Source organism: Pempheris klunzingeri, chromosome 11 (assembly GCF_042242105.1).
Source record: "Pempheris klunzingeri isolate RE-2024b chromosome 11, fPemKlu1.hap1, whole genome shotgun sequence".
Classification (NCBI taxonomy): domain Eukaryota; kingdom Metazoa; phylum Chordata; class Actinopteri; order Acropomatiformes; family Pempheridae; genus Pempheris; species Pempheris klunzingeri.
Genome location: NC_092022.1, coordinates 18,830,637 through 18,969,865, shown reverse-complemented (window position 1 = coordinate 18,969,865; position 139,229 = coordinate 18,830,637). Strand labels below are relative to the sequence as shown.

At 40.0% G+C, this 139,229-nt stretch overlaps 14 protein-coding genes across 15 annotated transcripts; 5 read left to right on the top strand and 9 right to left on the bottom strand.

The window, feature by feature from the left end:
• Positions 1-268: 268 nt before the first annotated feature.
• Positions 269-4,669, top strand: lemd1 (LEM domain containing 1). The gene is made up of 6 exons (XM_070840174.1): positions 269-534; positions 1,488-1,596; positions 1,736-1,882; positions 1,976-2,040; positions 3,681-3,754; positions 3,979-4,669. The coding sequence occupies exons 1-6, from the start codon at positions 340-342 to the stop codon at positions 4,280-4,282; spliced, it is 894 nt and encodes a 297-aa protein (XP_070696275.1). The 5' UTR covers positions 269-339; the 3' UTR covers positions 4,283-4,669.
• A 358-nt stretch (positions 4,670-5,027) lies between these two features.
• Positions 5,028-9,389, top strand: pm20d1.2 (peptidase M20 domain containing 1, tandem duplicate 2). The gene is made up of 13 exons (XM_070839394.1): positions 5,028-5,280; positions 5,394-5,480; positions 6,200-6,435; positions 6,542-6,628; positions 6,716-6,849; positions 6,998-7,117; positions 7,272-7,347; positions 7,441-7,502; positions 7,586-7,664; positions 7,774-7,845; positions 7,941-8,106; positions 8,199-8,298; positions 8,682-9,389. Exons 1-13 carry the CDS (start codon positions 5,061-5,063, stop codon positions 8,809-8,811), a joined length of 1,569 nt encoding a protein of 522 aa, XP_070695495.1. The 5' UTR covers positions 5,028-5,060; the 3' UTR covers positions 8,812-9,389.
• A 3,242-nt stretch (positions 9,390-12,631) lies between these two features.
• Positions 12,632-15,859, bottom strand: LOC139209204 (acidic mammalian chitinase-like). 2 transcript variants are annotated; one of them, XM_070838837.1, is made up of 12 exons: positions 15,777-15,859; positions 15,666-15,692; positions 15,335-15,539; positions 15,194-15,250; positions 14,931-15,096; positions 14,720-14,844; positions 14,507-14,630; positions 13,712-13,894; positions 13,519-13,635; positions 13,261-13,393; positions 13,115-13,140; positions 12,632-13,066 (listed from the first exon to the last, which is right to left on the bottom strand). In XM_070838837.1, the coding sequence occupies exons 1-12, from the start codon at positions 15,799-15,801 to the stop codon at positions 12,866-12,868; spliced, it is 1,389 nt and encodes a 462-aa protein (XP_070694938.1). In that variant the 5' UTR covers positions 15,802-15,859; the 3' UTR covers positions 12,632-12,865. The 2 variants fall into 2 exon arrangements, with proteins under 2 accessions (XP_070694938.1, XP_070694937.1); XM_070838836.1 differs by having other exon boundaries at positions 12,632-13,140.
• An 858-nt stretch (positions 15,860-16,717) lies between these two features.
• LOC139210262 (acidic mammalian chitinase-like) lies at positions 16,718-21,114 on the bottom strand. Its single transcript, XM_070840276.1, has 12 exons — positions 21,102-21,114; positions 20,893-20,939; positions 20,786-20,815; positions 20,474-20,678; positions 20,150-20,206; positions 19,879-20,044; positions 19,583-19,707; positions 19,377-19,500; positions 19,082-19,264; positions 18,786-18,902; positions 17,207-17,339; positions 16,718-17,091 (listed from the first exon to the last, which is right to left on the bottom strand). The coding sequence occupies exons 2-12, from the start codon at positions 20,915-20,917 to the stop codon at positions 16,823-16,825; spliced, it is 1,434 nt and encodes a 477-aa protein (XP_070696377.1). The 5' UTR covers positions 20,918-20,939; positions 21,102-21,114; the 3' UTR covers positions 16,718-16,822.
• A 1,259-nt stretch (positions 21,115-22,373) lies between these two features.
• Positions 22,374-36,636, bottom strand: nfascb (neurofascin homolog (chicken) b). Its single transcript, XM_070840274.1, has 27 exons — positions 36,583-36,636; positions 35,491-35,612; positions 35,291-35,396; positions 34,988-35,178; positions 33,235-33,357; positions 32,852-33,070; positions 31,950-32,061; positions 31,582-31,769; positions 31,369-31,500; positions 31,126-31,269; positions 29,357-29,468; positions 29,084-29,247; positions 28,826-28,973; positions 28,567-28,691; positions 28,384-28,485; positions 28,049-28,246; positions 27,553-27,623; positions 27,210-27,432; positions 26,870-26,985; positions 25,597-25,807; positions 25,362-25,484; positions 24,813-24,986; positions 24,505-24,636; positions 24,350-24,419; positions 23,678-23,689; positions 23,404-23,439; positions 22,374-23,282 (listed from the first exon to the last, which is right to left on the bottom strand). Exons 2-27 carry the CDS (start codon positions 35,564-35,566, stop codon positions 23,051-23,053), a joined length of 3,540 nt encoding a protein of 1,179 aa, XP_070696375.1. The 5' UTR covers positions 35,567-35,612; positions 36,583-36,636; the 3' UTR covers positions 22,374-23,050.
• A 3,623-nt stretch (positions 36,637-40,259) lies between these two features.
• LOC139210129 (calcium-independent phospholipase A2-gamma-like) lies at positions 40,260-46,225 on the bottom strand. Its single transcript, XM_070840107.1, has 9 exons — positions 46,128-46,225; positions 43,746-45,278; positions 43,496-43,648; positions 43,250-43,407; positions 42,590-42,684; positions 42,289-42,460; positions 42,113-42,170; positions 41,711-41,905; positions 40,260-41,311 (listed from the first exon to the last, which is right to left on the bottom strand). The coding sequence occupies exons 2-9, from the start codon at positions 45,180-45,182 to the stop codon at positions 40,853-40,855; spliced, it is 2,727 nt and encodes a 908-aa protein (XP_070696208.1). The 5' UTR covers positions 45,183-45,278; positions 46,128-46,225; the 3' UTR covers positions 40,260-40,852.
• Positions 46,226-48,288: 2,063 nt separating this feature from the next.
• Positions 48,289-50,358, bottom strand: LOC139210201 (uncharacterized). The gene is made up of 3 exons (XM_070840200.1): positions 49,884-50,358; positions 48,720-48,908; positions 48,289-48,597 (listed from the first exon to the last, which is right to left on the bottom strand). Exons 1-3 carry the CDS (start codon positions 50,025-50,027, stop codon positions 48,403-48,405), a joined length of 528 nt encoding a protein of 175 aa, XP_070696301.1. The 5' UTR covers positions 50,028-50,358; the 3' UTR covers positions 48,289-48,402.
• A 937-nt stretch (positions 50,359-51,295) lies between these two features.
• LOC139209885 (monocarboxylate transporter 2-like) lies at positions 51,296-54,694 on the top strand. The gene is made up of 5 exons (XM_070839772.1): positions 51,296-51,346; positions 51,493-51,723; positions 51,896-52,039; positions 53,372-54,235; positions 54,345-54,694. The coding sequence occupies exons 2-5, from the start codon at positions 51,507-51,509 to the stop codon at positions 54,566-54,568; spliced, it is 1,449 nt and encodes a 482-aa protein (XP_070695873.1). The 5' UTR covers positions 51,296-51,346; positions 51,493-51,506; the 3' UTR covers positions 54,569-54,694.
• A 19,585-nt stretch (positions 54,695-74,279) lies between these two features.
• On the top strand, positions 74,280-91,560 carry LOC139210118 (chemokine-like protein TAFA-1). The gene is made up of 4 exons (XM_070840090.1): positions 74,280-74,421; positions 90,048-90,188; positions 91,218-91,342; positions 91,528-91,560. The coding sequence occupies exons 1-4, from the start codon at positions 74,280-74,282 to the stop codon at positions 91,558-91,560; spliced, it is 441 nt and encodes a 146-aa protein (XP_070696191.1).
• Positions 91,561-104,284: 12,724 nt separating this feature from the next.
• LOC139209313 (chemokine-like protein TAFA-4) lies at positions 104,285-106,360 on the bottom strand. The gene is made up of 3 exons (XM_070838963.1): positions 106,246-106,360; positions 104,677-104,832; positions 104,285-104,436 (listed from the first exon to the last, which is right to left on the bottom strand). Exons 1-3 carry the CDS (start codon positions 106,358-106,360, stop codon positions 104,285-104,287), a joined length of 423 nt encoding a protein of 140 aa, XP_070695064.1.
• A 2,129-nt stretch (positions 106,361-108,489) lies between these two features.
• On the bottom strand, positions 108,490-114,150 carry LOC139209548 (NEDD8-activating enzyme E1 catalytic subunit-like). The gene is made up of 18 exons (XM_070839300.1): positions 114,062-114,150; positions 113,921-113,959; positions 112,514-112,631; positions 112,280-112,360; positions 112,096-112,178; positions 111,691-111,771; positions 111,540-111,583; positions 111,389-111,453; positions 111,094-111,249; positions 110,508-110,610; positions 110,283-110,393; positions 110,098-110,151; positions 109,714-109,750; positions 109,538-109,619; positions 109,330-109,430; positions 109,166-109,229; positions 109,011-109,065; positions 108,490-108,910 (listed from the first exon to the last, which is right to left on the bottom strand). The coding sequence occupies exons 1-18, from the start codon at positions 114,079-114,081 to the stop codon at positions 108,822-108,824; spliced, it is 1,383 nt and encodes a 460-aa protein (XP_070695401.1). The 5' UTR covers positions 114,082-114,150; the 3' UTR covers positions 108,490-108,821.
• Positions 114,151-114,757: 607 nt separating this feature from the next.
• LOC139210130 (PRA1 family protein 3-like) lies at positions 114,758-119,059 on the top strand. The gene is made up of 3 exons (XM_070840108.1): positions 114,758-114,981; positions 115,749-115,966; positions 117,553-119,059. The coding sequence occupies exons 1-3, from the start codon at positions 114,800-114,802 to the stop codon at positions 117,726-117,728; spliced, it is 576 nt and encodes a 191-aa protein (XP_070696209.1). The 5' UTR covers positions 114,758-114,799; the 3' UTR covers positions 117,729-119,059.
• A 276-nt stretch (positions 119,060-119,335) lies between these two features.
• lmod3 (leiomodin 3 (fetal)) lies at positions 119,336-122,278 on the bottom strand. The gene is made up of 3 exons (XM_070839713.1): positions 121,891-122,278; positions 120,100-121,734; positions 119,336-119,886 (listed from the first exon to the last, which is right to left on the bottom strand). The coding sequence occupies exons 1-3, from the start codon at positions 122,176-122,178 to the stop codon at positions 119,839-119,841; spliced, it is 1,971 nt and encodes a 656-aa protein (XP_070695814.1). The 5' UTR covers positions 122,179-122,278; the 3' UTR covers positions 119,336-119,838.
• An 842-nt stretch (positions 122,279-123,120) lies between these two features.
• Positions 123,121-135,610, bottom strand: frmd4bb (FERM domain containing 4Bb). Its single transcript, XM_070839275.1, has 22 exons — positions 135,545-135,610; positions 134,836-134,930; positions 134,584-134,676; positions 134,166-134,250; positions 133,771-133,827; positions 133,645-133,667; positions 132,975-133,058; positions 132,574-132,639; positions 132,196-132,253; positions 132,021-132,107; positions 130,341-130,417; positions 129,959-130,097; positions 129,718-129,859; positions 129,416-129,549; positions 129,104-129,220; positions 128,233-128,461; positions 128,096-128,149; positions 127,824-127,971; positions 127,414-127,581; positions 126,458-127,242; positions 125,467-125,605; positions 123,121-124,044 (listed from the first exon to the last, which is right to left on the bottom strand). The coding sequence occupies exons 1-22, from the start codon at positions 135,608-135,610 to the stop codon at positions 124,008-124,010; spliced, it is 2,883 nt and encodes a 960-aa protein (XP_070695376.1). The 3' UTR covers positions 123,121-124,007.
• Positions 135,611-139,229: the final 3,619 nt, after the last annotated feature.

Below are 139,229 nucleotides of genomic sequence, written 5' to 3'. Positions count from 1 at the left end.
AACAAAGAAGCTAACCACAGAACTAAGCCACACGTGCCTTTTCAACTTATTATCTTAATGTTCATCATCATTTAATAGAAAGCTATCAAGTTTAATCTAGTGTAACGTAAGCTTTAAAGCTAGCTAAACACATGTCGCTTAGCTTGTGTGTAATGTAACGTTAAGCTAGCTACTCGCTGTCAATCAAGTGGCCCTCTGCAGCTGTTCCCAGTTCAGTCAGTGTAGTTTTCAGACCGCAGGCTGAGCAGCTCTGTCCCTCACACACACACACAGACAGACAGACAGACAGACAGGCACTGAAGTTCAGATACTTTCCTTCTTCCTCTTGGTCCCTGCGACATGCCGCTGTTTGAGGAGGACCCGGCTCACCTCTCTAAAACTAGACTGAAGTCAGATTTAATCGCCCACAGCGTCGCGCTGCCACCTGCCAAGAGCAGAAAGGACGTGTACGTGGAGCTGCACCTAAAACACATCGAGCAGAAAAACGCAGCCGATTTTTCTAGCGACGAGGACGAACAAGTACAAGATGTGGCAGTGAGTTGATCAAACTGTTTGACTAATTTTGCCCCAGGATATTTTTGTTATTGACTTTTGCGGAGTAAAACACGTTCTGCTCTTAACCACAACTTGCAGTAAAGTTAATTTAGCTTGATGGTAGCAGTGAGTGTAATCTGATTTTAAAGACCAGCTGTGACAGATTGTGTCTCAGAAATTTACCCCAAGTGCCGTTTGACATAATTACAAGTATTGTCAGCAATGCTGCCTTCAAGGACATCAACAATTGTATCTGATAATATGGGGTCACTGTGCTTAATAATGATAATATTTGGTATTAAATGAATTAAACCGATGCTGCAAGGTCAGTAGCCTCGGAGGGGAGGAGGGGTGGATGTGGGTCACTGGCTAACAAACAGTCCTCTCAGCATGCTGCAGCATTTGAGGTCCCTGAGCTCTAAGCCCCCGGCTGTATAGGTGGTATAGGCTTACACCACAAGTTTCTGCAGTTGCCTTTACAGTCGTGTGCATGTGCTTGCTGCACCTGTCACACTCATTTATGTGTGCCAGGAAGAGCACCAGCACTTAGGAGTGTGGAAGTTGTTTCTGTGCTGTGTCATGGGCACTGTCAGAAACACTGTCTGGACAGTCTGAGTGTACATAGCATCCCCTTATTAAATTAAAGTTAAAAACAATAAAACATCTAAACTGCTTTGCTGTTTTTTCTGTTTTATATATATATATATGGTAAAATAGGCCCTCTTACATATTGTTGGGATCTACTATAAGTCTATCTTTCATTTTTTTAAACCTATTCCTCTGTGGTTATTTAGTATAGGTGAATGCATAAGACAGAACATTTATATCAGTACCCAGATTAGATTAATAGTGAATTAATTTGTGAACTGCAGCCTCCAGCTGTTTTTATGCTCCGTGTCCCACACTTGCAAGCAGCAGGCTTTGTCTCAATCCAAGTAATTTTGTTTTGTGAGGACAAGGAGGATCCAGAGGAAACGGAGATGCCCGACCCGAGTGGTTTGACTGATGATGACCTCAAGGCCGCGCTGCTCGTACACGGGGTGAAAGCTGGGCCCATAGTCGGTGAGGTTGCACTAAATGCTGTCTTGAAGTTTGTTTCATTGCATGTTAAGAGGTAATATTTACTTTCACTCTATGTTTTTGGGTCTGTTTGTTGCTGTCTTAAGAAACTTCTTACTATAGTATTGTTTGTCTGTGCTAGCCTCCACCAGGGCCTTGTATGAGAAGAAGCTCAGGAAACTGCTTCAATCTGATGGACATGAGCATCTGAATGGAGCAAAGAAAGGCGTGCTGTACTCTGACAGTGAAGAAGAGGAGGAAAATGGGGAAGAGGAGGACGAAGAGTCAGGTATGACCAGGAATACTGCTAATTTGTGTCTAGATTTTTATGGCTGGTATCAAATAATCATATGCTCTGTATTATTTGCTGTGGCTTGTACAGGCTCTGAAGCAGCAAAAGAGGAAAGAGTTGAGCAGTCGGACCAGGCCCAACAAGACAGCATACAGGTGAGAAAACAGTAGTCTTAATATCTTTGCTTAAATGATTCGGAGTTTCTCTGTTCATGAATAGTCTTAAATGAGGAAGATACACCACGTATGTCACTTTTGGTGGTTAATAGATCTGGCTGTTGTGCCTTTGCCATCACTAACTGTATTGTAGACATAAATCTCCCCTACGGTGCCATCTAGTGGTTACATATCGCTGCTGTAAAATGTGGTTCTAAATGAAAGTGCTCACTCTTTCGAATATTAGCTTGCATTTTGAGTGTGTGTTCTTTTTACATTTCACAGGAAGACTTGTATTGTCAGAATGGGGGCTTTGTTTACCCACAGTGCTTTTTACCCTCATCAAGGCTGGTAAACACCACAGATATTCATACTGCGCTCACAAAATCCTGTCAAACTGAATTCTCAGGGGACACTGATGTGCTTCTTTTTTTTTTTTCTGTGTTTGACTGGGTTGGCTTTTTGCAGCGTGCTTGTGCTCCTAGAAGCAGGGAACCTTGTCCCAAGTGGAATTCAGGGAATGCGTTAAAATCATCCAAGCGGAGTCAGTCTCACTGCGCGCAGATTCCCGTAGGAATTAGTAGAGCATCCTCTGTAGATCAACGGCCACGATTAGGATCAGGGGTAGGCTGGTCTTATTTCACCTCTCTTGTGGATTTTAAATTCTCTGCATTCCTAACTTAGACTGTCTGCTCTATTGTGTGTCCTGCTCTAGCCACCAATGGGATATGTTTAGCGTTTTACAGAGATGGGCGTTGGTATCTCACTGGTGTATGGGTTGTGTAATGACTGATACATGTTAGTGTTGCTGTTAACTCGATAATACTAATCCTTGCAGGTTTCATCTGAATCACAATCGGTTATGCCCAATGGTTGCCCATCATTTTCCTCTCAGGCCTTCAGCATCACTCAGATGGTTGAGGAGGAAAGTTCATCCCACATCCTAAAATTTACCCCGTCATTTAATTGTATTTTTTTGCTGTGAGTAATCACCACAGGAGTGCTCACTCAGTACATTCTCACTCTAAACAACAGATGGAGAGTCGGAGGTCACTATCTACTAGCACAGACACTGAGAGAGAGTTGAATGGGAGCAATGTGCAGGAACATTGGTCGCGGTCCAACAGGGTCAGTAGTGCTCTCATTGTTCAGCCACGTTTTGGTGGCGGTTAAAGCGTTGGAGAGGTTCACTGGAGGAAATTCAGACTACAGAAATCCTGTGTATCATCATCTGTTATGATCATCTCCTCTCCTTAGCTGGACGTGCCAGTTGTGGACAAGTACGCCACGAAGAAGCAGACCCTGTACTACACTCCCAAAGCCTCCCCTTATAAATGGGGAACGAAGGCAAATACATCTTACTGGCTTTTTTTTTTTTTAATCCCGAACCACTTGAACACTTTGTTTGGTGTCACTCCTTTCATATATCAGTGTCACTTTATGTAACCCAAACTAAAAAATGAATCACAATACCCCTAACAGTAGCTCTGTTTTATTATTTTGGCAGTATGTGTCAGATCTCTGGATATTACATGAACAATCACCCTTTCCCTTCATATCTACCTTACTTGTTGGGGCTCGGCTTTCTCTGATATGTATCTCTGGTCCACTTTGTCAGTCATTTCTATTTTCTTTTCTAGCTTCCTGAGGAACCTGTTGAAAATACGTTAAAGGACATGTTTCCAGACACTCAGACCACACCTACAGGGATCTAGTAAGTACCCCGCCAACACTGCTATCGTTTGTCCCTTTGGAAACTCTTCAGAGCTTTCTAACATGTTGCTGAGTGAGAACTAGATTTCACCAAAGCATAAGAGATGTACAGAAAATTGAATTAGTGGTGGGTGACACATAGACAGCACGCATAGGAGCACATAGGGACGCATGGTAGGAGTTTTGTGATTGGATTTTCAGCACATATGCCCTGTTGTATTTCAGCGTCACTCGTCGGAGACCCATCAAGGGTGCGGCAGGGAGACCTATCCAGTACGCGTATCCAGACACTCCGGCCAGTCCCACGACCCTGGAGAGGCGAGAGGTGGAGCGCCGCCTTGTGCCCATCCACATACAGATTTTGGTCTTCATCACTGTGGCGTGTCTCCTGTACCTGATTTATGTTTGTGTTGAGGAGAGCTCACTCAGTCCGTTCATGGCTTTACTGGACAGTCTAAACCAGGAGTCAGACAGTGAGGAGGGGCTTTTTCCTCAGGCTGAGACACCAGCGATCTCTGGACAGGAGTAATTGCAGGTCTTTTAACGCTCTATATTGACTTACAAGCGTGAGAGTCATGTTTTTTGTTGATGCGAGCCATAATGACTTTGTGTGACTTGGGATATCTTCAAGGAGTACATATGGATTTAAACACTTTGTTTAGTTGTAAACTGTATTTGTGTGTCCATATGGGAGCAAACCTCAAAGTCCAGTTTTACATTTTTATGTGTTCTGCTTAGGGATGTGTTACCAAAGTGCTCTTGACAGTGTAGTTGATACAAGTCCTAAAACACAGAGATTCAGTCGAGATGTTGAGATGAAGATTTTCTCAAATGTCAAAGTAATAATCACAATGCTGTATTGTTTTGTATTTCCTACCAAAATTGTGTAACACGATGGTGCCTTTTCAATGAGTTAGAGTCCCTGTACTTGTATGTTGTTGTTTTTTTTTAAATATTTGAACTATATTTCAATAAAGGATGTTTTAATTCGTACTTTTTTGTGCACCTGATAATACCAGCTGAAGAGAAAAAGGACACATGCAGAATGCAGCAGGGGTCCTTCACACAGTAAAATCCACTCTTATTATGTACAATGGATAAGTGCAAGATATAGTGGTGTTTTGGAACAGAGTGAAATGAGACTTGCCGCACATTGGAAACACTGATAATATTTTTTTTTCACACAGTAGGCGTGACTGGTGCCCTTCAGACCAGCAGGTGGCTCTCATTCAACAATCCCTACCTCACTAAATCAGCATGCTTACAAGTCACAGTGAACGAGTTCCGCAGTTACTACAGACCGTACAATGACAGACTCGGGGCCGAAGTTCAAAATATTCAAGTTTTTAAAGATAATTATTTGTAGCTTCTTCATTACAGCCCTGCTGTTGTTTACTGTAGCCTCTATCAGGACGTTTTCACTGGACGTAAATATCGGGCTTCAACTCGCCAAATGGGAAAAGACGAATAACATCTCGCTTGTCATTGACCACCGCCAGAGAGAGGAGCTTCTTGCCAATCTTAAAGGTCAGCAAAGTGTAATTAACTGTGAGTGCTGTGGGGAAAGTAGCAGAGATAAATAAGCCACCATTATCAGACGGTGGTAGGTCAACGCCAACTGTCCCTGTTCATTCACGCAGAGGCGGTCCGCATCCCCACGGTGTCTTTCTCCGAGACGGAGAGCAACACCACCGCGCTGCTTGGATTTGACAGGCTCCTCCGGAAAGGTAAGACTGGCACTAAAACATGTGACAGGCTGAATTGTGTCACACACTCAATAACCAGTGTGTTCACCGTGTTAGTTCACAATAACTTCAAACTGTCACACAGTAAGCTAGCCGAGCAGTTCAAGCTAACTGTTAACGTTAGCTTACGTCTAGCGTTATTTTGTGATGCCACCCATCAAAACAGAGAGCTACTTATGCTACTAGCTACAAACGTGAGCTAATGTTAGCCACGTAAATCTAATTTCTGGTGAAACAGGCAGTGTCTGTACTTTCCTGTCTCTATCATTCAGTTACCCCTCATGACTCAGACTTTGTTAATTACTCTCAATTAAATTTTCTGCATTTACAGTCCAAACTGCATCTTCCCACGTGTGTCAGCAGTCGTATTGCACTTGCAATGTTAGGGATTTTTCGAAAACTATTAATCAGTTGTCAAAGTACCTGCTCATTTTACTTTTGTTAAGTGACTAATTGACAAATCAGCAAGTTGTCTCAGCCTTGTATATTGTCAGTCATGTCAAAAACTCCATATTTGTGATATGACCTTTAAGAGAAATTAAAGGGGTGCTGCAGAAATTTAGTATTTATCACTAGCGCTCCACCAGAGCCACAGAAGAAATGATACAATCTGTTTTTATAGGCTCAATATTACACTCACCATAAAGTGTAAAATAAGCTGAGTTCTCCCTTTAAGCTCACATTCTTCCTTTCTGTGTTAGCCTTCCCAACAGTTTTCTCTTCAAGCTTAGTTCATCATGAATTGGTGGCCAACTACAGCCACCTGTTTAGGGTGCAAGGATCACAGCCTGACCTGGTGCCATACATGCTGCTGGCCCACATAGATGTTGTGCCTGCCTCAGAAGCGGACGGCTGGGAGGCCCCACCATTTTCTGCCAAGGAGATAGATGGCTTCATCTATGGTAGAGGAACCATTGATGACAAGAGCTCTCTAATGGTGAGAGAACAAGTGATATTTTGTGTGATTTTGCTATTAAACAGAGCTTAGTTATATACTTATTTTATGTTCCAGCCAGGCTAAACTGAGATGTTGTGTCTTCCAGGGAATACTGCAGGCACTGGAGTACTTGCTGATAAAAGGCTATGTTCCACGCAGAGGATTTTACATCGGTCTTGGTCATGATGAAGAAGTACCTAAACTATTCCTAACACTCGTACTTAAATAGTTAGTTAGAATATTTGAATCATCACATTGTATTGAACATTTCTTCCTAAAGGTCAGTGGTTACAAGGGGGCAATGAACATAGTGCATGTACTGAAGCAGCGTGGTGTGCAGCTATCGTTTGTCATGGACGAGGGCCTGGCTGTACTTGATGGAGTCATCAGTGGCCTTGAGGGACCTGCTGCTCTGTGAGAACCTGCCATCAGCAACTCGACATGATATTTAGTTTGCAGCTGTTGCATGTTAAGAACCTGACATTATAGCTGTGTCAAACAATATAGGTGATTTTGTTGGAAGAATATGTCTTACACATGTGTGTGTGTGTATGCTCTCTAGAATTGGGATAAGTGAAAAGGGTCTTGCCACTGTAAAGCTTAGTGTGTCAATGGTCCCTAGTCACTCCTCAATGCCTCCCAGTGAGACCTGCATTGGGATCTTGGCAGGAGCAGTCAAGAGGTGAGAGGAGCATTCTCTTCAAATTGAGATTTATTGCTGAATTAATTTCCCAGTGATGTATTCTGTGTCTCTGTTCATATGTTTAACTATATAATACATTTTTACCAATCCATGAAAAAAAGGTCAAAATCAAAGACTCGCTGTGTTTTCTTAGACTAGAGGAGAACCCCATGCCGAGGTTATTTGGTCGTGGGCCTGAACGTGGAACTTTTGAGCATCTGGCCCATAAGGTAAAAGGAGCCAACTACTTGTTCACTATACATCACTAGCAGCATGTTAGATCTCTCCCTATTGTTACTCAGTTACTTATTCTTTGACTTCAGTTCAGTCTCCCATTGAAGTTCATAATGTCGAATTTTTGGCTGTTCTCTCCACTCCTTGGCAGGTAATTACATCCCAAAATTAATTCAGCTTGTTTTCACCAGATTGTCCATTAGAATGAATCACGTAGTATGTTTTCTGTTACAGAGTACTTGAAAGAAAACCAGACACTAATGCTTTTGTAAGGACAACCACCGCAGTCACAATGTTTAACGCAGGAGTTAAGGTACAGTTGTTACTTTTGAATAGGAGGTAATTCACATGAAATTAAATTCTAAGCAATTCAGTTTTCCTTCGAAACTTAGAAAAGTGCTACATTCTTTTCCGCCATGTAGGTAAATGTCATCCCCAGCCTCGCTGAAGCTTATGTAAATCTACGAATCCACTCGTCACAGTCACTACAAGAGGTACAGTCAGAAATTTTACTCTCTTTTTCTGAGAATCTCTGATGTCTCACCACAAATACTCTCGAGTTGAATAAGATGTGTGCTGTCTCACCTAGGTCGTGGACCTCATCCATTCTACAGTGGGGGACCAGCGAGTGAAGATAGAGCTTGTTGATGGGTTCGACCCTCTCCCTGTCAGCTCTGCTGATGAAAAGGCCTTTGGCTTCCAGATCATTAAGAAGACTGTGTTGGACATGTTTCCAACAGTTACAGTTGCTCCAGGTAAAACCCATATAGATTTAATTGTATAAACATGTGGTTATTTAAGGTCAAGGTGTTCCATAAGTGTTTTGATATCATTATTGATTGTGCAGGTATCTGTATTGGGAACACAGACAGTCGACACTTCAAAGACCTGACCGGGGATATTTATCGCTTTGCACCTATCTGGTTTAAACCAGGTGATGCTCAGAGGTAAGAATCTAGTTATGAGAGAATAATTAAGATTGAATTAAAATAGTTTCAACAAATCCTGCTGCAGTCATCGTAATATACTGCTTGTGCAGAGTAGTATTTGGCAAAGTAGAAGGCAACTTCTTGAACAAAAGAGAACTTTCTACTGTGGGTCACACATTAAACGTCACAAACTTGTGATGTAACCATGTGACCTACTTGTGCTGTTAAGAAGTTCCTCCGAAACAAATATAGTAAGAGTTTTATGGATAAAACCGACCTTTAACCAGTTTACTCATCAGCTTTGGTAATAATAAGCCATTGTCCTGCAAAAACAGAAAGAGGGACTCATAAGAAGGAAAAGTATTTTCCTCTACCTACCTAGTTTTATTTCTTTTTCTTAGATTCCATGGCATCAATGAAAGGATTTCCAAAAAGAACTACGAGGAGGTTATAGCATTTTACTTCAGTCTGATTCAAAATTGTGACATTCAGAAGCTCCCTGAGCCTCACAGCTCAGTACATGAACTGTAACTTCTAGACATTATGGGTAACAACGCAAACAACTGCAGTTGAAAAACCTGTGTTATTGTTAGTCCACATACTTTAAAAGGCAACCAACAGGACTTTGACTTACAGTATAGTCACTAAATTACAAACAAAGTTACGTGATTCTTCATTTTTTGCCCTGTAATTGTAAAGTTACAGTGAATAACAGTACAAAATCTTTTTAGTCTTGTTTGATGACATACAGTACTGACCTCATTGCGACAAAAATGATCAGAGGATAACTATGTGGAGCTTTGTATTTGTGCTTAAGATTTTGTGGTAGACTGCTGTGATGATTTTGGCATCTAAAATAATGGTGTAATTTAATGAAATGACTGATAACATTGGTATTATTGGGGTGCTAATAATACGGTAGTATTTGAAAACTTGATATTTTGGTGGTACATACAATTTTCATGGAATAACTGCAAAATATTCTTTTGGCTGCTAGTAACAGACAATATAAAAACAACTTACAGTGCTGAAATGCTGAATTGTGACTTGTATTTTGTTATTGAATCAAGTACAGTATTTTTTAAGAATGTTGTACACTCACAGACTGACTCATTAAAATAAATCCTGGTTTGTAAAGGATTTGATTGGTGATTTGCACATAATCTTGACAGACTTAGTTTAAAGTACAACAAATAACTTAATGATGTGCTTGTTGACGTGATATATTTTACAATATTTAATTCTGAACACATTATATTTACACAGTTACAATTTCCCCATAATGTGTGTTGTACTGAAAAACAAAACAAAAGGCTACTTGTTGACTCTGACTATAAACCCTCAAGGAATTCAACTACACTTCATCACAATTAGCACAACAAGAGCTTGACAATGTGTGTAATGCGGAGCTTTTTTTCTTAACAAAGAAGAATTAAATGAAGAAATTACATGCAGCAGCTTTTAGTAATATACCTCAAACTCCTGTTACTAAGTATATATTACCTCTCATTGATAGTAATATTAATGATGCATGTACATTTAGGGCTAGTTACAATTTACAGTTACCTTTGTAGAATAAACCTGTGGGGCAATTTTGGACATTAACAGTAATATTGATTAAAAACAACTGGAATAATTATACATTTAAACAAATTTAAAGTCAATTTGAATGAAAATTGTTTTCTGAAATCAATGTGTTTTCTGAAACGTATGTCAAATAAAACAATAGTGCAAACACAAATTGTACAAGGCAGTACAGACACGCATTATAAGGTACTAAACTAGCTAGACTAACCTTAAGGAATATCATTATAGTTGCTTTCAAATAAGGTGTCCACTCTATTTTTATAATTGTGAGTAGTATTAGTTTTTATCATGTACTCACATTATTTAAGAAACTGCCGCTTCCTGTGTCTTTGGATCTCTTGTATAAGGCACTGTGATCTGTTATGTCCTGTGTCCCAATCCCAGGAACTAAATGCCATCATATGAATCATATCCAGATACCTAAATAATACAAGCGTGATTACGTTCTCCAACGTGTGATTTAAGCTAATTACTGGAATCAAAATAATGATGTCTGTCTCAGGAGGACAAATAATGGTTTTGACATTTCACAGCTCTGTGAACCTGCATTTGTCCTCTGGATGGCCCCCTCTTTTTCCAGGAAATTCCTAATCCAGTTTTGTCCCATCAAACCCATTTCTTCTAAGTAGTGTGATAGATGACAGGATGATTTTTTCACTGTTGGCTGCTGTTGATATAGAACATATGACATATCAATGAATTAGTTAGTGTTAGTCTGTAATCTTTGGCAGTGTGTGGTCTAGCTAATTGTTCTAGTTCATTGGAGGCAGGAGATGCTTGTTGAGGTTAGACGGGCTGTTCAGGCTGAGTAGGAGTGTTCACTCTCCTTACAGCAAGTGGCTGTATTCACTTGGACCCCACTTGTTGCCTACTTAGCCTTAAGAGGAGGTAAATGGATAAAACTGCATGAGAGTGAACTCCCAAACCAAACCTGTAACAAAGAGAAGTTAATGCATAATGCACTTGTTCTTTGCTCACATCTCTGCGATTGTTGTCAGACAGCTTCTGCTTGTGTTCATATATTAGATCCTATTCCTGCCTGGCTATTGGCATGTTGTCTTTTTAACCTTCAAGTTGTCATGCAAAAAAAAAGACATAATAATTAAGTACTGATTGTGATTGATCTCCAAACTTTGGCAAAACGTTACATAATGCAATGCTGATTAGCACCACGGCGATAGTGCAAGCACAACATTGCTTAGTTATAAACCAAGTAACGTCTTGCCATGACCATGTCAGTCACAGCTAGGCCAATTAATTTGCCATGTTGTTTGCCAGCTTACACACTCATGCCCTGTGCACAACAATGAAAAATGTGAAGTAGATTGTTCTCTTAGGCGTTACACTAAAAATGGCTATACTAATGAGGCTAATGAGTCTTGATTCAAAATGTAAAAGCATTAACTTCTTTCACAGGTCAACTTGGAACCAAATGTCAACACAAAAATAGAAGGAAGAGCCACTAGATGGCAGAAGGGTATTTTACAACAACAGCTTGAGTTTCCTCACCTGCAGAGAGCCACCAGATCCTGTTTTGTTTTTCTACACCTGAGGTGGTGGATGGTACCCACTTATAACAAAGCCTACAAGCTTTAGTTTTTCTGTCAATGATGCATTCATTGTTTACATATCTGATGGGGAAGGCAACATTTTTACCACACTGGTGACTGTAAGGAAGTAGACTGATTTTGCAGTTCTGTTGTTTCTCCATCATCATGAAAAGTGCATGAGATGATCACTGCCCTCAGCATCTTCCAGCCATCCAGTCACATGTGTGACAGAGGAGATTGTAATGCATCCACCTTGGCTTGGCCTCATTCCTCCCATTTTCTTTGGAATGTGGAAAAAAATGGGATTAGAATTTGGAAGTCAAACGGGCCTGACATGAGGTCTTTGTTGGCTTTGGATACCGCAACATTGCATTGATATTGCCACCCTATATAAATACCACACTCCGTCAGCTTTCTCCCACTTAAACACAGCACAGCCAAACATTCAGCAGTCATCCGTAAGTCACTGTAGAGCAACAGTATATGCTGCTTTTACCATTAATTGTAAGTATTTCTTTTACTCTGATTTCTTAGCTACTGCTGCGTATGTTTCTGTATCTGCTCCATTTCTCTAACAATCTCATTAGCTAAACCCCACACATTTTAGGGAGGGGAAGGGGTGTATTAGCAGGCACTGTACAGATGTTCCCCATAATGCTATCATTATTGTTTGTGGTACCAATTATGTACATGTGATCCTTTCCAGGCTGAAGGCATTGTTGTTGCATGACACAGGCAATTAAGTGAGCAAACTTGATTGATTATAAGCATAAAGTGACGAACCAGTCAGATCAAAACTGATTGGATCAGTTCTTCTGTGGGATTAAAACACTATAATTACAGATTCTGATACCTAGCCAAGAGCTTTACTGACAATGCAGAGCTGTAACCAAGACTTAAGTTTACATTGGACTACTGGATTTACAATGCAGTAGTTCACTCACACGTCTGAAACTGTTTGTCAAACAATTTCTTCTTCAGTCTCCTCCAATTCATACCATTAAATAAAACCAAACTAAATTGAAACAATAAAACTAAAACTTATTCATGTTTTGACACATTGCACAGTGTAGTTTCAGCATGTGTGAGATTATCAGCTCTTTGAATGATACAGGATGAGATGGTTCAAGCTTCTGATGAAGTTCATAATGTCAACCTTGTAAATTTTGATTACAGTATATAATACAGGCCATTATCAAAAACATATATATTATACTATACTTCATGCTGCAATGAAAAGACACCCAGAAGCCAGTGCTTTTGTAAGGATTGCTATTATGTGTTTATTGTGTTAGATATGGGTTAATAAGCTGTCTTTAGTAGTAATTGTAATTCACTGGAAATTTACGGTCATTTTCATTTGCTGTCACAAGTACTATATTCCCAATGTTGAATGAAATGAACACAGAAACAACAAATGAGTTTTGCTCTCTACCTACAGAAAACTTTTAGGGTCTGACACAGCATTTGCAGCTGTCTCTAAAGACCAAAGTAGCTGGGCAGTTTTGGACATGGGTAATGCCTCTGCCACAATTGTAAAAGGAACCTGTGGCATCGGGTTTAGCATAAACCCCATCGGCCTTTGTTGTACAGAAGTCGTCTGGAGTTTTGGATGAAGTAGCGCTTGTAGGTCTGGGATGTGGTGTGGTGTCAGGTTGATCTTTACTAGTAGACGGAGTCTGTGGATTCAGTGTGGTCACTGTAGCGGGTAGGGGAGGAGGATCTGGAGAAATAATTCTAAATTATTAGTAGTCTATATGATGAAAGTTAAATATAAGAGTCAATAAATTAATGCTGTGTGGATTGTGAATGAAAATATCCTATAAATGTAATTTCTACTTACCTGAAGTGACAAGAGAGCTGAGATAGCTGATGAGAGAGTAGTTACCCTGTCCACAAGACTGTCCATTAAAGTCATCCAGATCCAGAGCCCAGACGAACGCTCCTCCAAATCTGTTCTCCTTTAGGTACTTGACCTTAATCAATAGTGATAGAAATACTTCAACAACACTGTATGCACTTTAATATCGTATTTAATTTGACACAGGACTTCTGGTGAAAGAATTTTTGAAAGACATTTTTTTTAGGCACACATGACTACCTTATTCTCAAAACTTTCTTTGTTGTCATATCCAACCCACACATTCTGTTTGGTGGCATATGGAACTTTCTGGTCCTCAATCAAGTGGACACTGGCCCCTTGAAGAAAAGTGCAAATCTGACAAGAGGTAACATAGAGTTACTAGTAAAATATAGACTGAGAGTTAAATTCAATCAATCATTGCCAATTTCACCTCATAATAGGACCAGAAGCCGGCCTCCTTGGTAAAAATACCGGCAGCAGCGGGACCACTGGCTGGTGCTCCAGCCTGACTGGACTGAGTAGACAGCAGAAACGTTCTCCCGTATGTAGCAAATCCCATATTTAGCTTTTCTACAGGTGTTCCCTTGTCCCGCCAATATCTCATGGCAAAGTCCTGAAATGGGAATAAAAAGAGAGGGGCCAAAGTCAAATTTCCATCCAACTGTTTTGCAAATTTTAACTACATTTCCAGTAATTAGCAAAAGAAAATGAATGCGTGTTTTCATCCATTAGTTTTATACTAATATTAGGAGATAAAAAACAGGTGCTAATTCTCCACTAGGGAGCCATTAAACCACTACTGAAGAAGACAGCACAATGAGAAGAGATGGTTAAAAGAGTGCCAGTCAAACCTAAAAAAAAAAAAAAAGGGAAAATCTGATAAAAATATGAAATTTATGTTGGCTTCATGTATTAATTTGAGCAAAGTTATATCTTCCTCATGGCTCTACACAGATCTGATGTTTTCATTTGTTTTTATCTCTCCACTGGAACACAAACGTCAGACGTTTAAGTCAACTATTACGCATACAATCATAGTAATTCATGAGTAATGAAAATTAATGAATGGTCTCTCACACTTCCAGGGTTTCCACTCAGGTGTTTTTATGCACAAATTGTGCACATGTGCATAAAGACTAATGGATTTAAAGACACAGAAAGAGAGAATTGGCGATAGAGGAGACTTAAGTTAACATTCAGCTAAAGAATCGATCCTTGCACTCACAGTATTTAAGTAAACATGGTCCCCGGTGTCCTGGGATCCCTTGTATAACGGGCTGTGATGTCCTGTCACACTCTCCCAGGTGCCATGAAAGTCATACGTCATCACGTTAATAAAGTCCAGGTACCTGATTTAAATGCATGTGAGATCAAGTTCATCAAAACACGATGACTGCTTATTTTGGACGATGATATGATGTATAGCATTATGGTTTACTTTGCTATCTCTGCTATTTCATAACCAACATCAATGGTTCCTTTCCCAGCAGCCACAGCAGCAGAGATCATTAGTCTGGGCTGGCCAGTTTGTGTCCCCTCAGCTTGATAGGCCTCTAGGAGTTCCTGCACATCACAGAATCATTGCAAAGTCACTTCATGGTTGGCTTTAAATATCAATTAAACGCCCGAACAATCATTCAGGATCTGACCTTGCATAACACTGTGAATCTCCCCTTATCCTCTGGAGGACTTCCTCTTGCAGCAGGGTACTCCCAGTCTAGGTCTAGTCCATCAAAACCATATTTTCTCAGTAGTTTGATTGAAGATTGGATAAATGTATTTCTGTTGGCTTGTGTCGAGACCATTGTCGTGAACCTGGGTAGCATTTTGAGGAAGAAAGGTGCTCACTAGAAGTCATGCAGTCTATAACCTACATTGATCGTTACCGATTGTTTTATGATGAATATCTCACTTTTGTGTTCCAAAGTTCCATCCTCCGACTGCCAACAGTGTCTTTAGATTTGGATTCCTGTGTGAATTTACAAATTTAGTTGCTCCGTAATCTTTTTTTTTTTTTTTTTACGTAGGCAATGCTAGAAAATTCGGCAGTCACCTTTGTTTGAGTCCATTAAAAGACTTGTAGAGTTGGTCATCATTCCATTCAATAGTGGCCAACTCATTTTTATCGTTTATACCAGAAAAGGCATAGATGAGGTGGGTGCACAGTTTTGGATCAATGTCTTGAGGCATAAACTTCCCACTGCCAAGTCGGTATTGGGACCAGTTAGTATAATAACACACCAGTCTGGAGGTTGAGACTAAACATGGAAAAACGGAAAGATTTTTAAATTAATCTTTGGGGGATAATCTCTGACAAGACATGTAACAATTTAGTGCTACTAAGAATGTTCAGTGTTAATTATTGATATAACTCGTGAACTCACCCAAACTGACAAGGCACAGCCAGAGACCTTCAAAGTTACAGATTTAGTTAGCAGATACCAGGTAGAAAGCTAATTGTAAGCAAACAATTTCATTCTTTTTTTATGCCTTACCTTCACTTAGAATTAGCTTGTTCATCGTTGTTGTGTTTGGATAAGCTCTTGCCCTGTCAAAAACAGAGCATCGAATAGCTTTCTTTCACTGATGATAAATACAGAAGCCATGGTAATCATTAACCAGGAACAAATTGTATGACTCATAGTTTAGGGTTCAAAGATGTTGCCTCATCCCAGTAAGTCAAATAAACCCGTGAGTTACCTTTTCTAATCAATGCAGTCCATTCTGTCACTAATAATTTCTCAGCATTTGATCTGTCTAACATTTACAATTTCAACAATCCTTAGATATTTCCAGACATTGTCCTGTGATGTTATGGTAGGTTTTGCCTTTTCCATTTTCATATGTATTCAGAGTTGTTGAGTGGCATTGAACTCCGATGACTGGGGAACACTAGTACTTCTGGTGCTTCAAGGCATGTTCATAGTCATTTTCCTGCTAGAAGATGAATCTTCCTTTTTTAAGGTTTAAGCCAGATAGATGTAAAACGTTTATAGTGTGGCTTAATATATAGTATTGTAGAAAGAAGAATTATGTGGTTAAAAAAAAAAAATTTTCATTCATTCATTCAAAAACAATCCCTGATATGGCATATTGTGTAGTCTTGCCCTGTTTTTGTGAAGTCATCATTGTGTCATGTCAGACTTCTTATTCATTTGAATAATGTATAATGAATATATTGAAATTACTCTCAATTAAATGAAATAAACAAACCACACTATTTTGTTTCATGAAGAAGACATTTATTTAACCCTTTAGGGCACTCTTTGAAATACTTAGAAATTCAAAATTTCAACCCTAGATCATTACTGGTGGTCATTACAAGACTTGTTTACTTTTGTGAGTTTTTCAAAAAAAGTTTTAATGTTATGGTGAAAATCAAGGTCAATGAAGTTACCATATATGGTTTTTTGCCAGTCTGTCATGTAGCCTGATTGTCGCTGATTTGCTTAGAGAACTCTTGTAGTTCATGGTGAGGCAAGGTGCGGCATTTTGAACTCTCACATAAGTCACCAAATATGGTCCCTTGTCCGATAAAGGGTTAAGACCAGTTGCAGCACTTGCATCTATCACTGAATACAAGATTAGCTGGACATCTCTGAGAGTATGTGTGTTCGTGGAAACAGTGATAAAAGGCGTTGCGGTCCTTGTCGTTTAAGTAGAGGCCGTCAGCCTTCCCTGCACAGAAGTTACTCCCAGAAACATCACCTGTGGTGGTAGTTTTGGCACTGGTAGTTGTAGCAGTGGTGCCAGGGCGGTTCGTAGTGATCACTGGTGGACGTGTGGTCACAGGAGGGGGAGGTGGAAAATCTAGCAAGATAAAATGTATTTAAATTCAAGTGATTATGGATGGATGGATTTTACTACTCAAGTGGAGATGAAACATTTACATGCAGTGCAGTGTTGAGGTGTAATTTCTGTTTACCTGAATCCAGAAGAATGCGCAGATGACTGATGAGGGAATAGCTGCCCTCTCCACAGAACTGTCCATCAAAATCATCCAGATCTAGAGACCAGATGAAGGCTCCTCCAAATTTGTTATCCTTAAGGTATTGTACCTATGGAATATCAATTACAGAGAGTGCTGCAGTGTAAGATGCAAATTTTGTCTGTCTATACATGAAACAAGTTTAATGCATAGTTTTATACACATTGACCAAAGTCTAAGCTGAATTTCTGTTTTAATTGACAGAGTGCAAGTGTCTGATCACATGCAAGAACCCCCAAACATAAACAGGGAATACAGACACTAGTTTGGGATTACAGGATTCATACATCATAATGAAATGTTACAACAAAAACAATGAAATGTTATTCCGTTTTCGGACTTTTGCCTTGTTTGTTTTGGATCCAGCACCTGTAAAAGTGACTGAGTGCTCTTCACTGTTTATCTCATGCCCTCCTCCCTTTATGTGTATCTTTAAAGATGCAAAATGCACTCTTTAATGTCAATATCAACATAAATGTGTGTGTGTGTCTATGAGAAAAGACTGTCCTCTCTTTTTCTCGTGCTCTATCTTTCAGTAGTATGTATGTAAACGCTCCATTTAGATTTGGCTCCCTTTATGATGTCACAAGGACCCTCTTTCAGCAGGCTGACTATTCACACCCATTGAAAAACTCCTGAATACACCTTGCTTGTCTTTTCCTCACTAACGCCAGCTCTCTGTAACATTGAGGTGAAAAATAAAGCAAGCAGATTGTTCCTGTATTCTAAAACAGAGCGTGCAGACAGAGACCGAAAACAGCTGCATCAGACATGTCCAACATGAGAAAAATAATCTGTTTTTTGAACATCAAACCATGTAAACCTGTTCTGGTATGGCCTTCAAATACAAGTATGAACCTGTAAAGGAGGCAGAATATGGGACCTTTAACTAATCATTACCACAATATTGCAAACAACAAAGGATCAAAATTCTATGACGTACAGAAAACAAAACACAAGTATGTGATGTTTTGTTGCTCCATCATGTAAGAATGAGCAAATATTTTCTTTGTGGTTTCCAAAATCTGTGTGACACAACCAACTAGATAAAAACGCTTTCAGACCTGTGGTTATATTTGCCACGTGAGAGTGCCACCTTCTGCTCGATCTAAGGTATTAAAAACAGTTTGTGCTGACTGCACAGCTTAATTGTGATCGGCTATACCCAGTGTCTGTACTACTGAGGTCTTACGCACCAGGACAAATCCTGGTGCACTGGTGGACTGTCAGATATAGAATAGATCAATATGTTGTATTTACTAACCGTCCAGCCCTGTCTGTCTTTTGACTGGCCCTCTCTGTGTGCGTGTTGTTCAGGTTAAGTGAGACAGTGTGCTGTGTATGTGTTCTGCCTGTGTAATGTAAACAACCCATTTCCCAGTACATGCCTGGCTTGTAATGATTTAGCAAGCTAAGACAGTTAAAGCTGGCAAGCAGTAATACTGATACTCTAATTTTATCTATTTCATATTCTCTCCATGAACATAGATGTGAAGAGTAATATGTTATTTATTACCTTGATTTCATAGCTCTGTCTGTTCTCAAACCCAACCCACTCATTTCCTTTAAAGGCAAAGGGCACCATTTGCTCATCAATCCATTGGAGACTGCCTCCTTGGAGGAAAGTGCAAATCTGTAGAAATGGAAGGAAAATGATACTTCAACATCCTCGGCATGATTTGTGATGTCCTAGTTTGACACATCTCTCTATTGATCTAGGGCTTTTGTTAATTAAATCTGCAATGACTTCACTTTGTGAATGTTGTATTAAATTGTGTCTCACTGCTACTCTCATGTTGAACATTCACTGACCTCATAGTAGGACCAAAACCCAGCTTCGCGGGTGTAGGACCCAGCAGAGGCTGGTCCGCTGGTTGCTGCTCCAACACCACTTGGTGCTGATGTTGTGCGAAATGTGCGTCCATATGTGGTAAAACCGACAATCAGCTTTTCAAGAGGAGCTCCTTGGTCCCTCCAGTATTTCATAGCAAAGTCCTGCGAGGGAATAATCAAATAATTAATTTAATCAAATTAAAAACAAAGACATGTTGGGTATTCAGCTTATTGGGTGTTCAGGATGATGGATTATGTTGAGGATTTTACTCACCACATTGAAGAAGATGTTGCTGCCCTGATCAAAAGAGCTCTGGTACAGAGGACTGTGGTGACCAGTGAACGGGTCCCAAGCTCCATGGAAGTCATAGGTCATGACGTTTATAAAGTCTAGGAACCTGACAGACACCATGTGACACAATAGTGATGAAAAAAAGACTTTAACGCTAAATAACTATCATGAGTGTCGTAGGAACTCACTTTGAGATGTCAGCAATCTCATATCCACTATCAATGGTTGCTTTCCCAGCAGCCACTGCAGCTGTGAGCAGCAGTCTTGGTTTGTTGGTCTCAGCAGCTTCTTTTTCAAAGGCAGCAAGTAATTCCTAAACGGAAGAATTGAAATAGTTGAGGACCATCACGCGCACCATGTAAGGATATTCAAAGTCACATTGCTGTTATATTGCTGTTATATATCAGGATGCTATGTTGCCGCGGCGTCTTGTAGGAATCTGTGATTGCTGCTCACTGGGGGAGGTGTAGACCTCCAAACTTACCTGGCAGAGCAACGTGAACCTCTTCTTGTCCTCTGGTGGGCTTCCTCGTGATCCGGGATACTCCCAGTCCAGGTCGAGCCCGTCAAAGCCGTGCTGTCTTAAGAACCTGATAGACGACTGGATGAATCTTTGGCGGTTGGCAGGGGATGAAACCATGATGGTAAATCTGTAAACATACAAAACAACTTATAGCTACACACTGTTGATGATGAAGTTTGTGTGACCAAACAGCCTCATGATTTTATTTGCTGTTGAAGCCTTTTGGACTCACTGTGTAGTTCCAAAGTTCCAGCCACCAACAGCCAACAGAGTCTTCAGCTGGGGGTTTCTATGCAGGAAAAACATGTACGTTTACAATTATTTAGTGTCTGAACACCCTTTACTGCATTACAACTCCTGCATTCACCATGTTCCTGAAAACCTTCTTTAAGACTGTTGGCTTCTTCTTTTTCATTCCATCTATATATTCAATGTTTAATTTATTATTTTGAATGCCATCACTTAATCAGACACTTCATCAACACTCCTGATGTGATTAGTAGTTAGTAGTAAAATAAAAGCGGACAGGCCGATGCGGCAGGCAGGAACAACTCACCTATTCTTGAGTTCATTGAAGGATTTATAGAGAACATCATCATTCCACTCATAGGTTGTTAACTCGTTAGAAGAGCTAATTATTGAAAAGGCATAGATCAGGTGTGTGCAGAGATTGGGGTCCACGTTGGCAGGCAGATATTTGCCGACACCTGGTCTATACTGGGACCAGTTGGTGAAGTAGCACACCAGTTTGATAGAAGACACTTTTGGAGAGGGGAGAAATTATTAGAATTAAGTTTATATTGTAGGTCATGGTGATTATGAAGCAAATGCCAGTGGTATGTACAAAAATGAAACATTGAATGCTTACCCATCTGAAGACACATCAAAAGGGACAGTCCTGAAATATTTTATATACTTTTAATTTTTTTTTGCACATGATCACTGCCTTTGAATGGTTTAACATCTGAAACTTACCAGTCAGGACTGTTAGTCGAGCCATGTTGTCTTTTCCTCAAACTGCCCTGCAGCATTAAAAAATGTTGTATGTCATCATGAATCTTTATTAGATTGTATTATAAACTTGTTGTAAACTGCAGCCAACTCTACTAGTAATGCTGCACACAACACATCTTATATTCCTGTGAAATGTAGCCCGCTGAAACCCCTGTGTGCTGAAGACTCACCTTTTCCCAGGTGATTGTCTAAATGGCTCTATGTTACTCTCAGGAGTCCTTTTTATAGGCATGATAATGATAAGATCAATCTACACATATAAATACATAAACATATCTCTGTGAGGTCACTCAGATCAGGACAGTTCTTACAGATAAAATGACCTGGATAAATGTATGCATGTAAATCTATACTTAACAATTATGTCTTTTATTATTATTTTTTTATTATCATTATATTTCTAAAAATATATATATGATATCAAAGACTACAGTATCATATCAGAGGCCTGATAAACCAAGGTTAATAGATAAGATGTCCTTTTCCAGCCTGTTCATGATGTAACCATGCATTTATCTTGTATGACAGAAAAGGCCAGAGTTCAAGAAGATGGAAATATTTTTTAGGTTTTGCTTTGAGAGAACAATTGATGCAACAACAGTTAAATAGTTTGGCATTCAGGGTAATACATGTATTTTCTCATAAGAGTTAGTTGAGAAGACTGATACCACTCACATGCAAGACTGGAAACAGCTGAAAGAGCACAGACACCAGGAAGTTGCAGGTCTTGGCCAAGAAAATAATCTGCAACATAAGTTTTATATTGATTGAACAAAAGAGATATAAACTTGGTAATGAATTAACTTTAGAGGCAGCAATAGATGGTTTGTGTTACCTTTGGACAGAGGCTAGCTGTTTCCACTGTTTCCAGTTGTTAGGCTAAGCTAAGTTAGTGGTTGTATCATAATTGGACATGAGAATGGTATTGTTCTTCTCAATTAACTCTTTGCAAAAAAAAAAATGGGAATAAGCATATCTCCCTAAATGTTCAAATTTCCTTTAAACTTTTACAGTAAATTAAGTATACAGTTCTGTGATTCAAACCCTGATTTAAAACCTGGTGTTAAAACTAATTCTAATAATTATATTCAAATAATAATAAACTACTAATTTAAAATTAGGAAATAGAGCACCTGAATGCAACATTCAGAGTCAAACTTGCTAGAAATGAATATTTTCACTTTATTTACATTGAGGACATAACTGTGGTAACACACTGATGATGTTAGGAGTCAAATAAACTAAAGCTGTTTAAACAAGGTTAATGATTTCTATCCATCTCCATAGTGAGTGAAATGGGGAGACAGTTAAGTTCATAGAGACACATGAGCAGTTTCTGATTTTACAGCTGGTTTATGGCTGCTTGCTGATTCCTCAAGTTTGACGTCACATCAGATTACAGTTCGCAAACTGACCATGCAGATAAATCATTAGTCCCTGGACATCTTTTATTATCCTTCCAACTATTACCAACAATGCCTTTATACTCTCACATTGTACTTTCAACACCAGTGTATTGAACAAAGAGGAGGCCATCTAAGTTCAGGTATTATATTGTGGCTTTGACCGTGATAGTATGATACAGAGTCCTTATTTCAAACAGTCAACATACAAAAATAACACAAATCTCATTATTGAAATTAGCTGAAAGAAAACGATGTGATAATGGTAGTTAAGTTTGTCCTTGCAACTGCTTTTATCAACATGATAAACTGAAACTTCTGTCTCCTCGGATGTGCAGCCTCACTCCATTGACCGGACAACTGAACATGTGTGTGTACTCATGCATATGCACGCCCACAAACAGACAGCATTTTTATTTACAGGAAATGCAATACGAAACACAAAAGGTAAAGCTTGCTTCTCGTCAGATGAATAAGCCTCTGATCTCTGGCACTGTCCTGTCTATCTCACCATTTTCTTCTTCATATGCATCATCGTTGCTTTGCCTGCAGAGACTCAGAGGGTAACAACACCTCAATCTCCTGCTGTTCCCTCCTACAGACAAACCGCAAGCACCACAAGTTCTTAGTTTAAGGTGGAAGGCACAAGCACGCTAAAGTCACATGACAAAGAGTTGACCTGAAGTCAGGACGACTTCAGGTTTGATTTTTGACTTTTATGCCAGGGAGTAGATGGTATTCATTGGGGAGTGGAGCTCCAGACCTCCACCAAAGTCCAACTCCCTCACATCTCTCCTGGTTCCTGTGTACTGGCCAATGAACGAGCCATCTTCATTGAATGGTATCTCTCCTCCTTCACCATAGTCCACCAGACTGTCGTCACTGTCTGATCGCTTCATCATTGCCTCCATAGATGGCTGGCCTCTTTGAAGCCCCCTTTCCTCCTCGCTACACAAAACATAAAAACCTGACATTAGTGGTGCACTTTGTAAGCACTAAACAGACAAAAAAGATCGAGGATAAAACTCAACTCCATGTATCAATACATTCTAAATGTACATGTACGTACCGCCGCGGGTAAGGCAGAGTAGAGACACGTGCTATCCTGAAATATGAAGACAGTTTAAGTTTGTATGACATGATAAACAATTTTAGAACATTTAATTGATCCACATAAAATGCTTTGAACAGTTTCAATATTCTCTAATATATTATTTATAGCTCTAAATGTCTGTCAGTTACATACTGTAAACGTAAACGAATGAATAAATAACATCTCATGCAGGATTGTACAGTTTCAATGTCAATAGTGTCAATGTGTCAATATTTAGTTCTTTTCATACCTTTCAAGAGACCTTGAGTGGTTCAGTGGGAAAAGAACAGGGTTGAGGTTTGGGAAAAATAAAGGTTTAGAAAGTAGAGTAAATAGAAACAAAAGCAGAAAAAAACAATATGAGTTATCATAAATAATACCATAAATACTTTAACCAGATTTGATTTGTACCTGTGCAGCACTGTGCTAAAATTTGATTAAAAAAATTAAAGGCACATAATATTTTAGTGAAGGAAGGTCATTTGTCAGAAGTCAAGAATACACCCAGTGTGCTTTGATAAGTGACACTGAATGTAAACGCACTTGTTTTTGTTTCAAAGATAACTCGACAGAGCATCTTTAATTCACCAAATTGGCCTCTGATGCACAGCTACAGAGCAAATGGATGTAAATACACAGCTACTGTTATGGTTTTCAACACTGATAGTCCTGTACGGTGTTATGGGAAACACAATGATCTATTCAGTGAGTATTATTACCATGCCATCATATAAATACTAAAGGGTGATGTAACACACCTTGGAAACTTTTAATTGCATTTTGGAATAGTTTAATAGATAAGACTGTGCAGTCTGATAACTTGATAAGATGTTGCATGATCCAATTTTTCTCTTATGGTAGCAGTTAAGTGTGTTTAATCTTATTGGTTTATATCTCACCGGCTAGCCTCTGTCATGCTTACCGGTAGTCAAATGATCCCTCCTGATCTTTATCATCCACCGGCTCTAATGAAATGTCTTTTTTTTCCCGCACTAAAATTAAAACAGGCATCACTGTAATAACCAATACAGCGTGATTTTATTGGACATCAGAGAACACGAGGAGTCACCACTGTACCTGGGTATTTCCCCCCTCGACTCCTCTTGATGAAGCAGACTATAAGGAGGATGAGCACAATGAGAGCCACAGCACACATAATCCCAATGAACCAGCCCTGAGTGGAGATGTCCACCTGGTCCTGAGCGTAAACTGAGACACACACACAAGCATATGCACACAAATAAGTACACACACACACACACACACACACACACATATATATATATATATATATATATATATGTATATGCTGTCATCTACTCAGCACAAGTGTTTATTTGGTAGACCACCAAATGTGTTGATGCATGGAGCCAGTAGTAAATTACTTTCAGTGGTGTAGTGGAGTGACTCCTCTGTGTGCCACTCCCCTATCCCGATCCGAGTTCGTGCTGCCACGGAGAATCTGTAGCGAGTGTAGCGGTCGAATCGTCGGACTGAGAAACTTGTTACATTTGGAGGGAACTCTTCAACTCGCAGCTCCTCTCCCCTGGTGGCATTTACTGTGAAGAGAGGATGTTTCAGTGAGTGAGGAGGGCTCTTGATGCTGGTAGAGTGCTCACAACTGAGCCATCAAGCACATGCTCTGAGAGAGACTAAACAAGTGTTCATTACCCTCTTGAGGATATACTTCTGTGGTATTTTGGCCTGTGAGTGCGTATCTAAGTGCACTATTATGTGCTACTGAAATGTGGGCTTAAGTATCATGGAGAAACCTTTATCAGCTTTAGTGAAATAAACCATTCCTTTTCTGTTATGAAAGCTGATCCTCATGGGAGGACAGCAGAATATTACATTATTCATTGAAAGTGTAGTCTGTGAAGGCAGAAAAATCTCCAGAGGTATTTGAGAGTGTCTCAAATGCTTGGCTGGCGTACCTGTCTGGTACTTGAGGGAATATCCAGTAATGATACCGTTGGGTTCTGCTGGCAGGTCCCAGTCGACATAAATACTGTCCAGATGTCGCTGTTGGATCCTGAAGGATTTGGGAGCAGATGGTACTACAAACCAGAAACACAGCAGGAGACAACACACATAAACCTTTGCATGTGCTTTGAAGAGGACATTGATGTTGTCTTGATCTTTTGATGGCAAATTAGTGACTTTTCTTACCTCCTTCAGGTGTTGAGAAGTGTATATTATTACTCGGTGGCCCTTCGTATCGATTGTTAGCCACCACTATATACATCTTGTAGTTGCTATAAGGGATGAGGCCCATGAGGACCCCAGAGGGCTCTGGACCATTCTCTGGAAATACTTTCGACTTCATCCCTCTGTTGACCCTCAGCCACCTCAGCTGGCTGCTGTCCCTCCAATAGTAGACCTGAAAGGCAAGAAGCAACACACCCATTAATTTGATTCTGCTGCAAGCACAAGATTGTTATTTATGGTAACAAGGCTGAGTTCCTGCACAATGTCTGTTAAATTTGAGGTATCAATATGTATTCATACATGCAGTATGTATGCTTTCTATCATTTCATACTGGTTGCATTACATTCAGTGAGCCAAATAACTGCCTGTATGACATGTTATCATGTTCTTAGAGGGAGGCTGGGAGCTCCTATTAGGAAGAAACGTGATATGTTGTTGTCATTTTGTATAAAGCGTGTTGTGAACATGGCATTCGCCCATAAAGTAGCTGTCGAGTAATTTCGAAAGTTACTGTCAGAACTGTGCTGTTGTGAGTTGTGATGCCTTCACCAGGCATCAAATTCACAACTAACTTCTGCTAAAGCCACAGGCTGTCACCACCAGTCAAGGGGGGAAGTCGGGTCTCAAACAGCTGAGCCAATTATCACATCAATCACTGATAGGAATATCCTTGATATGAGAAACAGCATACTATGTCATTCTGTTTGTCAAAATCAAGGGAGACGAATAAAGAAAAGGAAAGAGAAAGGGCTTATAAAAGATGGATGGGCTCTATAAAATAAGGGAAGGACTGGGAATATCTTCCTTTTCTTAAAGAAAAACTAAACACATTTCTTTTGGAAGTCTTATATGAAGGAAATGTGAAGGAAATATCAGGTTAATAGTGTCAATATATTATACAAATACAAATAAGTAATACATCAAATAAATATTATAACTTTCCAAAAAAAATAGTCAAATGCTATACAACACCAATATTTTAATGTGTTAATAATGAAGACAAATAAACAATTGTTTAAGTAAATATTAAGTAAGAAACCATCACAAAACAAACAACATTACAAGTTATTGCTGTTTTCAAAACTATAACATCAACTGAAACTTCTTTATCTATCTTGTTATCTATCTTTTGTGTCATGAGTGGACTCTCAAAAGTACAGTATAAAGTACAGTATGTCAGTTTCTATTGTCTATCAACATAAACATATGATAATAGTGTCATAATAGGCACACCTTGTATTCTTTCAGCTCTCCCATCATAGAGCTGCGTGTCACTGAGTCCCAGTGCACGGTTACCTGAGTGCTCTGGATATCAGACACTCTCAGGTTCAGGGGTGCAGTTACAGGACCTGGGGAAAACACACGTGAGAAGGACAACGTGGCCCCAAGACATAACAGAATACACTAATGATATGTGTTATACTTGTTTTCTACCAAGTGGTTTACTAAGATGTTTTGAGCAGTAGAGCACACCTACCCTACTTTACAAAGACTCTTTAAGTTGAATGCTGTATGTTTTTCCTCTCTTTGCTACTCATCTATATATCATATTGCAGTGGATTGAGATACTTACGGTCCTCTCCAGAGTAACCAATAACAACAGGAGACTCTGGACCCAGCCCAAAGTCATTGACAGCCTGAACTTTGATTTCATAAGGGGTGAAGGTGTCTGCATCGTAGATGTAGTATTTCAGCCATTTAGTGGTTGCGTTCTTCCACTCCTCGCGGGAATCTCTCCTCCTCCACCACACCAGGTACTTCAAGTGGGGCCCGTTCCACTCTCTGTAGGTCAGAGGCTGAAGGCATGGATAAAAGCAACCAGCATAGGTTGATCACGTTGTCGTAGAAATTAAAAAATCAAAACAGTCAAGATAAATATTAGTGCTACAAATTTTGATGGCTTTAGTCCCAGTTACCTCCCAGCTGATCTCCATGTTATTCCTCCATGTACCTACGCCCTTTAAGTTCCTTGGAATGACATCTGGGGCTGTACAGGAAAACAGATGCGGTGGTAAGATCATTAGCTTTAAAGGAATAATTCAACATTTCGCTTGTTTGCTTTCTTGTCACGAAGGTTGATACCACTGTCATCGTATATAGGTTTAATATGAAGCTACTGCCAGGACATGTTAACATACCATAGCATAAAATTAGAGCTAAGCTAGCTGTTTGCCTCTGCTTTCAGTCTTTATGCTAAGCTAAGCTAACAGTCTCCAGGCTGATAGCTTCATATTCTCAGACAGACGTGAGAATGGTATTGATTTTTTACATGTAACTCTCTGCAGCAGAACAAAGTGGCATATATCCCGAAATGTCACACTCTTCCTTACAAATGTGCCACACATATGGCTGTTTGGTAACTTTCATACTGTCTTTGACCGCAAGTGTGTATTTCAGGAGCATCAAACCCACGTGCACCGCTGCTCTGGAAGCGTGTCGATGGACGGCTAGGGCGACTCATTCCATTTTCATTTATAGCAATGACACGGAACTCGTAGTAGGTGAAAGGTGAAAGATGCAGAATGACAGAGTTGAGGTTCCCTGGGTACGTTGACAGGTTTCTCCACTTTCCAGGCAACCAGTCATCATCGTCATACTGCACCAAGTACTCTGTAACCAAGTAATACATGTAAAAATATAGGCCCATGAATGTCTGTTAAATACAATTAGAATTCCTTAAAAACTATAATACTTACAAAATGTATTCATTTCTATGAGTTAGGAATTATAGTTGAATGGCCTTTTACCTGTAATGGGGTTGTGGTTGCTGTCTCCTGGCACCCAACTGAGTCTTACACTACGTTCATATGGATCTGACAGCTCCAAGTTGGTGGGGGGATCTGGGCGGTCTATGCTCAGAAAGACATGGATAATTAACAAGCCAAAAATGCCATATGGTTGAGGAAATATTTACTTTAGACATGTCATACCCATCACCAACAGGCGTGCTGAGGCAGACTTCTGGTCCAGTTCACTCTTGATAACACAGGTGTAATTGCCCTCATCGCGTCTGTTTACATTAGTGATGACCAGATTGGATTCATCCAGAGAGACTCTGAGGATTGCATACAGGTGAATAAAGCTGATGAGATGTAGACGCTCATTGACTCACACTAAATATTTGATTAAAAGTAGTTATATATATATTCACAATTTGCAGCTCTGTAGAATTTATTCACAAAACCCTACCTCCAGCCAAGAGTGACCAACTTTTTGTCTTTCATCCAAGAGGTTGTGACTGGAGTTGTGACATCTGCTTTTACAACACAGTCAAAGCGCACATCACTTCCACGGATCACTTTCATACTCTGTGGTTTTGTGACTATTAAAGTGGGTTCTGAGAAGAAACGATATATGAAAAACACATTGGATCACAGTTAGACAGTAGCCTACTTGTGTAAAATTTCATTGCTAAAGATTTTTAGTGTGAAACAGTATGACTCCAACCTTTGACCTCTACTCGGACTTGACTCTCATCTCTTCCTGCGATGTTGCTGACTATACACAGATAAGTTCCCTGGTCCTCTATCTGTATACGTTTTATCTCTAGAGTCCCGTTGCTGTGGGTCTTAAAACGGTTTCCTTCAAGATTCCCCTGTCCATATTTGGACCTGTGTGAGCAGACCCATGAAATTATACTCTCACACACACACACACACACACACACACACACACACACACACACTGTTCGCTGATGTATAAACTCACTCATGCCCTCACCATCGTAAGTCAGGCACTGGAGAACCAAAGTAGCGGCAGTCTATGAATGTTCTTCGGCCCTCTGTCACCTTGAGGATTTCATTCCTGGGTCCGAGAATACGTGGCGTTGCATCTAGACAAACATTCATAATCATATATTTCATTATGAAATATGTCATTTATATTCTTTGTGTACCCATTTTTCCTTAACTTGCACTGTCTGCTGTACGTCTTGTGTAGTGTAATGGAAACATTGCTGTCACATGCTGACTGTGCACTGTTATGTTTGCAGATAGTGCTTTTCTTGGATATGCTGATTGTGTCTGTAGCAACTGTACGTAACTACAGGTTCCTCCTGTAGTGGGTCAAACTGATCTCTGCCCAAAACTGTACTCACCAAATAAGAAGTTTTGGTGTACGTCATGATGATAAACCCCACACACTGTGTTGTATAAATATCCTGTGTGTGAGACTCTCAGGAGCTCACGCTTCGGCAGAGACTACAGTCTCTGTGTGAACTGTCCGCTCTTCTTGTACAAGAATAAAACACAATTTAGTGTCTCCACAACAGTAGTTAATTCATTTTAGCTTGCAAATGCCTCTCACTGACCTCTGTGATTTGTGTGTAGGTCAATAGAAAAAGAGCAATTAAATTGGTGGGGCAAAAGAAAGAGTTGCTCTGTACTCTGTCAATACACAAGTCTACATTATGGCATACTGAAGCTACTGCCAGTGGAGGAGGTGGTATCTTTTCCAGGATGGATTCCTCCCTCCGTGTTAACTCAGTACAAGAAGGCCAAAATCTTGTCGTGACCTATATGACTTAGACTTAGACTTCTTTTATTGATCCCCCATAGGGGGAAATTTACATGTTACAGCAGCAACTATAGACAAGAAAGAGTGAATAAAAGCAACATTGGAAAATAAAGCAATAGCAAAATAAATATGTGCTGTGATGATAAATAAATATTTACACTATGGAATATTTACATTACGGAATATTTACACTATGTATCATAAAATAAAATGTGAAATGTACAAGTATGGACAGGAATATCAAGGATGAACACATTCATTTCTGCCACTGTTTTAGTCATTTCAGTCCCGTATTTTTGATTTGTCTCTGTTCTTTATATTGGTTCGAAGGTGAGGTCCTGTACTTCCATGTGCCATTCAGGAGATGTAGCATCATTTAAGTCAGAATCTAGTGATATTGGGGGTCTTGGTCACTGTTGCTCAAATCTCAAATAGATGAAGCACATTCACAGGGTTTTTAGGTGTTAAACTCATACTAAACAATACCTTTTTATTTTTTAACTTTGTTGCCTATTTAGTATTAATATTCCATGTTATACATAAATAGTGCATGGATTAGCTATTGCTTTATGTATTTTGTTACATGGCATTTGATATTTTACAGCAGGGGTTTTTAAACTTTGCCAGGAAACCTCCACTTTTCTAAATGCCTATATATTTTCATACATGCATTTTAGTTATCAAAAGCATGAACAGTAGGATATCTTAAAATTTCAATTTCAAAACATTTTCAAAACGCCTTACTTGATTTTTAAGACTGTAAAACTGATGTAATGCTCATTCTCGCCTGGTTTTCATGACACTGATAATGTATTTGTGTGTAGAGACTAAAATGTGAAGGCTGCTTGAAATATGCTTTACTATACCATATATATACTTTTTTTTTCAAATTGTTGATGACTTGGCAAACCATTGTTTGTTATAAAACAATGTTTTACCCAGTAAATGTCAAGGATGACAGAGTGGTAACTTACGTAGCACATTGACAAAAGCGTTGGCCAGTAAATAGCCATATTGATTGGAAGCGTTGCACTGGTAGACTGCATTGTTTACAGCAGTCACGCTGCGTAAAGTCAGTGTTTCTCCTGAAACCTGTCTGTTAGGCTGTGGTGTAGCAGCTGGAAAAAAAACAACACAAATAAATGAAAAATACAGCAGAGGAGGATAATATTTAGATTTACTATTACAGCTTTTGGACCTGATCTCCAAGAACTTACTTTCGATTGGTTCCCCATTGATGAACCAGCTGACTGTTGGACGAGGAACCCCATCAGAACGACACACCAAGCGTCCATTTTCCTCAGGGGCCAAAATCAAATCGGTTGGCTTCTCCAACCAGAATGGAGCCGCTGTTAAATACAAGTATGTTAGTTGTTTCAACATTGTTGTGCAGTAAGAAAACACAACATGTGTCTGAAAGTGTCTCCAACCTTTGACCCTGACGGTTATTGTGTGCTCAATGTATCCGATCTTATTGGTAGCAGCACAGACGTATTCGCCTGCATCATCAAAAGCCGCTTTTGGGATTTGAATCATCTTATTGAAGTTCTTTACTTTCATGGATGAAGTCACTGTCAGGTCCTCACCATCCTTGGTCCATGTAATATGAGGAGTTGGCCTTGATGATGATAAACAAGGCTTAACACAGGATGACTTTCATGAAAACAAAGTCAAAATTACACTTAACAGTAAATATACAGACACATAACTGTTTGTGGCTTTATGAAACCCCAGGGTTGAATATATGATAAAAAGAAAAAGGTTGCAGAATATCTTGTGATCTTGAGTTCACACTCACATGCCTGCAGCAATACACTCCAGGAGTAGCTCTTCCCCATGCAGGACCAGTATGGAGCTGGACAAGCCTGTGGGAGACAGCCAGGTGGGGGCAGCCTCAGCCACTGTACGAGCTGCGGAGGGGACAGACCAACACACACACCAGTCAAGACGCTGATACAGAAAAAAGAAAAAAAAAGGTCCAGTCTGTGAGTACAGTAATCACAAAAGTCAATGGAAAAAAGACATCAGAAATGATTGTTATAATTGTCTCTGTTTGGTTAGAAAAAGTTAATTTAGTGTAAATGAACAGAACAGACCATACTAGTGTGCTAACGTATATCTTGAAACCATTGTCCAAATTATAATACTCCTTAACCCTTCACATGTGTGTTTCCATAGTATGTATCCAATGTTATATTTACACATTTCCAATTCAGTTACCAAGAAATGTTTTGTTGGAGGAATCAGATATATAAACATGAAAACAACAAATTAAGCTAATGAAGCATATCTGTTTTGGGAAAAGTTAACATGAATATATGAATTCAGATCTAATATCTTCCAATGTGTTTTTCTTAAAGTGCTGGTGTGTTATTTTTACTATTTTTATGGGCATTTTGAAGCTACTACACAAAGTAAGAACAGAAACTTGATCAACAACAAGCCAATGACCCCTGCCATGACTCCTGTCACAGATCCACAAATCCATCTGAAACTGAAACAACAGCTTGAATTATTTGTTTCCTTTACATCCATTGCATTTAGTAATTTGCTGTGGTTTGAGGTTAGGCCCATTTCTGAAATGTACCCACGCAGCACAGATTTGGAAAAATAAATGTGAACATGTGGCCAAAAAGATCAGATAATGGCTAGAAACCAGACATTAGGAACTGCAAACAGTGAACACACAATCATACTCACTTGTTAGCACTTTAACAACAACAGGCATCTTCTGCTGGATGACATTCTTGTAGGGGAAGCGCGCATTACAGCAGTAATCAGCAGCAGAGTCATTGACCAGGACGTTAGAGAAATACAGATCTCCGTTTACTCCCATGGACACCCTGCGGTCCTGCCGCACAGGCTGCATGGTGGGGAAAGCTGTCTGAATGGGCCAGTTGAAAGGTCTCGCATATGAACCTAAAATTAAACATGGTGTCAAAAATAAAGACAGCTTACAGGAAACACTTATCAACAGCTGGAATTCTTGAAAGTTTGTTTGGTTGGTGAGTCATTCTCCTTCTTGAGGTGCGTTCATCCAAACTTTTATAACAAGAGACATGTCAGTTTAGGGAGACACTTACAGCTGGTCATCCAGTAGGTAACAGGTTTTGGCGGCCCAGGTGGAGGGTCGCAGGACAGGACCACAGGCAAGCCAGCGCTGATCACTACAGGCTCCAGAATCTCCTTTGGCCACACAGGAGCTCCTACACAAATACAGAGGTCAGGCTTTGTTGTTTGATGACAACACACATTCATTACATTTGAGCACAAACACACTGGCTGATATTGGGCTCTCTACTATCTAATGATTTGATTGCAAAAAGCTAATAAATCACCAGATGAAAGTGTATTTTATCTGAAAGGATATTAAAAATTGTCAATAAATCATAAATCATAAAAAGACCAAAACCAACAATGAATTGATTCTACTGATGTTTACTACCTGTGTAACCTAATACAATTTATTCCTCTTTGCCTTAGAGCTCCGTTGCTGTCCACAAACTGGACAACATCAATGACATTATTCCACTGAGTGACATGATCCTTCATTTGAGAAACATGAGCACTGTAGTTTATCTTGAACCATCCTCCTGCTGCTGTCTTCTCGTCACTAAGCGTCAATTGCACAGCTGAAAATAGTCCCCAACAAATGCATTATTTTCTCCTGTTTGAGTAACATTTACAACATCTACATGTACAGAGTACAGCGGCCGACTGAAACTATTTAGCATTTAAAAAAAAAATAAAAAGGATATATTTGTGACCATTTACCTGTTCGGTAGGAACAAATGGGCTTGGGGCTGACAATCAACGCAAGTCAGAAAGTACTAAGAGATGGACCAACACATTGTTGTTTTTGATCTTTTCATGAGATTTGTTACTAAAAAATACAGAATCCAACCAGTCTTAAAAAATCCTTAATCCTTAAAAAATCTGCGTAATATTCACTATTCAGTGAAGAGTAATGAATGAGAAAATGAAATGAGAGAACAGTAAGTAGGAAGCAGAAAATTCCCACAAGTTAGCGCACATGAATTGCAGATCTTTGTGAATCATTTCAAATTACTACACAGCATATTGTAGGGGAGACTTGGGATGGTTGTAACAAAGGGAAGTTGTAACAACTAATTTTCACCAAGAATAGATGACCTAAGAGTCATGTGATCCAATTTAATGTAATACCACTTCCTTCCTCACCTTACATGTAACATTTCATAGCTGTGTGAAGACATATGCAGATTCAAAGCCAAAACACTAACTAAATAAGAAAGTGTATATTTTGAATACTGATACTGAAGTTTATAATAATTTATTAGACGGTAGTCTCTTTGGTAAAATGTGAGCCAGTATCTATTCTATTATCAAACCACCACGCTGCTACAACTTGCCATCCAATTGCTGACAATTTGCAGACAATTGCCCATGACCCTAATTGTGCCCAGTTTCTCTATCCTACTCCTTTTTTTCAGCATGCCAAGTGGTTGAGAAAAACTGATAGGGGTGTGACTGTATATATTCTAAAATCTGCGTCAAATGAAGTGAGGCACTTTGAGGGTACTTTGTCTCTTAGAGCTCTAACAACACAAGAATTCACTGAGTTACATGTGCTGACACAAAAAGTCAGTGTCTCCCCTACAGAAAATATGAAAAAAAAAACCTGTTTTATTGAATGAGACCTTAAGTGTTGAGATACTAATGGAAAAAGTCTTCTAGTGCCATTTTATTCTATAGTAATGTCCATATGAATGTCACTTTCCATCTCCTCTTAGTGGTACTTCAGCGGTGGCTGTACACAAATAACCGATTCTCTGACAGCACCAATACTGATCTTACTGTATAGTCGTAGTCTGATCTTGTTGGAGTATGCTGATCCATACTCATTGGAGGCAATGCACTGATACTCTGCCTCATACTGTTCTGGATTGTTCCAGGCATAGATGTCCAGCGTCCCTGACCTCCTGCGCATCGATGCTTGAGGGTCACGTGCCACATTATAATACTTCCCATTACGCCTCCACGAGAAACTTCATGAGGGAGCAGCAAGTAAAAAGAAAGCAGTAAAAACAGTGAGGTGGTTTGCGGACAATAATGTCAGCTTTAGCAAACAGCTGTTCACAGGGCTACACCAGCTCTTACATGGGATGAGGGTTTCCTTTGGCTTCACATTCTATGACCATGGTGTCTTTGGGGTCGACAATATGCTCCTTCATTGACTGCTTTATGATGGTTGGGGGCTGCCTGACTGCAAAAGTAAATCAGTATAGTGTATTAGAAACAGATAGGATAAGACAATACACATCACTAATTACAACATGCAAGTTAAGTTACTGACTCACTTTCCAGAGGGATGTCCAAAGCCCAAACACTTTGCCACAAAAGTAGCAGCAGCGCTGGTTCAACCAGTGTCCCCATCTTTACAGTGCATGAAATCCAGCAACACTTTTCTTCACCAACTCTCCTGTTCTCCCATGAAAAATGAAAAATAATAGAAGACATCTAATGTGCAATATAGTCATGTCAAACAGTTACAATACAGAGCAAATTACTGTAAATGAAACTTCCATACTCAGATCCTATAAAAGCAGCAATAACACAATATAAAGATTGTGGCATTACTAAGTAGCGTGAGTGTTGTTTTATTATATATTGAATTATTAGATCTTTATAAGTGATGCAATAGTTATCATTCACTCCAAAGGGTCACAAGGTAAATCTGAATGGCCTCGAGATCATTAATGGGATGGAGGAAAGAGATTCTGCTAAATAAACTTGTATTCATTTTTTGGACTTATCTCTGCTTTTGTTGTAAATTACTGGATCATTTTTACCTTTTTCAGTGGCAAACAGATTGAATTAAATAAAACCATCTGAGAAGTTTAGGGAGGAAATCACTCTTACAGCTGGTGACTCTGCTATCAACTCATAGACTTCTGAAACATTTGACACAGAGGCCACAAGGACAGACTTACAAACCAAAAAGGTTTGAAACAACATGTGTTTTTAGAAACAAAATTAATATTTTCAATGAAAAACCTCAATCTGAAAAGTAACTATAGCTATCAGCTCTGAAATATAGTGGAGTAGAGGTGTAAAACAGCATCTAATATGAAATACTGAATTACATATACCTCAAAATTGTACTTGAGTAGAATACTTGAGTAATTGTACATAAATATTTCTACCATTGACATCTCTAATCCTTAGATCACACTGCCATATCAGGTTTGCCAACAGAATAGTTTATCATTGTTAAACTACCTCAAGTTGCCGTGAAAATGATCTACCTGAACGTTTGACAGGTAAAGTGCATGTACAGATAGTGTTTCATCAGATACCTCTTCAAAATATTTTTGCCTCATTAGTGCTTTAAATATGTAATGAACCATGAGTCATGTTAGTATGAACAATACAAAGCTGTCAGTGCCTACCTCTGCCATGTACAGTCAAATCAGAGCTCTCTCCTCCCCATCTTTGTTGCTTCCCAATACACCGATAATCCCAAAGACTTTTCTCCACAAAATTATTCCTGTTTGTTCTGTTTATTAATTAATGCATCAGTCCTTCAGATATCAGGTCAAGAACCCCCGAGGAGTTGATACACTTCAGTAATAGAGTTTCTGTCTGTCACTGCCACTTAGACTCTGCCCACCCATCTAATGAATAATGAATGAGCGCCATACAACCACCTACTCATCTCCCACTTCGCTGTTCTGACCAGGCTCTCATAATTCAAAAAAATCTCTATCAAACACAGTCACAAAGTTTGCCTGCACAATAAACAAACTGAAGTTCACAGAAATGATTTGCACTGATCACGCCAACAGTTATTTTGATATTTCTCTCAAGCAATTCTTCTCTCTCATGGCTGAATAATGTTTTCTTTGACCTGGTCCTGTGTGAACATAATCAGTTTAGTTGGGCCAAAAGAAAGCACAAAACAACCCATATGCTGTACAATCAATTTGCATTCTAGTTGGTTTTGATCCCATCAAAATGTGGGCTTTATTGTTGACTGGGAAGAGCTGGAGAGCAGAGTATGAAAGCAATGTTTGTTTCACTCATGTGAATTCTACATGTAGCAAATTTCGAATCACATGACTGCAGCACAATGGTCCTGACAAAGACTGGAAATATACGACATTCAAAACGTTTTTATTGACATTTTGGCAATTACTTTTTACTGTTACCCTTTGTGATATGAAATAATACAGCTTAACTCCTTCCACACACTTCTTGTATTTTCTGTTTTCCAATTTTGCCCAATTTTGTGAAATGTTAATTAGAACTTATCCTCTTTGTTGTGAAAGCCATTTTCTACACTCAGCCATTAATATGCATATCCTCAAAGCAGGACAAGGTCATTACCATTCAGCTAAGAAAATCCTATAAGGGGAGGAAGCAGTATTATTGTCTGGAAACAGTGCCAAGGCGCAGGAGAAGCTGCATTTGTGTTAAACAAAAGCCATCTCACGGCTGTCGACAGAGTCCTGACCTGTGTAGGCTTTCAGGCATCCACACAGGGCTGCATATACAAACCAGCACTGACTGGGCTAAACAATAGTTTGGTAAGGGGGGTGGAGGGTAAAATGAGGTGATGAAGAGTTGTATTTGCAAGTCTAATAATACTTAAAAGTGTAAAGTTTGTATAAATGCATTACTGATCATAAATGATTTAACATATTTTCATTCACATTTGAAAAAAGTATAATTCGACTCTCATTGCTCTGTAGCTGATGCTCTGCACCCTCTGGCTCTGATCCCGTTCTCCGTGTTCCCAGCTGAAACACAACTTGACTTGCCTCACACAGATAACAAAAGCAGAAGGGGTATGTTGAGCTTCTTGGCTCTCAGAGTGGGCTTTTCCCCCCCATACATTAGTCCCAAGCAGGCCTGGCAGTGAGCAGTGATCAGTGCCATGCACCAGATTGCACAGTGAAGAGGCAGAGAGGCGGACAGAGCCCGCTCAGTGACGACAAGAAGGTCTCTATGCTCACGGGTCTCCTTTGGCACGTGTGTCCAGGGCTCGGGTAAGAGCAGATGGTATGTGGGAGGGAGTATTCAACTAAACAAGCTGCCTGTTCAGACTCAGAGCACCTATCATTTGCACTTTGACGTCACCGCATGGGGGAGAACGCAGGGAGGGGCTGGAGAGCAGCTCCTGCTGAGCAGGACACTGTGCTACATTAAGTCATCACCACTGTGCAATCAAACCGTTATTGCCTCAAAAACCTGAGCGCTCTGACTCAGACTTTATGATGAGGTAACAGTAAAGAACAGCAACAAAACATTATCTGAAAAGCATCCTGTAACAAGAATAAAAGTCTACAGCCTTGCTAGCAGCTCTGTGAGGCACAGCAGTGTTTGGAGCTGAACGCTACCATCAGAATAACAATGCCAACATTTTAATGTTTAGCAGTTCTACTATTTATCATGATCCCCATTTTAGTTTTGCGTGTTAGCATGATAACATTTGCCAATCAGTACTAAACAATAATGACAACTGAGGCTGATGGGAGTGTCATTTGCAGGTATTTGGTCATAAACCAAAGTATTGGACAAATTACACTTGTAATATAAGAAATGTTAATGGATCACCAAGGTTAGTACAGTTGAGTCGTGAGGGGGAAATAAATGTCTGAGTTTCATGACAATTAAACCAATGACTGTTGAGGCATTTCACTCAAAACCACAATTTTGAACCTCTTGGTGGCACTAGAGGAAAAGTCAGGGGATAACCAGAGTCGGTAGGATTCGTCATCTGGAGATTATGAATTTCTCTACAAAATTTCATTGCAATCTATTAAATAGTTCTAGAGATATTTCTGTCTCGACCAAAGTGCATGAAGATGGCATTGCCATCTATAAAGCTGTGGCTAAAATGTAGAGAGCCATCGATCTTTAGTGCTGTAAATGTACCACATCGTGCTAAACATTAACTTACTTTTCTAACAGTATATAATAGTCCATAAATAGATATAGTTCATTGCACATCAAATTTATGACACTGACACTTGACAAATGATACAAATTCATCCAGGCATCGAAATAGCAGGTGAGCGAGCTGAATAACTGTGTTCATACTAATCTGCTGATGCAGTCGCAGACCCATCCCACTTCTCAACTCTATGACATCATTAAAACCTTGACTTCCATTGATAGCCATCTTGAAGGACTAAAGCACCACTTCACATGGGTATACACTCCGTGCTACTCTAAAGTGTTTTAATGTGCTCTAATACTGTACACATGGTGAATGTTAGGGGTCCTACCTTTGAGTCTTTTCTCTGCTCCTTGGTTGGTTTTTCCCCTTGTTGCGGTGAAGGTAGACTCGTCCTCTCTTCACATCTTCCACCACAGTAGAATCACAACATCTTCTGTCCCAGTAAGCTTCACCTTTCCAGCAGCATTTGACTTTAGTGGTATTTGTCACTCTGTAGTAAGTGACAGGCAAGATAGCAGAAGCTCATGTGGCCCATCAACACGGCTGTCCCGAGCCTGGGTCACACGCCTGGCAAACGGGGCCTGAGAGCCTCTTATAATAAATCCATTGTGAAATCCACACATAAATATAACGTCATCTCCACTCTGATGGGAGAATCAAACAGAGCTGACAAGTCATGTATTCAATGATGGATTATGTTTAAGTGTCTTCCAGCTCCTGTCGCAACCATCAGCTACAGCTTGTTTAAGTTATCATATCATTTTTGTATTTTTTCATGTGTGCTGTTGATTTTGATGTTAGATGGGGGGTGGGTTACTGACCTTGTCTCTTCACTCTGGCTGGCACGAACACACACTCTCACACACAAAGCGTCTCTGTCTGAAACAAAGTCAGTCTATTGTGGACAGGGAGGGCACAGCTTCCAGACACATGGGGGGGATTTAACCCGTCACATTCAAGTGATTGGATGGCTTATCCCTCATTGATAAAGTCTTGCATCATTTGCCAAGACTAGGGTGATTTATTTAATAGGCTGACGAAATATGGTGAATTTATGTGTTAAGTGGAGGAAAAAAGATTTTTTAAGGACAAGAAAAAAGAAAATAGTCTTCATAAATATGAATTTATTCAAAACAAATACTCCAAAAAGCAATTTGCTTTGCAGTTCATATTACAGTCAACAACACAGAGAAGTGCAAAATTGCAAAAAGACAGCAATAATCGAATAGTGAATTATGTCACATGCACATTGCACAAACCTTTTTTAATAAAGTGCATGAAAGTGCTAATTTCAGGTGTGTATTTGATTTATGTGTCTATGTCACTAAAGTGTCAATCAAATTTTAAGGTTTACATACCAGACGTTTGTCCAAACATGCATCACTTTAAATTAAATGTTCATGGATGACCAAACATATTACAATTCATCTCCAGGGGGACGTGAATGTCTGCACCAAGTTTCAGGGCAGTCCATCAAAAAGTTGATGAAGCATTTCACAAATAATCACAAATATAAACCTCATGGCGGCACTAGGGGAAAGCCATGGGACCACCAAATTCAATGTGTTTCATCTTCTGGGGACCATGAGCATTTGTACAAAAAATGGTGGACCAACCAACAGATTATTGTCATCCATAGAGTTGCTAAAAATAACCACTGAGTTGAAGCTACAACTATACAGTTGTTCAACAACAACTTTACAGTACAGTAGTTGTACTTAGTCATCCACAGCCAGTACCTCTCATACTACACCTACTCACACCCATCTCTGCTTCATCTCCCAGGCCCTCTCACTCATCCAGTCCTTAGTTCTGCTCACGGCTGAGCGCTCCGCACCGAGCACCAAACAGAGCCTGGCCAGTTTGAGCCGGTTTCTCTCCAGGTAGTTCTGGGTGTCTCTCTGCAGCTGGTCCAGGGCCTGCGGACGACTCTCGTCCAGGGACACCAGTGCACTCAACATGGGGTTGAAGCGGAAGTACACGTCTGGAGCCAGCAGATCGTCCAAAAGGGTGTGGACTCCTTCTGTGTCGGTAGCACTGCTGATCAGGTTGCTGATTTTAGCCCTCAGGCTGGTGGAGGTGGCAGGTCCCTTCTTAGCGCTGTCATAGCGACCGGTGCCAAGAGACAGCACACACTGGAAGGGTTGGTTGGGCCACAATAGACGGCTCTCATGGACAGCCAAGGCACAGGGATTGTTCAGGATAATTCCTCCATCCTACAAAGACACACAGAAAGAAATCTTAAAGTGTAATGGACAAGTTTTGTTCAATTCAAACCCACTCTAAGCCATGTGTGAGCCAAAACACGGAGCCCTGTCAACATCCTGATTCAGATGTTTCTATGTGAGTAACTTCAAGCTTGAAAACATAATAAAACTTAGCAGCTTTATAAATCGCTGTAATACAAAAACATTGTCAATCAGGGAAATCAAGACTCTTTTAACTGAAGGGATTGTAATATAATTTTTTGGGAGAGCAGAACTTTTTCTCATCCCTGATTTACACTTTATTTCATTCTTTCCTTTTTTCTCTTACGTTATCAAAAACATGGTGTCTGTGTGCAGAGCAATCCTGTCAGTAACTTCCTTTGAAAAGAACCAACAGCAGTTTCCAACCTGGTGGATGTCACTTTGTAAGGTGAACTCCTGGAAGTATCCTGGGGCAGCTGATGATGCTCGCACTGCCTGCCACATAGGGCATCCCGAGCCTCCTGCGTAGCGGCTGAGAGAGCCTGGTTTGTGGTTGTAGTTGCGGAAGACGAAGGCCTTTGGACTAGTACCCCAGTTCACCACTGCGCTGACTGCTGAAACCTGAACAGATACCAACAACAACATATGTGATAATTTTACTTTTGCAAAGTGCAACTTTAATGAAACAAAACATTGGTGTTACTTTGGTCTAAGCACAGTTGGCGGCTCTACTTTACTGTAACGTGAGCCTTAAGGGCTGTGAGCCTTAAGGTGATTATGTACAATTTTATTTAAAAATCACCTACCACGGTGTTTGCAGATTCTTACCTTGGGACTCAACTCATCTCTGGCTGTTTTAATCAGAACTCTATTTCCCAGCTTTTCTCTAAATAGGATAAGAATACAAAAGTCCATCAGACCAGACTGCATTGCTGTCTTATTAACATGTTAAGAATGCACTACCTGAACTTGTATATTGTTGCTTGAATCTGCTCTGTAATTACCGTAGTATTGTCTCCCAGGTCTCAGTGTTATAGTAAGAGTGACTCCAGCCCATCTTCACGGTGCCGACTAGCGGGTTCTGCCGAAACACTTCGGAGCCAAAGCGACGGTACATGTCAGCACACTCCTCCAGAGAGAAATGGGCCAGTCCCAGCATGAAGGCTAGAACGGCACCTTTAATTACCACAGGCAGGGACACACAAGTGAGACGTGACATTGTAGATTCAGACTGAGAAGCACTGAGATGCTGTTGAGAATACATTATCATGTTATTTTTAGTAACTCTGAGTTGTGTTGTGTCACCTGTGCTCACTCCACATATGTAGTCAAACAGCTGATGGATCCTCTTGCCTGTCTCAGCTTCTAGCAGCTTTAACACCTGCAAAGGCACCACACCTCTGGACAAGGCAAAGAGAAAATATCAATAAGATAAAGAAGAATGAGCATATGATGTGTTGAGATTCGTTATTTTTGAATGACTGGTCAAGAGGAGCAAGTTAACACGACTTGCTTGTGAATCCAAAATGTATAGTGCATGTGTAGCTGTGCATACAAGCAGGGTTAACATCCGATTCAGAGGCTCTGAATCAGAAGTTAACCGGCGAAACTCATTAATTCTGCACACAGCTCCTGAGCTGAAGAACAAGTGAGACCCACTGCTCGGTAAAAGACTCTCGTTCACTGAGCTATCCAGCTCAAACCACACACCTGCTGAACTGAGGAACAAGTTGCTCATGAGTACAAACACCGTGAGCTGAAGAGCAAAATAAATGTAAAAATACAGAACCAAAAGAATTGTTCATGGGCCTCCTTTCAAGCAAAAATGTCAAATATTCCCTCTGTCCAGCTTTTCAAATGTGAAGGTTTCTGATTGTCTTACATGACAGTAAACTATATATCTTTGTGCGTGTAATTACTCAACAAAATAATTCAATTGAAAATAAATCATTTTCTTACAGTTACCTTGTGCCACCACCATCAATTGAGAGCACCCTAATGCCACGACCTTTGACTGGATCCACATAGCCGATTAGCGCCAAGGTTTCTCTTAAGGTGCTCTGAAGCACCTGGTTATCTCTGTAGGTCCGTCGCTTTCTTAACAAGGTGACTGCCGTTTTCTCCTGGAAATAGAGACATATTGAGGAATTCATTTCGGTCAAATCAGTTCGTTAAATGTTTGTGTCTGTGATTGTTTCACTTCCAACAAACCTGCCACATTAAAGCTTTGCATGATGGGTAACGGATAAGGTGTTCATTGAGTCCCTCCACGCAGGCAGCCAGAGCCTCTGGAGATGAAGTCTGTGCCAGACTGCCAACCAACCCTCGTGTCATTTCCTCTGCCTGCCTCTGGCTCAAGACATGCTGAGAACACACAACCAGAAATCACTAACAAACATTTTCAAAATAATTGCCAGCAATTAAAAGTTAAACGTGACATCACCAAATATGTTGCCTTTACCTTTTGGCTCAGTATTGCCCCACGTGAAGTCATGACAGGTTTGGGCTTACCAGTCTGGGTCAGTGGGCCCTGTTTTAGGTAAGCACCCAGCAAGTCAGGAATAGCGCTTGTGGGGTGGCGAAGGCAGTCCATAAAGGATACAGTCTTCATTCTCTCAGAGGCAGCAGATCCATGTTCCATCTCTAGTAGGGGATTTCTAGCAATGTCCTCCTCCGGTCCACTTTGACCCTTGAAATACCGATTGATGTGATTGGCCATTTGGAAATAGTTCTCCCCAAAGTTAGTGGTATTAGTGCTGCTGTGGAAAAGGCCTCCAGTTCCAGGGATGTTAGGTTTTTCTTGCCTGAGTTGTGACATGGCACGTTCAGTTTGTGAGGTAAATTGAGTTGAAATTTGTTCTTTGTAAGTGCTATTTTCCAAAGGACGTTGTTCTCCTTTATTCTGATCTTGGTCAACTTTGGCAACCTTAGCTCCAAAGTATTTGTTGATGTGTCTTGCAAAGTGAAGGTAGCCCTCCTCCCAGCTTCTGGAGATATTGTTAGGCCCCATTGTTGCCTGATGTGCACCCAGTTTTACTTGAGAAATGTTAGCGTCTTTAGAGTTTGTGATGCCAGTGTTTTGCATGTTTCTCCTTTTCTGCCTCCTGTTTGTCCCTCTGGTTGTAGAAATGTTTTCCAAATTCTCCTGCATTTCAACTTTTGCGAAACTGCGAGAGAAGACTGAGTTAATGTGATTGGCAACGTAACTGTAGCTCTCACCAAATGTTGTTGCCAAAGAGCTGATGTGAAATAGCTGCAATCCAGAATTTGCCTGTGTTGAAGGACTTGTTCCTGAGCTCTCCTGTTTGTCTTTGCCTTTCAAGGTTTGTGTTGAGTCTTTCCCCTCAGATATATTCCTCTCTCTGGCTGCCCGTTGACTTTGACTGCGCCTCTGTGACCTGCCAAGATATTCTGAAGTTGTCACAACAAAACCAGCCTTTTCGGCTTGAGGTACAGTGTCCTTCCTATTGAAATAAATGTTAATGTGTCTGGACAATCGATTAAATGATTGACCAACACGTCCTCCAGGTGAACTCAAACTGAAACTGTTCAGGGCCTCCTCAAAGAGCCCGACTGGTGCTTCAGCTTTTAATGCATTCCTGTTGGAGGATGAGTAAAAACGCACAACCTGGAGATTTTTCTCCTCTTTGGTAAAATTTCTGAGGAAAGGGTAAGAGGTAAAGTTTGTATCACTGTGGTTTACATTATTAAAAGAGGCTATTCTTGTAAATCCGGAAGGATGATGAGGTGACAGCAGTGAATATCTGTGGAGGTCCTGAGCTTTAGCCAGACGAGGGTACTTTCTGAGAAGGCTCATCAGGTACCTGATTTTGCAATATGACCTCAAAGTCTTGTTGGCAGAACATGACAACAAGCTGGTGCTGAGGTAGCGACCCATGCTTGACCGGATGTTGTGAGCACCAATCAATCAAAGTCCAAATGTCACTCTTTAGCTTGAATCAATTTAAACTGTTGTAGCATTTTTAACAGGAATCTAGAGAAGAAAAAAACAAATGACATTAGATCAAAAGGCAGTCCTTTGAGCTAAATGCTAACAATAGCATGTTAATGTTCTTGGCCCAATGGCCCAAGATAAAAAATCAGAGGAATATTGTCTGTACCACATTTTATGCCAATCACCAAAGTCAGAGTGATACATCGTCTTGACAACATTTTGACATGTCTGTTATAAATACTGTTTATGAACAAAACTACATGCAAATTATAATAACTTAATCAAATTATGAATAAAAGACATATCAGTATCTACAAGCGGAACAATAAACACAAACTTTAGATAAAAAGAAAAGTGTCCAAACATCAGGTCAGTCTCAGCTCAGTCTGTTGTGAGCAGAGGCACACTGTCACTTCTACTAACAAGTCACTATTAACAGCTAGTGTGCACTTTCAGGGTGAGCTGATTGCTTACAACCATGTTCCACAATAGCTTTGCACGTCCACTGTTTCCAAGTACTGTGTGCCATGTGATGAATGTGACATGAAACCTCAGGGCAAATACATCTGTCCGCATGGCTTGTAAATAACATCCTGCAAGTAGATCTATGTGTGACATAGAAATTAGAGAACACAGGCAGTTTTGACATAGGTTGCACACATATCCTTCGAAAATAGGAAGAGTACTTATAATTTTGTGAAATTAGTATATTCTTAAACACTGTGGTGCCTCCACAAAAACAAAGGCAAACAGCTCGGGTATGCAGTAGTCAAACATCTACTATGGTTGTATTCGGCTTAAGTGGGGGAAGGTCATGAACCAAAGTAGCTTATAGCTACTCTAACCTTGACAGAAAGTGTCTGATTACAGCATTCACTAAAGATTTACCTGAAACACAACACCTAGCTCTTCTGTCTTCACAATTCCTCTTGAAGTCATTTTTCTGTTCTTTGAAATCCAGCACACCACTTGGTATAAACTGTCATTCTTTCTACTGTGTTTTGATCCTTTTCTCCTGCTCTACTTTCATCTTATTGGTTGAGCTGAGCTGGGGGGTGGACAAGCACGACCAATGCTTTGTGAGCCCACACAGGCTTGCAGTCATGTGCTGTCACTGCTGACTGCCGGACTTCAGGCACAGGACTAAAATTAGGGAAGGGGTGATAAGTTAAAGGGTCTCGGTGAGCTGTTATTAGCTGCTTTGTACGTCAGTGCACAACACACACACACACACACACACACACATCCCTCCCTCCAAAACAGACAGGGCTGTTAATATGGTCACTGGCTCTGTAATTCATAGAAACTGTGCACAGGCCACAAGGTACATGTGATAAAAAAGACAATTACAAGTCTGCAGAGGTTATTTAGGTTACAGCTTCAGATTGCAGCCCACAAGTTACAATACAAATGTGTTGTTTGTATGGGGTACCAAAGACATACTTACTAGCTTGGTACAAGTGGAGAAGTACAGGAAACAAGAGGGTAACAAATTTGCCTCTAGGGGGAAGCTAAATTACACTGTAATGATTTTGAATTACCCCGTATCTTTTGAGTAATACCAGGTACAAACATTGTACCAGCAGACCTATGTCCAGCTAACATATACTATGAGTAATTTTAGGAATCATAGCTCTGTAATGATTTCTAAATTCATTAATATTTTGAAATACTTTCCGTAATTTATTTTGCCAGTTATTACCCTCTTATTTAACCTTTTGTCATCTACACTTGTACTAAAATATAGGTTATATAAGTATATAAATATGGTTTATGTATAGCCTGTGTATAAATAATGACCCAGTAATTTGCAGGCTGTAATATGAAGCCTTACGTAAAATGCATTTCAGTTAATTACATAGCTGTTGTGGACTAGAAGAGCACAATACAAAAAGCATGTGAATCTTACTGAAACACGTCTTTCTTATATCAGAGAGTATGTTTTGTAAACACTGATGTCCTAAAGCCACGACTCATATAACCTTTGACAAGCACACGCTGTTCTGCATCGCAATGTGTTGTTAATGAAACATGATCACACCAGGAGAGACTCCCACAAGATTAAAAACTCTATGTATATCTGCATCTGTCCACCCAGCCCACTTACAAATTACTTACAATGAGGAATTCAAATGAAAAATGCCAGCTCAGGCAGTTTCCTTTATTGTCAGAACCAGTAAATATTGATTTCACCCACTTCTTTAAGACAGAAACTGCTGAACTCATCATTTCTGCTTCTATCTATCTATCTCGTAAAGAAGAACTGTGAAGAAAAGGCAACTTTAAATGAACAAGTCAATCATGTTGTGGTCAATAATCAGGACTGCCATGTAACACAATTCCTAAGGAACAGTTTCATGCTCACAGCTGATATTATTTCAGACTTACAATGACATCTAGTGGCAGCTTCCTGGCAGTCTGGTTCTCTATCTGCTTTTGAATGAACCTTAATCTGACAAGCTGCCTGCGACAGGAAATTGACTGCGTTTTGCTTCAATGATTTTCTCTGTACTGTATATTAGTCTCATATACAGAACACCGTTACTCTCTGTCTTTTGCAGTGAGGCTCTTTCTCTGCACTGTCGTGTTTGTTATGGTTTCGCTTTATTTTTTCTCTCTCTTTTGTCTGCTCATCTGTCAACTTGCCATTGTTCTTGTTAGACGAAACATCAGACTGACTCACAAAGCTCAGAGTTTTACATGATGAGAATACGAGCATGAATTATTGATCACAAAGTTCCTGAGAAAACTGGGTTTTAAAACAGCTCGTGCTTTTTAGTCATATATCCTTGGACACTTATATGATGCTTAACATTATACATCAGTGTTAAATATTCAGGCCATTTCCAGCAGACTGGAGAACCCTGTTTTCGCTTTTATCTTGCACTATCTACATCTCATATTACTGTCGTCATTTCTATTTGTGTATCATGTGTCAGTGTTTGTATTCATTTCATTACTTAAAGAGAAGTAAGTGAGGTATGTTTAACAGTATTTACTAGTAAAGAAATTCTGCACCAAAGGATGGCTTCACAACATTCACATTTTAATCGGGCAGCAAATATTTTCCTTCAGCTAAGAAAGACCTTAATAAGAAACCTTATTGAACACAATCAATTGACTTATTACACGCACTTTTATTATAGTTTTCTGTTGTCAAGAGTCATTGGGTTTTCTTTTCACAGCGTCCTGTGCTGCACTCCTCCCCACGTCCGGTCCACTTTAAGCGATTCTTTGCAAAGATGGCATAGGACTTATCCATATACGGTCTCAAAGGCGGCCACATCATGAAGCGACCCAACCAGCCAAGGCCCACTGCACCATACATGACTGCGAATGCTGGAATCCCACGGTGAACCTGCCAATACTCAGGAGGTTAGCTACCACATCATACCACATTTAGGCTTGTCTGTGAAAATATTACAAAATGGCAATTTGACAGAATATAGTCCCAGTTCAATTAGTAGAGTATAAGTTTACCTCGTCTTTCTCATCGATCACATGCATTTCCTCCATAGCCATCTCATAGCTGATGCCGCTGTATTTCTCTCCATCATAGCCTGGCAGGGAGATATCGATAAAATCTACTTTCTCAGGCTGGTTTCTCTGCAGAAACTGGAGGAACCGGATCTCCGTCACACATATGGGACAAAGCCCATCATACAGCACCTGAAAGAGGGCAGGGAATAGGTGATAACAGCACTGCTGTCTACAATTTTCTGTTTCGGATATTTCATCCATGTACACATGAGCAAAATGACTAATAGTGGAGATGAAAGAGATTTATAGATAATAACAACTTTAATAACATCATCCTTTTTTCACTTTCTTATATACATTCTATGAACCATAGACTGGATTAAAGAAATGGACGTAGCCACAGTGACATCACCCTTTAGTTGGTAGACATCTTGGTTTCTGAACCAGAGGCGACTTTCATTCTCCCACGTCTGATTGGTTAGGTTTAGGCATGGCCTGCCATCCATGGGTAATAAATAAATCAGCTTGCTTAAAAAAAAAATGTGGGTAGAAATGAACGGTCTGTGATTTGTAGGCATGTCAAACCATTGTTTAGATAAGGGCATATTTCCAACTGGCAACACTGTACTCTAAATGGGACCATACTTTAAAATAAACTCATTAGAAAAAAGTTGAGTGTGAAAAGAGAGAAGTTGGCGCATTGTTTTACGGGTTTTCATACAATCTGTCTTCTTTGTGCAAACAGCAGAGTCGCCCCCTGTTGGCCATTAGAGGATTGCAGGTTTAAAGCACTTCCGCATTGGCCTCACCAGAGATGGTTTTGGGATATTGTTATTAACGTATCATTGGCTTCACTTTTCACATACATCCACTTCTTATATACAGTCTATGGCTACAACCATAGGTGACTGTCCTTTATGATGTTTTCCTAGAGACAGACGTCCCACTCTGTTCGTCCCTTTTAACGATAGGATGGAGGTGTTTCCTGGCAAACATCTTTGTAGTACAAACACTGTTTGACCCAAGATAACTGAGGGAATAAACCAAAAACAAACGCCTTTTCCAAACTATCCTCTGTCGCCTTCAGCGCTGCTGCAGTTAAATAAAGTCAGGTATGAATTCACTGAGCTGTGCAGTAATACAGTAACACGGAGACAAGCTCACCTTCACATCTGCACACTTGGAGCTGAAGGTCCGATGCTGATGTCTGCAGAGGGAAGGTGTCACACTTACTGCCGCACTTGACTTTACACAACTGGGCAATCTGCTCAGTCCCGAGACCACACAAGTCCTCACTTTGGAAAACATCTGCTCAAACAGTGAACGCACCACGACGGCAAAGCTGCTAATAAATATGTGCAACTAACTATCTAGCCGCACAGACAGGTAAAGCTTTAACAGCACCTGGCTCTGTTGTGTTACACAGTACCATGCGTGAGTTACACAAGCGGTTGGGTAACACACAAACAGAGGACGTCCGCTGATGGGTCAAAATAAACGATCGTCAGAAACCTCCAATGTTACAGCAAACAAAAACCTTCATGCTCACAATCACAACCACAAATGTTAGTAAGATAAACTGAGATGTTTGCACACTAAGGAGCTACAGATAAATAAAAGTGTCCAGCATGGCTGGAGGAGGCGTGGTGACGGAGAGGAGCCTGCTGCTGCTGCTGCGAGAGGTCTCACTCCTCTGTTTTTTCCAATGCAAATAATAGTGGAACACTCCAACTTCTCTAGATAGCCTGTTTCTCATAGAGGATATCTTTTATTAATAACCTTTTTTTTGTGATCTTTTATTAGTACTCTATTAAAAGTCACAGTGTTAGTTATAAATTGTAAATGTAAAATTACAAAAAGGTATAAAGGTTTAGCATCACAGCACTTTTAAGCACATTCAAAGTAGGTCTGTTCACTATGCAGAATGGACAATCTTAGAATAATGCACATTATGCTATTGGATTAATAAAGTCAATCAATCAGTCAGTCAATCAAATCTAATCTTATCTCAACCAATAGTAGTAGATCATAAAATACTTATCTTCGTATATTCTTTGTCATTAATCTGAATCTGCAAAGTAAGTCGTAGCTAAGGTCATGAAATAAATGTGGAGGAGTAGAAGTGTTGTAGAGAAGAAGTATAGACCAGCAGAAAACGGAAATGCAGTGCTTGAGTAAATGTACTTCCCATCACTGTAAGCTAGTGACATTTGATGATGTCCTCAAGTTAAATAATTTTTATCTATCTATCTATCTATCTATCTATCTATCTATCTATCTATCTATCTATCTATCTATCTATCTATCTATCTATCTATCTATCTATCTATCTATCACATAGAGAGTACATAGGATCACACAAAACTTTTAAACAAAGCGAAATATTGCATTTCTACTCGACAGACATTGGTTCTTAAACGTGTCTACTGTTGACTTTAGATGTATGTCCTCAGATCAAAGTCTCTAGCTGGTTTGCTGCTTTTTGGCGTGTGGTCACTTGTATTTATCGTGGAAGCACACGTGATGAGATCAAAGACCTTACAGCAGGGGCTGAGGGAGTCAGCCACAGCCTGGTACAACCACAGAGTTCATAGCCTGGCCAATACAGTTTGAAGGATTGAGCAGAGGTGAGCTCCTGTGATATGTCGAGAGTGTGTGTGTGTGTGTGTGTGTGTGTGTGTTAGGATCTGCATTATGTGATTATTACCATTGCTTTGAAAATGTGCAGATGTTTATACTTTGCTCACTTCTTTTACCTGCTCCTGTGGCCCAGACGGCGAACCAGACATGCCCCCTGCAGCAGCAACCAATCTAGGCTACACCCCACCAGATGGAGGCTGGGGCTGGGTTGTCGTCTTTAGCGCTTTCATCTCCATAGGATTCTCCTACGCCTTTCCCAAGTCCCTCACCATCTACTTTAAGGAGATTCAAGAATATTTTGCAGTTTCCTACAGTCAGATTGCCTGGGTGTCCTCAGTCATGCTCGCTTCGATGTATGCTGGAGGTCAGAGGCAATCATACATTTCTAACAAGCTGGTATTCCCACACAGCCGAGTTCTGACTAAGCAAAGCAATAATATCATAATTTTTGTCCTTTATCTAACTAACACAGACATGACGTAAACCTCTGGTGAAAGAAAGTACTAGAAAGTGAGTTATTGCTCTCCTCTGCACAGGACCTGTGAGCAGTATCCTTGTCAACCGCTATGGCAGCAGACCTGTGGTTATGGTCGGTGGGGCCATGGTTTGCACTGCCATGGTGCTGGCTTCCTTTGGCACTACAATCATACATCTGTATCTTTGCATTGGAGTAATTGGAGGTAAATAATAGTTTTTTGTTTTTGCATTTCTCATCATTTTAGATAAGCTTATTTTTACCAGTACGTTTGCTGGTGTTCTCGGTAATGTTTGCTTTCCGTTGCCCGGTTGTGACTGGCTGACGCAGGAGGATGCTGGTTGTGTTGCGACTGTAGCAGACTGCTTTCGATTATCAGGTCCAGTCCACTAGTGTTGTTTGTGCCCTTGTGTGGGGTTAACATGGGCCACTCTCTGCCGTGTTTAAATATTTGCTCAAATCGTGAAGAAGCATCCATGTCCTGATGCTTTCAAAGTAATGCAAAGACTTGGGGTAGACTTTATTCTTTGAGAATGTCCCACCAAATCAGATGCATTTAGAAAAACCTCTCGTGCATGCCCGTATGCCAGACCACATGATCATGCTAATAAGAGCGAACAAACAAACTACTCAGACTTCAACTTTAATCTGGTAGAGACTCTTCATCCACAGGTACTGTAGCACAGAAGAAAACTGCACATGGACCCGTGTCATCTTGGAATTCAACTGTTGCAGCCATAAAATAACATATATTTACAGAAATTATAATATGGGCTGAAACTGATTATAATTTTTATATTAATCTGCAGGTCTGCGCACTTCATCAATTAATCGCTTTGTCAGTAAAATGTCAGAATATAGTGAAAAAACACAAGCATCTTCGGATTCTGAAACCAAAAGATAGTCAGTTTATTATCACAACTAATAATTGATTATCAAAATATGTACCAATGAATTATTTAAGAATTCTCTAATCAGTTACTTAACTAACTGATTCATATAAAATATTAATATAAATTGTTTATTTTACTCAGAAAGACATTTGTAGATTTGAATCAGATGGCCTTGGTACAGTTCATAATCTAACTGCTATTCATGTTAGCTGCCTGAGCTTCATCTCTATATCAACATTTCTGAAACCTGAAATAATATTGAATAATAAAACTGGATTTCTTTAGCAGCTAAAAATGCCATTATCCAACCCCCTCAAGGTGGACACGAGGGTTTTATGGTGTAGTTTTATGATGTAGTTTGTAATTAAAACCAAAGCCATTATTCTTTTCCAGACAGTGTGTAACACTGAGTGTTAACAATATCATTCTGGTAAAGCTGCTGCTGATGAAGAGGACCTAAAGTCAATTTGTTCACATGTTTTCTTCTAAAGAATTATATTATTTTATTATTTAATTGTATAATTTGTATGATAGCATCAATATTTCAGATACAGCAGCATCACAGGTTTTTATCTGTATTCATTTAATCCAAGCAGAATCCATTATTTATGGGAAGTCAATGAACCATTTTATTATTTCAACAGGTTTTGGCCTCGCCTTCAACCTCCAGCCGGCTCTGACGATCATAGGAACATACTTCCAGGTCAAGAGGCCACTGGCGAATGGGCTCGCTATGACAGGGAGTCCAGTTGTTCTGTTCACTCTGGCTCCGCTCAATCAGTTTTTGTTTGACTGCTTTGGCTGGAGAGGGAGTTTCCTCATTCTGGGATCCATTGTTTTGAACTGCTGTGTAGCTGGTGCTTTGATGAGACCAGTCAACAAAAGTGCGAAACCCAAACCAAAGATTGAAGCACCGGACTGTAACGGGTCAGCCGCAGAGGAGGCGGCTACTGTGGCCTCCAGTGCACTGTCAGCTAACCTTCTGACTGAAGAAAACCCAAATGAGAGCAGGAGTCAGGGCTGCGTGCATAAATTCATAGATGCCTCACTCTTTAGGCACCGGGGCTTCCTCATTTATCTCATTGGTAATGTAGTCATGTTTTTTGGCTTTTTCGCGCCTGTGGTTTTTCTGGCTCCGTATGCCAAACATCAAGGGTTTGATGAATATTCAGCAGCTTTCTTGCTCTCTATTTTTGCTCTGGTGGACATGTTTATCAGACCAGCAACTGGTCTCATAGGCAACACCAAGTGGATCAGGCCACGGATCCAATACTTTTTCAGTTTTGCTGTTTCATACAATGGTGTTTGCCACCTTTTATGTCCACTGGCATCTGGATACAATGGTCTGGTTATTTATGCTGTCTTCTTTGGTCTGGCATTTGGGATGGTTTCTGCTCTGCTCTTCGAGGTTCTGATGGACCTTGTTGGAGCTAAGCGCTTCTCCAGTGCAGTTGGACTTGTCACCATTATCGAGTGCGGGCCAGTTCTTCTTGGACCTCCACTTTCAGGTTTGTGAATCTGGAGACATGGAGATTTTTATTAGAGATTATAAATGCATACAAATAATGTAGGAATTTAGAAAATGGCGACTAATTACGCATGCATCTTCTTTTTCAGGGGCTCTGGTTGACATTTTTGGGGATTACAAGTACATGTACTACGCATGTGGAGTATTCATGCTGGTGCCTGGCATATTTTTTTTCATCATGCATTACTACAATTACAAGAAATTGGACGAGGAGCAGAGGCAGAGTGCGGCTGTGGAGATGAGGACTTGTGATGAAGTCGAACAACTTAAAAAGAGCCAGGAGGATAAAAAGGCGCATGAAACAGATGGATGAACTTGCTGAGTATGATTTTATTTTAGTGGATGCACAAAAATGACACTGCAGAGGCTTTACAGCAGGGCTTCTGGTATATGGGGTAACATTGATACGTTTCTACTATGGATAAGGTTGTAGGACTCTTTGGACCTTCAATACATATCTGCAGATCAACATTTGGTATTTCAATAGTTATTTTAGGTGTTTTATTATTATTGTATAGTGTGACAACTATAACTCTAATGGTCTTCATTCATACATCAACCAGAAATGCTGCTGTTCGTCCCACTGCAGTTATCATAATGCCTCTATAAACTAATATGATTGCTCTTTTTTTTATTTGGTGGCTAAATAAAAAGTAATTTTCTCGAGGGTCTGATAAAACTGGTCAAAACTGACAACTCAGAGCCAGAGACTGTTTATTAGCATGTTTTCACCACTAGATGGCACTGGACACTGTCATGTGAGAAGTCTAGATGCAAGACATCTGACTTATTAAATTGCAATTAAACAACAGGCATCTTCATTGGAGGTTTTGGTCTTCACCGCATTGCTTTCCAAAGTCAGGGTCCTGACCCTCCCACGGGCCACCAGATATTATGAATGGCACGCCAAGGTTGGCGCACAAAAAAAAATTGGAAGAAATTAAATGTCCATTGTAAATAATACGGACTATCTCTCTGAAAATACCTTCTCTGAAATTCCTTCATGCTGCCCAGACATTTAACTCCCACTTTAAGAGAAACATTTTTTTTATATGCACTCATATGCACTTCAGGTTTTAGTCTACAGTAAAATACATTTTCAGTGTTTTGGGGAGTTGTTTCACTGAGGAACAGCTTTAGTGCTGTCATAAAAATGCAGTATGATGTTCTGGAAATGCTTTAGCATCGAACTTTTAAATAAGTGTGAGGAGTCCTATGTGCATTTAAGAATAGTATTGCATTTGCATGTGTGGGTGAAGAGCCGAAATGTTTACTTGGCCTCAGTGACATAAGAAGTACTATGCATAGAACACCAACACATTTATAATATTTACAGGCCAGTGCTGTCTTTAGTTGTTTATGTATTTTGAATTGACACTTTCTTAGCTGCTGTCTATTAGGAGTATAGTGAAGAATCTAATGTTAATAATAATAATAATAGAATCAAAGATTCTGACTTGTCTAATGCACCGCAGAGAAAATACCTGACAGCACATAGATTTTGTGATCTATGCCAGGTCACATCATCCTGCCACAGGTAAACCTTTTTATTCAAACAGAAACACATAGCAGGATTATAGCCCTTTAGCGCCAGGCCTTGAACACCTGCAATACAAGACACATAGTGCAAAAAAAAGATCAGTGCCATTATTACAGATGTATGCTTAACTGATCCATTCTTATCATGTCCCTGCAAGGAGCATATTGACTTGCTTTTTCAGATAGACGAAAATTGCTTAACTGCGTGAATCAATATGTTTATTTATGACCTTAGATAACATTATTTGAAAATCTGATAAACAGTGTAAGTCCATGGCTCATGGGTGGGTGGTCTTCTCTTTGGATCCTGCTTGGATTTCAATCAATTACAAACCACTAGGTTGATTTAGCACCAATGTAATACTAGGTTACCTTCATCCAATGGGGTTTTCATATTGCTGGTGGGTTACTTACCTGAACTGATTGCACTGGCCCAGTGTCAGACACAGGTCTCTGTGGTGAGTGTATAAATATATCTAATGATAAAGGATAATGATGAACTATATACTGTATATGTTATCATTCAGTACATCATTACCCATACCTCTATGTGTAAGGCGCATTTTATATAGGGCTGCAACTAATGTTTCATTTAATTATTTATTAATCTGCCGGTTATTTTCTTGTTCAGTAAAAGTAAGACAATAGTGACAAATGCCCATCATAGTTACCCAAAGCTCAGTGTGACTTTAAATGTCTTGTTGTCCAAACATGAAAATTATTCAGTTTACTGCAATTTAATACAAGAAAAAGCAGGAAAGCATCACATTTTAGAAGCCCAAACCATGAATTGACATTTTTGCATTTTGAAAAATTACTTGTTTAGTAATCAAAACAGTTGCTCATAAATAATTTTGATAATTGACTAATCGACCAATTAATGGACTACATATTTCAACTCAAATTTTATATATTGTTGGATATAACCAACCATATTTTCATATATTATTTATGTGTTTTGAATGTAAAATCTTAAGTAAAATGATAAAGTAAAGTAAATAACTGCCGGCTGTCAGATAAATGCAGTGTAATAGTATGATATTTCCTTCTGAAATATGGTGGAGTACAAGTAAAAAGTCATAAAATCTGAATATTTGAGTAAAGTACAGATACTTCATATTTGTCCGCAAGTACAGTGAGTGAGTAGATGCACATACTTAATTTTCACCACTGTGCATATTACATTAAAATCTGCAAAGGTTACACATATTATTACCAACCAGTAACCAGTAAGCTGTAAATAACCCAAAAGTACCCAAGTTTTGACCTTGTCGATATTAGCGTGTACAGGGGAGCAATGGATGCATTATTTAATACGATTTAGCAACTGTTTTGTTTTGTAATCTGTTTCAAGGGAAAAGATAAGTTAATGGATAATGAGTGGACACAAAGTTAGAGCGTGAACACCTCCAATTAGTAGCAGTTCCCATAAACTCTGTATCATCTCCTCGCTGAACAGCTTGAGCATAATCACTGTGATGAACTGTGACTGATGTCAGTAAAGCTGACTTTAATTGGGACCAAGGAGATTGAATCCAGGCAGCTCTTCGTTCAATCCCTGTGATGACTGCTACCGTGGTGAGACATGATGCTTTAACTACGCTGCTGGTTTGAGCAGTTGCGCCCCAAGTGCTGATTTAACCACACGGTAGGGACGTCTGTAAAAAAGAAAAAGGAGTGATACTGTCTCCTTAATCCAACATGTTTGTTAATAATCTCTACTAATCTTCTTTAACCACAGCAGCAGAACTAATCTGTCCTCACAATGTTTACACTCGGAAGGAGGGCAATGCTATGTGAATACCAGAGACATCAGAGTTTATTCATCAGCCCCGTGGACGGAGCTGTTAATGACACAATGCTGGTCTAACCGGGGCAGCTAACACGAATACACAGGGCATCATGACATGGTCTAGCAGACAGAGGAGCGACTGCCACATCAGTCCATACAAGGAGCTCTCAATCACACCATCCAGAGACAAGATGTCTCGTGTCCTGAAGTGTGTCTTAACTGACTGTTGTCCCTGATGAAACACAAGATTTACTGAGATCATTTGGTGAAAATCAGTAATCTTTGCAGCTACCACCGATGAAGGTCACCTTGATATTCATGTAGAGTAAAATGATCTTTATTCAATTTATAGTTTTGAACAGTTTTATCCAACACGAGCAGCCAACATCTGAATGTATAGAGAGAAAAACAGGTTTTCTTTCACTGTGCCCAGTCCCTGAAGGGGAGCCTGAGTCATGTGAAAGATATCAGCTTTACAAAATGCTCAGACAGCTGATCATAGTTGTTAATGTTCATCTTGGAGGGACATTTGTAAACAGATATACACAGGGTAGGCCATGTATGTAGAGGGGTAAAATGTAACTTACTACATTTAAACAACTACCATACTAAGGTACAATTTCAATGTACTTCAGTTTGCTCCTACTTTACACTTCTACTCCACCAAAGTTTCGAGTAAATGTCCTACTTCACTACATTTATCTAGCAGCTGTAGTTACGAATTACTGGAGGCTGGGAGTTTACATAAAAAATCATGTGCTAAGGTTGTAAAATACGTCATTAAAGATTAAACCTGTTTGCAACTAATGAATATTTAAATATAATGAATAATGTGAATCTCCAGAAGGATATAAAAACCTCAAAAACTTTTACCAGCCTTTTAGCATAGATGATGGGGCAATTTTGTTAACATACCGTTGCACATTTGCACATCAAATGGAACAACATTACAAAGCGAATGTAATTTTCCTCTCTTTTAACTCTGTCTTTGGTCTCTACCGACTCCTGAAAAAATATCTGCCTCTTTAGATGCTAAATGAGCCACTGTGTTCCCCAACTAGTCGCTAAATTTGTCAGTTTGCTGTTTAATGGTGAGCAGGGAATATGAAACAGGAGTTTTAGAGAGTTTTTTGCACTGAAAACTGCTGTCTGCTGCAGCCAAAGATGGTCTGAAGGTTTAACAATAAGGAAAAAAATTCATTATAAAGCTCCTTAAAGTTGAGGGGAGCCATGCATTCAGGTGATAATTCTCTGTAGGTTTATCACCACTAGCAGAAACTCCTTTCACAGTGTCATATTGTTTTCACCTTGTCATTTGATTATTCATTATATTACATATTATGAAATATGAATTATAGCCTTATGTAAAGCATCTGAAGACTCCTACCTCAGGTGCACTGTATTCAAACTGTAACTGTAAAAACCTTTTTAGCAAAGTTTCATAATGAGAAAAAAAATGAATCTCAACAATCTTTGCATGAATACCACATTTGGATGTTTATGTCTTTACCAGGCTGAGGGAGTTTTACAGACACTCGACCGGGCAAACTGTGCTGTTGTTGGACATCAGACTTCCATGTGGAATTCAAATAGGACAAAGCAAAGTACTCATGAAGACGGCAGTTTTTTGAACCCAGACAAAAGAGGAACTTAAAACCCTAAAGTACTCAATCATGACTAATGCTTGTAAAAGAAATTGAGTCGCAAAGCAAAAGGACTTAATGAGATTATGTTACTCATAATTAACAATCTGTGAAACACATTTCCCAAAACTGAGAACATTACGTCTTTTTTGTCCGCCGTCGAGCCTAAGAATGTATGAATTATCATCCAAACACACATTTACCCCACTTTTCAGAGTTGACAATGCAGAGCCCCTGACCAATATCCTTAATCTGCCACTCAAAATACATTTAGCCTTTGTGAGAACAAATGTGCGCCGCTGAAACACTGGTTGTGTAGACTCTCTGCTGCCTATTAGAGCCATTGTTCCTCTTTATCTGGTGAATACAGACAGCCACTGAAGCTTGCATGTCTGGGGACGGTGCTGCTGTTGTGTGCATATTACAGGAAGAATACGAGGATTGTCCTGTGGATTATGATCTCTCCTTTGAATACCACACTGATTTGCACCTCTATATGAATTTTGATTGAAGAGCTAAAGGAGTGGATGACATAAACTACCTGCAAGCAATGCATCTATGCACTGTGCACACATGCAGTCAGATGCAATCTGTGGCATGTGGTTGATAAAAAGTAAGTGGGTTGTGTTATCAGTCCATCAGGGCAGCACACTTGAGTGACCAATTCGACCCGAGAGATAACATTGTAAGGTTTCATTTAATTCTTCAGTCATGATTTGGAAAACTGTATTGAATCTAAGATAGTTCCCAATCACCATCTGCAGACGCCTGAGATAGGCGTCCCAGCGTCATGTCCTCGGGGATCGACACCCAGGCCTGGCTGAGACTGAGAGCATGACAGAGAGACTGGGCATGGAAAAGGGAGAGGAGCAGAAATAATTATAAGAGCAACTGAGGCGTATCGCCTTGTCCTTGCCTCAAAATGAAAAGCAGGATGAAACATGATGGCACAAATCAACTGCAAGCCCATGTACAGTACCTGATTTACTCCTACCATCTGTGTAATTACACATCAGGAACCTTGTAATACTGGGATCCAGTTACCAAATTGTGTCATCTGCACATTTCTGGCTGGGACCCAGAATAGTTTTGTGATCATTACCCTGAACTGAAATTGTTGATGAATACGGAGCAGAGATGGCGGCAGCTCCGTCTGGGAATGTGGGAGGCATTAATGATTAACTTATTTTGATACCCAGATCGCACTATGTTGCTCTATTGTCGCCTGGCAGTGCTGAAAGGAGTATACTGGCCTTCATAAGTGCGAATGAGAGCTACAGTGGCTAAATGGAATCAGTGTCATCAGTGGTTCTTTGTGTTTCAAGGACAGTCTCTCCTGAGTCTCCGGCTGACATGACGAGGCTGTTGACTGTCACAGCTACCTCGCTAAGCCAGCCAAAGGTGTGTGATTAAATTCCCATTCTTTTGCTAAAGAGAAATGGACACATTTAGAAGCCCATAAACCATATGGACAAGCCAATAAAATGTCTTTAAAGTAGATCCTATTGGTTCTCCCAGAGGGAAATGACAAAAGAAAAGGATGCCTTTGTGCACAGCACACAGTATGTCTGAACATAATGTTTGTTTTTTTTCAATCTCATGTAGTTGAGAGAGAGTTTTAAATGAGTTTTCAATAGCTACACAGGTGGAAATAAATTAATTCAAAACCTGATTATCTGGTTAATACTTTCCAGAAGTATTCTTTTGCCATTTTGACAAGGACTCCAAAAATTAAACCACTAAAATCTTGAATCTTGAATCTTGAATCTAAAATGAAACCTATCTTACAGGACAAAGCTGGTGATATCCCGTATTTCTGTTGGACCAAAACCAGCCAGTAATTCATCCTCAACCATGTACTGTATTTATTCCACCATTGTTGCTGACAACAAAAACACATCAGTGAGCCACACTGTTGCACTACATGACACATTTCTTCATTACAGTGAGCAAAATTGACTGCAATTAGTCAACTATTTCAACTGTTTATCCATTAGGGATGACAGATTTCTATCGTCTGTAATTCAGACACAAGAAACATGACTTGAATGAAAAAAAAAAATCACTGTGAAGGGCAAAAAAAAAAAAAATAAGTTTTTCGGACTTGAATGTGCTTACCACATATTGCATGGGCCTTTCTCCATCACAGGGTGAATAAAATGGATTGCTCTTCAAAAATGTGTGGTCACATGACAAATTTTCTTAATGGCTGCCTAGAAACAAGTGGTAGCTCAGCTCATTTCTCCCCTATATTGCTAAGGTGATTGTCGTGATTAAAAGAGACTTTCTATAGGAAATGGGAGGCAAACAAGAGACTCCTATGTTAAAGTCAAGTATTTTGCTGACAGTCTCTATTGTCTCTATTTCCTCCCTTGCTTCTGACAGACAATATTCATATACCCATGATGCGTTAGTTTATTCATTTAAATGACCCACAATTATTAACCCTCCAGAGTCTTGGGGTAAAATGGCCGTTTTTTACTACTTTTCATTTTACCTTTGTGTTTCCCATTAAAACTGTTTACCTTTCTTTCTTTGTGTTTGTGTCTTTGACGCCGACGGGCAGTCTGAGACTCTGAAGAGTTAAAGGGGCGACTCCACCCGAGTTTGTTTCTGGGTTTTTCAAATGGAAACGCCAACTCAACTGTTAGCATAAACCAGTGATGTCATTGTGAGTGCTGATGCCCTCCACCCCCTCAACCCCACACAGAGTCACACACTTTCCGGACAGTGGGGACATACAGGAGGTAGAAGCACCGCTTAACACAGCAATACAGAAATTCTCAGCGGAAAGCCACCAAACAAAACCAACAGAGTTAAAAAAGAAGTGAGGGGAGATGGAAATAAAGCACAATCACACAATAACAATAAGTCTCATGGCCAAATAGTTAATTTGGAAGATAACATAGTGACTTGGTGCAGCCACAAAGAGAGGAGAGTTTTAGGGGGCTGGGGTTTTATATGTAGCAACGCCATCATGTAGAAACTTGGTCCTGGTGGGAAAATGCCTTTAGAAGAGCTTGGGAAAATAGCATTTGACACTAAAACAAAAACGTATTTACAAGAAACAAATGTGAACCAGCAGAATGAAATAAGAACCTCAAAAACGTATAAAATATACATATATTGTTTGCACTATTTTTATGTATGGATATGCATAGGTTGACTCAGTAACATGCTATCTTCAAACCTGACACAGGCGTCACTTCACTTCAACAGTTCTATTGTTTTTGTTTTGTTTCCCCTCTGAAATCAGTCCAGTCATTCTTGTTCCTGCCAGGCAAGACGAATCAATGATCAACCTTAAAATGCTTAAACGTGCATTTGGTTATCAAGTATTTGTTGTTTGTGCAATATGTGTGCAGGCTCCGCTGAAGCCTACAGTGAGAATTAGAAATAATTTCCTTTATTTCTTCCATGTGGAAAAGCATGCCACAAAGAATTATTTGACATAGATTTTCTGAGACATTAGCAAGCAGTTGCAGCAGTATCTATTTTTGTAATGGAGAGGGGTTAGAGCTAATGCAACAGAATGACAAACAACATAACTCACAAACTGACTCCTGTGCAGCCAATCAGCTTTAATGTATTGTAATGTATTCATAAGGTCGTTCAGCGGTGATGGATTGGCTGAGCCTCAGAAAGTGGGAAGTTAATAAACAAATTTGTTAAGTCTTTATCTTCCTTCACTGTTGCGGCTCAGGATGCATCACTACATGTACAGCTTTGAATATGTCACTCAGACATATTTTTTTACTATTGAACAGAGAAAAGGGCAAAGAAAATATCTAATATGGTGTGTGTTGTACATAAAATTGTTTTGAAGGTTGATTCTAATAGGCTTTGGCAACAAAAGAGCATAAAAGCTAAATTAAAAACAATGCCAATTCATCATTTTCGAAAATATGGGAAAACATGTTGAAAGCTGATAGTTTATAAATTAAAAAAGGAGCTCATTTTGTAGTTGAATCAAACAGCTTATGTAAACAACCAAATAAGCAAAATATACACAAAACACCAAAATTAACCTCATCACTGCGGAGTGAAGAGCATGATTGCAAGCGAGGCAGCATTATACAATACCATGTTTCAAAAAGCAGCCCTCTCAGCTGTCTAAATAGGATGATTGCTGCTGGTCTGAAGGGTCCTTCAGTTAGAGGAGCTTTGGAGGAAAGAGACAGAGAGAAAGAGGTAGCACATGTGGGAGGTACCAAATAAAACATCACTGATCAACTTGTTTAGTAGCGCTCAGTGATTTTGATGTAGCCTGTACACACAGCAACAATTTGTGCCTGTCCAAACGTCTATAGATGGCAGATTTACTTTCACTTTTGACAAAGGAAAATGAAAGATGTCTGCGCCTGGGTGCTCTATTCCTCTTGCCCTCCCTTTGAACTGCGGCAGCGTTCATGGCCAGGTGAAGGACAGTCAAAGGAGGGCTGCCTTTGTTGCAAGAGGCTGATCCTTATTATCCTTTAACAACATGATGATCTAATTATCTCCCCATGTAACTGCTGAGTATATAGCTAATAGCAGCCATTTATCAGGACATATTAATTAAAGCAGACTCTCACAATTAATCAGTTGTTCTGGCTACAGTCATGTGACACATTAGCCTACTTTTAAACAGCGGTAATCAAATCTAAATATCTGATTTCAATTGGTATAATTCAAGTTCTAATTCACCTCCATTATAAGAGAAACCACTCATGTCCCTTGTGTCTGATCTGAGCTCCTTGCTGTGGATTAGCATGCTAATTACAGCCCACATCTATTCTGTCAAACCCATGTAAACTGTTACATGACACTGAGCTTAATTTGATAAGCGTATTATTTCTATAAATGACAAATTGTGTATTTTTATAATGACAAAAGTGACAGTATTTTCTTTAAGAGAGATCAAAGTTGTTAAAACCATCCTTGCTATTGTCATAACTTCTGTTTAACAGGTGAAAGGTCTCATAAAGTTGTGCTGTAAAATACAGTAGAGAGAACAAAAGAGAGACTCGCTCCTCACACCTCCAATGTACTGTATATGTTGTTTTCCGCTGTTGAGTTATAGCAATAGCACACAATGGATGATAGGACCATAGACTTATCAATAATGCATAAGATAGTAAGAGAAATGACAGGCACTCTGCTGGTAGGTTCTCTCCAGAAGCAAGCCATAAATTTGCAGGGCAATAATAATGACTCTTCTCAGGGAAATAAAGGCCACCCTCTGCTCCCCGTAGTCATAAACCTGACTCACTCTTCCATTGGTTGGAAGAAAAATGCTTCCTCTCCCACCACACAGGAGTCATACACATGAGGTACTTCAACCAGCCAACTTGATATGCAATCATCTCTCTTTACAGAGGAAAGAATACAATTTCAGTTTTTATATTAGCTATTTTCCTGTTATGCCTGTGGAGGTGGGATGAAATTGTGAGCACAGTAATGGTGAAATGAAGTTCACTTAAACAGGTCGGGCAAAATGTTCAAAAAAGATTTCTAGTAATTGTTTTACTTCGACCATCTTCTAATCCTGTCGTGCAGCCTGCAGCGTAGTCCTGCTGTTTAGTTGACTTCTATTATACCATGCAGTTTTTGTTATTATTTCAAACACAGATTATCCTTTGTTTTTCTTTGGCAAGAAAGTACTGAATTGTCTTTACAGGATCTCATCTTTAGCAAAGCCACATTGAAGGACTAATTCAAGAGTCACTTGAGAAGATTATTATCACTTTCATATGTGTATGCTAAATATGAAGGTGGGCCCAGGAGATGCTTGGCTTATCTTAGCTTAGCATATAGACTATAAGCAGGAAGAAAAAAACTAGTCCGACTGAATAACAACACATTATACCCAGTTTGCTTAATAAGATAACAAAGTTTTAAAGGGACAACTTAGGGAGCAGGAATAGCTGTGCTACTTGTTTATTTACTGATATGAGAATATCAATTTTCTCATCTTACTCTCAGTAAGACCAAAAATTGTATTTTATAAAATTGGGAAAAAAACTACAGATTCAACATTTTGGATACAAACAACAGTTTGTAACAATCGAGGCCTAATAGCTTCCACTTTTGTGATGACAGTAAATGCTAATGATCACTGGCGTGGTAGTCTGATAAAAGTACATAAAAAGAGTAATTTTGAAGAAACAATAATACTGCATCTTTTTACAAAAAATGACTATCCCTGTCTAATCATATTGAGTGAACCACACAACATACTGCTGAATAAGATTATGTTATGCGAGGCTGGATATTTAGCCTTGTTTGTAATTACAAATGTGATTTTGAAAAAGGTTTTCTTGGGTTTTGAGATTATTAACATACTGACTAACTGGCCGTTGTGCTTTTAAAGGAAAGTTACAAATTTCCTCATTTAAAACTACACGTGACGCAGCAAATAAACCAACTAATTTACTAGTGTCTCCATTATCACGCTGAGGATAAACACATAGACTGAAAAATCTGTAAGTCTAGACCTCATATATACAGTCTATGCACCATCAGTAGCACATTTCTCTCACTACCGCAAATAGCTTTATATGTGTAATGTTTACGTTAACATAATTACAGTACTAACAGCTAACCTGCGAGCTAACAACAATTAACCATATGTGATAAACATAAACAAGTGGTACAGTGATACATACGTTTCTAAGTTTGCCTGGATGTTGCTTATTGCTGGGCGATCCAAGGAACTTCGCCTCTAACACGTCAAATAAACTACATTTATTATGTACCATTGTCATTATCGTTAAAGGATGCAGAGTAACAGCTAAACATAAGACACACCGAACGAGAGAGACCAGGAGAGGGAGAGAGGAGCCAAACTGCCACTAACTGCTGAACAGCATGTAACAGCATGTATGCTATTTATTATGTTGAGTCACTTTATTTTTTATATGGAATTTAATTTGTTTAATGTTCATATTTGTGGATAAACATTTTGATTTCACACATTGTGATTATGGATAATTCTAAATGTCTTCCATATTCAGCTGTTCAAAGTTCAACGCTTCTCAACATGCCAACTCCGAATGGTTGATTTTACACTATTTTGTCATCACAGTGTAATATCGCTTATTGTTATTGCACTATTGATTTTGGCCTTGGTATGCTTCATTTTGGCTGAGATGAATTTGTATTTATCAAAGATCAAAGTGGCCTCGCCCTGAAAATGACGAAATTGCAGTCCTGGTCAGCACCAAAAGTTCCCTCCTCCTGGAGAACACTAATATCCGGGGCACTATCACTGTTACATCTGTAAATTTTTGCATTATCACTTCTAGAAAGGTTTTTAGCCGACCTCTGCCAATGAGGTTACTCTAGCTATTCAGGTCATATTCAGTCATCAGTGGCCCAGAACAAATACCCTGGGATGGAGAGTGCCGGGTGGGTCTCCATAATCAACTCTAGCGAGCTGCCTTTAGAGTGCAAACAGCAGGTATCAAACAGTTTAGGCTCCATTTGTTGTGCTGAGTGCTTTCCACAAAAGGTAGCATGAGACACTCTGACCTTGTCAGGAGGCTAGACTGAGATTTCTGCTGAATCCCGTTAAGACTGCAATGGAGACCAGCAGAGATATGACATATCTCTCACTTATTTCTTCCTGAATTATGGATCTTTAAGTTGCTGTAACACCCGACACCTGATATCACAAAAAAAACACACAACCATTTTCTGCCCTTGTATGAATGTCAGTTTTGAAAGGGTGGAATTGTTCTGTGTTATATTGTGTTTGGCCACAGCAGAAAAGGAAAGCATGAGCACAGACACAGCTCCTCGACAAGTCTTATCTAGCGTGACATGTAACATATGGCTGCTATAGGAACATGACCAAATTATCATGTTCACGTCATTTAGGTGCTAATGTAAACATCTGAAGGGCAAACTTGATTTCATCTCAGGAGATGAACGCAGGCACCAAAGGAGGACTGGCAAGTTCAATTACATCAACAACCGCAATTTTTGGGTTGTCATGTGATGTGATGGCGCCAACATGACTTCAATGCGCCATGTCAACCATATGAGCTCAGGAGGACACAGTAAAGGCACTGGAAATGATTGAATGTATGACTTTGGGATGAAACATCCTCTCAAAAGATCCCTCAAAGAAGCTGTAATCACCCTGGTAAATGTTTTCGTATCTGATTCTATAATCTCAAAGACAGCAAATGCAAGAAACGCACTCGGCACATACTATACATTTAATCTCCGTCATTAACACTGCCATGTGCACTTAACCCAGATAACCGCCGATGGGTGATGACATTTTTAAAGGTAGGGGAAAAAACCACCTATTGTATTAGTGTTTTTTTCTTCACCTGCATGCCATGAGAGAGAGCAGGTTTTACAGTAGCAAATCTCAGGAGGCACAGAGGCAGTTACTGGAATGGAACGGTGAAGCCCAGAGCCAGAAGGCAACAGCATCTGCTCTCTCTGGAGACTGTCATCAGCAGTTTGGGCTAAAAGAATGGCTACTTATGTTGAAATGTCCATGTGCTAGCTCTATTTTTTCTGCCTAACACTGCAATACTGTAGTTCTCTTTGTTAATTTGAAATTTTCATAACATGCATGCAGTGACATTTGACTTAATGGTGGGATCAAATAGTGTAGCTCTCAGTAAATGTCAATCGTAGTCATGAAATAATGGAGGAAAGAGGCATTTTCAGTTTTTAATTATATCCATTAAAAATACCAGAGATAGGCATGCATTATGCTTGCCAACCGGTAACTTTTTATTCTGCTTTTCACCTGAGTTTTATCATATCACACCCCAGGTGTAGAAAGGGTTTGTGTCTGGGAACTTAATGAGTTGTTTCGCCTGAGAGAAATGTGCCTCACTCTTATCCACAACAAAGATATAATGGAAAAGATTAATATCCTTAAAAGAATCTATTAAATGTTAAGATCAACTGATGTAAAAGGTGAGACACTCCATTTCCATTAAACATGTGTGGCTCAGTGAATTGAAAAACACACCACTCAAGACTTCAGTTATTTTAATAGCAGTTTGGGCTGATTCTACCCACCAAGACATTAATACTCCACTGAATAAGATTCAAAGGCCAGATTCTCACACTGCCTTCTATAAAGATAATCTTATTTCTTACTTGGCTGAACTTGAGAGTTGGCTCATGCAGATAAAGTAGACACCAACCATTTCCCATTGACCTTTCCAGAAAGGAGCAGAGAATGCTTCTGAAAACAAAAACACTCAATGAAAATGCAAATGAATCACTTGAAAGGCATCCCTCACTCTTTCACTGTAAGTAATTTACTGGCAGTGATTTATTGATCTCAGGGAAAAGATATTTCAGTTGTTAAATCAACGGCAAGATATTATCTTCCTCTTTTGTTGAATCTTTGAAGCTGTCACGCCACTTTTGTGTGTGTCACCAACCAAATAGTAGCCAAATAGCTTGCGTGAATGGACAATGACTGTGAGGATTTTTGTGAAATTATAGCAGGAATGCCTGTGGAAATATATGACTTTTACGTTCCACAAGGACCTCCTCCCTCCTCCCTCTTCCTCCCTCCTCCTCCCTCCTCCTCCTCCTTTATTGTTGAAAAGGCATTGCATAGTGATGCATGACATGATCTACAGTATGACATGTTCTCTGTGTCTAATAGAAATTGGCCTCCTGGCAATGGTGTCATTGTAATCAACAGTAATATCATCTTAAAATGTCACATGTTTTTTAGGGCAGCTAAACCTTTAGTGATCCCCGTTATGACAAGGGAAGGCACAGCTGAGGGGGAAGCTAAATAGAAAACTGCTCCATAGTTCTTCCTGAGACATCTCCTGCTCTCCCACCCCCAGCAGAACACAACGATTTATTGACATTTTTACTCTGCTTAGCCACCCTCGGCGTAAAGTTGTAGCCAACACCTTATCTTACAGGCATGCCATTTGGAAATGAAATTTGACATGGAATCAGACAGGCGTTAAGAGTAGACCCATATTGCTGCCATTATTTGTAAAATACATGACTTCATGTTGCCTTTCTGCAGATGTAAGAAGAAGCGCGATGAGTTAGATATGTCCCTGAGAATCCCATCACTGTAAGTATGTAACGGTCAGACCAAAAGCCCGTGGGAGCTTATAGGCTGTCTGCTTTCTGGCCATATCTGTACCATTTTAGATTCAGGAGACAACTCATGTGAACAATCTTACAAAAATTGTCCTCTTTTCGGGGGTTACTTTTCTGAGAGCAGCCGTCAGAACCTTTCAGGGAGGAGTCCACTGATTCAGCAGTGCATGAACCTTCTTCAGACAGAAACTGGTGGTTTGCAGGTCAGAAAGAAAAATGTTTTTGATTGGTTTGTTGCACTGCAGAGATGATAGATATAGAATCAGGGGCATTAGTGTGTGTGCACTTTTAAAATTGGAATAATCTCAGAATAAAGTTCGTGTTGTGTTATCAGTCATTGAAACTTGCACCCTTGAAGTCAAGTTGAAATTTTTAACAAATTCTCAGACATTAAAGAAAGCACACTCACCCCAAACACATTTCAAAGGATGTTAATACTTGCAATGACAGAGTCTGTTTTGTAAAGTTTACTTGTTCTGCTCCTGTAAAGAGTGGAAAACATTGGTCTGTATAGAAATATTTTAGGCTCAGCAAACAATAGTTCTCTCATTGAAGTTGAAGGATAATCCTGTTGATGTATTTCTTATTATCAACAAGTTCCATGTAAATAGCAAACCCAACAATGAATTGATCCTATCAACACGTATTACCTGTGTAGCCAAAGCCCAATATACTTAACCCTGTTCCTCTGTCTGTGCCATTGTTGTCCAAAAACTATTGAAAACACATAAAAGAGCCACACTGTTACACTGAATGCATCCATGATCATTGACACCGAAGTTTATTTTTCTGCCGGTACCATAGACGATGTCCTGCTGCCTGCTAATACTCAGTAGAGGACCAAATGTGTGACCAAACCACTGAAAATACATCCTGCAGTTTGAATAACTGAAGTGCAAAACTACAGTGCTCAGCTATCTTAGCAAATTACTGAGTTTTTTTTTTCAAAATAAAAGTACATTTGTGACTACTTAAAGATTTATGTCTTCAGTAGTAAAGTAGTGAGCTTGGGGCTGAGTGCTGTAGACATGGTGGGTAAGTCTTAGATTACTGAGAGATGGACTAGCACATTATTGTTTCTCATTTATTCATTGGACTTGTTTACAATAAGAAAAACACTAAATAATTTGTGGCACCAGGCTTAACGTTTTAAGACCAGGAAAATTCATTCAACTGTTTCTTAAGTTTCACTTGAACCAAAATGATAATAATAATACCTACAGTATACTGTATACTGAATAGAAGCTTTGTGAGTTGTAGGACAATGTGGCCACATGAGGCTCACAACATTCATAACGTCCAAAAATAAGCCATGTTTTTTTTAAGGCTTATTATTTCTGAACAAGCAGCAAACAGCCTCTTGACTGTGCTTCACTGGGTTCCAACCCCTTTCCAGTTATTGAGTGATTTGTTTTCATTGGCTTTGTTTGCTGTTTAATTTTGTCTTTTGTAACTTTATTATAGACATTTACAATGTTTATCCAGCCAAAAGCAGGTCATTCGTAAAGGTTAGCAGTTCATGCACATTAGGGATGGGCAGATTCATTGAAAACCATAAATAGTACCAATATTAGGTCTTCTAGTGATGGTCAGTTTTAGTTTCAAAAAGATCATGGATACATGTATACTCTGGCTCTGCCTCTGTGCTGCTGTTTAATTCAGTGATTGTGTGTTGGTTCAATGCATTAAAAAAAGAAATATATGTTATTTATTGTTGAAAACTCTCATGTTGCATCTCATTTATGACAAAAAAGTAAAAAGAAATGCTTATTGACAGATCATTTGGTAGTTGTGTATTGAGCAATACACATGCATTCATCTCAGTCATTACCCACCATGATAGTATATGAGCTGCTCACTTTTAGAAATATAAAGTATTGGCATCTGAATCAATATCAGCGATTCTGGTGGTCTGATGTTGCGTGGTATCACACTGAAGCCAAATCTTGTGGTGTTTTGTGGATCCCTCTACATCATTTGAGTTTGTCTGTATGGTATGTTCGGTATAATTGTCTGCGTGTGTCCCAGGAATAAAGATCAGTAATACCGTTAATTTCAGTGCCCTGTGCTTCAGTGTGTTACAGAGTCCTGTGTGCTGAACATTTCGGAATAAACTCCCTGTGAAACAGATGGCTCGAATAAAATTCAGTCCTAGTGTGTCAAAACACGGTGTCAACATGGGAAAATCGGGAAGAATTAATGACTGCCCCATCTTTGGAAACTATTGTTCTACACAGAGCAACTCAGCAATTTATGCTATTTGGCTTCCTCCTATATGTCCCAAATCCCCTCTGCACAGAGTTGACTTTTCCAAAGCCTCAGACATTAATGCTGTGTTGTAGTGTGCTTACATCTCAAGCAGTTTCTTGCTGTTCCTCTCACTCTGGGTATTCTTCACTCCTTCCTGAACTGGGAATGCACCCTGTCTTCCTGAGCAAGCATCAAAATAAAATGTGAAGTCTTTATGCCGTAGAGATGGCAGTGTGAGCTGCAGGCCTTGGGCATGTTCTGCATGCCAGTGATAAAAAATCCAGACACAATGCAAGAGTGGAGCTCGCCATGTAGTGAAGGTGGCAGGGAACGGGGAGGATTGAGCTGTTTCCCCACACATACAGATCGCTCCTGATTTACACAAAATAATAGCACTCACCTTCCCTTCTTTGCTACGATCTGCATCACATCTTCATCATAGACTGAAGAACTCCCCCACTGTAGGTGAAGATTACCTTCAGCTGAATGGGCATTATTATTTCTCGACCCAATCCGCTTTCAATTTTCTTTTCTGCTCATCTTGTGAAAACATGCTCTTTCCTAATCTTCTTTTACGCACCTATTTCTAACACCAAGGTGAGTTAAGAGCTGAAGGTTTACTTCTTCGCCTTCTCACATCCATGTATCTGGTAATGTAACTATTTTGATTTTAGTGTTAAGTTTCTTGGAGTAACTTTTAATCACTTCAAAGGATTAAGCATGTACTTAGTCCTCTTTATGTAGGGCAGAGAAGAAAATGACAACAAAAAAAGGAAAGAAATAAAAGGAAATGTCGCCTTAGGAGAAATAGAAATCCATTCTAAATGTAAATAGGCCTAATTGTTAATCATGTGGTCACAGCTACATGAGTGGTGCCAGTTTCCCTGATTTGCATTTGTCAGAAGCGTATGATCAGGTGGAGTTCCACCATGCCATCTAATCCAGAGGCAGTCTGGCTTTAAGACATGTGATACAGTCTTTCAGTCAGCCAGGCTGTACGGGAACATTTGTTTCTTAGTGCTCGCTGAGGGGGGATACAGCGAGAGCTGCTGCTCAGTGGCTGCCTCTCACTGGAAGGATGCAGACGGCGAAAGAAGAGATTCCACTACAGTTAATTAAGGAGCACTCCGCACGTGCCTATAAATGCGAAGGGGCAAATGAATTCAGTGTCAGTGGGAGCAGCTCCTCAAGGGGAAGCAGTGATATTTCAAAGGTGGAATTGAAAGAGCTATAAATCTATTTCCTGACTCCGGCTTGACGGTCATTTCTGAATCACTGGACTGTTGCTATCAAAGTGTGGAGCAGGGAGGCAGACTCAGTGGAGTTCCCTCCTTGAGCCAGATTCAGAGTTATTGGATGGGATCAACAAGCAGCATTATGGATGGATTTATGTCATTCTGTTGAGATATTTATACACTCTTTGTTGGGTTGCTCAGGTAAGATTTTCTTTTTCTTACTTTGGGCAAAAAATGTCATTGTTGAGAGATGTAGCTTCTTGCTTCGAACAATAAAAATCTGTGTGAATTTAAATGTGAAATCTGCACACATAATTGTATTCACTATTATATTGTTGAGGTAAACAAAATGCATTGTTCTTTCATCTTATTCCATGGTAGGATTTAATATTGATTATACTGAGAATTGCTATTTAATTTAAGATGTTCTCTTTAGACATTTAGCTCTTTTCTGAAGCATTGTATTGCTTCTTTCGATGCTTGTAAGCAAAACTGACAAGGTGAAAGGGATGAAAAGTGTTCTGCACTCTAAACATCATGAGTAGAGTCTGGAGAATGCACTTCATTTATAACCTTGACAACAATGCAATGCACATTTTCTCCTCCTTTAAAAGTTTTTTATGCGCTCAAAAAATTAACATTGCATTGAAATCATATCATTAAGAAATGTAATCTCAACATATCTCATAAATGTCATAGTCATAGACATAGTCTATGATACGAATAACTGCATTTAAAAAGATTAAAGGTTGATAATCTAATGCTTGTTGGCCATTTGATGCTGTGAATAAAACTATTGCGAAATGATTTCAGGGCTGAAACATTTTGTATTTTCTCCTTCATAGATTTCCCACACAGCCACCCTTCTCCTCTGACCAGGAGTATTTCTCGCTGTTGTTCTCTTTCTTTTTTTGTGTGTCTTATCTAAACAGCATGGTGAAACGTTACAAGGCTTCTGATTCCTATTACTGCTGTGTCACTGTCACATTATTCTGACAGATACAGAAAAGCCTCGGCAGCCAGCTGCTTGCAAAATCTTATCTTTCTTTAAGTTTGATTTTGGTTTTGAGGCAGTAGCAGAGCTCAGGAGTTGAAGGGAGTCAGCCTGTCAGGGGAAATCTCTGCTGCATGGGAAAAACTCCCCAGGGATCACTCCACATTTGCAGCATTGTGGCTCAGGGACAAGACAGGGCAAACTAGGAAGACAAAATAGTGAAGAACTCATACTTATATAACCATGCTAATGATAAATTCTGATGACTAAAAGGCTCCACCGAGGAGCGTTAAGGCCAATTATAGACTGGAGTGCTTGTACAAAATCTTGAAATTTATTTATTTGCATTTTTTAATTTGTTTTGCTCATGACTCTGCAAGTGTGTGTGTGTGTGTGTGTGTGCGCTTGTGTGTGTTAAGGTCATAGGTTGAGAACATGGTGTATTTTTTGTTGACTCCACCTCTGCCGGTCCGTAGCAGATGTGTCCTGTCATGTCCTGGCTGCTCTGCCTGTGCCTCTGGGTCAGTGTGACTGCCATTCAACTGTGTCAGGCCACTTTCTACGACACCATCCAACAGCATCATGGGACGAGGCCTGGTCGAACCACCATCCACATGATCGGTGAGTCCTTTGGCGCTTTCTCTCCTGCTTTTGGCACTCGTGTTTCTCCTAAAATGAGAGTCAAAATGAGAAACAAATGTTTTCTGTAAGTGTCATCTTTTCAGGTGGTCCCGTCAAGCCTTGAGTACTGTTACTGTGTTACATGCTGGGTTTCGCTGCACATGTGTGTTTAATTAGATTGTCACAAGCTTAGAGAAAATGACAACACTTTGTTTTGCTCTGGGTTTATAATTCCATTTTGATTTTATTAAGTCATTATGTTCATTGATACATTTGCAATTAAGCTTGGACCACCAACCAATTATTTAGCAGGCACATTTTACAGTGGCTCTTTTTCATTAAGAGTTGGCCTTGATAGCATGATCACAAACAAAGACAATGAATGCCTTCACACTTTCTTTCTTGAGCTATTACAGTTGATATTCATGCTACACTGCTCCCTCTCAATTTGATCTGTGCGATTGTGGTCCCTGTGAAATTGCACTGAATAGAATATGACCGTAACATTGCGGTCGAACTTTTGTTTTCACCAGGCGGATGTGAGCCATGGTTATGGTAAATAATTATGATCTCAGGATTCAATGGAGGAGAGGAAGCCACTGCTGTCAGAACTTCAAAGGGAGAAGTAGCTGCATGAGCGTGCAGGTCCTTGGTGTCTGTTATTTCCTCTATGCGCCAGTGCACCTCAAGCATATCAGCAAGGGGTCTTTTCAATACTTCCAACATTGTGTGTCAGAAGACTTCCTGTTCCAACACCTTCATTTCATTACTCATGTCTGAACATGTGTATTGGAGGCGAAAGAAAATAGGATATCTTCTAGAAAGTGGTCTCATGTCAACAAAAGGGAAATGGAATTAATATTTCAAATATGCATTCAGGTACCTTTTTTGGAGAAAATGAGTTCAAAGTGAACAATTCAGGTCCTTCAGGACCCTCTGCCACTAAAAGTGTAAATGCCCTGTCATTCCATTTACTATAGTATGGCCAGTCCTCACTCCTGGATAAATGAGATGCCAGTTTTATGAGAGGAGGATGGGGTGCCTGTCTGGATTGATTCTGACACTGGGACATTTGTTCTGTGCTGTGTGTTGTGTGCCTGTTGGATTGGTCGAAGGATTGGGGTTGACGGGTCATGAATTGGTGGCAAGAAGGCCATTGGTTGCAGACCATTGGGCCAATCATTAAAGGCAGCGAAATGCCACAAGTTCACGGTGACTGGTATTACCAGAGGAAATCGAGATTACTGAGGGCGGGAGATCACTTGTATCCTTGCCAATAGAAATTTAGATCTATGGGAGGATGTTGTTCAGAAAACCAAGTCAATCACCTGCGGTGACTTTGGGAATGGCTAAATTGTGACCTCATCTTCATATCCTTTCAACTCACACAAGCTCTAGATAAATTATTGGTTGTAAATAAAGACACCTGTAGCGTGAAAAAGCATACCAGACAGGAAGATTACAGATTTATCAGCAGCATTGTGTTGCTCACTCCAAATGTGTTCCAAGTAATGATTTCTTTTGACAGCAAATAAGCAACTGTTCCACTCATACACTGAGATATTGGCAACCTAACTGCAAAGAATTCGTGTCCAGAAGTCTATTAGCTTGATGACCCTTGAGTAGGTGCTTGTGTTTGCTCAGTGATTCGGACAAAGCAGCCTGCTTTCCACCCTACAGCTCTACTTCCAGATTGCTGCCTGCCACTCTCTCAGATACGCTTACGGCTGTTCTCTGCCTTCCTGGTACGGCCGTTGTTGCTCTCTGCGGTATGATTCATAAGGTGCTGTATTTATTTGGTGCAAAGAGCATGAACTGTGCACAAAACAGAACAGATTGTGTTTGTCGTGCATCCATAATGTGCCGGGCAGAGATGTTGCTTTTAGGGTCACGCATTTCTCGACCCCTGAACATGTCCAGAGGAAACCGTAGAAAGAAGCAGAATTTTCCTTGACTAAAACTTCGGCTGGCTAAACAAAAAAAAGGATAGATTTTAACACCAGCTACTTTATATGCTTTGTAGGTATGACAGTAGACTTTTTTCAGGTGGAATATCTCAGCTCTTGTATGATATATGGACTGAAAAGACTAAAATATATGCTCACTGCAGATAGAACAAAGGAGTGTTGAATGTTTTGAGTGGCAGTATATTTCCACTGAAAGAAAAAGTGGAATTGGCGATGCAGTGCATCCTGTGGAGGTGTTACAAGAGAGTATGACAAAGAGTAGATAGTGGCTGCCTGAGGTGGCCTTGCTCCCTTGTGAACTCACTCCCACTAACAGTCGGCTTTGCGGGGTCAAACTGTTCATAACAGAAAGGTCATCGACACTCAACACTGTGCGGTTAATCTCTTACCTCTTGGTTGCTGTGAGGCTGCGAGTGAATGTGCATAACAAGATAAGATATGCAGAGTAGCAGAACTGCGGATACAAGCAGAAGTAACTCACTTGTAAGTATCCACTGTATATTATAATTTATTCAGACTTAAGTCATAAATACTTTACTCTGTGTGATATCTATTTCACTGTCTTCCTCTCCCCTCTCACCGTTACCAACAATGACGGTCTTAGAGCTATAGTTACCCCCTCCTCCTCAGCCCTGTCAGTAAAGCTGTACCTTTTCAACATGGATGTAATTTCAGTGTTAAGCAACTTTAATATAAGTTTTCCTTTAATATATGGAGTCAGTGGTTTCATTTCTTTCTAGAATGAAAAAACCATTAAAATCCCTCATGTCTCCCTTCCAGGAGCTTTAGTGAGGAGTAGAGAATCAGGGCTTTTTTCTATATGCACACCAACAAAAGAAACCACTCGCTGGTAAATCTCACAATGAAACAAACATGAAAAATGGATTTTCGGCTGTCACAAACAAAGGTTGTATCCTCTATGCACTGTTTTAGACACTGACAATTTAATAGCCTTATATAATGCATCCTGGAGGCACATTATTTTGACATACATCTTCCTCCACCCCTCCCCTAGACCTCCTCTCAACCATGCTCTCACTAGTGTCATTGCTGCTCCGCTGCAGTGCCAATGGGAAGTGGCGTGCAGCCGCAGCCTGAGGCCTCTCCACATCTGGTGCTCAGCAAACCCACTTTGTCCTGATGTTGTTATACACGGCACTGTGACGTCGAAGGACTTCTGACCACTCTGTAAAACACCAGAAACTTCCTCTATAGCCTCCAAAGTGGATTTCCTTCACTTTATTGGCTTTTGTAGTTCTCAGATGCAGCGCTTGTTCAGCTTGTGTTGTATCATATATTTTACCAGAAATAAACTATTCATGTCATTTCCCTTCCCTTCAGTTAGTCCTGAATGGAAAATATATTCCTAAGTAAATGAATCTAAGGACAATCACTGCCCTAATTATTACTGTATGCTCACAGCTACAAATAGGTTTTACATATTTCAATATTTCCCATTTATTTCCTCTTCAATGCTATGAATTATTCATAGCAGAGAGCTCCTCTAAGCTTGTGGATATTTGTTTAAACAGCATGTTTAATTGAAGTCTTTCAGCCAGTTCTGTGCAGGGGCTATGATTTGTGGTCACAACGCTTATATGCAAAATGAATTTCTGTGGCCCACAGCTTAATTAATTAGCCAGCTTTCTCTCTCAAGACTACACCAGCTGTTTCTTGACGCCAGATTCCCCAAGCATTAATAAAAGAGGTGTTAACGGTAGACAAAGTTCATAGCTTAATACAAATCGCAATGTTTTCGTCGTTACTGTGGGGAAAATTAAATTTCTTTCCATTTATTTTAACCCTTACGTGCATGCATGGTGTGATTTTTTCCCCAAACATTCTTACATAAATTGGGTCTGAATTAGCTACATGTTAAAATAACCTTGCAGGTAAACCTTCTAGAACATACTATGAACAATAGTAGCTACTGTTGTAAAACGTGCTTTTTCCATTTATTTGTTTCTTTTCCAGTCATTCATAAAAATACACTCAGAAAATAGTGATATGTTTTAATGTAGCCTGTTATATTCCATGCTTAGATATATGCACGTAGGCTATTATAACTGCTCAATGAGTGGCATGGACCAAACACAAATTAGTCAGCAGTCACTCTCTTGTGGTTAATGCGCACACTGCTAGCAGCTATCTGCTATCAGCAATCCTGTCAACCCAGTGACCTCTGACATAGCAGAAAACCCGCGCAGGCATGAGAAGAACATGCAAACTCCACACAGAAATGCCCCAGACGACTGGCCAGTTTGGACCCACAACCTTGTGAGGCTAATTTTGATCTGATGATGGCACCAGAGGAAAAGTTAAAGGATCGTCAAATTATTACAGTTCATCATGAAGAGAACATGAATATCTGAATCAATCAGTTCATCCAGTGGTTGGTTGATATATTTAACTGAAATCCACAAACATCACAGTCATTAGGCTTCATCCTCTGGGCACCATGACTCTCTACACAAAAATGTAATGGCAATCCATTGTATCATTGTTGAGATATTTGGACCAAAGCCAGCCACAGAGAACCTCGTCTAGCATGGCTACAAAAAGGATTTCTAACAATTCTGACACCAGAAAATTGTTAGAAACAAATAGTTTGAGAAATAGCAGGAACTTGAGGGCTCAAGTGATAAAACAAAAAACCCACAGTTCATCGCAGTCACAAACTGAAACAATGCCAAATTTTTATGGGTGGGGATGTTTTGCAATTTTGTGAGATGTAAAATGTAAGTAGGATGTGCTATTCCAATAAGTCTATAATTATTTGAATGATAGGCTGGAGTGAACTGAAACAATTTGTATACTAAACTAAATGTCCTGCACCAAACACACTGTGTGTACTGTTGCTAACCAAATTAATAAGTGCATTTATGTGAATTGTAGCCTCTGGCCAATTGTCCCTCCAAAAACATTGACTGCAATGGTTGCAAATAAAGGAGGCATGTAGTTAAATGGCATTTGCTGTTTAATAACCACTGAGAACAGTGGGACACATTTTGCCACAGAATGGCATTATTAGTTGATCTTTTCAAACCACTTTGTCTCTGTTGGGTATGAGAAGCAGAGCATCCTCTTGGGGTCATTAGCAAGATTTTAAGCCCTTGTTTTGTTTTGTAGTTAGCAGCAGTTTTCTAAAAATGTTGTTGTGACAGCTTACATAGCTGAAGGATAGTTGACTCTGAAACCCTGAATCCTGATAAAAATGTTCCATTTGCTTTAATCCAGAAATAGTCCAAAACAAAGCTCAGCTATTACAGATACTGTTCTTTTTGTTGTGTGCAAACAGCAAAGCAAAAGTGCTTCTGCTAATTTTAAACAATGCTTTGGAAAGTTAGAGATAGAGAACTATCTATAGCTGAAAATGAATCACAGGATACTTAAAATAGGTCATGGATTACATTAATGCTTCATTTTAATTAATGTGTAATAATGCTGTTAGGTGTAATCAGTGTTACACCTAACCCTAACTGTCATTTCTGTGAATTATTAATATGCATTAGACCAAGGGCGGGTGTAGAGCTTGCTTCAGAGTGGGCTGCAGTTTTAAATGAGGGGGCCACATTTGTGAAATGAGTAAAAATTGTAAAGCCCTCGTTCTTGGCAATAATAATATGTACATTTTTAACCCTTATGCATTTTGTTTTACATCTATGGGTTCATTTTTACCACACATTTCAGTAGTTTTACATTTCTTGTTTTGCATTGTGGTTGTTTCATGTCCCCAAATAGTTTGTTTGACTTTACAACAAGAAAAACATATCATATCATATATCATATATATCAGTTTTGATCCAGGGGCTGTGGGAGTGTTCTGGGTTCAGTAACACATCTGTGATACTAACAAGTCTGCTACTGATCATCTTCTGACTCTGGTTGGGAGCCAGTCATTTCTGGCTCTGGCCCTTCATTAGCAAATGATAGGAAAGTGAACACCACTAATCTAAAGTGCTATACAGTGCCATAACTGTGTTCTGTACATTCTCGGCCTTGGGAACCCTTAAGCCCACTGAGTCACAGGATAACAAACTACAGTAATTGTGGTGCCCGGCACTGTGACAACACTTCAGACTTCTCTTGATTAATAACGTTGAAAAAAAAGAATCAATCCAACCTTTTATCTTTTGTTCCTGTGCCAGAGAATCAAAACATGCCCTCACAAATCGAAAGGATCCCACCATCACCACACTTCACAGTAATTGCTGATGTCAGTGGTGGCACGAGTCTGTGTGGGTTCACATGTGAGCACCGTTCCTTTTTAGTTCAACATTTTCCCCGAGTAAAGAAAAACCACAGTTAAACTAATGATAGCTTTGTGTCCCCACTGTTTGTAAATATTATATCAGGGAGTTCAGACCTTCTTGTCCTATGTGTGCTGGGGATTGTTCCAGCAAATACACTTCCTGCTAAGGTAAAAGGCTACCCTGCTGTTTAGTTTTCCTGTTGACCCGCATTACATGAGAGTGTAGCGATTGTCACGGGGCGTTTTTGTCCTTCTCTTGCTTTTTTTCCTCACGGAGAATTTTCAAGGTGTGGCTGCCCTGAGGTTGTCCCTGCTCTTTCAACGATGAACAGCATTTTTGTCACGTCTCTGCTGGCCATTTGTGGCGGAATTTAGATGTCATGTTGAAGATTTGGTGACCCAGTTGTGAGACAAATCACTTATTAAAATGTAGTTAAAAGTGGGACAGTAGATTCTGAGCGATTTCATGTGACTAACACCCCGTCATCCCTAAATGATGCCAGAGAGAGGAAAAACTGCTTCTATTAATTCATCCTCTGAATTTGTGGTGGTGGGAATGGGACCTCATTTCCTCATTCTGGATTTTCTCAATAAAAGAAATACTTCTTGCAGAATGGGAATTATGCTTGAGAGATCATTTCATATGGCATTGTCTTCATGGTTCCACTAGCCTATTTTTAATGCTTGGCAGGAATATGAAATTCATTATCATTACTTAGACCTCATTAAACTGAAAAGAAGCATCTCAACTTACTAATTGGTTCCAAGGGGGAGGGTAGTATGAGAAATAAGCAAAGTAATTAATATTGGGTTTATCGGGCTCTATTGCACATTTCTGCTCTAATATCTCCTTGGTGTGCCATAAATCTTCTAGCATATTTGCACTACACATCCAATTACCTTTCCTGGAGAGACTGGAGCATGCATCTGTGAAAGTGGGGGACAAAAGTGGGAAAACATTTTTTTTGCCAAATATGAAAAACATGATGTAAGGATTGACTGAAACATTTCATGTCCTGCATAGATGAAATCAAATTACAATAAAAAAAGCAGAACATGTCACGTCATATTCTCTTTATGATCTGGTACTGCATCCTGTAATTCAGAAAAAATTCAATGAGACCATCAGTTAAATAAACATATCTACAATGTCTAATTTAGAACATGCTGGATAGGTCCTGAATATTACATGTATTTTGCTATACACCACGTTTTCTATACTTTCCGTAATTGTAATAAGATATGATCAAAAGGTTCATCCTGAAACACAATCTGGTCTGTTGTGTCATATTGAAAAAGTAAAGAAGCAATTTCTCCTCTCATCAGCTTGTAGGTGGTGCACAATCATCACCACTGACCCGTCATACAGCTTGAAAGGTCTTCTAGGCCTTGTATTATGCATTATTACACAGTTTACATGTTGCAGACACATTGGCACACTGCATAACTTATCAGGACGACAGTGAGAGGGGCCGGCAGTCACATCAGAGGTGAACAGCTGTTCTCTAGAGGCTCTCTCATTCTACTCTCTCAGTTTCCTTTTCTTCTTGCTGAATGTAACTCTCTCATCAGAACAGCCGATCTAAAAATATGAAATACCAGTTCTGGACATTTGCCAGTCGGAGAAAAGGGCTAGAGAGAAGGACAGGAACAGCTTGACATTTAAAAAGGAATGACATCTGACTGACAGCAGACATATTTTTCCATTGTAATTTTTCCATTTGTCCATTTTCAAAAAACTCTGGAGTGAATGCGTGCTACAAGGGGACAACGTAGATGGAGTGCCTTTGTGTTTTATGTGTTTAATGGACATGAAAGCTGCTGGGCGGTTGCTGTTGTACAGCACATCATTGTCATGCTCAACAAGCCACACATCTCCACTATAAAAACCAAATAACCACAGGCGTTTTTCATGTGCGGGTCCTACTCGCTGAGATTCAGAGTAGCATTTAATGCCCTTGATCAGGACCAGTCTTGCAGTGTCCTGGGCCTGTGTGGTGTGTGACAACAGAGACGACAGGCTTTGAGGCTCACATGCAAATAAAAAAACCCATTCCTTACTACTCGCTGCTTCCTCTGTTCCATGCAGTTTTCATGCATCTTAAAACAACGCCAGCTCTGCTGTGTGAGTAGTCATTTTGCATTTCAATAAAATAGCACCCATCTTTGGACCACTGCACAGGACCAATCTTACGGCCTCCTTGTGTGACACACTGTCAAAACCGCCAGCCATATTTCATGAATTTCTGTGCTATTGTTTGTCATGGACAGTGCTTTTTTCAGAGAAGCAATTGGTAGTTTTCTCTGCTCGTAAATTGTTTTTATTCCTCTCTCCGGCAAGCACATGCTCTCAGTATAAACTCAGAACGCACATGTGCACTGAAAAGGGAAATCTAGTTTGTTAAGAAAAAATATCCTTGTGTGTTGACACCTGAAGTATCTGAAGTTTTTCCCAAACATTTAATTCTCAAAATATCTTAAATTCTCAAGCTTTCTCTAGTGTTTTTAATCGTTTACACCGACACACAAGTCCTCTGCATTTTCTTTAGCCTGGAAATAAATTTGTCCCGCAGTTTATCGAGCAATATGCCACTCATTCTCATCCCAGCATTTATGTCTAGAATAACAACAGTACTACAGGGACTTCAGATGTTTTCACAGAAGGCAAGGAAAAAAATAGTCACTCAATTTGACACCATGCAGTCACATGTTTTGTGCCTCTCACTGTCTTCCATCTGCATTAATTTGACATTCTCTAATCTGCCGCTCCCATTTCCTGTCACCGGCAGAACTGCTGTAGCCCGCTGGTTTGGATGTCTGCAGAGAGCATGCATAGAGAAAGTGGAGCCTATTATGGGTCACCTTGGATGCATTTTCCATTAAAAGGTGACAGGCATGCTGCTCTAAAACACGAACTGCTGTGGTTTGGAGATCAGGGCCTGCTGTCTCTTGTAAATGACTTTTAAGCTACAAAATAATTAACCACGGGTAACACAGACTATGAGTTTGTAGGGGTTTGAATGGGACTTGGAAAAGATGTCAGAATTATCAAGATGTGTTGTCACGTGGCATTAAATGTGTGTGCGAACGTACATTCAGTACATGCTGTACACATAGTGCAACTGGCTGCCAATCACTGGAACACAAAGCCCCAGGATAGAAACAAGTTACATGCTAAATTGAGTCCCTTAGGCTTTCCATTTGGTTTGTATATGGAGTGTAACACTTACTCCTCTCACGGCTATCCTTTCAGGCATATGCACATTCATTAAACCCACATATTTCTCTTGGTTTAGGTTTTTCCCAAATGATTGACCGTGCTCTGAATCTCTCTATAAAATGTACATATAGCATTTTTTCATGTATACACTGTGTTAAACGCCTGGAACAGATAGCAAGAGGAGTGTTACCATTCAGACTTGCTACCAGTGTCTCCAGAGACAACTACACAGTCTGGGCTCATTAAAGTAGACAGCGAGTCATTGCATACTTATTGCATAGTGACATTTCTATTGAGATAGACTGACCATTTTCCTCTGCACGATGGCTGTTTCATCACATTTGGAGAACCATTTACTGGTCCCACAAGAACTCTGCTCACATTCATTAGGCAGCCAGAACCACAGATCCACAGAAATTCAGAATCGGCACTACACGTTCATGTCACACACGATTTGACAGCATTTGCTTTCATCCAGGCTTGCTGTCCGCAGCTCATCAGACTTTGATGCAGAGTTGTTGGATTCCAGCATGACTCATTGCGGTGTAGACGCTCGACTCAGCCGCACTCTCGGCTCTCCATTCAGCAGCTAAGACACTGCTCATGCCAGGTGTTGTCATTTGTGTAGATAATAGCATTACAGTTAAGTGCTATGACAAATTTCCATGTGATAAAGTTGAACAAAGCAGATCCCTCTGTGAGAAATTGTGTGGAGTGCCAAAAGGGTTTGTTAGGTTTCACAAAAGCCATTTTAGTCTCACTGTTAAATGTATTTTAGAAGAACTGTCAACACATTTACTGTTACATCTTGATTTGCAGACATAAAAGAAGAATAGGCAAAGCACAGAAGAATAGAACTAGATAGAATAGACGACCCAGACAGACTGAAATAAGGCGAGGATAAGTCCAGACCTTCTTTTGAAACCCATGTTACTATACAACAGAAGGCTATCAACCTTTTAGTATGAAAATCTACAATATGTTCTTCTAACTTTGGAAAAACTCCAAACGCCAACAAAATAGTACAGTAGGCAGAAAAGTCGGATAATTTCCCAGTGCTTCAGATGATGAGAAAATCATGAAATATGTCTAATATATATTATATAATGACTGGCAGGTATGTTATTCATTGATGACCTTGTAAACAGCACTGGAGAAAACAATCTCACCGCAGGGTCTATTTGTGCTATTCACAGCAGGCTGGATGCTTCTTCGAACTCGATATTTACAATTCAAATATTGTTTTTCTCCTAATAAAATATATACAGCAGTGTTGCATTTCTAAAATCAGTCTCAGAACTGGGTCCATTTAGTAGCTGAAGGTCTGGAGCTTTCGATCAGATCATATTATCTTTATCAGCAGATGAAGTTTGTCCAGTTGGCATGTACATGTTAAATGAATCTAACCAAAGAAAAAGAATAATAAAAAAGCAGCACAAAAAAGAACCTCAAGCCAACATAGATAAGAAGTCCTTGAAGGGCCACTATACAATATTCAGACCATTAATACCGCAGCAAACAACTATTTGATACGTAAAGTTTTAGTTAAGTAATGGCGTCCTGAGCAGAGAATGAAGTTGTAATCTGAGCTTCTTTGTTTCTTGCTTTGGCAGCCAGCGCTCATGTTAGTGCATAGAAGCATTCAGCTGAAGGCGACCTTTCAGAATTACCTTCATCAGAAAAAAACACGTTCTTTGGCAAAAAAAAGTCTCCACTGCCTCCAGTTGAGCTGCCCCATCTGTGCACCTTACGTCTCTAGCTGCTCTGCCCCAGGCTGCTATGCTTCTACCGCCCTGTCCACTTCTCCCTCGTCCCCAACATGGCCGCGGCTTGCTGCAGTTGGCTGCCACTGGCCTCAGCGGTGGCATCAAAATTGTAAAACTCAATATTCCAACCAGTGAAATGATAGCCAAGATTTACATCCGCATGCTTGCCAAGTGCACTTACCTCATCACTTAACTTCGTTCCAAACAGGGTGACTTTATTGTGTTGTTTATTTTGTGTGTCCAGGGTGAATCTGGAATAAAGAACCTTTAAGGTGCTTTGAAAAACCAGTGGTGGAAAAGGTATTTGGATCCTCTACTCTAGTAAAACGAATGATACAACCATGTAAAAAATATTTAATACTGCTAAAAGTCACCTTAAGTCTGCATGATTGTAAATAAAAGTAAAAGCATAACAGTTCTGTCGAATGGCCCATTTCATTGTGTTATATGTATATGGATTGTATTAGCAGAATAATACTGTATTGCTGCTGTTCCGACGTGTAAGTAGAATATTACCACGGTTCCATCTGGTCAAGGTGGAGCTGTTTTTAACTTTGTCATACACTGATGGGCAGTTCTATCTAACAGTGCAAAAGTCACAATCTTTAAAAGACAATTCTGTCCATAATCGGATCTTTAAAAATCATCATCAAATGTTCATTGTTCTAATGGAAGATTTCTTTTTCTGCAGCAGGAGCAGACCAACAAAATAAATCTCAGCACAGGAAATACATCAACATAACAAACCAAACAACATCAGAAACAAATCAACCCAAAAAATAAGACAGACCCTCCACCTCATACGGGACAAAGTTATGACTTTTCAGCTCTTTCAGACCTAAAATGAGCTGTGCCCTGCTGGGTGCAGGTTGTAGGTGGTCACCTCGTTTACCGGCAGCCTCTGCTTCCCGGCTCGGAGTAATGAAGAGGCAGGAGCACAGAGCATGGCAACAAAAACAGGGCAGTTCCAGCTGAGACCCTCTGCTTCTGTGTGACCTCTGACCCCACAAAGGACAATTTCTGTGTGACCCTTGTTCCCTGTCAATCAATATGTTGCTGGAGAAACAGCACAACCACACACAGTCTCACATACACACACACAGTCTCTCTCTCTCACACACCCTGAAGCCGTTTGTCATTTGGGAGACTGACTTTGTTCATAGTCGCTGATAATGGGGGGAAATGGAAATACAGAAAACAATTATACCCTTGCATGGCTCCAGCCTTCACCTGATGAGAACGTTCATCTCGAGCCATGTTATTCTCCGTCTCCCTCTGAAATATTTATAATACAAAGATGGGGTATGAGAGCATGCAGCGTGTTACAGGTACTCACAGGCTGAAACCATGGGTGAACTTGAAGAGTGCTTGTCAGTGTTGCGTAGCTTTTGTTTAAAGGTACCCAGTATACCTGCCAGCTGGAAATACCACACTGATTTGCATTTTTATTCGATTTTAATGTATTCTTCTGAGGTGATGATTTCCAAATATAGAGTATCCCAATTCTTTGCTCTGTTTGCTAGCAACAAGCAATGCAAGTTAATTCTGTTGAGTAGTGTGTTTTTAATAGATCAAAGAGGAAATCTGGGGCTGTCTTATGTAATTAAGGAGATGCATTAAGAAGAACAAACCCCTGTGGGCTGTTGTTTTCAAATGATGCCCCACTGCTTCCACTGGTACATCACGATTAACGTTGTGCAGACATGCCCTTTTGTTGAGTGCATCAGACAGCAAGCAACATTCTCCCAGACCGGCTACAAGATCTGGATATTTTTCAGTTAAACCAAAGGCTGTTGATGTTTTCTGAAACACAGAACCAGGAGTCATGATAACCCCAAGAAACTCAGCACACTTGGCAAGAGGCAGGAAAAAGACAAGCTTTCTTAATCCTTTCCACCCCCTGAATTGAAATTTGGCTATTAATTTTGTTTCTGCTGTATCCAATCAACACCTTGACACTACTTCTGTTCATTAATATTCGTCATTTAACTCAGCACAAGCAGATTTACAACCAGGCTCTGCACGTGTACTTTATGTCCACTCGGGACATAAAGGGACACTGAATGTAAATGAAGTGCAATCAAGTCCATCACAATCTAATTCAACTTCTCTTGAGCTTTTATGCACATAAGAGGAGATGATGATGTTTTTTTATAATGCAATGTGGTGGAAATGAAAGAGTCAAGTGTTGAGACGAGCCCACTGATCTTCTTCAATCCAGCGGGTCAGGTGGGGCTGTGCCGGTTAATCCCCCCAGGAGCTCACATGATGGTTCAATTATATCAAGAAATTGACACATAACTCTCTCACTCTGTCCTTTTTAGATTTAAGCTACTTTATAGCTTAGTTCGCTGGTTTAAAATTGTGGGTTGAATATATTATCTATATTATTATATAATTATTGTAATAATCTGTGTAATGTAGCAATGACCAGAATGGCAAATTCTGTAAATTACAGCGTTCACACTCTTTTCATCCCGAATGACCTTTAGGGATTTAAAAGAAAATTACTACATTCTGTCATTTATAGGCAGTATTGTACATGTTTCTTACAGTGATTAGTAGATTAAGCCTTTGGTTGAATAATTATTCAGCAACAATTTTGATAATTGATTCATTGATTGCTGCACTGCTTGTCTTTGTCACACATGACAGCAAACTGAATATATTTTGGTTGAATAAAACAAACTGTCAAAGTACTGTGTAGTACCTCAGGGCAATTATAACTGGCATTTTTTCACTTCTATGCACAACAAGTGAAAAAATTTGTTTGTGACATATAAGTTAGTGTAGTTACTTTAGTTAGTTAATTCCTAAATGCTTGATAACATTGTACAGCGTAACTGTAATCATATAATAATCTATGGTTACATGAATCAAATCACTGGGTTATAAGACATAACCTTTCAAATGCTTATCGAGCCGAGGGCTTCAACTAAAAAAGATTATTTTCTTTATTGATTAATCTGATTTTTATTCTGCATTTTTGCTTGATTAAACAGCTAAAATAATTAATTTATTATCAAAAATTTTGCAGTCTAATTTTGTCAATTAACTTATCAATTAATGAACTACTTGTTTGGATTTACATATTATTATATGAGTGCAACTATATTATGTTTTTTCTGTTTTCATACCAGCTATGGTTCCATCATACAATGAGCTATAAAGGAGAAATTAAAGTTAATGACAAATAAAATGGTCTCTATCTGTTTACAACTGTATTATTGGTTGTTATTGTTTATAGACTGCTCAAAAATGCTAATTAAGGAATGTTGATATAAGGACTAATTAATTGTCATTACTTGGCTGTTATGTTGATTGGATTCTGATTACCTGAACTGCAGTGATTAGACTCTCTGTCTGCTGCTCCAACTATAGCAGGTTTTCTCTTAAGATAGTGTTCCCGGCTGCATGTCTGCCTCTAAGAAACTGCTGCGCATCAGGAGGGCCTCACAAACCAAAATATTCAAATGTAGTAAAGCGATATATGCAAATCCAGCCACGACACATTTCTCAAACCCACAGCTCATTGTCAAACATTACTTCAAATCACTTTGCCGGCAAAATACTAGATACTTTTTCCCCTCTCTCTGCTCTTTCTCTCTACAACCTCCTTGATCTTGTGTCATGCTGACGGGTGTAATTGTCAGATGGTCCTTTGCTGCACAACTCTCATATGTGGAGAGTCTGAGCGCAGTGGGTGGGAGAGGCCAGCAGTTGAGGTGGGTCGAGTCCGCTCAGTCCAGTTCTCTCATCCTTCAGGGCACAGCCAGTAGTTTGGTGATAATTGCATGGTGGAGCCAATGTTCATATTCATGATAACCCTGAAGCAAGCCTCTCCTCCTGTGAATAGATGTCTATTTTTCTGCCAGCTCTCACACATCTCTTGATCATCATCATTTTACATTCAACAAGCTGCAGGGGCTTCGCTCGCTAAGAGTGTGTAAAGGACAATTATTCTTGTTTACAGAAAACTTCAGCGCTGTTTCATAGTTATTTCACTGCATTAAATAAACCTGTGCATATAAAGAATTTATCAATATGAACATTGTAAATTAAGCATGGGATGCATGCCATTAAGGTACTTTAAAGGAAGAATGAGTTTTCTCTTTAAAAAAAACAGTGTATTAACTCATACAAAAATAATCCCTCTCAATCATCACTTTGACCCACGGGAGGTGTCAGATGACGACGGGTGTCAGATCATAAGCACACAACCAAAAGGTACAACTACCTGGTACATAGTACAATACTTGAGTAAATGTACTCAGTTACTTTCCACTACAGATGACAGTCCATTATTAGCCAGAAATGTCCACACAGTGAGGTGTTCACAGAGAGCATAATGAGGCTCTGTTTGATCACCCCTGAGATACTGACTTAATGTAGTTTGTTGTTTCTTTTTTCTGCCTTATCAGAGGGGGGCACATGTGAAGTAATTGCTGCTCACAGATGCTGCAATAAGAATCGTATTGAGGAGCGCTCACAGACTGTCAAGTGTTCTTGTCTGCCAGGGAAGGTGGCTGGAACCACCAGAAACAGACCCTCATGTGTCGACGGTGAGTATTTAAGCAGATATTGCAGAGGGAAGGAATATTTGGTCAGAATGGGCTTGCATTGTGGGAAAAGAACATTCTCCATTTTTATGTTTAATTCAGAATCCTGCCAGACAAAACTGCCATGTTTTGCAAAGATACAGAGATTTGTTCAAATAAAAGCTTAAGTCACCCATGTAAAGCCTTGTCCCAGATAAGATTAACATTACCTGGGATAATGTTACATTCAAATTCGGTTGCATACAGACAGCAGAAGGTATCTGCAGGGGTAAGCTTTACTCCAACAGCACACAGTCAAACACAACCACTGAATGAAGCACACCGCGGGGAAGAGTAAAGAAATAAACCAAAGACATGCAGAAGGAAATGGCTGTTATTATATAGATACCATGTAGATACTTCATGATGATTTCATATATGCTTTGAGAAAATCTACTACAGAGGCTCAATCCTCAAGAAATGGATTTTGTGCTCAGGTCTGGCATAACTAAAACACATATTGGCTTTAGGAAAACCTCTCACCTGCAGCTTTTATCTTAAATCCTTCTGCAAATATTACTGCCATCTCTGAGCGGACTGGGGGAATTTGAGGTCTTTCAGTGTCAGCGCTGACAGATTCTTTTCCGCTGTCACACATTACAAACCATTTACTGTCTACTTAACCTGTATTTAAGGCAATTTTCTCTCCTGACGGCACGAATGCGGCATGCATTAAAGTCAAGTCGGAGTCACACCTACCTACCTAGCTTCGGTTCTACCCACTGCATTCATGATTAACTGCATCTAATAATGAAAATGCATTGTCTTAGACAAGAGTTTTGAACAAGTCGTGTGATGCATGCACATGTGACACATACAGCCACGTCACTTACTGCCACCACCTTTGACATGGCACATTTGATAATTAGGATTAGTAACCCGCATCTAATGGCTATCTATCTGTAAACTGCAGGGCCGTGCTATCTGGTTTTGCACTGTGTTAAGGGGGAAAGTTACCTACATCACCATTTCTCTTGTCTCTATTGCCTGTAGCATCCATAGTAATTGGGAAGTGGTGGTGTGAGATGGAGCCTTGCCTGGAGGGGGAGGAATGCAAGACGCTCCCTGACAACTCAGGCTGGATGTGCTACGCCGGCAACAAGATCAAAACCACAAGGGTAAGATAACCTCTCTTGACCGTGGGAAACAAGACGTTACAGCAGAACAGTGGGAGAGAAACGTGCGGCACTGCGACACTCGCTGTGGCATCAACAAAGCAGCATAGTTAGTGGGATTCAATTTCAATTTGACTTGTTAACAACACAGTCTAACCTCTCAATTTCCTCCTTCTTTTTCTTGTCAGAACACTCAGCCATACACAACATCTACATATTAACACTTTGCAGAAAGGATGCAGGGGATCGCCTCTGGTGCAAAGGTTAATCTGCAGGTCAGCGTCTTCTGTAATACCTGCACAACAGTATGCCAATTAATTTATCGTGACTCATATAATTGCTCAGCTTTGTGAAGGGCAAAAAATCACAATTCATGTTTATTTCTGTGATATTTACATCATCCTAAATATGTCTTTCCTTCCCATTTCAGCACTGTCACTGGACCAATTATCCAAAAGACAATGAACCTATTGTTGCTTTAAGAAACGAGAACACTTTACAGATTAAAGTGTAAAAAGTGTAGAATATATAAAGCACATCCTGCTCAAGGCTACTGAAAATACAGACGCTCCAAGCTGCCTGCGGGGAACTTCATCATAACCTTGTAATGAATATATTTTCATCATTTCTTTCCAAGTTTGAGATGGAACACGAATGTCTGTGCATTTGGATTAATATCTGAAGAGTATCTGACGTCCCTCCTCATCAGTAAGACAGATGTTCACTATGAAGCACCAAACAGGGGAGGAATACATCAAAGGACATGGGATGAGCAAAGACAGTAGTTGACAGCCCTCAGGTTTTTCTTTTTTTTAATATTGTAGGAAGAAAAATATTGTACATAAGCTGTTTGTCCTTTCTTGTGTACAGTTGTGGTGAAAAATGATCATTCGAGTCCCTGAATGCAGTCTTGTTCTCCCCTCTTCTTACCCTCAAAACTCAACATAGCCAAAGCTCGAGGATGTGATGTTAAGATGAAACAGATGCATTGTGAGGGAGATGACTTACAAATACAGCTTGTGTGTCTTGATACTGTACATTTTACCATTTGTTTGTATGGTTCTTGTATGCCTTTGATCACCTCTTTAATGGCTTTATCAGGCAAACTTGGTAACGTGTCCGCTACCCTGAAACTGAGTGATTCACCAAAAATGTGATACCAGTAGGTCGTTTTCGATACTTGAAATGCCTTATTTGTGTCTAATCATTCAAATGATGATATTGTACATATGAAGCCATCTATTGATATGTGCTAAAGTTTCATTAAAGTCATTGTTCCTGTAGCTAATGTGACTACATCCTTGCCCCTGCCTTCACAGGTGTCACTTATCACAGGGCTCATTCTTGGTGATCACAAATCTAAATATAACTTAATGCTAAAGTTGCCAGCCCACCATGCGCATCTTTGCTTTCTTGCCAAGAGTTACACGAGAAGATCAATATCACTCTCATGTCTGTCAAGTTGGAGCCAGGCCACAGTTAGCTTAGCTTAGCATATAGACTGGGGGAAACAGCTAGCCTTTCCAAAGGTTACAAAATCTTCTCACTAAATAATGCATAATATCTTATTCATTGTGTAGTGTAAAAATGAACCTTACATTTTTACTAATAATTCTTTTTTGCTTTTTTTTGGGCCGCACCATAGAGAGCCACAGTGAAACCTAAACTTTAGGGCTTTCTTCCAGAAGCAATTCAAAATCAAGATTTTATTCAAATCACAATGACATGTAACAATCTCTAAAAAAAAAAACAGCCTTTCTCAACAGTGTGCCATGTGGTTAATGTGGTTATTTTTGGATAAGGATGGTAATTTAAAATGGATCTGATATTGTTGTATATTTAATTTCTGATTTTTAGAGGTTTTGAACATTTTTCCCAGAGACTTGTGCTGGCATCAAATAGCACTGCTTTGTCACGCCCTTGGTGTCTGATACTGACACACAAGGCAATGGATTGTATAACAGCAATAAGTATGACAGTCAGCACTTGGGGGTGGAGGGGTGGGGTGGTTGGACGGCTCTGACACCAGACTTTAGTCCAGGAGACAATGGTTCGTGTTCCCTGTTAAACTGAACAAAAACCGAAAATGTGACTAACATTCTGATGTTTAACCCAAACCATCATGTTTGCCTAAACCCAACCCAAACTCAACTGTTTGCAGTGAAGGAGCGGTCAGAACAGTTACTCTGATGGAACGTGTCCACAGGGACGTTTTAAGACGCAAGGGGTTTTGCAGCTTCACCACATTGGAGGCTTGGGTAAACCTGCACTTCTTGGCAGTACCTGATTGGACGCTTTCACACGTGGGCTCTCTGCTCCCAGATTCCAAACGACACCAACAACTCCTCGTTGGTGTTTGGAAACTTTCTCTTATATTACGAAACATATTTCTGAAAACATTCAAGGTGTGAAATAAACTATTCAGCTGCTGAATCTGTTTTAGTGTTGGATCGACGACGAGTTTAAAATGCTTTAATCGTTTCCAGAGACAGTGAGTCGTGCTAGAAGCCCCTGAGTTGTATAAAGACCTCAACTTTATGCAAATGAGGAGCAGATGCATGCACAATGCATTGCATGTGTTGTGCATTGGTATCAGACGCCAAAGGGGGTGACAAAGCGTTGGTATTCGACACCCTGGTAATGAGAATGGGTTGGCTGGTGACTGATGGAAGAACTGCTGAAAGAGAGATTGTACTGAGTTGCAGAAGTTTCATATTTGATAGACAGATATGAGAGTTGTATCAATCTTCTCATTTAACTCTTGGCATGGAAGCAAATAAGCCTATTTCTTAAAATGTCAAATTACTCTTTTAATCATACTTATCTAAACTGAAACCATGTGCCCAGGTTACTGACTGGAGTTACTCTTGCTCTCTGTACACACAGGTATATAAAGCATAAAGAGTGATTTCACACATAGATGAATGGGTAACAGTACTCGCTCTTGTATTTACAACACTTTGATGTAGTGTCTCAGTGGGATACTGGCCATTGCTTTCACAGCCTCTGCCCCTCAGGAATAATTCCAGGAGGAACTCTGGGTGACTGCTGGTGCTGTGCAGCCTGTCATCCATCTTCAAGAGAAATGGAAGTTTTTCCTGGACCTTCCACTGGTTTCATTATTTTCCACTGTCCACTTATATTCAGGTTTGTTTTAACAGCACTGCTTGTCTGTTCATTCAAATACAGTAGTCCCCCCATTCATGCAATATAAATGTAGAACATAATGGCTTTTTTTTATGTCCTCTTACGGTTTTTGTCTCTGCATCTGACCAGGTTACACTATGATCTACCAACCTCAACAATGTTTGGAACAGGAGTAGAAAGATTTTTTTTCACTAGCCTCTTACACGGTTTGTTTATGCATCGAAGGATTCTGTTATCGCTTTCTCTGATAAAATGTGATACAGGGTATTTGCCATTGTACCTGCTGTTGAAATTTGAGCACCTTGTCATTTTAACTAAGATAAAACAGTGATTATTTTTGGTACCGTTCAACAATGACAGCTTCCATGAGTATTACAAAACCCTGGTCCCATTTTTTTTCCACAGCACTCCTATGTTATTACATGATTCTCTCACATAGTATTCATGCAAACCTTAGGGAGAAAGTCAAAATGTTATTTTTTACCTGTTATCCAGAGGCATGCTGCGTCTTCAAATGCATTTTCAAGATCTTACAGATGTCTGCTTTCTGCCTGGGGAGATAAAATAGTTACTCCATGTCGAAACCAATGTTTAAATCCAATGTTTTTACAGAGTTTGTTGTTCAGCTTTAGTCTTCTTCTATGTTAAAAGATCCGTTAAGTATACTTCACAGACCGCTGCACAGTCTGTGGAAATATTAATTTTGTCCCTGCGCAAATATTATATCTTTCTCAGCCAAACAACAAAAATCTGTGGGGTCATGAAGAGTGGTCTCTAGAAATATAACCTGCTGCTACAGGTAAAAAAAAGATTTATGAATAATGATTCCCATAAGTTTGCGAGAGGATCACTCCTGTATGTGACAGAATCATGTATGGAGTGCTGAGATAAAAAAAAACACCAAATCCAGTATTTCAGCTTTTTAGAAATAACCCCACTGTGTAAAAATGTAACACAAAAGCAAGTGGAACAAAAGCCTTTGGCTCTCAATCAGCAGCACCAGAATTAGTTTTAAAGTGGTGAGCGGTGTTTTTTAGCTTTAGATGTAATAATGATAGGCCAGTGAACTTTTTCACGTCAACCTCCTTTCAGTCTCCGCTTAGCCTATAATTTTTATACAACTGCAATATGATAAGAAATGCATTCCCTTCTCTCATCAGAGTATTTCTAAATCAAAATGGTACCAGCTTTTTGTACATTTATTTTTGAATAAAAGCACACAAGACCCTCTATGGCGCTCTTCTGAGAAATGCTTCTTGTGCGCACTTATATTAGAAATTAAGGACAAGGCGATGCCAAATCAAAAGGGCTCCTCTTGACACAGATCCTTATGGTTTTCACTCCAAGAAATTTTACAGTGTAACCAACCAACAAACCAATTAATATTCATAAGTAATCAGTAAGGTTTCGAAACACAATCAAAATGAATGGCCTTTTAAAATGGAGTCTGTACATCCAGTGAGCCGCCTAATATGATTAGCAAATGACTGATAAATGATAGTGTAAAAAAAATTAACAGATTCAGAATTCTGTTGGGACACGCGATTCATAATCAGATTTTATACTGATAGTTATCGCCCCCATTCATTAACATATAGAGTGTGAGTTGGACTACATTAGCTTTAATGAGGTGAGACAGCCATGAAAAGGACGACACTGTACTGTAAATCCGTGTGTGGTTGTACTAGCAGTCAATAGTGAATTAATAGGCATCTGAATGGCATGTATTCAATGTTTCCCTGTTGTGTTTCTGTCCTTGCACATGTTGCCTGTTGGCTCCATCTGCGCTGTATATTGTGCTGCATAAACACAGATGCCAAATTACAGCACACTGTCCGTCATCCATTGTGTTGAAATTATTATTATTGTCAAAAGAGCAGTGACTGTAGTAAGTGTCTGTATGAATACATGAAAACGTTGTTTAGGTCTTGGTTTATTTACTTCAGGCAATCACAATTTGAACTAGCATTTGAGGTAATGTCTCCTGCCCAACATGGGATTGCTAAATGGGCTTAATGTGCGCAAGATGGCAGCAAGCAACATCCCATTTTCTGTCAGTCTTCGGAGTGGCTCTCTGGGCTGCTGCTGCAGGCTCTGATGTCTCACATCAAGTTGCAGAACAGTGAGAAATAAGACACAAGTGATGATGATGTGCCCTGACTTCTTTTTATGATGCACCAGGGATGTCCTGGGAATTGAAGCTCCCATGGGTTTGTTCTGAAGACACATTTCATTCAAAACACTCAGACAGTCTAGTCATGCCCCATTCTCTGCACTTGGAAGTCACTGCTGTGTTGCCATGAATATCAAGGTGCAACTTAAAGCAACAGGATATGGTAATATGGTGTTAAGTCTGAAATAACTCCTATCAAGACAAAATGGCAACACGCTAATAATTATGTGATTGAGAGATCAATGCTGCGGATGCCTTTTTATAACTAGTGTATAAACCGAACTGCGCGGCTGTTGTAAAAGCTCGATCTGCACTTATACAGTGTACGCAAAGCATGTAACAATGTAAAAGTTATTCACTCCTCTTTGCCATTCTCTGTGGCGTCAAGCAATTGCAAAGATTACCCAGTCTAATCACATCCTGTAACCGAGAACTGTCTCCACTGCCCCTGCAGGATTCTGGGATTTCAAAGTCAAGGTAAAGCAGACTAAACTGGATTCTAATTAAAGTTGACATCAGGTGCCTCATGCTCCTCTCCCCCTCCTCTTCAGGCTTTCATCTAAATGATTCATGCAGAGAACACCAGGCCTTTCATGCCGTTAGGTCCTCACAAAGGAATAACAACTTGATCACACAAAGCAAACATAGACAGATTTACAATGACACCGGCACAGTGTCTGTTGCACTGGCTTATATCAAGTTATGTCAGGTTGATGTTGAGGCACACCGCTGACATTATGTGTTTTTTGCAGAGATGTTTTTACAGATATTCATGCTGACAAATATGAGAGGGTAAATTAAATCAGAGGGCTAAAAATGGTTCTCTAATAGAATTACGCTGCATCATGGAGACGATATGCAACAAAACGTTCAAAGTGTGACCTGCTGCGAACTGGAGGTGATGGTTTGGAAACGAACGTGACAAGTGTGTGTCGGCCATATGTTGTGGGCTGGAATGCTCCGGGTAAGAGCATCACCTAAGTGCCTGACAGAAACATTAAATTGAATCCCTTCTGTGGAATTGCAGACGATACAGGTAGGCTAAATAATTGCTGAATAGAGAGATGAATACTTGGAGGCTTTTTCCCCCTTAAAAGTGGGGAGAGGATTTATCTCTGTGAGAAAGCCAGCCTTGAATTAAAGATGAGCTCCCCCTGCCTTTTGTCAAGCTATTGTGAACAACACAGCATATAGTACACAATAACTACAGGTATGCAAAAATAGGTTTGGTATAATAGTTTGGCTTTGTGGGGAAGAAGAACAGACTTACTATGACACAGAAGTGCCCTCCAGGCTGAGTAAGAGGGCTATGTGCTCCCATTATTGGTATATTGGAACTGTAGACTGAAAAACATGTCACTGAAAAACCAGAGGAGGAGTTGAAGTTGCATTGCTAATAAATACTAACAACTTTACCTGGCTGATAGTTTGGTTTTCTGCTGTCTTAGCCTTGAAAATACAGGAAGGACTTCACCAAAATGAGTGATATTCTCAAGCTTTTTAGAGAAGGATACTGGTGTGTTTATCACCAAGAAGCTGTCTTTCTGAAATTTTTATTTGTGCATTTGATTCGTGGCAGACAATGACATAATGTGAGCGTCATCTGTTGAGACGAAGGACGCTAAATGAGCAGCGACCGATTCGTGTCCAATCCTTCTCCCTCACTGTGGTGTCTTGCTGTAGGTTATTTTCTTCCTCACCACTCTGGCCTCACCCTTACGCCTGACTTTAATGGAGACTGACAGCAAATCACAATTACCCATACAAGACACTTTAAAAATAGTTTAGGAAATTAGACGGCCCTAATCTGAAGGTTGTACACATGTCCCACACTGAACTCTGTGAGGACACATTACATTAAAGTTGAAAGTTTGGAGGATATGGGCTCTAGTCTTGTCACCTTTGCACGTATTTGTCCCTAAAATGCATTCAAGGCATTTTAGGAAAAAGGCTTGTTAAAAAATGCAAAAACTTTAACAGGTAAAAATAAAAGAAATCAAAAGTATTTTCTTGAATTTTTCTCAGTTTTTGTGATTACATAATGGCATAATTTTCTTGCTGAGAGACGAGAAGATGGATGCCACTTTGATGACTGTGTGTTATGTACATTATGTGGCTAGAGTCAGCATATGGCTATCTTAGCTTAGCATAAAGACAAGAAACAGGGGGGAAACAACTAGCCTGACTTGCATTTCTAATTCTCACTCTAATTCTCACACTTAATTCATTATATTTCATTCATTTATTCCATTCTTAGACAGCACTTTGTAGTTTTACAGAGGGTTGTGTGTGTGACTGCTTCTTGGCCGGATGCAGTGACACCTCTCTGCTGGTTGCCTGGCAACCTCAAATCAATGATAAGAAGGATAAATAATCCTGCGAATAATCCGCCGTATAACTGTCGTGATAACTTACACAGACATCAGTGAAATGAAACCATATTAACACTTGGGTGAGGACAGAACGACAACATGAACAAAACAACCTCTAAACAATAAATGTATAAAAGCTACACATTAATCTGTCTGTGGAAAGATTTTCACTGCATCTTTGGCAACATCATCCCTCTTCTTACTGTACAGGTGCATAACACCGTCTGCTTCATTATTATAAAATACAGCCATGAGGCATGAATGCATATGAATACATGACACACAGCTGATAACATTAATATTGTCCAATTAATGTTTGTTCATCAAAGTGTAATTGTTCAGCTCAGCTGTTTTAATTAAGCAAAAAAGTAATCTCTATTCTAGATAGTATGTACGCATAATGACAAAGCAAATAGAAGAAACCTCTCAGCCATAACCAAACTACTTTCACTCTATTGCTCTGAGTCGCCTATATAGTTGCCTGCAGTAAAAGGCTAATTTAGTTCAGACACATGAGCATACACACACACACACATACACACACAGTATATACAGAGAGAGAGAGAGAGAGAGACAAGGAGGATTGTGTTTACATTTTTTATTACAAGTGTCAACCCAAATGAGGAAAAAGTTGTTAAAGGGGAATAGAACAGAGTTTCCATTCTGGTTTTCATGGCCCCCAGGACACTTTGTTTTCTATTAGTGAGCATGAACTACTGTACCCAGTAGGCAGTCACAAGAGAGGGAAAGTTCTCCACCACTCATGGTATCAAATAAGCTGCCAGAAAATTGTTATCTGTGACTCTGGTTTGAATTATGAGAGTCACTGTTGCCTCACAGCAAGAAGGTTCCAGGTTCAAATCCAGGTTTGAACCTGGAACCTTCTTCCCTCCCTGTGCTTGCGTGGGTTTTCTCCGGGTACTCCGGCTACCTCCCATAGTCTAAAAACATGCAGGTTAGGTGATTCTAAATTGTTCGTAGGTGTGAGTGTGAGTGGTTGTCTGTCTCTGTGTGTTGGCCCTGTGATTGGCTGGCGACCATTCCAGGCTTTACCCCGCCTCTCACCCAAACACAGCTGGGATTGGCTCCAGCCTCCCTGCACCCTTAAGGATAGGCAGTATAGACAATGGATGGATGGATGGATTTCCATCATTTAATCTCCAGTCAGTCTGTTATTTGCTGTATTTTTATATTTTTCTATAAGGCATTTTGCTTGTGTGCAACATGTTCCAGCTGAATCCTATAACTTATCCTATAATTACCCTATTTTGACTGCATTCATTATAACTGAGGATATGATTTGGTTTTCCAAAGCTATGTATTATGACAAGTGCTCAAAGGGGTTCTGCTTAATTTGTAGAGAAAAAACATAGATACAGCTCTTTTGACTGGCTTTAAGGTTATTTTGCAGATAAAAGGTAATCAGGCAGCACTTCACAGATTTCTTAAACTTTTGTAAGAACCCGTGTGACTATGTATGAATCACAGAGTTTATCTTAGACACATCTGAAAGTTGGCTAATGAATGTCACACCAGCGCCTTTGAATCAGAAAAAAGAAAGTTGTGAACGCTGCTGGTATTTCAGAAACCCAGGCACAAATTAGAGGATGCATGCTGGCATAGTTGACAAAAGCCCCACTCAAGTGGAAATTTTTTTACCTCATTTCAAACTTTTATTCCAAAAAGTTATTGAGAATAATGTACAGTATACAACCATAACAGTACTATATACACTGTGTACAGTATGTGTACAGTATAGAGGAATAAAAAAATGTAATCTCAATATTTTTGTGAAAAAGTTAATGTAAAAGAAAGTGTAAGGATGGTTATAATATGGAGGACCACATCAACTTATTCAGTTCAGTTCCTCAGTTTTTTGTAGCTTCTGTGGAGTCAGTGAGAAAATATAGCTACGTGAGCTCCTGTTCTTTCCTGAGCTTTCTTGTCCAGGTCTGCTCAGATTTTCAGCAACAGTCTGGGAGCCTTGAGACCTTTAACGTCAATGAGCTTTGCATTGCTGTATAACATTAATACATTCATACAAGATGGGGAATGGTTCAATGAGCAGGACTAGTGGATAAGATTACTGCCGGACTTCGAGAGAAGACAAACCAGCTCCTGAATTCAACTTGCAATAATATGTTAAATCTCACTCCTCTGTGCAACCTTCATTTTCAGCCCAAGCCTGAGAAGTTAAATCAGTCACTGAAAAGCATCTTTAACAATATACGAGTCTCAATCTGAAGAAGTTGAAAATGCTCAAATATTTGTTGGTTTATTCCCAGAGTTGGTACATCATTAACAAAATTTTGCCTGCATTCAAAAGAAACTTGCAAAAAGTGGCAAATGAATAAAAACCTTTGGGCTGCAACTAATTATTGGTCTGATTGGTCCTCAGATTGACTGACACTCCAAAGCCTAAAAATATGGCATTAAATCATAGTAGAGATGCTGGAACCAGAAAGTGTTTGGCTTTTTTGAGTAACCCATGTGGTTTGAATGCTCTGCAGTAATACTGAATAACTGTGGCTTAAATGCAGGTCATTGTAGCACTACTTTGTATCTTCAACTGGGTGCACAAAATCACACAAACACCTGTACAGTATAATATAATCCAATACAACAGCTGTCCCTTTGTTGAGTTTCATTGCATCCATCCTTTGTGTAGATGTACAATTTAAATTCAGCTCTAAACTTAAATACGGCCAAGGTCTTTTGTAAACAGTGTGTTGAACCATCATTTTCCTACTTTATCTGACAGATCTTTTCAGATCGTGGTCATAATACTGTTGTCAGCTGCATCACAAGCTTCTGATGGGTTTATAAAAGTAGTCAGAATATGACACACAGTTACGATGCAGACACTGCTGTTAATGAAGCCCATGAGCAGCATCACTGTTTGTTCCAATAAAGGAGTTTCTCACCAAATGCATATTACTCTATCCTCTACAAGTGAATGACATCGCTGATTAAAAATATCCTACACATATCATTATTATATGAATCTTAAATTTACAGTTTAAAATATCCCCATTTGGACTACATTCACAGCATTGCTGATTTACCTAATAATTTGAACTTGAATAAGCATAAATTGCCTTTGACTGCGTGAGAGCTCAGTGCAGAAGCTTGTCACAACCAAAACAATCGTAATGCATAATTGCGTTAAGTAAATGTTGAGCAAACTGCTTAGAATTCAGCTGCTTTCACCAAGCACAGCATGTGACATTCATACAAGTCTGATGCCTCCGATGGGATGATTCGCCGTCGCCACATTTTTGTTATTATAAAATGCCTCTTCGTTGCAAAGGTAAAATGCAAAGTGTCTGACTGAACTCAAGAGATAAAAGAGAGGCAATCAGAGTGGGTCCAGGAGGAATGTTATTCATATAGAGAGGACAGCTGATGGAGTGGTAATAATGGTAAACATTATATTCTGTAGAAGTGAAGCAAATCGTGTACGATTTGCTTCAAGCAAGAAAATCTCCAGTGTTTGCCATGATTATTATAAGCAGAGTTCCCTCTACAGGAGCACTCAGTTTAGAGAGACAAACAAAAGCATGATGTAAATACTCTCAACAGTGAAGAAGCTCCTCTTCTCTTCTCTCTCCCCTTTCTCCCCATGATTAGCATTTCAAACAGTCCTTGTTTTGCATCAGAGCGTCATGCTTGTGTGCATGCCATCACAGCCTTGCAGGTGGTGGCCTGCCCAACCGGTGGAGTTGAAAAGCAGCGTTTGTGTATGTTTGCGTGTGTGTGTGTGTGTGTTTGTGAGAGTGACTCTTAGTGGTAAGGACTAGGGATCTGACCTCCAAAGGGATCTGACCTCTTTACAAAGCTCAAAGAGACTCCACGGGACAGCATTGTCTACAAACGCTACATAATCATAAATTTCTCAGGATTTGTGGTCTTCTGTTTTTGATCGGTGGAGAGGGTTACAAGCCACTGACTGAATTCACATTCTGCCTCCTGAAAATCCACAAAATCTCTTTTTAAGTGTCTGCCAGCAGGCCCATCCAAACTTTGATTGAGTGCATCACAATGTGCCCAGCATATCAAGCACTGAAACAATGATACAGACTTCTGCAGGAGCTGCCCGGACTGGAAAAGAGTGCTGCGTCATTTTATCTTAAGTCACTTGCTAATAGATTGTCCACTCCATGGGATTAACCCCAACCAAAATTGTGTTCAAGCTAAAAGAAATTAAAATAATGAGTTCCTGCAGTTTACAGCTAAGCCAGGAGATATCTAATTAAATCTATATTGTTCTTTGCTCTATCTGACGGGGCGTTCACTGTCCTCAGAGTCCAGTGTTAGTTAAGGTGACTGCTGCAGGCTGGGAAGGGCTTGTTCTGATTAGGTGGAGCTTCTGTCTTGCTACCGCGCCACCTAGAACAAAACATAAGAAAGTGCAAAGTTTCACAACCCTCATTTACTTCATTTTCATCGCAATTATTTCAGTATACTTTATAAAGCTGAGGGATATGATGATTATTGCAGACTTAAGTTAATAATATAATCAACAAATAAATTATGATACATTATTATAGGTTTATCTCCGGGGTGAAACCCTTCAGTTCATTCCTACATGGTAGTATTGCTTCTTTTACTTTAGTAAAAGATCTGAGTATTTCCTCCACCACTGTTCTCTTCTGGTTTATTTTCTTGTTCAGTAGTATAATCTGATGGACCGCATGACTACTGGCTATCTTTTGATCACTGGCTGCTTGCTGCCAGCGATCACTTGCTCGTTTCACTGTAAAAATCTGTCCCCCAGGAAACATACATATAAAACAGTTCAACAAAAAAGGCAAGTTATGAGAAAGTGCATTTCTAAATGCAGTGGGGTTTTCCTTTGGCCGTCAGATTTAATTACATGGGTTTTAGTGTTGAGTATTAGTTAACAGCTTATTTCATGTTTGTCCTCTTGGCCCCATCGTTCTTCAGATTATAGAATTAAGTTTTCTGAGCCCACTGTGCCTGGTAGAGAGCAAGAGGGTTGATATGGCCAGTGGGAGCTGTGATTATGCTTGATTGTGGAATCCTTCAGCATCAAAGGAGAGTTTACTAAAATAAAGCTTTATGATGAGCATTCAAATGTCTGTCAGGCCCCTGTTTTGCATGAGAGAAATGCAATGAAAACGAGGAGATTTAGCTCCCCGTATGACTGCATTTAAGCATCTATAAATACCGTTTCTTCAACTAAAGCCATTTTGTGTTATGTCCTTTGTAAAGCATTGGTGCCACTGTGACTCAGACTAATGCCGGCCCTCTCCTCACCTTTGTGGTCTTTACTTTGTTCCCAGAGATGCATGACCAGCCAGTAAGGTCAGGGAGAACTCGGCACTCCTCCTCCTCCAGACACGGCTCCATTTTACACCACCACTTCTGACGCACAATGGAGGCTGAAGAAAAACACACCATGACAGGAGGTCACTTTTTAGACGAAAAGGACTTTTAAAAAAAGACTTGTTTGAAAAAAAACAAAACATCTCAATCAGATGTCACTCTCTGGTCCTTCACAGCCTCAGTATCAGTGGATTCTGGTAAAACTCACTAGCCTGACTCTGTTTTGACAAATCTATTCATGTCATATCACAAGTATCCCTGTTAAGAGAGGTAGAAGAGGCTCCCACAAATATTACCCTCAACACAAGAGGGCAGAGCCCTTGTTGTCCCCGCCACCTGTCCTGGGAAGCAGGAGCACTTGACTGTTTGAGAGCGTTCTTCAATCTTGTTCTTGTTGCAGCAGCGATGGGCAGCAACCACTTCACAGGTCCCTGTCCTCTCCTGTGATGACCCTGAGGAAGAGAATTTAGAGGAAAAGGTGACAATCTTTATACTCTGTTTTGATGTAAGTAGTAGCATCTTGAGTGGCCTCAGCCTTTTCTGATAGCGGCATTATAGTCAGATTGTAATGAGTTCTTTGTTTTATGGTACATTTAAATAAATACATTACTGTTTTCACCCATTAAGATGACCGAGTCTATGAAGCAGTTACGTCAACCAGAATTTTGATGTTTCTAAAGCTACAGCACCATCAAGTGGATGAAACGCATCATGAGCAGGGTAAACAGCATGAACAGAAATATGCGTCCCACATCTGCCTCCGCATCATTTCACAGAGATGCAAATGAAAGGAACCGAATGTTGTTTGTGGTGATTATTACACCCTTGATGGTTCATGCTCATTTATTCTGAACTTCCAATTGAACGGGCACAACAAAGCAGAAGTAAAAACATAAAGAGGAAAAAACGATGGACGCATTATTTCTCATTTAGCACGGAGGTGTCTGGCTGCATGACCAATAACACCTGTGGGATTCAAAGGTTAATTCATAATTAAAATGGGATTTAAAGTCAGACTACAGCCGAAGTAGAGAACTGAAAAAACTAAAACATGTAATTATCCAAAACAAAGACAGATCTCAAGTTTTACTTTGAAGTCATCCATGCAGGGTTGTGTTGTGTTACCCTGGTGGAAAGTAACTAAGGTACTTGTACTTTACTGGTTTCCACCTAATTTTACTTTATACCTCTACTACATTACAACTAGAAATATTGTACTTTTTAGTCCAACACATTTACTTTACATTTCAGATTTGATTTAAAAAAACAAAACATTGGGCTTATACAATACAATATTATTATTATTAGGATTAGGTTCCCAGCCTGTTTAGTTTGTCTCTTTCAACAAAGATACTGAACATGAACTTGGAAAGCAGAATTTACTGGAACCAGCTGGACTAAACAATCTAAAGGTATATGAAGTCATTGAATGCTGCTCATGCATACAGTATTAACGGTCTAATGTAATATATAACAATATATCAGTCACAGGGGTCTGAACTAGTGCTTTTACTTTAGATAATTTAGCTGATGACACATGTTTAATAAGTTCAGTATGCCATGGATATGGTGGATATAGGCACATTCAGCTAACTGAGTGGCAACAGCCAAAGTGCATGGCCAATCAAATCCTTTTCACAGCATTTGAACACAGATGTCCCTGTCTGTGTATTGTCTGTATTACTGCCAGGCACTGAGTAAACATGAAAAGCTACATCCTCCATATTCATCTCTGTTTCTAATGAGAACCACGGTGAGCTCCAGCCTCTTGTTGCAGCTCTGTACCAGGCGACCAGGCAGGTGACCAGGAGCTATAATGAGTTCCTCAGGGGGGTGTGGCTGGTCTGGCTGGGTTTCACACCTACCTGTCTGTCCTCTGGAGCTTTGGTTGCCAGTGGTCACTGGCTGGCTGCAGAAGCCTGCTACACAAAGGAGCAGAAGGCCCCAGTGTAATGGTCGAGCCAGCGTTTTCACCTTCATCTTGCCTGCACAGACAAAGAGGTTCATGCAAACTTGAGCAGAATTAGGCCAATAGTTTTCCTTAAAGTGTGTGACCATAAAGCAAAATAATAGGGTTTATTTAATGCCTCTGGTATCTCCAAACTCCTGGTGTGTGGTTCATAAGATTATTGCATCTATTTGCTCAATTATGAGTCTCACATCACTAAGCTGAGCCAAGCTCCGGCAAATCAAAGAAATGCCAATAAAAGCCCAAGCACAGACGACTCTGGAGGGAGATGAGAGTGGGTCCTTGCACTCATTTCTGACTCATATTATCCCCTCAGCTGTGAAGCTGTAAATCTCTGCATTCAAAGCTACGCTCTCCCTCTAAAACAACTTGTATTCCACATGAGTCACAGAAAAACTAGGACGTGGACTTTTACATCAAAGTACAGCAATAACTAATGCAGGACCAAGTAAAACCTCACTGCTGCATATACAAGTTTGCTTAAGGCGGTTTTACTCTACACTTAACCCCTCGTATATTAAGAGAGCGCCAGCAACTAATGTTATTTTCATTATCGACTCATCTGCAGATTCTTTTCTCGATTAATTGATTGAATCATTTAGTCAATAAGATAAATCCCAATCTTCTAACTGCTTGTTTTGAATCCAAAGCCTTTAGAAACTCAACTTGTAAACCAGAGGAAAAGCAGCAAACCCCCACATTTACCAAGCTGGAAACAACAAATGTTCTGCTTTAAAAATGATTTATCGATTATTAGAATAGTATGCAACTAACTTTCTCTCGATCGACTAAACAATTAATCAATGCTTTGAACTCTCATGAAGTTTTACACATTCATATTCATTGATGAAGGTATTATTCCTCGTTAATCAATAATCATCCATTAATACTTTTTCCCAGAACATCCTACCTGTACACGATTTCACATTTCAACATTTCAGACGCATTTGGAACAAGCAAGAGAAAATATCATAATCATAGACATAATGAAGTTTGCTCAATAGTGAGTTAAGCAACTGAAGAAAACTTTTGCCAGTGAGGAGACTTACCTTTGCTCAGGTTAATTGATGAGCTGCAGTTGAAGCGTCCATCAGTGTTTGGGTTAACATCACACACAGGCTACCGTACAATGATGGTTTCAGCGAGGACGCACGAGTTTGGAGCATAAGAGCTCCTCCAATTTCTCAAGTTTTCCTGGTGCAGAGAAAGAGCGAGAAAAAAAACAAAAGGAAGAAGCATGAGCTTGTAAAGGCACCAGTCAACACGCCATCTGAAAGAAAACCTGCGGTTTCACACGTGAGCTCCTCTCCCTGGAGAGACGGTCTGTGCCTTTCAAGCAGGATGTGATGCGAGAGGCGCGTTGGTCTGTGAACGCAGCAGGATGACTCCGATGAGGCAAAGCCAGTCAGCTTTTCCCGTCAGGAAAATTAAAACTTAATCAAGATAGAAACCATCTGTCTCCCGGACAATATGCGGCTACTTTCATTAGCGCCCTAAGAGGCTTACAGTGAGTATTGAAATTCTGTCTCGGAGCAGACGGAGGACATAAACAGGCCAAGTCCTTTGGTCCGATCTTTTCTCAAAGGACTATTTATTTACACGTTTTCTTCAGCCCGCAATTGAAAACAATTTTATTTCTGCTGATACTCCGCAAAGCAGCACAGGTGAGACTTCGCACCTGCGAGTTTGACTCATTTGTTGCAAACTAACCGATTGGTTGATGAAATCCACTAATTAAACACATCACACCCATCAAAGCACCGTGTCAAACTGAGAGAGAAATATTCTGCCAGGCCTCGCCACAAGTGAAGCACAAAAAACAGGCCTGATTCCCCCAAATAATAAGATTGCTCTGAGATTCATATTAGTTAGAGAGGTGGATGTGAAGCTGGGCTGACTGTGTCTTCATATTTAACTCACAGATGTTTATCATCTCATCTCTCAGCAGGAAAGCTAAGGGAACAAGTGTAGAGCCTTCCCAAAAAGTTGGGACTATCCCTTTAAGATAGTCAAAGAAAACTTTCACATATTTTCAAAGATTAAACATCTATTTGTTATTTTAATCTTCATAACAGATTCCTTCCAAGTCTTATATTTTTAAGGCTTTTTCTAAGATGAGAAAACTCTGGTGAAAAGGGGCTTTCTTTACAACCATGGCAATAAAACTTTATTAGAGCACAGTGCACATCATTATTCTCATTTGATTGACAGGGAAAAAGCTACAATATAAGTCAACATAGGACAAATACACAAAGGCGTAAACAGCGTTACTCTTAGAAAAAACAATGTCGTCAAATGATTCCATATTCATATGTTAACCAATCCTATCCCGCAAGTGAGATCTTACACGTTTTATTTACATTATCATATCAAATGGGCTACTGCAGCGCCACAGTAACCTTGTGATGCAAAACCCCGTTTGCATTCAGATGCGGTCGATGTGACATGAGTGCCGTGTGTTGAAATGAATGTTCAGGTGGTGAAGTTGAGCTTGAAGAGAAGCGTCTGGGGCGTGGTGACGTCGGCCACAGCGAGTTCCTGCCCATCCGACAGGCCCAGCTCTGCATCAGAAGAAAAAATACATATTTCATGTATGTTATCCTTACTGTCAGCAGCTACAGGTCACAGATCAGGAACCATCAGGCTGCCGCTTCTTACTACCTTTCAGAGTCTTGCACAGGTTTGGTCTGGTTCGTTCCTCGATGGATTTTACAGACTGGAATAGGATTGTAATCATAGTTTAATCATAGTTTGTAATGAGATGCAGATGAGCAACTAGCATGCAGCATCCAAAGAGATTAAATACTGTGTTTTACCTGCAAATACAGCGTCTTGTTCTTCCCTTCCAAAGTTGTGGTGATAGCCGGGGATTTCATTTGTCTGGGAAAACATTTACACACAATTTCAACCTTGTCATTGTTGTTTTTACTAAAGCAGCATTCAATGTTTTTTTTTTTTGTTTTTTTTTCTGAATACTCACAGAGAGGCGTTCTCTGTGAGATACTCTAACACCTCCTGCAGTTTAGCAGAAGGAGGGAACTGGAGATCCTGAGGCACCTGACTGCAGGCCGAACAATTTTCCTGCCATCAGCAATGATAAAAAAGTAAAGTGGTTAACCTCTGTACAAACAAATTCACATTACACTGCTGACGAGGCGTTTACTGACACAAGTTAGGACACGACAAACCTTTCGTTCAGCTTCAAACGTGTAGGTGTACAGTCCATCCACGTCATTAAAGACCAGGTAGTTATTTAAAGGAATATATGCACTGCAAAATAAATAAGTAAGTAAGTTAAGTAATGTTCATTTAACAAACCATCAGATAACTGGGGTGAGAGACTAAGTATTTTAATGTTTCTAACCTTGTAGCAATTTTAAAAACTTCCGTTGCACAGGCAGCTATGGAGAACAAAGACAAAATTAAGTCTCTTTACAAGAATTGTACAATTGTTCCAGTACAAAATAATAATAACTGACTGCTCGCTAAACTTGTCCTCCAAACAATTGTCCAGCCATAGCTTAGCAACCATAATTACCTTAAATGTGGAAACATTTTACATGGTTATTGTTTAGCTTGACAGGAGTAGCAACAGTAATTTCAGGGAGCTTGTTCAAGGGTCTATTTCTTTTGATATTTCACCAAAGAAATTCCAAAAGTGTCACACCTATTGTTTTCAAATATGTGATTTCTGCCAACTTCTCTGAATAGCAACAATTACTTTGTCAAAAACGTCTGAGTTTCATACCTGCAATAACAGCATTAGTTGACGCCACAGCAGGAATGATCCTCTTCACAACTCCTGCGGCACAAAAACACTGTATTTAAAATCCAGCACACTATTAAAAATACTTGTCAACTAAGGGGGAGAAAAAAAGAAGAGTGATGTTAGCATTGAATGAATTATTGTTTTTTTTAAATTCACAGGTTCACCTTGAGTGAGTCTGTACGTCACTCCCGTGATGTTGAACTCAGCAGCTCTCTCTTGGGCTTTTTCACACACCCACTGGATGTGCTCTGGATTGTCTCCGTCTAAGCTGGTATCTAGTTGAGAAGACGTGTACATCATTTATTGTAATAATGTAAATGAATAGAATATTAAATAATGTGATTAGTATTAAAGTCAAAAAAAAGAAAGATGTGAATATTTTAGCTTACCACCAAATGGCTTTTCTTTGGGCCACTGTAGGATTTGGGCGTATTCAATGCAGTGTTCTGGCAGCCGTGGCATTGACGCAATGGTGCACATGGGGAAATTAATCTGTGGACAGTAAAATTAAGGTCAAGCATAAATGCATATAAAGGAGTACTAGAAGCTTATCAAATCCTTACTTACTTCTAATTTTAGACCTTCTTTTTTATGTGTTCCCGCTGGTGTGAAATAGTCACTGCTGTGCTGTTTTGCACTTCAGCTACCTATCTGTATGTGACACACTTTGCTTAATTTCTTCTTCTGTTCAGTATGGTTGTTATTTCTGCTTATGTTTATGACCCAAGTCCACCCCCCACCCCCCCCAAACTGCAGCTGCTGCTGCAGATGGAAATGTGAAACATCACCTTATGTACACCACAGATGCTTTTGCCCACCCAAAAAGGCAAACAGAACAGCAGACGTGAGAGCTTCTGTAAAGTTAATGGGTTGATTAACTATGCTGTCATATTGTTCTTCCACCAACTGGCGTTTACTGTATTTATACGATTCTTAGAAGTGAAACTAGAAGATAAACTGCAGTTGAAAAGTGACCTGTGGCGGGTACAGCTCCAATGTGCAGTCGATGCATGCAGTCATGCCGGGTAGAATGACGCGAGCGTTTCCTTTAAAGCCCTCCGTTCCTCCATCGATGAGGGGGATGATGGAGCTGGGATCGAGGACTCCATCTTCATAGCTCAGGAGGGATATCTGGACAGGGCAACATCACCCATAACTCACCACAGCTTTTTCAATCATGCTTCACATCTGATATGCAAAGGTTTATCAGATAAATACTGTAATAATAATACTGTAATATAACAAACAAAATCAAATATCTCTTTCCCACCAGCATCCCGTTCATCCAGCGTCTGGCAATGATGGAGTCCAGTCCACAGACGATGATGTGGAACTCTGCAAAGACACAAGTGTATTAAACCTCTGAGGTGCAAACTTGGTGAGCGTTTCTACTGCACAGATCTTGTAAGAACAGCACTTACGCCTGTAGAAAGACTCGTCAAAGTCTTGGATCTTTTTAAAGTGACTGTGTGTCATTGATAAGGAATGAAAATCATGAGATCGAGATATTTTATACAACATAAAGAGACCTTGAGGTGTTTTTCAGCTGCTAACATTTATTGGAAAGGATACGGGACAACTTTACATCCAGGGATACGACTGTTGATAAAGTCTGCAGCCACATCTGCCTTTGGTCGTCCAACGTCTTTGGGCCTAAATGGCATTCAAAGGTTACTTGTGGGACACGTGAGATGCGGAATGTGATTTTATCACACTGAGATTGTTACGGTGCTGCAGGAAAATTCACTTCACGCAGGCACTGATACCGTGATATGGTATTCCTCATTTATTTTCAACTGAAGGCGATAAGCTCATTACATCAAACTGTTCTCTTAGTTAAGCATGTGAATAATTAAAGGAAATACATTAAAATGCAGATGAGTATCCAACCTTTGTCGCAAATTATACTTCATGCTGTATTTGTCGAATATTAAACTGTTAAACCTCTACAGAGGAGGAAAAAGGGGTGAAACCTACCTGAAAAGAAACTGCCTGTTGAGGTTGGACACATCAATTGTGTCCATGTCAACCACATGAATAAGGTGGAACCCAGACAGGGCCTAAAAAAAGATGCAGCCAGTAAAACAGTTTGTGTTTGATCAGCTTACACTTAAGTAGGCACATTAATACACCATAGATTCATGTCACAGCCATGTCCTACCAGATTTTTGAGGAGTTCACATCCAAGTCCTCCAGCGCCAATGACCAGAATCTTGCATGTTTCCAACAAGAACTGTAACGACTGAGATTAAAGAAACGCTGTATTATTTAAAGGATGACAGTGAACTGTGATTTGAAATGTCACTATAACTGGGCAGTGTGAAGCCACAGCTTCAGCACACAGGACTGAATCAGTTTAACGTGTGGAAGGAAGAATGTTCTCTGTTTCTGTCACCTCAGTGCTCGGTTCGAAGTCAGGATGGGTGAAAGGGCCGGGTCTCTCCAAAAACTTCCTCACGTGATTCCAGCGGCCCTCCCAGTTGCAACCACTGTGTCCACCATCTACAGCCATTCTGGACAGGAAACACACCAAGACAACTTGTACTTTGACTTAAATCACTACATTTCGCCCTTCTTATCCCATTAATAATAAATAAAACATTTATCTCTTATTACATGAATCTTTAATTTTCCAAAGGGGAATTTCCTGAAAGTTGTGTGAAGGAGGCAGTGAAAGAAAGCAGCTATTCAGATTAATAACGGTCATAGGGATTTATAAATACATTAAAACAGATGAAAGGAGCTTAACCATTAAGAGAAACAAGCCACCATTCTGGATTGCAACATGACAGCACCTAAACTAGCCAATTAAACTGCTGTTGATCATTGATTTTTGGTACTTTAATCTCTAATCTCTCGAGACTGCACAGCCTGGTCGTCTATGACTGTCTGCTATGTTAGCGGCTCCAGATCCAAGGGCTCACAAGATGATTACCTTGATAAGAAATGATGAAAAATACATTTTGGCTCTACAGAATGGTATTTGGTGTATTGTAGAAACAACATGAGGGGAAAATCACTCTCACTGTAGAGATCTAATGAACTTTTAGCCATTCAATCAGTAAACACGTAGGGGAAATTACTTTCTATTGATGGGCCACGGGCAAAGCCAGCAAGGAGCCGCTGTACTAAGAGATGGGACAGTAGCAGTGCAGCAAGTTTATCAGGAAAGCAGCTTTAGAACAAAGATGGCTGAATCTTCTTAAACACACACACACATATATAAACACACACTTACTTATATATGTTATTTATACTTTAAAGTTGTATACCAACAGGAAATCAGACATCAGACTGCAAGTTTGGATTGCTACAGTCAGTTTAACTTTATTTCTACAGCTGTTTAACCATTATACCATTATTGTTATTGTTAGTAAGTGCCAGTAGCTCCTCCATTTTTACTTTGTGCGTTGCATTGTGGGTACTGAGCAGCATCCTCATGTGTAAGTGTGTATTTAAGTGTAGCACTGACTTGTCTGTGTTTATTTGTTAATCACTTTTCAATGCTGAACATGCTACATGCTCCAAACCCGCTCAGGATTAATATGTGACATGTAGCTCGGTCCGGATTTGTCTTGTGAGGAGGATACAGGACTGGTGCAGCGCTGGGTCTCTGCATCTCACCTTCACCTGATGCATCGTGTAAATTCATGAACTGTACAAACGGTGTACTAAGTGGGGGATTAAAGTCGATGTGGGTACAAGTGTTTGTTGTCATGTCTCCTGGCCCAGCAGTCGCTGCTCAGAGTGCAACGCAAACCTGCTGCCAGTCGGAGACCTTTATTTAGCATTCATCACTAACTTCTCAGTCAGGTCCTCTATTCGCCTTCTTTTCTTCTCCCTGGAAGCAGAAAGTAAAACTGGGTTCAAGCATGCCGGGTGAGCGACAAAAGGCTGGAGTTTGACTACCAAAAAATGATATTGTTCGTCCATTGAGACTTACGGCTCCTCGGCATCCGCCATACTTTCACGGTCCCATGTCCTCGATTGTGGCTGCGGTGTTTCCGAGAGTCAAAGCTGCGCTCGGCAGCGCCCACCGGAGAGAAACATGTTTTCCTCCTGCTTCAAAAACACTGTGAGCCATCACAGATATTGTTTGCTCACCGACCGAACCACATATAATGGCTTTTTAGATTATCTTTACTGTGGGGGAATATGGTTCCCCAAATGTTGACCATAAATAAGGTAAAAGTGATTTTATGTAGTTGTGATCTGTGATTTATCACTATTTGTAGTGCTTAATTTTACCTTGCAAATGTATTATTAGCCAAACAGTTTGCACAGTACATCCAATAAATGGAAGTTTTCTGACGTTAGGACTCTGAATCATTTATTAATAAAAAAAAAAAAAAATCTGTCGGCCTTTACAACAACATTAACAATTAGTTTTTTACTATTTGTCTTAATCACCTACTCTACTGGAGGTTTACCGCCCCGCTGCTGTTTAATAACTGTCTCTGACTATTAGTTTGTTTTATACGTTGTTTCCTAGCTGCGCATTCTGGAACGCAAGTTTAAACGATCCAGAATCTCACTCTCGCGAGCTTTTAGAGCGAGAGCGCGGCCTCCTGTGACGTCACCCCCCTTACCAACATGACGTCGATCAGCTGACCTGTCAAAATATTACGCAGCGCGTGCGGGCTGTTTGTGTTTGTTCGTGGCTTCGCTGTGCGCTGAGGACATGGCGGCCAAGATGGAGCTCGCACCCCTCAGACCGTGGGATGACTTCTTCCCCGGAGCGGAGCGGTTCGCCAAACCAGAGTTCGGAGACTTAGCAAAGTGGAACAACAGAGTGATCAGTAACTTACTGTACTACCAGACGAACTATTTCGCCGTGGCGGTGGTGGTTTTCCTCATTGTTGGGTAAGTCCTGGCGGCATGCTAACGCAGCCAGGCTAGCATCTCTGACTCCGTTTAATTAGCCCGCATAGCTCATCTACCCACACCCATCATGACCTCACGGGTTATTTCTGTAAGGTGCCAACCATTAGGGCACTGTAACTCTTGTAGCGTTTTACCCTACCTCGGCCATAGCATTTAGCCTAAACAGTTTCTTTATAAGTAACTTGGTATTCAGCGTTAGCAGCAAAGAATAGCGCTGCAGCTAGCTTAAATGTGCTTTCACGCTACATGTTGTAAACGGAAACGATCGACCACATCCTCTTTACTTTATAACGAACGTAACTTATCAGGATGCTGAGTGTGTATGAGAATCAGTGATGTTACAATATATCTGGAGCTCTTTCGGCCACATCACTATCTTTAGTGGGTCGTCATTTCGCATATCTAAAGCTGGTGTGATGGTTTTCTTTGAATAGAGGATGATGTAGTGGAAATCATGGGGCCTTACTGCAGGCGTCTGTCCTCTTCTGGTCTACGCCACCTGGCCAGGATTATAACCCAGCTATTGTCTTTGCCACCAGCAGGCTGCGCTATTTTTATAATAAATAATAATTTAGAAGCTGAGGTATACAACTGATGATGTGTCTCGCTGGTGAAGCCTCTTAGCAACCCCCCCATGATCCTCCCAGTGGAAGTGATGCAAACACCAGGGACTTTAACAGCTAGTCCTTTCATCAGACCTAGAAAAAGTCATGCACAATGTGTCATTTTCATGTTTTAATATGCAGGTTCCTGAACCCCTTCGGGATGTTTCTGGGTGGAGCCGTGGTGACCCTGGTCTTCATGGGCTCAGTGTGGGCAGGAGAGAACAAAGCCATAGTGAAGAACTTCAAAAAGAAGAACCCCACTCTGTTTGTCATGGGGGTCATGGTCACCAGTTACTTTCTGCTGTCGCTGTGTGGAGGCGTCCTGGTCTTCATCTTTGGAATCACATTCCCTTTGCTGTGTAAGTCTCAGTGAACTCCACAGGCTTCTCACTTTACTTTTACAAAGGGGATGGAGAGTTCAGTTCTGAAATCATATCCTCATGACTCCTCATTTACCATACAGTGTACATTTATTGTCCCCCATGTTATTTGGGGGTCCAAATTCTAAGTGTAACATTTATGCACTATATAGATCCCTAAAAAAATACCACAAAGGAATGAAAAAGCCACGTCTGTGACTACTTCCTGCTGCCTGTCACATTTCATAGGTGCAAATTAACAACTGTGTGACATCTGTCAATACTGGCACAGTATGACAACGACGATGATGATTCATAAAATCTCAATTTACTGCTCACTATGAATGTATGTGTTTTATGAGTTTTAAGTGAGCAATACTGTGGTTCTGTGAGATTAATCTTCTGGGATTTATTCTAGGAATTGTGAGATACAAAATCCAGATTTCCGACTTTACTCAATAATCCGCTGGAATTATTTTTTCACAAAAAACACACATCAAATTTTCCAGGGCTTCCAGCCGCATGACATAACTTTTATTATAGGAGATGAGAGCTGAGTTGTTACCACATGAATATGGAATTTCAGTCACATGATACATTCAGTCACAAAAAAAGTGTTGCCGACTTGTCCAATAGGTGTTTGACCTGCGGAATTAAAGGCATTTACATCATGTAATAGAACATGGAAAAAGTGGAGAGTAATTTTTACTTTCCGAGGTGTCGGCCCTTGTCAGATTAGATTTAGTTATGAGGAATTACACACGTATTGCTTTCTCTCCTTCTGTATCCTCTGCAACACTGGGAATTTGGCAAAAACGTTTCCTAACTTTGAATTCCCCTGTAGGACCTGCTTTAACTTTAGGTTATCTTTGTAGAGTTAGTGCTTGCCCTCATCTAACTTTGATTTTAACTTGTGCTCCCAACAGTGTGTTGCAAACACTGTTATGCAATAACAAATGTTAAGGGAGACTGTGAGTCACACAAGGATGCATAACTGAGGTTTTTCTGTGGATGAACAAGTTTTTCCAAACACTCACTCTGATTCACTGTAGGAATTGTACAGTGTGTGAGGTTTTACTGACTGGCATGCACTTACGACACAGATTGTAAAATAGAGTCAGCATCACGGTATGAGCTATACCGTGGCTTAGAGGTATAGCTCTGGGTTTGTTACAGCTCTAAATACGTCACACCGCCTGCAGAGTGGTTCAGATAATTGATGGGTTGGATCATTAGAGCAAATGTAGCAGCTCTAACATTGTGGCGGTTAGATGAGACACTTTGATCGCTTCCCAGGAGGCCTGCCCACTGCTGCCTGTGTTGACGGGTTGCTATGGACTGTTGATTTGCACGGAACTACATTTACTGGTTGATGTCATGCATTCAGTATCTGCCTGACGTGGGAATAAAAGATATGCCCATCCTTACACCTGCTTTAAAGCCTGAGCTGCAACAGTATCACATTTTGTTTTCTTGGTTTCCAAGATGTGTTCCAGAGAAAATCATCTCTTAAGTTTGAGACACTAAAATGCATATTTTCACATTGGCAAGAAATGTAAATAACTTGATGTTTATTTTTCCCGTAGTAATTCTGATCCATGCTTCTCTGAGGCTGCGCAACATGAAGAACAGACTGGAGAATAAGATTGAGGGTGTTGGGCTGAAGAAAACCCCCATGGGCGTCATCATGGACCTCCTGGATCAGCAGGAGGAGAAAATGAACAAGATTCAGGATTTCATTGAGAGCAAACTGAAGGAATAAGGCTCCAAAAGTGTGCCAAAGGAAGTCAGTGTCAGAGTATGGATTAAAATTTCCATAGCATTTCCCCTTGTGTCAAGTTTTTACCCCTTCTATACATGTACGGTTACTGATGTTTGCCTTTTCATGCTGTCTATTCATTTTGGTTTATTTTATTCTACTATATTGTTGTGTTAGTTTATACTGTCTGGAGTGTGCAGATGGAAAATAACATTATATTAAGGTTTGCACAATCACAGTGTGGATTGGATGTTAAATGGTTTGGCCCACTAGACGTTACCAAAGGTTTCAGCATTCCTGTGTCCAAAAAAAATATTCCAAAAACAAATCATTTCTCTTGTTGACAACGCACTTTGTTCTACATGACTGACTATTTATTTTTTATAATAATAATAATAATAAAGCAGAATGTCACAACATCCAACACAGTCATTAGATACCAATTGTATTTGCTCTAACAAAAAAAAGAAACCAGATCCTCTAAGTTTGCTACCTCAACACAATCATGTTTAATCTTCTTCTCACTGAGTGGACCTTCATCACCAAGATGCAGACCCAACACCCTGCCAACTGTTAACTGCTTATTAAACAGCAATAACAATCTAGTCACTTCAGGAGTTGTATGAATACGGATCTGAGGCCAGTTTGCTTCTTGTGAACACATAGTCCACATGGCCTGGATAGTTATGGACTTATAATATTCTTATTCTCAAAAGCATTGTGCATACAGCTCTTGACCATACAGGCTGGCCTGAGTGTATTCCTTCTGATCACAGCTATGCAATACTGAAAAAATGAATGGCAAGTGCAGCTTTATCGTTTGAATATTATGCCACAATATGTACATGTTTGTTATTCTGGTGTGTCTTTATTTTCAATAATAAAGCATGCAGAAATGTATAAAATCGCTGCAGGATACAAAGTATATAATTCTGACAATGAGACTAAATGATTTAAATTAATGAAATCAAATGTATGTATGTAATCCCATCCTATTTTTCACATCTTCTGTTGGATAAAATTCCATTTCAAACATGGAAAAACCCAAATTTAAATCTGTCATGTGATTCGTTTTATACTGCTACTCCTGCTACTGCTAAGAGCAGTCATTATCTGTTGCTTTGCACAAGTGCACATTGACAGCAGTTTGTGCATGCCACCCTCACAAAAAGCAGTTCAGAGATAATTATATCGTATGGATGCTTTATTATATATCATCTATGTCTGTATGTGACTTTTTCATTCTTGAAAAGTGATGATTAAATCACAGAACTTGAAGTAAACCATGGCTGTCCTCTGTAAAAAAAATAAAAATAAAGATTAACATAAAGAGTCTCAGTGTAAATATGCAGATGCATTTATCTTAAGTTGTTCTTGTCTTATTTGGGTTAAATCTTTGTGTGAAATAAAGTAGTGAATTGTAGGATTACTGAAACAAGTGACAAGCCTATTTATAAAACTACTGAATAGCAAGCTAATGAATATCCCTCCCTGGATTACACACACTGTCATTTCAGACACTGTTTGACTAATTATCCACATGATGTCCATTGTTCAGGATTCTGACTCATCTGCAAACACCTTTCTTTAAGAAAAACAAGAAAGCAATTAGTCTTTTTTATATATATATATCTGAACCTCTAAGAATCAGAAAGACGGAAAAAAGCAACTTAGAATAACTGCAATGATTCACTGGGGATGTATTGAGTTTCACTAATCACAGAGTTTCTTTTTTTAGAACAAAATGCAAATATATGGAACAGGTTTGCTCCTGTTCCATATATTACCCAACATTTATTTTTAAAAAACTACTCCAAACAATTTGTTTTAGCATAACATTTCAAGAATAGGGTGGTTTGGTGACAAGCTTTTTTAATTTCTATACTTTTATTTTTATAATTTCCTAAAAACACCAGCAGCAGTTCAGTAAGATAACAACACAAGTGTAAAGAGTGTAAATACAACCAGCCAACATTTTTATGTGATAAGGAAGTACAGTTCACTCTTTCTTAGCACAGTTCATGTTAGTGATTTTAATAGCGTGACTAATACCAAATATGTGTAAAATAAACATACAGTATGGTGAAGACAACAAACAAATGAAGTTAAGGCCTCAGAAGAGACTCGTTTCACTGGATTCCAGGACTTTAGGGAGCGGCACCTGAAAGCAGCACAAAGGAAAGGATAAAAAGATGACTTGGATTCCCACGACAACAAACGTGATGTGAAATCGTTATAGATAATATTAGAAGGCCTTAGAAGCTTTAAATAAGTCATCTTATACATGCCCTTCTGTTTTAAAAGCTGTCACACTTACTATCGATTAAAAATCCCAATCTGATAGATCTCACAGTGCTGATTCTTGGATACTCACAGATTTCAGATAGGCCACGTTGCTGGTTTTGATCTCGTTTAGGAGCTGATCACGGGGTGTGACCTCAACCTTTGGTGGCACTCGTCTGCGAGGGATGGGCTTCAAAGTTTTAATCACATCATTCAGGTTTGCTTTTTCGTCTGTCATGCCTCCACTGTCCGCCTCCTTCACTTTGGGAGTCTTCCTCAGTTGGAAACTTGTCCTCTCTGGCCTCTCGTCGTACTTCGGGTCCTGCTCGAAAATAGGGTCGCGTTTCTTGGGAGTCCTCTTAAGCTGGACGTCCCTTAATGAGTTTGCTGGTTCAGCGCTGGCTTGTTTTGGAGTGCTGTTGTGTTTGAGCTCCTTCTGAAGCTCTGGCTGTTTTGCCTGGTGGTGTGTTTGAGGTACTGTGCTCAGTTCTGACGAGGGTGGGATGAGCCCGTGCTCCTGCAGGACTTCCAGAGGCGGTATGTACCCTAGCATCTGAAGTAAACCAGGAGGCAGGTTTAGACTGTTCTCATACATCTGCATCATCTCCCTCTGCTCCTTCAGTTGCTGCTGCTTCTGGTCCTCCTTCCTCAGCTGCCTCTGGCGGTCCAGATTCCTGGTCAAAATGTTGGTCACCACCATCCTGGGCCCTGGCAGCTCAAAGTGGTAGCCCATCTTCAGGAGGGTGTTGTTGGCCTTGAGCAGGCGTGAGATCTCCATCTCTGCGTGGTGACCCAGCATGTGCCTCTGGTTGTGAAAGCGCAGCTCTGTGAGAGTCTCGTTGAACTGCAGGCAGCGGATGATGGCGACAATGCCTTTTCCGGTTATGAAGTTGGACTCGATATTCAGAGTTACAATGCTGCGATTCTCTCTTAACATGTTGGCCAGGTTGAAAGCTATGTTTTCATCGACACCGGTGTTGGCTATGCTGAAGGTTTTCACATGTTTGTTCTTCTTCAAGGCGTTGACGTAGTCCAAGAGCATCTCTTTGGGAATGTTTTCTATGTTGTTGAGGTTCACCTCAGTGACAGAGGGGTTGTTTTTGCGAATTTTGTCCAGTGTTGAATCCAAGTTTGTCTCATTTCCTGAGGGTCTTGATGTCATTTTTATATTACTGATTGCCAGCTTTGGAATTTTTAATTTGTTAATTTTTCTCTCTTCTTTCTGCGGGAGCTTATCATTTGTTTCATTTATCTCTGGCTCCTCGGGAGCCTCTTTGGGAAGCAAAGAGTCTTCAGTTTTAATTTCCTCTTTCTTTTCAACTTGTGATGTGCTGTGCTCTGGGACTGAGCTCTCGCTCTTCGCCTTCATGTCTGAAAAAGTCTGATCGGCATCAGCATTGTTTTCTGGTACTTTTTCTACGTTGTTGTCTGGAGGATCCAAGGAGGATACAAGTTTTTCTGTATTTTCATGTTTGTCTGCATTCTCAGGTGACTTCACCTCCTTCTCATCTTTCACATCCACGTCTTTGTCCTTTTCACTCCCCTCATCAATAACTTCAACCTCTTCAATAATTTCCTCAATGATCTCCTCTATGATTTCCTCTCCTTCTGTACCATCCACAGCGTCTTCCTCAATGACTTCCTCTATCACTTCATACACTTCATATTCGCCAACTTCTGCCTTCTCTTCTTTTTCTTTCCTCTCAGCTTCCTCCCTCAAGGTTTTCTGATGACAACAATCAGATGAAGGTTAGCTATTCCAAACATTATTTAATCATTTTCTTCAGCCAGAAACGTTTCTCAGAGGGGTTTATACTTTCTAAAGAAATGTTGACATTGTAAACTGATTTCTACCTGAACTTTTGAGTGTTTGTCCTCTTACCTCACTGGGCAGTAGAGTAGCAGGCACTCTTTCTTCCTCAAGCATACGTTTGGACTCTTTCTCCCAGTAGAGGTAATCAACCAAGGATCTGTGGTCAAACGTTCCTGTCGGAGGCTTCTCTGTCTGGTCCTTCTGTCTCTGCCCGACCGGCACACGCTCATCTGGGGCAATAATAACATCCATCTCACTCTGGAGCTCCTTGAGCTCCTCAGGTGAGAGCATAGCAAGGATTTCATCCTCATCAATGTCCTCGTCACTGAGATCCTCAAGGTCTCTGCTTTTTGACATGTTTGCGCTGCGTAGCTTTCTTCTTCTGTTGATACCAAAAGGAAGGATAATGTCTGTCCAATCTGTGACTCAGGACAGAGCAGACTGCCTCTGACTTTGACTTCAGCTACAAACTGTTTGCTCTTGCCTCATGTGGAGTCTAAAATTAAACCCTGTGAACTGCATGGAAGATATTTAAGGTGCAGGCTAGGGAAAGACATGCTAACATTCTTCTTTCAGTGCCTGCTCCCAGCTGGCCTGGCCATCAGGATCTTTTGGGATGACAGTTGCTTCAGGCAAAGGAAATTGTAGGATTGACAGCAGCAGGTGGACCATTTTCACATGGCCAGTGGGGGAGTAAAGTCTTTACAGCACGCAGAGCTCTCCCAGTCTGCCAGAGCTCTCTATAAGACATAACCTCTGAAGTGCTGCACAACATCAAACACATGAGTTGGAGCCAGAAGAGGTAATTTGTCTTTTGGGGAATGGAACAGTTAAAGGGAAGACATTTCTTCTGTCTGAGTTTCTTTTTTTTTTAGATATTTACTCAAAGCACATTTTGAGACATAGCTACCAGGAATTTCTTGGCACCTTGAAACTTCATGTTTTATTTATGTTAAGAAATAAAAACCCTTGCAGGAATAGTTTGATCATTTGGAAAATACACTTACTTGCTTATCTTTGGACGGAGCCAGGCGAAATGCTCCCCCTCATCTTCAGTCTTTATGCTAAGCTAAGATAACTGGCTGCTGGCTGTGGCTTTCATATTTGATTTTAAAATTTAAAGTAATTTCAAAGTATGACAGTGTTGTCGACCTTCTCATCCCAGCAAGAAAGTGTATATCTGTGAGCATATTTCCCAAAATGTCGAATCATTCCTTTAAGAGCTAAATACCCAATAACAGAATCTGAACTGGTTGTTTATCAGCCACACAAGCCTCTCAGTAAAAGTAACAACAGCCATTTATGTGTCACACATTTATTCACATCCTTGTTCCCAGTGGAAAATATTTTATGACAACATCTAACAACATATAACTACACACTAACTGTACAAATGTGTGGGAAAAACAAACAATGAGACATGAAAATGTTTTTTTGTTTTGTTTTGTTTTTTTACGGCAGTGGTCTTCTGTGAATATAAAAAGAAGTTCTTATCAAAAAATCAATATCATTACCATGCATTTTAAAACACATTACGGCACCAGCAAAGACAAATGATTCTATAAACAATATCGACATGATACATTCTGATTCAAAGTATAAAGAGAAGGAAGAAATGGAGATTCGTCGGTTACACAGTCTGCTCTAATGAATGATGAATTCAGTTCTTGTCATGAACATGTTCAAGCTTTGTTTCACTCTTTATGTCCTATTTAAGACTATCTTTTATCATACTTAACTGAGATGAAAGCGGTGGAAATCATTTTTATTCTATAACCTACTGTTTCGTATAAGGCAGTAGCTAGTTCCTGTAAAATACATTGAGTTGGATTTCGGTAAAAACGCATGTTGCCTCTTTTTTCATCTTTAAAACACAACAGGGTTTGAATCCAGTGTGGTTGTGCAACATCTTAAAGTTTCTTGACACATTCTCATCTGCCTGTACAATTCATCCAATCCAAGGCACATGGGAAAGTCATTCAAGAGTGTCATCACTGTGTTCAGAGGTTACTTTACCACGAGGACAGCGTACACATAGACTCTGCCGAAACCTCAAAGACAGAACATCTCCCCAGACAAGGTTCTGGCAGCAAAACAAGTTTGTGTAGAGCCCATGTTTCAACTTCATCCCCTTCATGTGCTGCTGGCCATGGCTTTGTTTGTGCCAAAGTTTGGTTTGGTCCTCTTCAGTGGATGCTCATGTAGCTTCCATCCAGGTGAAATCTGTATGGACATTGACACAAGAATATGTCACATCTATTGTAGTTCAGCTGTGTGAGAACAAGGAACACATGGCCAAACCTTGTGAAAAAACAGAGGAATGGAAATGGAAATGCGATAAACCAAAAAGTCCACATTACTTTGTAAAGGCATAAAACATGGTTTCAAGTACATGGAAATGGTTGATCAGTCTACCACCAGATTGAAATGTCTCAACCATCAGATGGATTACCATGAATGGTGATTAAGACATTTATTGTACCTGGAGGATTAAGCTATCTGACTTTGGTGATCCCCTGACTTTTCCTGTGGCAGTGACAACAAATGTATGGATTGCCATTGATTTTGGACATTTATGTTCCCCTTAGGTTGTATTGTTGATTCCAGTCATTCCTGGACTTTTCTTCTTGCACCAACATCAGGTTTTGTCCAGTATTTTGACTGTTGCCCAAATACCTACAAAACTAATGACACTCCCATCAGCCTCAGCTGTACTTAGTGCTAATTCGTAAATGCTTCAAAGCTAACATGCTAATCTAAGAGGGTGACCATGATAAATAGTATACCTGCTAAACACCACCATGTCACTGTCACATGTGAGCATGTTAGCATGCACCTAAGTGTAGCCTCACAGAGGTGCTAGCCTGTCTGTAGATCGTTTCTATATATGTGATAAACAGCTCTCAAGTATGTCAGGTGCAAGATCATCAAGATAATGAGTGAAACTTTTTTGAGCAAACATAAAAACGATGCTGTGCTGGAAGAAAAAAATCAGTAGACCAAAATATGAAAATGTGGATGATTTGATTAAATAAGCTATAAGTGTAACGGACTAATGAAGATGATGGCATGTCAAAGTGGAGATGACTGGCAACACAACACAAAGAAGCCCGCTGAGCTTGGTCTCACCCTTAAGTGCTAGAATGGTTGTCTGATGGTTCATCTGTACTAGTGGCCTCAGAGCCAACCACCTCAACTGACTCAGATTTTTTAGGCATTGTGTCAGACACTTTGTTTTCTGTAGAAAATCTGCACACATGAGCATTAATCATAAGTCAGGGCATGAAGGAGGCAAAGGCAAGAAGAACGTTAAACAAGCAATACAAGATAAAACCTCTTTCTGACAAATGCAGAAATATACAAAGCAATGTTTTATCCAGAGGCAGAGCAGCACACAAAACAAAGGCCTTTAACTGCAACAGATATGCATTAAAGGAAACAGGAGAGGCACTGACATCTGTACCTGCTACTGAGCAACAACAGGGGGACATTAGCAGCTGATTATTGTATCCTTAAGGTAGCAAAGAGCATTTTATCTAATTCCATTAATAATTAAACTGAAAGGACAACCCCCACTTGTCTGGTGACTAACTTCCTCTTTCACTCACAGCTCAGTGTGGAGGTGTAGTGAACTGCGACACTCACCTGCTGTGTGTGGGACTGCGGTTGTATGGAGAGGCAGGAGCTCCAGGGTGTGGGTACTGAGGTGTGTCAGGTGTCTCGTACTCTGTCAGACCCACTGCCAGCTGGTTGCGCCAGTTACCTGCGCTTTCCACTGAGGACACTGAGAACAAGACAAAAGCAAAAACAACTAAACGCTAATGTCGGGGTGTATCTCGGTAGTAATTGTTGTTATTGGAAACACTCTTATGTCTTATGTTCAAACGCCATGCTTGCAAAACAAACCCTTAACCTTCACATGACGGCACCATGTTATTATATATACCAGTACAGTTACTGCCACTGTACACAGAAATGAAACATGGAAACTTTTTTGAATATAATTATGTTAAAATTAACGTATACCTTTTAATACTATTCTAATGAATTACAAGTACCAGTTTGTGCATCTTATGTACCACTATTACATTAATAAAAAAGACTTTCAACCCCTTTCCCTTAGTTGCTGTTGTTAGACAGCAGGAAATTACATGTGTCCTTGCTGAATTTGTATGACGTGAACCAAAATTTAAAAGTTTTATCTTTTAGCTCTATGACTGTAATGACTGATTCTGTGTGAATCTAATAGTATTACATTAGAGGTACAAACTGGGGCTAATTTGCTCCCAGACTTCTACTCTAGGCAGTGTGGCTGAGCTTTAGGCACAGCAAGTGAAACTCTCCTCTGAAACCCACATGAATAAACTTGTCTTGGGTATGTTAGCAGCTCATTAAGGCAAGGTGGAGTAATTCAGAGAGAGGCAGAATTAGATATGGAAATAAAATTGCATCCCTTGCATGGTGCTTACACATCACAGAAAGACCAACGGCTGATATCTATAATGTAATAAACAACCAACAGCAGATCTATATGTATAGAAAAAACAGGGATTATTAAATTATATTTTCTTGGAAAATGTTGCTTCAAACGTCAATTAATTCGACTCTCTCAAACAGCTCAATGGCATCAGCTCACCAGATGAAAATGAGGTGGTTCTGCTGGAGTGGCTGAAGGCCGCTGGCATGGTCTGGTAGCCCAGGCTGAGCTGAGAGCCACTGTCGTAGTCATATCCAGCCAGCATCCCCCTGCCTCCCTCCCTGTGGCCCTTGCTTCGGTGATACCAGCCTTTCAAATGCTCCGCCACCAGGGCCTTCTGCATGTTCTTGGCCAACAGCTCATTTCTGGGCCCTTCTCTGTTCCGCGGCGGCCTCACTGTTGCGTAGGGATTCTGGGATAGACCATCTGCACGGTCACTGCTGTAATGCCTGTATCTGTCATGTCCATTGTACCCATTTATTTGGTAGGAAGGGTTGACGTTGTAGTGGCCTTCTACTTCATTCTCATACACGTAGGCACCGTTAGCGTAAGGCTCCATGTCCGGGCAGGGGTAGCCGGAGACGTAGTAGGCACTGGGTGCATAGTGTGCTGAGGTCTCACATGAATAACTACAACCAGAATGGTGCTGGACCAAGTTGGGCATACTCCCAGTATTTCCATACACTTCCACCTTCCTGTGGAGACGGTGCATGGTTGAGGTCCGGGAGTCCAGTGTACTGTAGTGGGAGTTGGCCGCCGCGCAGTAGTCCAGACTGGACTGGCTGGTGTAGGATGAGCAATCCTCTAACACCTCTGTGCTGTTACTGCGGTGGGCTGGTGACAACATAAAGACGGGCTTCTCCGAGTCTGTGTCTTTTCTTAGGCGGGGCTGTGACTCCAGACTTCCACTGCGATGCCTGAAGGAGTGAGGAGTCCCCTCGGACCTGGAGAAGGGACACAACTTTTAAAGTGTCCTCTAAAACAGCACTCAGTTATGGGTTATATTACTGGATTTATTAGTTAAATTAAAGGTTAGGGGATTAGGTTAAAGTGAAATTATTGTTGAGGAGAAAGAAAAATACTGGGTTTGCATTGCAGGGGAGCAGAGATCACACCTGAGCTGGCTGCTGCTGTAGGCATTGCGGGTCATAACTGGGGTGGGAGGCATGCTGCGTGGATCTCTAGGAGGTCTGGGAAGGGTTTTATAGGGACTACTGTGGGTGGAGGAGGCCTCTCTTGGGTTCTGGTAGTAGTGAGAAGCCTCCTGGCCTTCACATGCTAATCTAAAAGGGTGTAGTGTTAGGAGAGGATAAAAAAAACACAAGGAAAAAAAAGGGATGACATGTGAGGAAAGGAACGGGGCTGCAAACATGACACGGCAAATACTATGAACTCTGCAAAACATGATCTCATTGCTTCAGTCCAAGAACAATTTAGCTGTTCAGTAACATCAAAAGTTGTGAAACAAGTTACACAAGACCTCATGGTAACAATACGTTTAGGCGCAGGAAATCTGTTTCCCCACCTGCTGTGGTTCTTGTTATGGTGATTTTCCCTCGGCGAACCCTGTCTTTCCACATCATACTCTGTTCCCAGTGAACGCATCGGACTGAGCTGAGGGGAACCTTGGACAGACCGTGACCGCGGCCTCTGACTGGCACTGTCTGAGTCATCTGAAGAAAAAAGGCGACCCACGGTAACAACACTGAATGTCGCTCTTTTACACATAAACATAATGTTGATTATCATAGCATTCAGCTGATTTCAATTGATCAGAATGTGCGCTGCCTGACTCACCATCATCCAATGGGAGACTAGACAGAGAGCTACAGTCTGAGCGGACAAGTTCATCTGGAGAAGGAGACAGTAACTCCATGTTTACAGTGAACATAGCTAAATGCCAATCCAATAACACAGGTCAGCCTGCACCATACCTGCAATGATCACTGAGGCCCGCTGTGTGGGCTTTTTCCCCTTCTTAATTCTGTACTGGTTCATCTCATCTTCTATCTGCTGTAGTTTGTGCATGGCATCCAAACAGTTTCTCCTCCTCTTCTTTTTCACTGTTTTGCACAGTTCTGGCTCATTTGCGAGCTTCTTGGCCGCCTCCACAATCTTTTGCTGCAGGGCAAATCTGCTCTCCAGGTTCCTCAGGAAGGGATCCTGCACCAAACACAAGCAGCACATCCTCAGAGACAATAATAAGTTACAAGAATTCTGTTACACATAGTTAAATCAGAAAAACTATTACTATTACTGTCACCTGTTTTCCCTATTAATTATAACATGCTAGTCTCTCAATAGTTCTCCACCCTGCTATACTGTGGCACCTAAAGCCATTTGGTACCTGAAATTGTAAATCTTTAAAAATGAGTCAAGAAATTAAACTCTTCATCGAATGCTACTCAAACAAGAACAACTAGTTCTTATGTGGGGGACAATTTTCAGCTGCAGATTTGGTGCACTAGTAAGTATTTGTGGCATCAGAACAACATATGTGGGATCAACTAAGAATAAACTACAGGCCCTTTCTTTATCATTGTGAAGGAACATGTCACTCAGTGCAACAGTGTGGCTCTATAATAGAGGAATAAGATATATCAGGCTCTGGCTACACAGACAATAATTATTTAGTTTGTTCATAATAAAATAAAAATATAAAGATATATCACCAACCATACTCTTCAAACTCAAAAAGTGAAGTACTTGAACTTTAACATACATGACAAAGACAGTGTTACACACACAATGATATGGCATGAATTACTGCTGCATTTGATTATAGTGCACCAGTTAATTACATACCTCATTGTAGGGGAAAAGGTCATCTAACTTGAAAGCGGTGCCAACCCGCCGTCTGACCTGTGGCGGTCTTTCACCTGAAGAGAGGGGATATTCTTTTGGCAGTTTGCCAGTAAGCTCCTGAAAGCACAAAACAGCAGTTGACTGAACTGAACATAACAGCAGAAACCAGCAATTTACCGGTCGCACAGCAACATGGTCTAATAATGGGAATTCAGCTTACTGAATGTGGCTTTTTAGAAAAATATGACTCTTACATGCCTTGTAAAATATAGAGCCACTGCAGAAGAAGTGTGATATAAAATGATTTCTCACCGCTTCTCTCAGGCAAATCTTCTTCAGTTCTTTTGTTTTCTTGGCCAAAATATCTTGGATCTCCTGTTCTTTTTTTCTCAACTCAGAGAGTTTCTCTTTCTTCTGCTCCTCGCTCATTTCAGAGTCTGCAGAACCTGTGAGAACAATATTCTGAATCTTTAACTCAGTCTTTATCCTCCATAGCCTAGTCAGAGACACTTAGGAGGCCAAATATGATCCGAAATGACGATTAGTCATAACAACACGTACTTGATGTACTTAATTGGACATTTGCTTCATGGACTGAAATAATCATAACCAACCTGTAGACACCAGGCTCCCATTGCTGGCTGTTATTAAGTTATTCTTCAGGCCAGAGTCGCCCAGTCTGTTTATTTTTGCTCCTCCGTGCTCTGTGAGATCCATTGCAATTTCTTCCAAACTTTTCGCCGTTCCTAGTTTAGCCTTATAAAATTAAGAAGAAAATGTGCAACAAAGATTTGAGGATGGGTAACTCAGTATTATATAGTAATACAGTGCGGGTGACTGATAACTGATACTTACTTTGCTTTGCTTTCTGTCCAAGTAGAACTGGTGCTGGCTAATAGCCATGACCCAAATGGTTTTGATCAAAGAATGGCTAGCATACCACGTGTGGATGAGTAGGCCCGTCTGCCCAAAGGTGCGCTTGGTTACAGCTCTCCTGTTGCAAGAAACCACGGAAGAAACCAAAGGTTAAGATTTTTGTTTTTGATCACAGCTCAGATGAAAGCTGCAGCGATATGTATGGTTTCTTTAGAAAGATGATAGATAAAGAGAGAGACTCAGAGGCTAGACTTAGAGGATAAGCAACTGTAAGAACAAGAAAAATGAAAACAACCAAATAATCGGCTTGTGCAAATAGCCAGTTTAAGAATTACAAAGAAGAATCTCTCCCGCTGCTCACCTGTGTGGATCATTCACTTCTACAGCAAATTTCTTCTCTCTGAAGTACAAGTTTTCCAGCTGCTTCCACTGGTAAAGCTGGAGGGTAACAATGAGAAATCACATCTGATTAGGGAAATGATATGCAGAGCGATGAGCAGCATCACCACCATCGTAATATAGATGGTTTTAGAAATAAAACATGAATGTTTAACTATATTTGAATCCATGATTCCTGGCGTTACACCGCTGCTCATCTCTAAAGCCAGGAATAATGGATTCAAATATAGTCTAACGTTCATGTTTTATTTCTAAAACCATCTATATTACAATGTGACCGGCACGACTCACATCACATTAATAAATTAGAAAAAAATGAGTAGTGCAGGTGTTTTGGCAGGCATGTCTCAACCACAGTGACAAAAAAGCCAGACTGTAACATGAACTATCATTAAAGTCTGGGCCTCCTGGCATGCCAAGGCTGCAATAATGCAGGTGTTAGAAAGAATCCCGCAAAAGAAGACATTACACAAAGACTCATCGCAGAGTACAGCACTTTCCATGGCTCATCACGTCTATCCCCATATCGCCCAGGTGCTCACTGACAACAGCCAGATATGAACAGTCTATTTGGGTCAGTGACTCACTGTGTGTCTGGACAAGATGTGAATGAGACACAGTTCTGAACAGACAGTACACAGAAAATAATATTACATGTGGCTGCTATGGGGGAGTACATTTTTATCACAACGCTGCTACAAGGTTAAGATTCAGTAACAAGTATGGAGAGGAAAATATCCACCCAGTTTTACTATAAGAATATACACGTTTTTTAGATAATTAAAATCTACAGTATTACTTCCAAAGCCGACCAGACAAAGAAGTGTAGTATTCAGTCTTACCAGTATAATGGAGGTTCACAAGTCCTATTTCTTTAATTATTAAATCGCCCGTAGCTTTGCTGTCAACATGAACACATACTTTGTCTCTTTTCCTGTCAGCTCCTGACTTGCCTCCTCAGGTATTCTCAGAACAGGCATGATAACGCCCAAATCCAGCCCCTTTCCCTTTGACATCACCAGCTCCCTCCTTCCTCTCCTCTACGAAGCACACAGCTGCCTGCGCACAACCGGCTGCTTGCACAATTTTGAAACACAGCAGACAAAGATGGATTGCACCATGTCGAGCGATTACCGGGCCTCGAACAGGAAAACAGTGCCAGTGAATTTATGTGCATTGTTTTGAACTTTCCTCCACCTCTGTTACAGCGCCGCACCATGTGTCTGCACCCAGCTGCTCAGGCACACACTGGCTTCACAGACTGGTCAACATAGCTGACAGATCATTCACATGGGTGTTTCTCCTGTCAACTCACAAGCTAAAACAACACCAATGGAACAAGAAAAGCAGGTTCAAACTGTTCAGTATGATTCTCAAGGACATTATACAAAACTCACAAGCATCATTAAAGGCAAACTGCCAGAGCTATCTAGTCTGAGATCCTGCTCCAATTTTTCAAGTCTGGCCTCGCCTGCTGCAGCTGAAGCCCAGCCTTTGTTGGAGTGAAGTAGATGAAGCATGAATAAGAGCTGGTGAATCACCATGCTATGTGCAACAGCAGCAATCCTTACCCATGCTCTGTGCTATCACAGGGGACACAGTCAGGAGCCATTTTAGAGACGGAGCAGCAGGGAATATTTACCTTTCGAGGTTTTAATTTATCCTGTAGGTCATACTGGCCAATGCCCTTATAGCTGAGTCCAAGCCACCACGGGATCCCTTGTTTGTCCTGTGAGGGAAGAGCACAGCTTGATGGTTGACTCAGTTTCAGGAGTGCAACAGCTGTCATTTCCCATTAATCACAACAGACGACCCACCTTAACTTCATAATAATGCACGCCATACGTGGGCAACGATTCCACTAACGTCAAATACCTAGAACAAAAACAATTTTTATTAAAACCGCGCGCAGCTTTTTGTAACATCTGCATGTGGTTTTTCTTGGAAATGTGAAAAGATAGAACTGGGAATTTGATCTCTATCCAGCGAATTGGTGTGATTCACTGGACTGCAACTGAAGAGGAGCTATTGATTTCTATCAGATGATGAGAAGGGGAGTGCCAGAAAGAGAGAGGGGGAGAGAAGGGAGAGCTAATAGGGGTGAGAGGAAGATTAATGAGCTTAATATCATCCATCGTCTAATTACTAGTTTTGAACCAATTGAAGCAAACATACACTTTTTTTTCAGTACTTACTGCACAATGGCCTGTCCTCGAGAGACTCCTTTCAGCTGTTTATAGTACTCAATTACTCGATCCTCACTGCAATGTCACATAAAGAAGAAGAATTCATGTTTTTTTACTCTTTAAACAGATGGACATTATAAGATCAAGCCATTCTGTGTGATACATGTACATGTAGGAAAAGGTTATCAGAAATACAGCTGAATAAATAACATTGTTAGTTGAATAATTATAATGTAAAGTGTAAATCTAAAGAGTGTAAAAGGAAAAGCAGCTTTACAAAAAAGAAAAACCTCCTATAAGTTTATCATCTAAGCCCTTCTGGGTTTAGAACCGTTTCAGAATAATGCATTGTAACTTTACAAGACATTAGCGCAGGCAAGATTTCAAATAAGAACTTCCTGTGAGCATACCAGTATGCAAGTGATGGGTGTTCCTTGAGGACTTTGGTGGGAAGGGTTGGTAGTTTCTTCAAGTCAGCTCTCGTGTTTTCATCACTGAAATAAAAATGAAAAACAAGTTGGACAAAATTAAGTAAGAAAGAAATTTGGAAGAGGATTATTTATTGCTGAACTCTTGTCTTCAAATGTTTCAGCTTTGAATATACGTATGTGGAAATCATCAGATCTAGAGCTTGACCAGAGGCAAAAGGGCAACAACCACCAGGTCCAAAGTTTCATTTTAAAAATACAGAGGTCATGCATCCTTTATTTTTCTTAGCCCATAAGTACTCAAACTCAAATTTTAATCTGCCTTTAAATGCATAGGTTTTTAGTTATAAATTGTGAACTGCTGGTCTAAGCCAGGTGGCAAAGGCAGCTCTGTTAAACAAGCATAATAGCTTTAACGTAAAGGTGTCTCTGCTCTAAGCTACTGGCTACTATCAGCACTATGAGATTCATTAGCTGCCTGGTGCAAGCTTCTCAGCAGACTGTGGTAAGCCTCACATAACATTGCTATTGATCTCTGTTGTCTGCACTCTGGAGAAACAAGTGACCTATTGAATGTCTTCGCTAAAAGCTCACTATTAACTTGTCCTGCTGCTGTTAAATACTTCTTCACCAGCTGATGATATGCACTTACCTTGTGTAGTCTCCCTTTGCCTCCTAGTGATAAAAAAAAAAAAACACATCTGATCAGTACTTTAAAAGGACCTAAGATGCAGCAATTAATATATGTGCCGTATATTAGGCTATCAAAAGCACGAACCTGCAAAGCATTTGCAGCTAATTTGAAGATGTTCTCGCTTTCCACTTCTATAATCTCCTGAGAGACACGACGGATCAAGAGGGAGACAAATAAATAGGATGCAGCAAATGGAGACAGCTTTCTATATCCAAACATAGAATCTTCTCTCTGTTGCCTGACAGTGACCTCGGCTTATTCTCAAAATGAACCATGTGTTTTTCTACTTTCTTAGACTGTCTACTTTACATTCCAACTGCCAGAGTGAGAAAACTGTGCCCTGCAGCCACTGTCTGCTGAGCTGAGGTGCTGCAAGGGTCCAGAGACAGTGAATCATCAAGCAACTGCTGAGAAAAAAACAACTAGCAGGATAATCTTTCATGCTTCAAACCCTAGAAAGACAAGAGAAAAGCACTTACATTGTACACGGCAGATTTTGCATTCAGGAAGAACAATTCCACCGTTATGATGTCCTTCAGCTGTGTTATATTTTCTACATAAAACCTATAATGGATAAAAGCAAATGCACCCAAAACAGTTTAAGGGTTAAACATTTCTCACACTTTTCTCTGCCTGTATGCTTCTGAAGCAGTGTGAGGTGTGGGTGAGTGAGACAGTTATGATAATGTGCAAAAGCCTGAAAATCACCAAAACAAACATTTCACAGTCAAATGTTTCTCAGCAACCACTTGGAGACATTTGAGACAATCTGGGTAGGTATGTTTTATCACAGAGCTACCCCAGGGTACTTTGTTGCTAGTTAACTATGCTCCATGTCTACAAAGTAGTGCTCCCTGGTGGAGAGCTTGTGATTTGCACGAGAAAAGGAATTATTACCTGACCAGGAAGTTGAGGGCAATGGGCCCAGACTTCTTCGAAAAGTCATGATCAAGAACCCTGCGGTCCATCTGCAACCACTTACGCTGACCACTGCAAAAACAAACAGACTCAAGAATCAAAAAGCTAGATTTCGTATACATGCGTGCGCACACACACACACACACACACGTACGTATGGACGTAAATATTGTATATTATATAAATATATTATATATAATATTTAAAAAATTGATTCAACAATTTACATACTTGTCATCAAAAAATGCAAGTCCAAAGAATTCCTTCTCTTTGAGGTTGAAGTGGGAGGAAACCAAGTCGAGGAGTTCGTACGACAGCAGCTTCGGCTGTAGAAGACGATTTAGATTTAGTTGGAAACCTACTGTAGTTGTAAATATTAGGTAAACATCTCTAGTAAAATAATTCAAACAATTTTCCTGATAAATGTCTCGTGGTTACTTGATGAAAACATTTTTTCCTTCACTCCCATGCCAAGCTAAACTGTAAGATCTACTAGAGAGCAGACAGGAGTAATGGAGTAAGGATCTAGTCCTTTGCTCATGGATGCTTCAACAGCGCAGATACTCAAGGAGTTAGCCCAGGTCATCCTGGCTCTTTCGCTGTCAAATGATCCTCTGTGTTCACCAGCTAGTTGCTAACTGAGTCTGTCTGCCATTTGGGCTTAAGCAGGTAGAATTAAGTGTGTTTTCAGTTGGGTTTTTTGCTGAAAACAGCTGCCTGCAGGGACTAAAAACAACACTAAGAGAAAAGAGTCCTGTTGCAGCCAGACAACCAAAGCAATGAGCTGAAAGATGTCTATTTGAGAAGAGGGCAACAGTGAAGTCAGATTATGTATTTTTGCGGTTTCATCATTACCAGCCTTTTATATTATATTAATTTGATTTATAGTTTTTATAAAAAAGTATTAATTATATCATCTTGAATTCAGGAGCCTTCGTACCTGAACCAGCAGCTCTAGCTTCCTGTCATCCAGCAGCTGCACTTGGCACAGTCTGCCCTCAGTCATCTGCAGGGAAAAGAAAAGAGGAAGTTCAAGGCTTGTGACACAGATTGCATGCTATTCATCACGAGGCACACTGATATCATGTGTTGTGTATTGGTAATGTTTTTACAATCATGGCAGCACAGTACACATAAGTTCTTGTAACACTAAAATATCTAGAAGTTGTTGATACACACCCTATTTTAAACAGTTATTTTTACTATTTACTGCGGCCAAACTAAGCAGGAGCCTTGGTGGTACATACAGAAATAATCACTGACGTTCTTAATGACAATAAAACCATTGTCTCAAGGATTTGCTGCCATAGCAACCAAAAGAAGGATTTTGAAGCTCATTTTGATCCTTTCACGTTTAACTTTTACTCAACTTGTCTGTCTCAGCCTTTCCAGCATTCAAGTAAAAGAAATATCCCGAGGTGAAATGTAATTAAGTGCATTTACTAAAGGGCTGTACTCCAGTATCATTTTGAGGAACTATTTTATGCTAAATACGCATTTCGTTGTGGGAGATATCATACTTTTTACACCACTTAATTTATTTGAATTACTGAGTAGGATTTTACGCACAAAACATGATCAGTATATGTATGTCATATCAGCATGTATATATATGGAGTATGATGCAGATTAAATGAGTTAAAAACTAGTAGTTAAAAGGAGTTCAGTAGTTAAAATGAGTCTCCTCCAGCTACAACATTAAAGTGCTCTCCAGACATGAATTCAATCTTAATAGTAAACAAATAATAGAAATAATAATGTAATAGTATATAAGATAAGAAATATTACAGTAATGTTCACAGGGGGAATTTTCTGCGGAATACATTTACTTTTGATACTTAAGAGTTCATTTTGCCAATAACACCTATGTACCTTTACGGACATAAGATTTTGGAAACAGGACTTTGTATTGCTACATTTTACTTGAGCAAAGGATCTGTGTACCTCTTCCACCACTTCTACTAGCTTCATCATCCCAAACCTTTCGCGCTGTTCAATAAAACATTAATGTATCAAGTTCCAACCAGCATTCAACTGTTTACAGCAGTAAACCACAACCTCATATCAGATTCTGACTAAACTTTGCATCCATTAAATCCAGTTCTCCGGTACTCGTAGGAAGGAAATCATGTTTGCTTGGGCAAGATCATTTTGACCACAATACCCTTCAAACGCTTTCCATCACAGACTCATGTTGACCTACTGAGAGACATTGAAAGCACTGTATGCTTGATAAATCAGATAGCCAGTAAAAATGACAGATTGAGGTTGACCAGTCTCACAATAAAAACCTGCTCACAAACGGAAAAGAAACAACAGATCAGACTCAATAGCCTCCTCATCTGACAGAATGAGGCTGATCACAAGTTCTAACGCATGAAGTGAACTGAGCAGCTGCAGTACCTGGTAAACCTCTCCAGGGAGAGTGCAGGTGTGGATACATCCCTGACTGGAGCTCATCCTTTAATCAGAGCCTCCTGTTGGATCCAGACCATGAAATTGTTAGCTCTGACAGAGCAGCAACAGACGACCAGGATTAACCGGCAGCTTGTTCTATCCAGGTTATTGAGCGAGCTGCCAGGCCTTCGCTGTGTGCCGCGGCGGCTTATGCAGTGCGGCCAGTTTACGAGCAATCAACAGCTGACTGAACCAGGGCAGGCCGGGTCAGACTCCTGACCACACTTTAGGGTTTACTGCTTCTTAATTCAAGCAATTGGGGTCAGGTGAGAAACAGTTAAGTGGTTAATATAAGGTGGTTAATCATGTCTATATTGTCTGCTAGTGCATTGTCTGAATATCAGGTTTCTCTTACTTCCTTTTCCTGTACATCTGAACTGAGTGATGTTATTTGATAATAGAGGCAGGAGATATTTCCACTAAAGTGAGTGAGACAACTCAAAGAGGCTTTGCTTTACACACACTGTACTTCTCATTTATTCCATCCTCACGTTGCCCTAATAAATGATTAAACACATAGCTCTCCTTCCTGAATAGTGTGTGTGTGTGTGTGTGTAGGTGGGTGGGTGGATGGGTGGGTGGGTGGCTGGTGGAGGTGGGGGGCAATTCTTTAAATTACACCATCTGTATTGTTTTAATGAGCACTCTGTCAATTACAGCCTCTGAATAATGTGCTTTTCTTATCGCCACAGTCATAAATTCTCTTTCATGATCTAAATTAAAAGTGCACATTCAATAATTCCAATTAATTTGGAGTGTGGCTGCTCATGACAGTCACCAAGAATATTATTACATTGTGCTTGATTTCCTTATGAATGCATCATGGTGGGTCACACCATTTGTCTCTGTTATAAGCATGACATTACTGCAGGCTGATGTGTACAGGAAAGGCACTGGCCACTAGATGGTGCAGGGAATATTATTTTTCTATGTGGAGAAGAAGTTCATATGGAGAAAATGGCCACTTAAACAAGCTTTGCACCACAGAGGAATTTTCATAAGCAGTTATTAACTCAGCAGATGAGAGTCAAATACAGCTGGGATGAGTTGTATTTATGCAATATAGATGAAGTGAGTAGGAGGAGGAGCAGTGACTTTTAGGAATCTCCACCATTAATCATCTGAGAGCTATAATCTCTACAAGAGCTGCTGTTAATATCTGACAGAGCCGCCCAGCAACCCTGACTAACCCTGCAGTTTCTCTGTCACAACACACAGAAGAGACTCTTCATCAAACAGAACGCTTAGAGTGAAATTTTACATTTTACAGAGTGATCTCAGATCTCAGAATGTACACTAACAACCAGTGTGTACTTTAACAGTGACTAAATGTCAAAATATAACCCTAAACCCAATTGGCAAACAGCTTTGTCAGTCCAAAAATCAAAAACCCAACAATATTTAGTTTACACTCGCATAGGGCAAAGAAAAGCTGCCAATTCAGACTTTGGAAAACCTCAAACTAGCAAATATTTGGTACTTTGGCTTAAAAAGTGACTTAGATTATTAGCAATTATCAAAATTGTTCCAGATACATTTTCTGTTGCAGGTCTCTACTAACAACTGCTAGTAGTTCAAATCTTCATTTGTCATCTCATGATGTATTTGTATTTGTCACAGCGCAGTCGACAGCGCTGCTTAGTCAACCGAACACAACCTATTCAACCTCAATAAAAGGCCAGACCCTGTGGGGTTAAGACAAGCACTGAACCTCCATGTAAAAAAAGACACAGAGAGAGGAGATGAAAGAACTGTCAGTCTTTGTGTTTGTCTCTCCAGAGACTGGACAGGCGCTGGTTGAGTATTGCGCCGCAGGGTGCAGGTTTGGCCCTAGTCTGGAGCCTGAGGTTGGCATATAGACAGCTTGTTATAACGTGCTACAGTGAAATATCCCAGTGGAGACTTGGAGAAAATGCAGATGTGGCCTCCTTCACAAAGACACAAAGGATAACCATGTCGGTTACAGTAAGACATATAGTGGTAAGATGTACAAGCATAAATCTTTCTGATGATGTGATGACAAAAAAAGCAAAAGAAACACTGTTACGTTTCATTTTATAACCTTTACAGCAAGAAAATAACTATATCAATCTTGAAAGCTGTACAATAAGCCAAATAGGCAAACCAGTCTCCTGAGTAAACTGGCTGTCAGTGTAAAATACGTCACA

What these genes read in the sequence shown, in the direction of transcription:
- lemd1 (XM_070840174.1), top strand. Translation starts at nt 340, where the DNA reads ATGCCGCTGTTTGAGGAGGACCCGGCTCACCTCTCTAAAACTAGACTG. An exon ending in GAAAGCTGGGCCCATAGTCG is followed by an intron (nt 1,597 to 1,735) that starts GTGAGGTTGCAC and finishes TGTCTGTGCTAG; the next exon opens with CCTCCACCAGGGCCTTGTAT. An exon ending in ACCACACCTACAGGGATCTA is followed by an intron (nt 3,755 to 3,978) that starts GTAAGTACCCCG and finishes GTTGTATTTCAG; the next exon opens with CGTCACTCGTCGGAGACCCA.
- pm20d1.2 (XM_070839394.1), top strand. Translation starts at nt 5,061, where the DNA reads ATGACAGACTCGGGGCCGAAGTTCAAAATATTCAAGTTTTTAAAGATA. An exon ending in TGACAGGCTCCTCCGGAAAG is followed by an intron (nt 5,481 to 6,199) that starts GTAAGACTGGCA and finishes TTTCTGTGTTAG; the next exon opens with CCTTCCCAACAGTTTTCTCT. An exon ending in GTCTTGGTCATGATGAAGAA is followed by an intron (nt 6,629 to 6,715) that starts GTACCTAAACTA and finishes TTCTTCCTAAAG; the next exon opens with GTCAGTGGTTACAAGGGGGC.
- LOC139209204 (XM_070838836.1), bottom strand. Translation starts at nt 15,801, where the DNA reads ATGAACAAGCTAATTCTAAGTGAAG. An exon ending in GCTGTGCCTTGTCAGTTTGG is followed by an intron (nt 15,540 to 15,665) that starts GTGAGTTCACGA and finishes TTCCATGTTTAG; the next exon opens with TCTCAACCTCCAGACTGGTG. An exon ending in GAAATAGCAGAGATAGCAAA is followed by an intron (nt 14,631 to 14,719) that starts GTAAACCATAAT and finishes CATTTAAATCAG; the next exon opens with GTACCTGGACTTTATTAACG.
- LOC139210262 (XM_070840276.1), bottom strand. Translation starts at nt 20,917, where the DNA reads ATGGCTCGACTAACAGTCCTGACTG. An exon ending in GAGATTGCTGACATCTCAAA is followed by an intron (nt 19,501 to 19,582) that starts GTGAGTTCCTAC and finishes GGTGTCTGTCAG; the next exon opens with GTTCCTAGACTTTATAAACG. An exon ending in GGTTTTGGTCCTACTATGAG is followed by an intron (nt 18,903 to 19,081) that starts GTCAGTGAATGT and finishes CCATTTCTACAG; the next exon opens with ATTTGCACTTTCCTCCAAGG.
- nfascb (XM_070840274.1), bottom strand. Translation starts at nt 35,566, where the DNA reads ATGGGGACACTGGTTGAACCAGCGCTGCTGCTACTTTTGTGGCAAAGT. An exon ending in TTGGTCACTCTTGGCTGGAG is followed by an intron (nt 28,692 to 28,825) that starts GTAGGGTTTTGT and finishes TGCAATCCTCAG; the next exon opens with AGTCTCTCTGGATGAATCCA. An exon ending in GAGAGCTGAAAGAATACAAG is followed by an intron (nt 25,808 to 26,869) that starts GTGTGCCTATTA and finishes CTTGCCTTTCAG; the next exon opens with GTCTACTATTGGAGGGACAG.
- LOC139210129 (XM_070840107.1), bottom strand. Translation starts at nt 45,182, where the DNA reads ATGGGTCGCTACCTCAGCACCAGCTTGTTGTCATGTTCTGCCAACAAG. An exon ending in CATATGTGGAGTGAGCACAG is followed by an intron (nt 42,461 to 42,589) that starts GTGACACAACAC and finishes TGGTAATTAAAG; the next exon opens with GTGCCGTTCTAGCCTTCATG. An exon ending in GAGATGAGTTGAGTCCCAAG is followed by an intron (nt 41,906 to 42,112) that starts GTAAGAATCTGC and finishes GTATCTGTTCAG; the next exon opens with GTTTCAGCAGTCAGCGCAGT.
- LOC139210201 (XM_070840200.1), bottom strand. Translation starts at nt 50,027, where the DNA reads ATGTTTTCCAAAGTGAGGACTTGTGTGGTCTCGGGACTGAGCAGATTG. An exon ending in CCAAGTGTGCAGATGTGAAG is followed by an intron (nt 48,909 to 49,883) that starts GTGAGCTTGTCT and finishes GCCCTCTTTCAG; the next exon opens with GTGCTGTATGATGGGCTTTG. An exon ending in TGATCGATGAGAAAGACGAG is followed by an intron (nt 48,598 to 48,719) that starts GTAAACTTATAC and finishes GAGTATTGGCAG; the next exon opens with GTTCACCGTGGGATTCCAGC.
- LOC139209885 (XM_070839772.1), top strand. Translation starts at nt 51,507, where the DNA reads ATGCCCCCTGCAGCAGCAACCAATCTAGGCTACACCCCACCAGATGGA. An exon ending in TTGCATTGGAGTAATTGGAG is followed by an intron (nt 52,040 to 53,371) that starts GTAAATAATAGT and finishes TTATTTCAACAG; the next exon opens with GTTTTGGCCTCGCCTTCAAC. An exon ending in TCTTGGACCTCCACTTTCAG is followed by an intron (nt 54,236 to 54,344) that starts GTTTGTGAATCT and finishes CTTCTTTTTCAG; the next exon opens with GGGCTCTGGTTGACATTTTT.
- LOC139210118 (XM_070840090.1), top strand. Translation starts at nt 74,280, where the DNA reads ATGTGTCCTGTCATGTCCTGGCTGCTCTGCCTGTGCCTCTGGGTCAGT. An exon ending in CAGACCCTCATGTGTCGACG is followed by an intron (nt 90,189 to 91,217) that starts GTGAGTATTTAA and finishes TATTGCCTGTAG; the next exon opens with CATCCATAGTAATTGGGAAG. An exon ending in ACAAGATCAAAACCACAAGG is followed by an intron (nt 91,343 to 91,527) that starts GTAAGATAACCT and finishes TTTTCTTGTCAG; the next exon opens with AACACTCAGCCATACACAAC.
- LOC139209313 (XM_070838963.1), bottom strand. Translation starts at nt 106,360, where the DNA reads ATGAAGGTGAAAACGCTGGCTCGACCATTACACTGGGGCCTTCTGCTC. An exon ending in AAGCTCCAGAGGACAGACAG is followed by an intron (nt 104,833 to 106,245) that starts GTAGGTGTGAAA and finishes TCTCTTCCTCAG; the next exon opens with GGTCATCACAGGAGAGGACA. An exon ending in TCTGCCCTCTTGTGTTGAGG is followed by an intron (nt 104,437 to 104,676) that starts GTAATATTTGTG and finishes GTTTTTCTTCAG; the next exon opens with CCTCCATTGTGCGTCAGAAG.
- LOC139209548 (XM_070839300.1), bottom strand. Translation starts at nt 114,081, where the DNA reads ATGGCGGATGCCGAGGAGCC. An exon ending in GCTGGATGAACGGGATGCTG is followed by an intron (nt 111,250 to 111,388) that starts GTGGGAAAGAGA and finishes TGCCCTGTCCAG; the next exon opens with ATATCCCTCCTGAGCTATGA. An exon ending in CCTGTGCAAGACTCTGAAAG is followed by an intron (nt 108,911 to 109,010) that starts GTAGTAAGAAGC and finishes CTTCTGATGCAG; the next exon opens with AGCTGGGCCTGTCGGATGGG.
- LOC139210130 (XM_070840108.1), top strand. Translation starts at nt 114,800, where the DNA reads ATGGCGGCCAAGATGGAGCTCGCACCCCTCAGACCGTGGGATGACTTC. An exon ending in GTGGTTTTCCTCATTGTTGG is followed by an intron (nt 114,982 to 115,748) that starts GTAAGTCCTGGC and finishes TTTAATATGCAG; the next exon opens with GTTCCTGAACCCCTTCGGGA. An exon ending in AATCACATTCCCTTTGCTGT is followed by an intron (nt 115,967 to 117,552) that starts GTAAGTCTCAGT and finishes TTTTTCCCGTAG; the next exon opens with TAATTCTGATCCATGCTTCT.
- lmod3 (XM_070839713.1), bottom strand. Translation starts at nt 122,178, where the DNA reads ATGTCAAAAAGCAGAGACCTTGAGGATCTCAGTGACGAGGACATTGAT. An exon ending in CTACTCTACTGCCCAGTGAG is followed by an intron (nt 121,735 to 121,890) that starts GTAAGAGGACAA and finishes TGTTGTCATCAG; the next exon opens with AAAACCTTGAGGGAGGAAGC. An exon ending in ACGTGGCCTATCTGAAATCT is followed by an intron (nt 119,887 to 120,099) that starts GTGAGTATCCAA and finishes TGCTGCTTTCAG; the next exon opens with GTGCCGCTCCCTAAAGTCCT.
- frmd4bb (XM_070839275.1), bottom strand. Translation starts at nt 135,610, where the DNA reads ATGACTGAGGGCAGACTGTGCCAAGTGCAGCTGCTGGATGACAGGAAG. An exon ending in TAGCTGCAAATGCTTTGCAG is followed by an intron (nt 133,668 to 133,770) that starts GTTCGTGCTTTT and finishes TTTTATCACTAG; the next exon opens with GAGGCAAAGGGAGACTACAC. An exon ending in TGGGAGCCTGGTGTCTACAG is followed by an intron (nt 129,550 to 129,717) that starts GTTGGTTATGAT and finishes TTGTTCTCACAG; the next exon opens with GTTCTGCAGACTCTGAAATG.